Below are 144,179 nucleotides of genomic sequence, written 5' to 3'. Positions count from 1 at the left end.
ATGAGCTTCATGTGAGTAGAAATACTTGTACAGAACTTAAGAATTTAAGGATTCCTGGCCAGCTGGCTAAGGGAGAGTGCGAGAGTCAATGGGGTGTGGCCAGGGCTGTGGCTGTCCATGCTGCCCACCTGCTGCCTTCTGTGATCTCCTGCCCTACCCCTCTGGTGGAGCAGAGCTCACACCACCAGGGCAATGCTTGGGACATCAAAAGCATGTGGGATGGATGTTCATGGCTATCTGGGTCTCCTCTCTGGTTGTAAAGGACATACTTTGTGTTTGTATATCTGACCATGCAGGGTGTTTGCCACACCACTGAGTTACATGGCAGTAGAGTGACATATATGGGACAACAGAGAATCCATCCAGGCTTCCCATGCAAAGAGCTGATCTCAACAGCCTGTTGTCACTTAGGAGCAGGATTTCACCTGTAGATCTGTCTGGTGTTCCCATGTGCCTACTGTTTGTCCCCAAGGTGCAGCTCCTTCTGGAAAGGAGCTTTGCAGATGTACAGACCCCTTAAATCTGCTCTTCCTACCTGGGTGAGTAGCAGCTTTGGCCATTGATACTTGAAGATACAGCTGAAGAAATATTCGGCAGTATTTCTGGATAACACCTTCAGCATGTCTTATGGTACTGGATGTTCCCACAGTCTCCAGTTCTTGGAGCTACAGGAGAATGTACAAATATCCATTTCCTTGCAGAGGTTCAGGTTACACAAGCTCTTGGGTTTGTAAGCTGTCTGAGAGGTCAAATCCAGTCAAATGCTTGTGTGGCTTATCTTGTATTAAATATTGCAGTAGTCATCTTATCTATCTGAGAAAGGTGAAAGGTTCAGTGACCCCAAGACTTGAATCTATGGTGCCAGGGAGTCAGGGAATTTTTCAAACTTGCTGTATTATGCTTATCCTCTTACAGTCTGACTTTTTTTTAAAGGTGGTGTTACAGACAGCAATACAGTTAAAAAGGTGCAGTTAAAAAATCCTCAACAATCTGTGATTGCATTCATTTGTAAGCCTTGCTTATGCTCTGATCCTACAAAGCACTGGTAGCACCTCAGGTAAAAGGGATTTTAACTTCTTTGGGCTTCAGTGGGAATTCTTGTACTGTATGCTCAGAAATTGGAAGAGAGAGATCTTGAACAGAGTTCAGAAATGTCTTTGGAGCTCATTCATGACAACACTCACAACCTTATCCACAAGATCATTATTTTTAAGGGCTTCTACAGCTCTCAGCTCCCATAGCTGTGGTAACATGAGAATATTTGCTATCATTATACAGATAAACAAATGTCTAATCTTTGTGGCTGCAAAAAATGTAAAAACATTGAATCCATTTATCTCAACACCAGCACACCAGACAGATGACTGAAATATCACAGAGTTCTGAAGTACAGTAATTCTTAAAACAAGCTCATGGTATTTTTTTATGTGTTTGGAGTTATCAGTCCTGGCATTTCCAGGCTTATTTCCTGCTACCCCATTGTGTTTCTTATTTTAAGTGCTGAACAACAAAATTCTTACATCTCTTTGCACATGGGAGCAAGCTAATCCTCTAAAAAATTCTGAGACCAGGATTGCTTGTGTTGGTTTTTAGTGGGTGGCTTGATGGGCCATTACTGGCCCTCCTAAAGATTATTCTAATGCTGAAAGGGCTTTCATTGACTGAAGAAACCCTGCTATGTGCTACAATATTTTGATGTTTTCTCTATGTCTTCTGATACATTCAAAGTAATTTCACAAGTTGTTCCCACAAACAGTGGGATCAGCTTAAGATAAGAAGCAGCACCTTCCCTGTGAGCCCTGAGCTACTGTCTCATCCAGGCTCTTAATATGCTTAAATGAGGAGCAGTATTTTTGTCCAAAGCTCTTGGCTGTTCTTTCTGGACACAAGCACTCTAATTCCTTAAAACTTTTCAGTGCAGCTCTTCTAAATAACACTGATAGGCACAGAAACCCTGCTTTTCTGTTTGCCTGCCTGGAGTGTGTAATCTCCTATCTGAAGTATGTAATTTATTATCAATATCTGAAGTGGTTTCCTACAGCTTCCCCCATATATTAATAGCTGTAGCTTTTATTTTCTCAAGAAAGATCTCCTGGGCCCTTCTTGTGGTATAAGCATTGCTGCTAACCGGGTAGCTGGCTGGAAAGGATGATAGTGTCCCCTGCTATTATAAATCTAGTGAGCTCACCTTTAAATGTGTCTCTATTCTCCCCTTTGGGCATTGTTCCAGTCACTTTTTGGCCTTTTTATTTTAGGGAAAAATCCTGTCCATATGGTCAAAGGAGGAAGTATACTTGCCCTCAGATTCACTTAATGTGTGCTTGTTCTGTATATTTTGGAACTGGACTGCCATTGTGCAGGAGAGGAAAAAATAGCCATCTTCAATGAAAATCTAAATTAGTAGCCTGCATGCATCAAACAAGAATAAAAGCCCATGCTGGAGGATACAGTAGATCTAAATATGCATGCCCTGATTCACGTAGACGGCCAAACTCTTTCAAACAGAAACATGGTTTGACCTATGAAGTAATTAATGCCATGATTATGGGGAGGGAAGACACCACAGTTCAGGCTGCAGCCCGGCTGCTTTCCATTAATAGAAAGCTCTATTATTCCCTCCCCCCACACATGTACTTATCTCAGTTTTAAAAATTCTGTTGGCTGCAAAATTCCTGTCTGTGCTGAAGGCATAGCAGAATGTTTCGGCAAAGTTTAAAAAAAGTTGGTGTTTGAGTTTCCCAGTTTATCTGATTGTCATTTTGTTCCTCTATTATCTGAAAAGAGTAGCTCACTTCTTTTTCAGTCTTGCCATCTAAATCCCTTCTACCAGATTTTTGAGGAAGACTAATTGGCTTAATTTAAACATATTTCTTTGTTTTATTCTATGTCATTCTGAGACCAGTCTCCCACGCACCAATATCAATGGGGGTTTTCCTGCTGCATTAAGCAGAAAGAGGAATACCAGCTGAAATCTAGAAAGACCATGAAAGGAGGGTTTTTTTCACACAACTTGTAATTAATTGTGGCACTCATTGCTACAGGATTTTAGGAATCTCACTTTTTTGTATATATTGAAAATGTAATCAGACAACTTAATGAGAGTCAAACCTATCAGGGACTTTCAAATATGCAGATAGTAACTCTTAAAAAATACTTAAAAAACTATCCCTAAATCTTAGATCACTAGAAACTTTGGGACTGTACTGAGGATGTGTCACTGCATGTTTGCCACTTCTTATTCACTTCCTTAGGCATTTGCTGTTGGCTTCTGCTGGAGGAATGGTTCCTGATGGCCTGGATCTTTGATTTGATCACTCTGGTCTGCCTGAGGTATGTGAAAAAAAAATTGACTTTGACTCAAAGGCTATATTCTATGATCACTTTTGATAATTATAAGCACAAGGAACATGGTCATGTTTTCAAATTCTGGGGTAAATTATATGGACACTTAGAATGTGATCTGAGACTTCTACATTATTTGAGGGAACACTTTGTCAGAATAAGAGCCTGAAGTGCCAGGAGCAGAGAAGAAGGTTGGTTAGGCCAACAACCTGCACGGAAGCTCATTTGTAAATGGTCCCTCTCTCTCCACTTAGGACAGCTATAAAATCAAGCTAATAATGTTTATACTTAGTTTTGGAAGGAGCTTTGAGAGCTAGAAATAAATGCTTACTCTGCAAATGCAAAGATTTATTTTTTTACATGGAGTGATTGCAACTGAGTAAAAATGGGAAGAGGATCAAAAACATTTGGAAGACTCAAGATCACAAATGACTGTCAGTGGCACTAATTTTCCTAATGTTTTAGGTGCTTTTGTATGTCCTCTAGGGAGGCTAAGATGCATCCAAGAAAAAGCTCTGGCATTATGTGCCCTAACTTTTTGACGCCTGGCGCCTGACATGCAGTTCCAAACCTTACGTTAGACACAGCATTTCTGGCTGTGTGAATACTGAACACATTTTGCCAACAGGAGAGCAATGGAGTTGCCTCAGAACACTGAGCTTGAAGGCAAGAACCCTTTGCTAGGTGGAAATTAATTTTTCAGAGGAGCAAAGACCTTGCTGTTAGGCAGATTTTGCTGGCGTTTAAAAATACATCTCATTGTAGGCAGCCACTTCTTCATTTTGGGGAGATTTATCCCCAAAACCTCAGATATAAAAGAGTTGAGATCTTTGCAAAACCTCATTTTATAATAAACCCTGTGTAATAAATACTGACTCTAGCCTTAAATTAAAATGAAATTACTTATTGCTAGATATGACTGTTCCCCTTGAAGAGGTCCAGTGCATAAGCTGGGCATCTTCAAGGCCTGTTAGGACAAAGATGGATGAGGAGAAGGCTGGCTGTGAGCCAGCAAAGCTGACCACAGCAAGGGAGAAGTGTGAGGATTAAACCTGGGCCAGCCCCTGCTGCCCTGACTCCAGGCTGTTCCGTGGAAAGATGTTTAAGGACAGGGTGAGGATTTTGCAGAGGCTGAGACACTGAAACTCAGCAGCCTGGGACCACCCCTATGGCAGCATCTGGGAGCCAGCAAGCTCATCTAGACACAAAATCAATCTTTAGTTAAAATCCGTGATCTTTCCGCAGCTTTTTAAGGCCAATACAGTAAGAGGGTCCAAGAACTGGCTCTGAGGGGGCAGTTCTTTAATACAGAGGTCCAGTTAAAGTACCCTGGAAGCCTGGCACTGCCTCATGGAATGGTTAATCCATCTTCCCTCTCTGCCTCTGCTGTTCCTGCACATTTGAACTGTCATATCCTTTCTCCATTATGTAATAGCCTAGAGGTCACACATGTTCCTCTGCTTTGAATAATACATCTCTATGAAGCCTCAGTATCTCTGTTTGAAAATTTATTTCTTTCATTTTAATATTTTATCAATTTTGTCCTAAATGGATGACCTTAACTGGTTGCAGTTCATTTCATTTCTTCTCTGCTTAAATATTTTAAAGGTTCCAAAGTACAAACATCATTCATGCGGTGTGTAACAAAAATGCTCAGCTTGAGCTTTGGATTATTTAATTGTAATTGTCAAGCTATTATTAAAATTGATTTTTTTTTTCTTCTTTTCAATTTCTTCCCCCCTCTCCTTCTCCCATTTCTAATGTCGTTTGTCACATCCTTTATGTTGGTATTTAACTATAGTTCAGTGCTTATAGAAGAGCTATGCAATGCATTAGGACCATTATTTGTGGACAACAGACAGGCAAGAGTCAAAATCACCCTGCAATGGGGACAGGCACTGTATTCAGAAAATATCTCAGTAGCATAATGGATCCAGTACCAGATACAGTATTTGGTGTTAGGTACAAGTTCAGCTTTTTGTCCTATGTTTGAAGAAAAAAGTACCAGAGTTACAATTTACAAGCTGGCCATCTTAATGCTGCAACCAATCTCGATTTCATTAAGCTGGAAAGATGTTTTATTTGAATGGTATATCATCACAATACACACAAATGCACCAGGAAATAAAAGAAGTTAACAAATACCTGGCAGTCCTAGCTCTGAAATGAGTTGTGCTGTTAGAGAGATGTCATTTTGGGCACATAAGGTTCTTTGTAGGAGTAGCAGCCCTAGCCTTTCTCAAACCTTTTTAGGTAATTAAATTCAATCTTCATAAATTTCAGTTTTGCTTGGCTTCCTGTCCTGAGCAGGTTGATGTCACTACAGGCAGCTTCACACTGACAGTTGCTGAGTGCCTGGTCTCACTGACCCTTCTGATGTGTAAAATGTTTTGGGTTATTTAGATGTGAAAGGCTGTAAAAGCTAGTAAGTACAAATTGATTTAATGATTGTTATTCTGCACTTACACTATGAGAAAGCAAAACTAAGATATCTGCACTTCACACTGTGGCATTTTGATTAAAAATAGGAATAACAACACTGAAGGAATCTGACTCATGTCCTTGAATGGTTTCAAAATAACTGTAGCTGTTCTGAGTTTCCAAAATATAAAAATCAGTATACAATCATTTTTTTATATTTAAGGCATTTGATTATGTGGGACAGGTCTATATTTATGCTGAGTATTACCTTTCTCATTTTCTTCTCTCTTGCTTTTGTTCAGTACTAGTCTTGCCCAGCTGTAGCTGTTGGTAAGATGTGGATTTATGTTTCATTTCTGACATCTCTGTGTCATATTACAGTGACATCACCTGTCTGCTGGTTTGGCTATGCAGTACTTCACGAGGAAGACACATTAAATCTTTTACCTTCCCACTAAGTCCCTAACTGCCCCATTGGGGACAGTAGGAAAGAACTGGCACCACCTCTCTGGCACTGGCTGTAGGGTTTTGGTGTACCTGGAGTCGTGTCACCGCAGCAGATCCCATGCAGGTCACTGAAAGCAGGAGGCTCTGTGCCTCCCTGTGAGCAAATGGGGACATCTTGTTTCCAAGTGTCATTCCTGGGCTGTGCACAGAGGTGGAAACAAGTGGAAACGAGTGAATGTATGTAGAGGGAGAGAACATAAGTAAATAAAAGTAGTATAGAATGTAATCTTACCCCCTAAAGAGTTGCAGCTGCGCCAATTGCTAGAGATTAGGAGCTGGCCTGATCTTAACAGGCTGCAGCTGTAGCCAACAAGAACAGTGTTATAAAAGAGTGGATTGGTTGTCAGTTGGTGATTGTGAGGATAAGGAAGAGTCAGTGCCTAGAGGGGCTGTCTACAAGAAACATCAAGGAGGTACAAAACTCCTGTAATATGGAACCCTTGCAATATAATGACAACAAATGTATAAGCAGGTTGCCTCTTGTTTTTTCTGGGATGGAGATCTGGATCCTTGGGCATAAGCCAAAAAGTCCTGTGAGGTGTTTCTGTGGTAATCCTGTTTTCCTCCAAACAATAGAGTAGATGTGCTATAACCAGAGCAAATGCTTCGAATAGTTCTTTAAAGAACGCTTGAAACATTTCTTGCATATTTTTTCTGCCCTTACAAATAGCTCACCTGGTTTCTGAGGAAGCTCCTGAAGGTAACCAGCATTGCTTCTCTAACTACAGGAGTTTCCAAGTTCAGGTGGTGGGGCAGGTGAAGTTATCTTGCCTCAGCAGGGAGTGTGTTAGTATAATCCTTCAGAAAGTTTTTGCAAACACATCCTCCTCATCCCTAATTATATAATTTAAAAGTATAAGCACTGAAAATCCTTCTAAATACATATTTAAATCCTGAAGGATCTCCTTAGAGTGGAGTATTACATGAGACAGAGAGCTTAGCAATGAGTTATACTAAGACCTGATACATTACAACAATTATGGACACGTTCCCTTTATTAACTCAATATCAGTAATTGTGCTGTGAGCAGTGCACCTCATACTTAAATTTAAGCAGCTTTAATGTACTTGTAAACTGTATTTCTGTATAAGTCAGACAAAACATGAGGGAAAGGAAGAATGAGGTGTACAAGGAGAAGACCAGGAACTGAGGCACAGAGACAAAAGACACAGAGACAGTTCAGTCTCACTTCAGTATCTGCTGTTCAGTAGTAGCCAGGCACAGATTCCCAAAATACTGTAAGGAAACCGTGGCATGTCTCCAGAAGCAGATTTCCCTGGGAAACCTGTCACTGGCCAAAGTGAGCACACACTGCTGCTCCTTACCTCAACAGGGTAAACATCCTCATGAATAGCAGTATTTTTCTGTGACTACAGCTGCTCTTTTAACTCTCTGCATAAAGAGCTGCATTTGGGGAGCTAAAGGTTATGAATTCAAACCCCAGTTTGCACTCCCAGATGCGTGTGTACATTTGGAACAATGCTGGCTGTGTGGATGTGTACAGCCACGGATCATTGCAGCAGCACAAGTCAATTAGCCTTGCTGACACTCCAGTGTCCTGTGAAATCATTTTGTGGGTACTTCAGGGGATGTTGTCAAAAGGATGGTGCTGAGAGCTACAGGACACAAGGGGCAAGGCCAGCAGAATAACCACCTTTGGCACAGGTATCCAAACTCCTCTCTGTTTACAGACACCTGGACCTTTCTGCATTTCCTGGGTCTCTCTTGGGAAATACAAAGGATCACAATTAACCTTTCCTTATTACCAAGCACAGGAAGCAATAGGGGAGCCCCTCAAGTGACACATCTCGTTTGAGCATTCCACTGGTGTCTGCAGTCATGGACGTGTTGTGGAGAGCTGAGCCTGATAATTACAATGTATTTACAGGCCTCATTTTTATTTTAAAGGCAATAATACACAGTAGTCTTCATTTGACCTGCAATATAGGAGTCAGGCTGGAATGAGATCAATCTCCAGTCATTCTTCAGTACTTCCATTTCTCTGGAGGCTACTCTGTGAAATAACAAAAGATGGCAAGTGGTGACTTTATATTAGCAACTAAACATTTTGGGGGTTTTGGTTTTGTTTGATTTTTTTATTATTATTTTTTTTCTTTTACATTTTTCTATTTTCATCACCCTAAGAATTAAAGAGACCTCCTGTCTGGTTTTTAGGGGTTTTTTTGGGTTTTTTTGGTTTTTTTTTTTTTGGTTTTTTTTTTTTGTTTTTTTTGTTTTTTGGGGTTTTTTGTTTGGTTTTATTTGGGGCTGTTGTTTTGGTTTGTTTGTTTTTCTTTTCCTTGCCCATTTTGGAAGAGAAAAGGTGTACATGATGAACACCTTTTATTTTCTTTTTAATATGGTTTGAAATTCTTTAAAAATAACAGGTTATTAATGTCTGGCTTTAAAAATTGTGATTTTAATTTCTCTCTAATGAAAGTATGAGAGTTTTTTTAACCTCATGGTTCTGTGGTTTGCTTCATTTTTTACCTTCTTCTCCCCAGAAAGTAGTATAAGTATAAAATGTTTGGAACTGTAGAAGGAAGTTTTCATTTTATAGAAAATTTAAGGGAAGTAATTGTGATTTTTCTTCCTCTGCATACATTGTAATTTCCTTTCCTTCTCAATGTCTTTCACTGAGGACTCAATCTATGACATTGCACTTTGTTAGGAGCTGAAATTAATGTAGAAATTAAGTGTTAGACATGTGGGAGACCTAATGGGAGACAACAACAGCTGAAAGTAAAATTAGAAGAAAATAAAATCCTTGATGGAGAGAGCTAAAGATATAATAATTTTGTTACTATTACACACATCTTGGAAAACATTGAGAAAAAAATATACAATAGAATAAAATTAAATGAAAATAAACACTAAACCATACCACATTCCAACCATGAATTGAAAACAAGACATTGTCCTTAAAAACTTAATATTGTACAAGTTTTGATAATAAATTATATGCAGAGAAAACCAAGGTAATTTTTTTTCTATTTGACAGTCCCATGCAAACCTCATTTGCAAGGATGTGCTCAGTTGTGGGGCCCAGATTTGAAAATTACCCCAGTATGTTGGGAAGAGTTCAGTTGACAGCAACAAAAATTCCAAAAAGTTGAAAAATGGGGCCTTTGAAGAGAGACTGAGAAATTTTGTCATGGTTCAGCTAGAAAAGGCAAAGCTGAAATGACGTATGGTGATTTTAAAAATAACTCAAAAGTATGTTGTAAAGAAAAGAGGGCTCAGACTGGTCAATGAAAAAGAAAAGGACAGTCCAAGCTGTAGCCTGAAATGTAGCTGGCTCCATCTGAGGGTTGGGCCAGGGAAAACCAAGTGGAATGCTGGATGCTGGGGTGAGAGTTTCAGGTGGCAAACAGTCACCTTCTGTCTTTTCAACTCCAGCAAGGAGGGCACCAGGAGTTCAGCCTGGGGGCAGGAGGAGAACAGCACTCCTGCCATGGAGTTTTTGTGCTGGTACCCCAAAGCTGTCCCTAGCCAGCAAAATCTAATTCCCTTGTGTTCCTTCTTATAAATCCATGGGAGGGCAAGGCAGTTTTCAGCGGGTACAGCTTGACTCTGGCCCCACTTTATTTCTGTAGGAGGGGTTGTCAGGGACTGCAGAAATGACTGTCCTTGTATGGTTGAGCTGAGATTTGGAATGTCTCTAGGAAGAATTTAGACATAATGAAATCAACTGTGTTCCTTGCAGAAGAATGAAAGCAACCTACCAGGAATCCTGAGTCTCAGTATTGATTCTGTTCTTATACTTGCAGTGCTTTGAAGCTGCTATGGTCTGTTGGTTCATTAAGTTACATTTACAAGTTCTCCCTAAACACTGGCTTTTACATAGTCTGAATTTTACCACTCTTTTAGTGCATATTGATATGTTCTGTCCTCTGTGCAAACCACAGTCAAAGAAATCCCTTTTCTGCAATGGCTAATGAGGTACCAGCATGGTAAAACAAACAGAAGAGGAATTACACAGTGTCAGGAAGCTCAACCAAAGAAATGTCACCTTCAGAGAAGCAGCAATGAGAAATGACCTTTCACTTTATTACAGTGTGCCAAATTTGGTTGGGTTTAGACAAGAACCTACAATTACTGAATATTTAAAAGTGCACATTCTTTCTCACAGGGAAGTCAAATAGAATTGGGGGGACTTATGTCACAGAAGTACCTATGATGAAAGATGGGTTTGACACACTGACAAGTACCATGACTGAGATTACTGTTGAATTATGCAATTAGGCTTTATTAACTATACATATTATTAAGGACATTTCATAACAGAGGAAAGGATGTCAGGTCCTGGTGATTGTACTGACCTCTTATGCCACTGGGAAAGATGCAGAAAGGCTTTCAAAAGAGCACTATAGTCCCTATTTAATCTTTAAATAAGAAAGAAAGGTCAGGAGCCATTGCTGTTACTTTATTTCTCTCAAGTCTTCACCAAGGAGACATCCCATTTTAATGTGCATGGCCTTAGATTTATATATATTAGTAAAATATGCATCACTGAAACATTACATACTTTTGAATGCCCTGAATTTATAGCAGAACTTACAAAGTCTAGTATGTGCATGTGTATGAATCCTCAAAATTATGTAACTAACCTCTGAAGGTTTCTCACTTTAATTCATTTCTGACACAAAATAAAAAGAAAAAAGAAAGCCCTCCAATAGATTACCTAACATCTCTGTAAAAAATGTCATATCCACACAGATATTCACTTGCCATGCCAAAAAAAGAGAAAAAAATAGTGGCAATTTATGTTCATCATGTAGTTTAATTTTAAAATTATATTAATAATTAAAGATAAGTAAATGAAGGTGACAACCAACTCAAGATAGGTAGGGAAAAAAGCCCCAAACAAAATTGCGAGCACCAGTGTAATTACAGGGACTTCTTGAAGTCCATTGGTTATGCTCCTATGAATTAGGAAGCCTAATTGTTCCTTGAATTTTGAATTGCCTTCCGAATTGGGAATGAGACTTCCAGAGCAGGTGCAGCCCATTTCTTCCAATGGCAGATGCCCAACAAGAGCAGTTCCTCCCCAGCTGCCTGGCCTGGCTCCTTTCAGTGGGTACAGCAGGACAATCTCCCATCTCCTCCACACAGAGCTGTATGGACAGCATGTTCCATCAGGGAGTGGAGTGCAGCCTTCAGGACTGGGATGTGCCAGTGTCAGTGCTGCAGCACACCCTTACCCTCAGTCCTTGGAGAATGTCTGCCTGATGATAATCTTCCATTATGTGATTGTTGAATTTTGCAGTGGCATGCAGCAGTTTGTCTTCTGGGCCTCCTTTCAGAGTCTGCCCCTGTGACTTCACTCATGTTTCAAAATAGGCACATTTCTCCCAATCCATTCCCCATTTTTCTTGGGATGCAGTTTTTGCTCTGTGTTTTGACTAGATTGATTTCTCTCCTCTGCTGCATGGATGCCTACAAGTCACTGATTCATCCAGGACCATTTTTCACTCCTGGTGTCCAGCAAGCTGAAAGTGACCATTATAAAGAAAGTCTTCTTGAGCTGCCAGAGGTGTTGGGGCTGTCCTGTGGTCATGTACTCCACAGTATGAGCTGTCCAGTCCTAGGTTAGAATTTTCTTAGGTTTTAGGTGTTTCAGTTCTTACAGCTCTCCCTTGAAAATAATGGAAAACAAGAAATCTCAAAGAAACCTAAAAGCTGTTAAAAGTTGTTTTAGAAGCATAGGTAAAAATTGTGCCACAGTTCAAAGAGAAAACTGTGCAGTCCAAAAATCTCCTTCATGACTGAATGTGAAATCCATCAGAATCCATGCAATCCATCAGAAAAAAAAAAAAGAAAGCTTTTAAGAAATGGAAAAAGCTTTTAAGAAATGGAAATATGGAAATTTTGCTCAAATGAGAGCAAGAAAACCCATAAAAATGGCAGGCCAATTTCAAATGAGAAATTAAGAAAGCTAAAAAGAATGTGAAAAGAGCCTTGCAAAGAATGCTGTAGCTGAGAGTAGAGAAATTTGTAAATATACCAGAAGCAGGAAGCCAGATGAGGATTAGTGGAACTACACTATGGCCAAGGTGTAGAAAGGGCTGCAGTAGATGAAGAAACTTCAGTGGGAACCCTGTCAGTTGTTTTTTACAGCAGAAACTGTCTCATTCCCAATTCTGATGCAAACTGTGCAGCAGGCAAGTCAGGAAAATAGATCAATTTGAAGTAAATCCATGGGATGTGTTTATCCAAATAAACAAGTCAGAGAATAAACAAGTCAGAGGTCAGTAAGTCATCATGATGAGACAACATCCACTCAGCAGTCCTGGAGGAACTCAGAGATGAAATTGCAGAACTCCTGGCCATGATGTGGAACACAAGAATAAACAGCCATTGTATTGGAGGGTGGGTGCACAGCCATCTGCAAAATTGCCAACTTCCATCCACCAAAAGCCTCTGGATGGATCCCAAGAGCTACAGACAGGTCAACCTTAGCCTCATTCCAAGCATAATGGTGAAATACCATCTCTAGTAGTAGTAATAATAGCGATAATAAATAAGATCAGTGAACATGTAGATAAATTGGACTTGTTGAGAAGGGATTAGGTTGGCATCTGTAAGAGGAAATACAGCGTCACTAAGCTGAAGTTCTTTGATGGTGACAAAGTAAGAATATAGACAGAGAGGAATGATTGGAAAAACTTTATTTGGGTTTTCAAAATGCCTTTGCCAAGGTAGAGTAGAGTAGAGTAGAGTAGAGTAGAGTAGAGTAGAGTAGAATAGAAGGGAATGGAATGGAATGGAATGGAATGGAATGGAATGGAATAGAATAGAATAGAATAGAATAGAATAGAATAGAATAGAATAGAATAGAATAGAATAGAATAGAATAGAATAGAATAGAATAGAATAGAATAGAATACTTACATCATCTAAGTCCTGCTGTGTAAGGTTATTCCAGAGAGTAAAGTTAGACTTGAAGAAAAGTCCTTGTATGGACTGAAAACTGGGCAAAGGTAAGAGTAGGGATTAATGGATGTTTTTCCGAATGGGAAATGATTGGCAGTAAGATCCCCCAGTAATTGGTCCTCGGATTAATTTCATTCAGTATTTAATCAAAGAGTTAGAGAAGAGAATGAACAGTGGAATTTTTGGGTTTGAAGGCAATATTAATGGATTTTGCATCACCAGCTTTAGTGTAGATAAGCGTGAGTTTATGAAAAATAATCTAATCACTACCTACATGATGTAGAACTCAGAGCAGAGGAGCTGAACTCTTGAATTCAGGAAGAGATCTTGGAGAGATTGCTCTCTGTTCTCTGAAATTACGAGCCCATGGCAGCAAGAAAACCTCAAAACCCCAACCCAAACAAAAAACAAACACAAGGAAAGTATTGAGCACAAATGAGAGGTGACATTCTGTCACCATACAAAGCTGTGGTGCACCCTCTACTCAGTGCTGTCTGTTCTGTTTTCCACCTCCCAAGAAGGAGGCAGTAAAAGCAAAGGAGATACAGAGAAAGCCAGTCAAAAAGCTTGTGAGGATGTAGCAGCAGCCTTGTGAGGAGGGAAAAAATCTGATATTCTTCATTTTGGGGAGAAGGATGAGGGGAAATCTGATAAAGGTTTACAAAATCACAGATGTGATGGATTAGCTGGATTTTCCTAGCATCAGAATGCTCCGAAAGGAATTAGACAACTTCATGGATGTGCATGAAGGGATGCTGGCATGATTATGCAGGAATACAACCTCTAAAACCTCTACAGCAACAGTGGATGCTGGAGCAGTAGAAGAGGAATACATTGCCAATTGTTGCCAAAGTCACACGTCCTCCTGAAACAACTTTTCTTTTTGTTATTATCCCTCTGGCTTCTCTATGATGGGCCAGGCATTGGCCACCACCACCTCCATCCCACCCACCCTGACTTCCCAGGGAGGAAGGTCCAAGTTCAAAAAGAAAAGAGGAAAATCCCTACTGTTTGAGGTGCAATAACAGCTCCAAGTGTGATATCTTAAATAAAGGGGGAAGGGTTATGAGGGTCAGAATATAAATAATATATAGATAGAGAAATGGAGGGAAACACAGGGAAAAAAAAAGCACCCAGGTGTACCTATTACTCCCTATGGACCTCCAGGGATGGAAAAATGAAAAGAGTTACCAGAACACCCCCTCCTCCCCATTTTTCCCCTGCTGTTAGAGACAAAATACCAGACTGACTGGATCCATTGGTCTTACCCCAGAGAATGTTTCTTATGTTTGAATGGTCTTTTATTGGAGGCAGTCTTGGCCATCCTGGAATTCAAGGAAAGAATTGTGACAGGTTGTACAGAGACTTACTGCATAATTTGTTTCTCTGTTTAAGAAAAAAATTAAAGTATGGTCTCAGTTACCAACTGAAATAGAAAACTATAGGGTATTGGATAGAAAGCAAGTAGGACACAGAAGAAACTGCTAAGGGAGATATTTAGGATGGATATAAGATGTAAAACTGTATCTCACATAAATCAGTGGGTTTTAATCCTTTTTGATTTCCAGTGTAGGTGTGTGGCAAATTTAACCTACTTAGAATAAATTTACTTCTTTGAATTTCCCTTTGCATTCCCCTTAATTCTCTCTGAGTTTTGCAGGCTACAGGTTGATAACTATTATAGAAAATACACCATTTTGGAAATGAACTATTTCTAGATGACTTCTGCAAAGTGAGAGCACATCTGCATGGGCACTCACCAGATTATAACACCAATGGTCACCCTGTAGGAACATTTCTTTTGTAGAGCTGAGTAGTTGTGCAATGCATAGCTGACTTTGGGGCTTAGGATTTTTGGCAGATGCTCATCTGTTTAGAAAAGCAATGAGAAGGCTCCAAACCTTACATATCATCACATATCATCTCCCCCCATGGTGCATCTGTTCAACTCAGACTTGCAAGGCACTGGGTTTCATAATTTGTGAAAGTGGGTGACAAACCCAAACAAAAAATATGAAATAATGACTCCATCTATTTTCCTGTGTGTGATACCATTCAAATTGTGAAACTGATCTTCAGCTACAATAAATCAATTCAAGTCCTCTAGGACAATTTCATTTACAGTGAGTGAGAATTTGGTGCTGTACTTTTTATGTGAGAAAAAAATGCACTTGAAAAAAAGAAATTAAAGGAAAAAACAATCCTGTATCTTTTGCTATTCAACAATTATGCAAATATGTTTTAATAGAATAATAGAAGACTGCTGGAGAGCATTTGGTAAAAAGAGGAATTAGATAATAATTGGACTGTAAAACTAAATTATATAAAGACATGCCACACATTAATTATTTTACATCACCCACTTTCCCCAGACTGGAGCACATAGGTCTGACTGTGAAGGTACTAACAGAGTCCCAACAGTCCTATTAAGAGACAAAGAAAGAGAGATCTGGTTAGGCTGTTTTTTCATGTTAATACCACTGTCTTAAGGCTTTATAATTTTGAAAATAAAACCCTCTAAGTGAAACAACACCACGCTGCTAGAATAAAGATTTCCAAAGCTTCACAATCCTGATTCCCATCTGCTTCATCCCCTCTGTGGTTGTTTTGGCCCGCAAAACTTTATTATATTAATCTGGTAGATTGTTAATCCCTTCTTTGTATAAATATTAGTTGATGATGAGAGAAGATGGTAAAAGGGGGTCCAGGGCGCCTATTTGTTTCTATTATAGATTGGAAAGTGTGTGTGTGCCTGTAACTTTTGAATACTGAAATGGACATTGTAAACTGGGGGGGGAGAAGAATTCTACCCTGTTTTCTTCTGTCCTTGCCACTCCAATTCTTCTCTGAGCTCTTCAGTTTACTTTCTTTCCATGGCTTTTATTTTTATTCTCTGTTCTTATTCTTCTCTCCATATTTCTTTCTACATAGCCTTTCTGCTCTTACCACTTAATACTGCAGTTGTTCAGAGTTATTTTGAAACTTGACAATATACTCAGTCTTACATCTCAGTTTCATTTAGAGCCTGAGTGTGATCACCACTGAACCTGAACACTCCCTTACCCTACAAAGACTGAGGAATACAGTCCTACTCTCATGACCAAAGGTATTGTAATATGGACCTTTGTGTTTAAGCATTTATTTTAATTTTTTTTTCATATGAATTCATCATTTGAATTGTAGTTTGTGTGAGAAATTTTATGGGCTGAAAATGGATAGAGCACAAAGGATGACTGCTTTTAGAGGACTGATTGTTGACAGCCCTCACCTCTGTTTCATGCATCAGCACACACCTTTTGTAATTAAATAGATGAGATTCCTTTGAAGCATATCCCTGAACTGGTAAGTGAGATAACCTGGTACTTCTAGAATCCAGAGAGGTGGGAAGGCTTGAGGCAGGCTGATACACAGAGGCTGGGACAGAGCTGGCCAGTCTATGCCTCAGGCTGCATGTGGCTCTCTAAGTATTTAAATACAAGCCCTGTGCTGGCTGGCAGGGGGGCTGGGGATAATCCCTGCCTCCAGAAGCAGTGACTCAGCAAGAGCTTCCAAGGCCAATTTTAGGGATTTCCTTGGCCTCTGCCTGTTTACCTAGCAGAGCCCCATTCCTCAGGCAAAATCTGCAAGGCCAGTTCATCACCAGCTGTCCTGGACCATTCCCACATCCTCATTGCTGCAGAACAGGATCGGTGTCTTGAGGCTTTTAACACAGGGAGGATTCTGATGAGGTGTTTGGAGAGCTGAGGAAATCAGACATTATGGGAAAAGACTGTGAAATAGTCTGATAGGTTATGTTTTTAAATTACATCTTTTCCTCATCCACAGTAAATTTTTTCTAAGCCATATGATCCTCAAATTACCAATACAAATGGGAATACAATTAATAGCAGTGCCATATCTTTATAGGGAGCATCACACTTTTTGTGCCAGGAAGGCATGCCTTTTATTCTATTAAACTGAGCAAAAGTCTTCTCCTCGGCCTCATCTCCTCTGCATGGTGCCATCCTTTCAGGAATACATCATCATCAGAGTGCTTTGTCCCAGTGATGTATTACACTAATACATCTGTTGCTTTAATGATATATTAGTGTAATACCTTATCAGAGTGATGCATACCAATGATCTATTGCTCAAAAGGTGGTGCCATTCAGGAATGAAAGAATTCATGGACACAGTCAGTGTAATTATACAGATAAAGCTGACATGGATTACACTGGAAGCTGCTTCCATGGAACCAAGAGCACCAGTGCTATGCCAGCCTGTTTGGTGCCATTTCCTAGTGCCATTGCACTGGATTTGTAATGCTGAGGTTGTTACATCTCTTTTAAACCTTTTAAACATACTAAGAGCAACTACCATTAACCTTGGGTCACAGTGAAGCAGAATGTATCCAGTTACATTATTTTTACTGTATGGTAGTACAGTACTTACTTACCCGTAACCACATGAAACCAAGTAACATTAACCTCCAAATAGCCTGAAGAACACACCATATCTCATTATAATAATCTGGGCTTCATCCTTTGCCTGACTTTAATTATTGTCCATTCTCAAACATTTTCGATTACATGACAGTTGAACTATTTCAGCCTGCCATTAACTGTAGGCCTCTTTAATCTCAACCTTCATTTTCTTTACCATTTCATTTATTTTCATTACTTCAGTCACTGGAAAACAGGTGAAGTCAGACTCAATTACATTGTTTTATGTAGTATCTTAATTAAACATTTCAAAGCATCATCCAGAGATTGTGGCAAAAAAACCCCAACAAGTTCTATTTTCTATTTTTTAAACATTTACTGTAAAGAAGAGGAGAAAACCGTGAGCCAATAATATAAAAAACCCTCACAACTCAGATCTTTTTTGCCTCTGCCTTAACTCACTCACTAATTGGGTCCAAGCTTCCTCACTAATTGGGTTTCCAAAGAGAAAGACAATCAGAACCACATTTTGCTTGTGGTAATTTAACTGAGGTATAAAGTATTGATTAGCTTATTTACATTTCCTCTAAATGTGCTTTACACCAAGGTGTGAAGAATGTTGAAGAGGAGAAAGTAAAGGTTCCAACTTGTTTCAGTTATAAGACCAGGGAAAGGTGTGTAGGTAACTTGAGAATTTTTTGCCAAATAGTCCAGCACAAAACAATCAGTAACACAAATGAGGGAGAAAAGGACAGTCAAAGTATTTACAGAATGTAAATACTGGGATTTTTCTTTCCTCCTCACTTTTTCTTCTGTTATCTTCAGTTTCACTTCTAGTGACAAGAATCATTTTAATTTGCAGGGAGGCTTGCTAAAGCAACTTTCAGGAGTGTATTTAATCCTGAATTCACAGGAGCTGTAATGGGGATGCAGGGGGATGGATGCAGGACATCCTTCCTGTTCCATTCCTAATCCTCCAAGGTCACTCAGCTGACGTGTGACCTTGCAGTTCAGAAACTGCTGACCCAGATCTTTCTCCTGCCCCATGGGAGGATGATGCAATCTAGGAGCTGATGGGTGGGGCTGTGCTACCTGATGTCTGTCAGAGGTGGAGGCAGCCTGCTGGGATGGCAGTGCGGGAAGTATGGCTGCAGTGAAGAGAAGTTCCTTCAACAGGAATCTGTGATAGATTTATCCGATCAGAAAACCTGCAAGTTGCCCACTTGTGTCTTGGCAGGGTGGAGAGGGAAAGGCGTCCTCTTTATCTGGCCTGAGAAACCATAAACCCCAGTAGGACTGACCCCCAGGGCCAGGCTATTCAATATTTTACCTGAAAGTATAATTGCTCAAGTCACTGTAGGAGGATATCTGAAAACTTCCCTGCACTACTCAGAGGAAAATAGTTGCTTCAATGAGTCTTTAGTAGGATTTATCAAAAAAATGTCTATTTTACAAATGAAAATTTGTAGTTCCTGCAGTGCTGGATCGTGGTGGGCCTAAGTGTGCTTTTTGTGGCAGTCTGATCTGTGACAAAAGCCTTCCAGAGGGTGATTAGCAAACACAGTAGCAGCTAATTCTGATAAACTGCGGGTGAGCAAATCGACCTTTGTGTAACTTGCCTTGTGTGCTGAGCATTGGAAGGGGCAGGTTTGGGATGGAGAGAGAGAGACTTAGCAGGTGGGCTTCTGACACTGTTGCTCTGCCCCTGTACATCCTAAACGAGCTTCTGTGATACCATACACATTAACAGCTCGTGGCAGGTCATATTTTCAGGGTCAAAACAGTCAGTAAGGTAGGGGGTGTGTGAGTCTTTTCTTAAGAGATGGGCATCTGTATGGAGAAAGAGAATAGAGTGAAATGCTTAACAGCGTACAACAGCCTGGGGACTGCAGGCAAAGTGTGTGGTCTCAGCCAGCATGGCCCTAATGGCCATTCAGTCATAGGCAGCCCTTGTTTTCTGCTTTGGAGGAGCAGTTTGGAGGGTCCTTTGGAACCTATCTGAATGGTGGCTCCAAGTTTTTGTTTTCCTGAGTTAATTTTAGCAGCATCTGTTTTCCAGTTTCGATCAATGTGTGTTACACAAATGCTTTTGCTAGTGTGGTGCAGAAAAGGAGGAATGATGGACAAGGTGGGTGGCAATTGCTTAGATTTTCTCTCTCTGTACTGCCACTGAATGTCAAACCACACCATGTTACTGGGCTGTGTCAGATTACGTGTGGACACAGCATTCCTGTTAGTTAATACCATCCATTTTAGCCAAATGACATTCCTTTTAGTTTAATAAATAATAATTGATTTTTAAAAGCTGGACTTTGCCCTTAAACTAGGTTTAGGAACCTACAAAATTGTTGTTTTGAGCTGAATCAGTCTTTCAGTTCCCTCTGCAGTCCACAGAGACAGCAAGGCTTCCCCAGAGAAATTCATCCTAACTTCCACAGGATGGGGAACAATTGCTTAACTCTCTTTTTTGACAGCAGGTAACCTAGAAATCTAGGTTAAATTACATGACTCTCTCTCTCTCTATTTTACTGGAGATTAGCAGAATTTGCATTTGTTGTCTATGGCTTAAAACTCCCCAAGCTTGGTACCTTCCACCAATTTCAAAGAGTTTTGGAACAAAACCTGACACTGCTGCATGTCTGAAACTCTGTCACCAGCAAAGTGGCCCAATTAAGTGGAATTGGTTTGGGAGGGGAGAATTGTGAAGTGGCACTCAAGCTCTGGCAGGTTACCTGTGTTTCTCTGGCACAGTCCCCACCAGAAGCTCAGTGTATCACCCTAAGTTTTATGTTCTTAAAGCAGGAAAAAACCCCAACCTTAAAACAACAAGATTTCAAATCTGAAGTGGAAAGTGGTAATGCAGAATGTGAAATCAAGTGAGCAGGAGGAAAAGGGTGGTGCCAGGGCATCAGAAATGGGCCAGCAGCCATTTCATCTGGATCAGGAGCAACTCAGTTTGCCTGGCAGTGTCTTGACACCTGGACTGCAAAACACAGTGGCTAAGGTGAAGGTATATGATTAATTCTGCTGACTCTGTTATGGGAAAATTGATTTCTGGCAAAGGGGAGGAAAGAGCAGTTGGGGGCATTAAAGTGGCTCAAACCTTGGAACAATTTTTATGCTTTTATACATGAGAGCTGGAATCATCAGCCTCTATGAGCAAGACCCTAACTATGAGCAGATCAGTGAGAATTTTGTTATTGATTGAATTGGGACCAGGATTTCACTAACTCATGGCTAATTGGTAATCACAGTAAGTAATTACTAATTACGGCAAACGTGCAACAGTTGTGCTGCTGCCTGGAGCTGAACTGTTTACTTCAGGGTTGGGGGTTTTTAGTGTTTCAGCATGGGAAGTAGGGCTCATAAATCCCTGTGTTACTCACAAAAAGTAGGATTTGGCTGGTGAAAATGGATTCATGGAAGGACCATTCAAGTCAATGAAAGGTGAGGTCTTTCCTCTTCAGGCTCTCAGACACTGCTTGCTGACCTAAGTGTACTATATAAAATATTTGTAGGTGTGTACTCAGTATGGCAGAAAAAGCTGATTAAAAAAAGAACATGTAGTAAAAAAAGGATTTTTCTGGAAAATGCTGGCATCATGTCAGTGGTAAATACAAGCATTCTGATCTCATTTTGATGTGATAGCCACTTCTGTTTATAGATACTTCTTGAGGAGATTCAGTGTTTCAGAATAGATCTCTTCTGTCTCCAGTCTAGCTGATTTTTAGAGAGCTGTGATAGTGAAAGAGGTATGAACCTAGAAAACAGGCTGACAGAACTGGTGACTTTATAGGACTGTTGAAAAGAAACTCAAATTTTAAATTTATGCCTATTAAGAAGTCTGAGAAAAAGCTGGTTTTCATTTGAAAAAAAAAATCTGTAGAACAGAAAGGTACTTGGTAGGATTTCAACATCAGGGTTTGATCCTCTGTTTTTCCCAGCACCCAGTACTGAAGGGGGACTGGGAGAGGGAGGAATAAAAAAATAAAACCAGTTGGGGTGTTCCACCAAAGGGAGGTAAAAACAATACTTTGATCAGCTGCACCTGTAGTTCTGGAAATCAGCAGCCTGGCTGCCACCTGAGTCTGTGTTGGAATGAATCCTGGCTTCCCTCAGAAGGAAACTCTTATGCATGGTGAGGCAGAGAGTTTGGTGACCAGGAGAACTTCCCTGAATGTGGATGCAGACAAAAACAGACTGCCAGGAAGGTGGCTGAAGGCTAACAGCAAAATTTTATTATTTTAGCTCCTTGACGCTTGTCCTATACCTTTACAGTCTGTTTCCATCAAAGACCCAGGAAGGGTTATTTCTATTTCTCTTCTACAAAAATAGAATGGGCTGTTGAGTGTGGTGATGAGGAAGATGCCTCAAGCTTCTGCTTACCTAAACTGTGTTCAGGGGTTAGTGTTCAACAGGACTTTAAAAAAAAAAAAAGGAAAAAAAAAAAAAAAGCCAAACCTACCCAGCCTAAACCTTACCTACATCTATGACTGCAATTAAGGGTAAAAAGCCTCAGCTGCAGTTTAGCTCTGGAAGCACTTGCACTTAACTTACATTGTTAAAAGTTCTCTGAATTCCACCTGTGACTGAACCACATAGCACACAGTTTGACCAGTGAATGTTGCTGCTCCTTTCTTCCAGATCAAAGGAGCAGAGGAGAAGGGAAGAAGCTAAAAGAGAGGTTGATGACACACAGAACTTCACACTGCAGACCACTGCTGAATGGTGAGCCCGAGGATACGGGTAAGCTAAGCCAAAATTCTTTCTTGAAGGAAAATGTGCAGGTATTGCCTGCTATTAGGCTATGTCAGAGGGGGAAACTTGTTGAGGAAAATGTATAAACAACTAGTAAAAGTAATATCCCTTTTCTGCTAGCCCTAGGCACCTTCTCAGTGAGTGGTTGGGTCACAGATCCACAGATATGGTTCTGAGGCACCTGCAATCATGAGCTATGTGGGGGCCTCAGTAGCCTAACACAATTCTGGATTCTGCCCTAAAGGTGAGACTACAAAAGGATCCATTTTTAAACCAATTTATTCTGTATTTGTGCCTTGTGTGATGCTTTCTGTCACATCCAAATGTGACTGCATCAGCAATGCCACTGCTATGACCAACTTAAAATCAAATTAAAAAGGAGAAAGTGCAGACCTGAGGTCAGTGGTAAAAGTACCAATTTTCTAGGTGCTCAGTATATGGCCATCAAAAACATAAGAGTGGTAGAACTAAAACAGGTGAGTAGTAACAATTGAAAACTCAGCTTCTAAATACAGAATGAATTGACAGAGTGACTCTTTTATTTCCAGTCTATGTTCTCCAATTCAGAACTTTGAAAACTCACTGGTTTAGGGTTGTACAGACTATCACAGGCTATTGAGTTACAGTGGCATAATGAGGTAGCTAACTGTGTGTTTTTCTCTTCTCGGGCACATTTGAAGTGACAGAAAAGTATTTTAGTCTAACACATTGTATTTGCCATTACAACAGTTGAAGAGGGTGTGCAAGAGCAGTTAGGGAAGCTCAGCCACAATAAAGCCACAATTGCATACCATGTGGGGTCATCTTTATCCTGATTTTTATGTCCAGCTCTTTCTCTGACACTGCTATGGAATGTGTGCATTTTTGCAGCAGTTGTTCTCTGTGCTTTCCTGGTGGGGAGGAACATTCACAAATACTTTGTGAAGAAGGCCTGGGATAGAAATTGCAGCATCAGAAAACTTGTTTTGGCAGTTTGAATGGTTAACAGCACCAGCATTTACACATTTGACTGGTTTGAGATTAATAGGTGAAATTCATAAGTCCTCCAGAGTCTCATTCACATCTTCTGCATTAATAGCAGGCAGTTCCACAACTAAAGTCGCAGGAAAATGGCCCAAGTGAAAGCCACTGCTCAAGTAGCAGATCTTGTGGGATATTGAACTGGGGAAGCTTCTGAAGTGGGGAGGTGTCAAGGGACAGACAGCAGCTTTGGCTCACCAATGATCTAGCAGAGAATGTGGAGAGACTTTAGAAGTGCAGGTGGATGTGCTGTTCCACTGTGCAATTTTCTTTAAAACATTGCTGTACACGTTGTAGTTTTAATTAAGCAAAAGGGAAAAGTTGGCTGCTGAACATAATATCTTTGGGCCAATGCTCAAGCACAAATTGAGCCATGCAAATACACATCCAACCAACTTGGTTAGTTCTGAACTGGCATTGATGAAATCTTCTGGCTTGTTGGTTTTTTGTATTTTCCCCCCCAACTCATTCTCTTGTTAGTTTACTCAAAAGCTGGCATTACTATGCGGTAATTGAAGGCCTGCCTGAAATTTTGCTTTAATCATCTAACTTTTAGTGATTTGGCATATTAAACTTTGAGGAACAGAAACAGTAGTGCCACAGACGGCTGTGCATGTTTCCAGGGGACTTGGCAGGTTTGGGGGCAGTTTTTTTATGGTACTTCTAAACACAAAGGAAACAAAGCATTTCCTTTGAGCTGAGCAAGGTTCCATCCAAAGCATGCTGAGAGCCATGGTGTGGCTCCATCCAAAGCATGCTAAGGGCCATGGTGTAGCTCCATCCAAAGCATGCTAAGGGCCATGGTGTAGCTCCATCCAAAGCATACTAGGAGCCACGGTGTGGCTCCATCCAAAGCAGGCTAGGAGCCATGGTGTGGCTCCATCCAAAGCATGCTTGAGAGTCACGGTGTGGCTCCATCCAAAGCGTGCTGAGAGCCACGGTGTGGCTCCATCCAAAGCGTGCTAGGAGCCACGGTGTGCTTCCATCCAAAGCATGCTGAGAGCCACGGTGTGGCTCCATCCAAAGCATGCTGAGAGCCACAGTGTGGCTCCACCCAAAGCGTGCTGAGAGCCACGGTGTGGCTCCATCCAAAGCAGGCTAGGAGCCACGGTGTGGCTCCATCCAAAGCATGCAAGGAGCCACGGTGTGGCTCCATCCAAAGCGTGCTAGGAGCCACGGTGTGGCTCCACCCAAAGCGTGCTGAGAGCCACGGTGTGGCTCCATCCAAAGCAGGCTAGGAGCCACGGTGTGGCTCCATCCAAAGCATGCTGAGAGCCGTGTAAGCCTGTAAGAATCGGCGATTAGGACAGAAGCAAGGCAGAGCAGGGCAAACATATCCTTAGAATTGCTGCATGATGTGTGTGGCAGCGAGGTGGTCTCGGCCCCTTCCTCCATCCCCTTCCCAATCCAGAGGGGGCCGGTGCCTGCCCAGGGCTGTTCGTAGGGCTGGGCCGGGGATGCGCTCCGGGAGCCGCTGGAGCGAGGGAGGGGCACCCGCCTGCTCTGCACGGCACAGACGGGAGCTCCTCCCAAACCTCGGGAAAAGGATCCGCAGAGCCGGGGGAGCGCCTTGGGAGAGCGGCACTGCTCTGGGTGCCCTGTCTCCTTCTGCTCAGGCTCATCACAGAGGTCTTAGCAGGCTGCCATGTCTTGGCCCGATGGAATGGCAAGCATGTCCTTGCTTAGGGAGATGCAAAAGTCTCTTAATTCGTGCAGGATTTTTTATCCCTGCACCCATAAATAAGTCACTTTTATCTTCAGTATTGTTAACCTTATCTCTAGGAAACAAGTACTGGCCTGTAGCCTAACCTTTCTGCCCTGGTGACTTTGCCATCCTCTGTGTATTGGCCCAGGCTTTTTGCCTCAGCAGACTTTCTCCTTTTTGGGAACAGGATTTTGGGTAGAGGTCCTGTCTTAAAGTGCTGGGGAGCAAGGCCTGAAAAGTTGCCTGACTTTGAGCTATGAGCCATGAAAGAAGTACCTTCCTTCCAAGTGCCTGCTGGCACTGGTGCCTCAGCCTGGAGTCTGAGCCGGTGCAGTCCCTTAATACAGAACTCTAAAGGCTCTAGAAGTTTCTTTAATATATTTTTTTCTTTCCTAATGCTATGGCATTTTCTTTCCTTTTGCTATGGCAAAATCATGTGTTAGTATTTTGTCTCTGAGAAGGCTTTACAGTAAAAATCCAAGGCTCAGTTGTACAGGGAGCAGTTACAAAGAATATGACACTAAGTAGTATGGGAAGCCTTGCTGGAGACAGTGTCACCGAGGTAATAAAGAGGCTTTAACAGGGCCTGGAGAGGAGCAATTTGCCAGAGAAGGTCAGTTTGGAAAGAACAGTCAACCTGTTTTGAAAGACACTGGTCAGAAAAATCTTCATACTGCAGGAAGTTGCTGAAGGCATGGCAATTTGAAGGTGGGAAAGATTTTGGTAAGGATGATTGAATTTTAGTAACAAGTTAAGCTAGAAGCTTTGAATTAGATAATATGGTCAATCAGGGGAAGAATATAAAGCTTAGATATTCAGGTAGGTTAGAAGAATATTCTTGGGTGGGATGAAAGGGATGGATGTACCTCAGTTGTAAAGATAAAACAGAAGAAACAGGGAGATATAAAGAACTGGATGAGGCAACAGTTCAGAGGTAACTTGGGGAAGAGAGAGGGACCCTAAACTTAAAATGTGTATAAATTAGATATTATCTCTCATTGCATGATGGTGTGACAATTTCAGCCAGCTAAAACATTTGAACTGTCAAGCTGGAAGTCTTCAGACTTTCCTTAAAACCTAAAATATCTTCATCTTTTTTAGCTTCATTTGGGTGGGGCTTGGGTGATGTTTTAGTTTTGTGGGGGGTTTTCTGTTTCCTATTTTGGAACCTGGAGTATCTAGCTCCCAGTAACTTGTTGGACTTAATTACTTTATGCTAACTCAGAGGCACTGAGTGCATACAAAGCAGGGCCTTTGGTAAAAGCCCATGTGTTGTGAAGGTCTCCAACAATGTCAGCAATGAAGAATGACAGTCTTCACATTTTTATACTCTCCAATGAAGAGTGTTATGAGTTCTCAATATTTTTAATAAGTTGGTGAAGTGCTATGGAAGAGAGAGAAGTAGGTGTGGTGTCAGACTTGACCCAGCTTCCTTGATTAGCATACCCAGCTGGACAGCAGAAGTAATTATGTCTGACATGGTATCACAGCTGTGGGGACTGGAGGCTGGTATGAATCATAGAAGCCTGACAAACCCTGAATAGGAGAGTTTCTCTACTCCACTGTGCAGACTTTTTCTTTTTTTTACACTAGAAGTCCAGAAAGATGTTCCACACTGTTTCTTCCTAATCTTGGCTCCATGGTGGTATCCTCTCCAATGCTGTTTTCTTTTGGAAAGCTGCTCTTGAGTTTCTTCTTGGCCCACTTCCCAATTGCTTTGCAACTCAGATGATTTTAAAGCCCCTGATTTTACTTTTTCCCTTATGTAAATGAAAGCACCACAGTTTATTCTTTCTGAGTTGAAATTATACATCTCCTGTAGGGTTCACAAGGCAACCAAAATGTTTTGTTTCTGATTGACACTGTTCTTGGCACACTGGGGGAGAGGCCACCTAACTTAATGGTTATTGAGATCAAGAAGGCTTACTCATGTTCTTATAGCTGCCATTCAATATATTAGAATGAATAAAACCTCCAAACTTCAATAAAGATTTGCAAGAAAACACAACAATAACATCTTGAATCTTACACAAGTCTATGGCCTTGCTGGATAAAAGTCACCTTGATTTTTCCCTTTTATCCTCTGTTTGATGACCTTTGCAAGACTAAGTGGGAGACCCATGCCCTCACTGGCTAGGTACGGAATACTTCAGGCTCCAACCTGCTTCCAATGATTCTGGCTCATGCAAAATCCTCCATGTAGGAAATATGGAAAAAGTATTCCTCCCTTTAAGAACACTTTGTCTTCTTTCTTCCTCTCTTTCTTCTTTAATACAAAAAATGTGGAATTTTTTTCAGGAGGGGGACGTGTACAAAGAGAGAGACTAGAATGTATTTGAGTGAATCTGTGTATTCTTCCATTTTCAGACCCTCAATTCTTCATTCATACAGCTGCTTTTTGAGGAAGGAAGCACTCAAAGGGGCAACCCTCTGCCCCACAACTCCTTCAGTTGTTTGTTGCTGGAGTTGGGGGAAAAGAAGTGTGTGAGAGCGTGTTCCCTGGGACCGCGACTCCATCTGCAGGCAGGAGCACGCCACTCTCTACCCGGAGCCACCACGACCTCCGTGCAGCATCGAGCCCTTTAGGTCTTGGGTGACACGGCTGAAATCCCCCGGTGATTCTCAGTGCACAGCAGTGTCTCTGTCCTTCCCAAAACCTAAATGAGAACAAGAGTAATAGGAAGTCAAATTATATGAGTACCTCATGAATTTTACTTCTGTGACCTGGGCACCTTTAGTGCAAGCAGTCAAGGTATATGAGGAAATTTGTGTGCTTACTGGTGAAAGGAGAAAATAGCACTAAGGAGGTATGGCTGCAGGTTAGTGAGAAAACCAATTAAATCCTGTGGCCACAGCATCTACATGTCAGGTATGTGTTGATGATAATGGTTTGCTGGCAACAGCAGCCTTAAAATTCTTTATCTAGCTTTGTTGGTGAACTACCACAGGCAGGAGAGCATGTCCCCAGCTGAAAGGTGGAGGTAATGATGCTTTGCAAATGTCTAAGAAAAAAGGCAGCCAACTTCCAGTGCTTGCATTTTAGAGGGATTAAAAATACAGTCAGCCTTCTATCTGCTCTGCAGTTTCAAGTTCATTTAGTTTGTATAATCAGGATACTGAGGGAAGAAGAGTGAGGAAGTAAAACACCAACCATGAGTTTGGAATGATTAATTAATGTTTTCTATTAAGTAGCTCACAAAGCAGTAGCAATTCTAAGAATATGTATTTGGACATTAAAGAGTTCTGAATATCATAAGGGTATTTTTGGTGAAGAGTCCTAGCAGCTAATAAAGCCTGGTGGAATATTTGTGTTTGGTAAACTACTCCCATAAAACCAGACATGAATAGCATGTTTAGGAAACAGTCAATGCTTATATTACAACACTTTCACTTAGATTGGGAGTGTCCTTTTGAGATCATCAAGTCCAGCCTCAGTGCTCAAACAGGTAAGCTAAGTTGTTCAGGCAACCTCCCTGGTCAACCTGTGCCACTGTTTGACTCTTCTAATGGTAAAAAAAAAAATAAAAATTGTGTTCTTGTGTTCAGATGGTACACACTAGTATTGTGTTGTTTGGTTTGGTTTTGGGGTGTTGCTCTGGTTTTGGTTGGTCTTTCTCCATGTTGTGCCCCTTACCTTTTTTCCATCCATGGACACTGCTGAGAAGTGTCTGACTTCCTCAAGCTCCTTCCACCCATCAGGCATTTGTACAGATGGATGAGGTGCCTCTGAGGCTTCCCTTCTCCAGGCCAGACAGTGTCAGTTTTTCAGCCTCCCCTCATGCAGTATGTGCTCCAGTCCCTTAACCATCTTTGTGGCCTTGTACTGGACTCTCTCCAGTAAGTCCAGATCTTTCTTGTGCCAGGAAGCCCTGAATGAGATGCAGCATTCCAGAGGCAGCCTCACCAGCACTCAGTATAGATTCAGGATCACTTCCCTTCGCCTGCTGACAGCTGTCTTCCTCCTGGTGGCCTTCTTGGCTACAAGGGTGTATTTTTGGCTTGTGGTTGCCTTCTTGTTACCAGGATCCCAAGGTCCTTCTTGGAAAAGCTGCTTTCCAGCTGGTAGATGCCTAGGATGTGCTGGTGCCCAGGACTGTTCCTTGTTACTTTGCATTTCCCCTTTTGAACTTCAGGACATTTCTTTGCCCACTTCTGTTGAGGCAGTGCTTCTGAAAGGTGACACAACCATCTGGTTATCAGCCACTCATTCCAATTTTAAATCATTTGCAAACTTGTTGAGGATACAATCCTCAGCTTTTTTGGTACAGAAATGTATTACTCCAGGTAATTACTACTTCTCCTTTTTTCCTACTCATGAACTTTAGTGCTTCTCTATGGGGTTTTTCACTATTATTAGTCTATTTCTTTTGGACAAATAATTTGCATCTTACTGTAAACTAAAGACTTGAAAGAGGATGAGTGGCCTTAGACCTGCTGAAAAGTAGGGACTAGAAACAGTATTTCCATCAGTGATAGCAGGGGTTGAGGAAGCCAGTCTGTATTTCTAGTATCTCAAAAGACAAATAACCTTTTCCTGTGTGTTGTACAGACTGATGGGGAAGTGCCAGTGCAAGGAGAGATTTCCTCCAGGCTGCATGCCTTCGTGCTCAGCAGGCTGACTTGCAGCCCAAACCCTTCTGCCTGCTAGTAGGTGATGGCTGATCACTGAGAACATGAAGCATGGTGAAGCATAGCTGAATTCCCTGTGACTTCATCACACCAGGCAGAGGAACTCTGCTAGAAGCTTGATCTCTGCATGGTCCTTCCCTCCCTTATCCCAGTGGGTTTCTTTCCCTTGGGAACATAAAGTCTCAGCACTACTGTATTTTATTGTCTCCCAAGTGCCCTTCTATCTCACCCTTCTTTAGGTATTCCAAAGAGAGCATGGCTGGCATCAGTGCCACTGCCATGCCCCCTCTGTGCCTGCCTTCCTGCCCCTGTGTCAGAGGGAGATGGGAATGCACAGTCCTGGATGGCAGCTGAGCTCCTTGGGGCCTTGTCAGCTCTCATGGTCCAGCGCAGTCTCACCATTACTCTGGTGTTTTAACAATAGAAAACTAGCTAGTTAATTGAGAAACCAGAATTGATTTCCCTGAGGAATTTGCCACCTTGCTGGTGCAGCAGAGGCTCTGCCTTTCAACGTAAATGTAACAAGGTGTTTAAAAACTTGGACACACTTCCATTTAGCAAACAGCTGTGGCTTAAAGTGCTGCTGCCTTGCTACTTAACGAAGCTGCAAGACTTCTCACTGAAGCAGACAGGAGGATGAATGCATTCTGTTCAGCCAGTTTGGGGGGTGTTTTTTCCAGGAGGAGGTAATGCCTTAAACCATGCTAGTGTTTGCTAATAAGGCTGTGCCTAAATCTTCAGTTAACCAGTGACTAGCAAAATATTAAGCAGGAGCAAAATGAGAGAGGGAATTCTCTGGGTCTTACTCTGATTTACCTTAGACAATTCTTAGGATGGGGTAAAGTTATTGATTTCAATGCACTTAAATGTAGAATATAAAATTATGCTAAAAGATCAGGATTGCAGCAGATAATTATCTTTTTTTATTTCCACATTTGTAACTGCAGTAGCCCTGAGCTAAGTGTTCCAGTCCTCAGTTGACTAAACAAATTCTTTTCATCAGTTCAGAAATTGCTTAGTATTTCATGTTGTAAAATATTAATTTATTTTTTCTATATTTAATTTGTACTGGGTAAGAGGTTGCTCACTCAGACTTGGGGGAGAAATTCTGCTTTTCAAGTATCTGCAGGGCCAGGTGAGTGGTTGGTTGTTTTTTGTTTGGGGGTTTTTGTTTTTTGCAAAATAGGCTTACAGTAAAGGGATGTGAAGAGGTGATATACAATATATATAATTATATGTAATAGCATGACATTATACCTAAATTATGGAATTATAAAATTGAAAAGCCAACTGCAGTTATGGTAAAATAAGAATAATGAAACTCTTTGGTAATGCTTAAGGAGCATCCTACAGTATTTAAGTAGCAACAAAATTATGTGGACACTAATATGTGATCCTTCTTCAGACCCATCAACAATGTATTTCTGGCCTGTGAAATCTAGAATTTTATGTCAGCATGGGTTTAAAGCCATCAGCCTTATAGTGTTGATTTTTTTTTTTTAATTGAAATTAGAAGCTATATCATCTTTCCTAGGTAGTGTGCTATTCTAACAGCTGAAAACTATGAACACCATGGTTTTTCTGAAGAAGTATTAATGTGTTAAATTTGCAGCTCAACTAGAAGCATCTTGTGCTAAAGTTTGTTATAAAGTGATGATGGCTAGTTAGTTTGCCAGGATTCACACAAGATTCTGAGAAAGCTGGTTGTGTTTTAGCAAAGAGGCACAGGTCATATTGCACTCTTCCTCCTTGATGCCTCTCCATTTGGAGACTTTGAGACTAGTGGAATTCTCTAGTGGAATTCTTGGTCTTCAAGAACATTTGTGATTCAATATACCCTCTGCAAGAGTTCTTGCCTAGAAGTGGCTGTGGGCCTTTCATTTTAAGAAAGAAGAGGTTAAAAACTTTGTGGAAGGAGAATTTGGTAATTTTTTAAAAAGCTGAAGCCTGTGTGTCATTTAGGATCTGCTGGTTATGTGAGTGCATCTCCCACTTGGTAATTGTTTGTTATCTGTCCTAGGATGACACTCATCAGACAGCAATGGCTTCTGATCATTGCTCATTGGCCTTTGTGGGGTTGGTTGGTGGCCTTGCCAGTCACTAACTTGTCATTTTTAATTATTCTTACAAACCTGTTACTTAATGTTATTTATTTACAGAGCAATTGCAAGCATGGATGATGGTATCCATGAGCTGTTGTCCTATGGGCTTGTTCAGCCCTTTTGTTTGCCTTTCAAGTGCTTAAGAGCAAAGAGAAGTTTGTAATCAAATGGTGTTTGAAGGACTGATTTGTAGTTACTGCTGAGCAAGGAAATACTGGCATAAATTAAAGCCAGAGGAGTTTATGCTGTTAAGGGTAATGGCCAACACATGTGAGAGAGATGGTAATTTCAATTCAAACTAGTGGGCCTTGTTGTACATGTCGAAGATACAGAGGCTGTAGAAGGTATTTGCCTATGCTCAACAGAAAATTAATCCAAATATAGGAGTAACTTTAAAAAGAGCCTGAATAACTCTCCACTGCATGCTCAGGGACACACAGAACTGACCTGGCCTCCTTTTTGGTAGTTGATACTTAAAGCAGAGGGGCCCATAGTTTGGTTTGAGAGGGCCCAGAAACTGGTTAAAATGGTCTCATTTTTCCCCTCAGTGCACTTCTTTTAAAAAATCTGACCCTGGGAGCAGAATTCTTTAAAGTCACACAAAATAAAACAAGGATGCCTGCTAATTTTTAAGTTTCTGTTTAGCAATATTTTCAAGGATTTGGTACGTTGCATAAAGACAGTTTGGATGCTAGATATGCTGCAAAGGTTTTAGGAATGTTACATCATTTATTACTGTTTAAAACTTTATTTACTCAATTTATTTCATTTTTCTCATGTGTAAGTGAAGAAAATATTTACTTTGTTTGAAAGTGGTTTCTGGAGCTGAACTTAATTCATATGTGTAACTAGGTTTGGTGTTTGGAAGGTGCCATACAATCATTACTTATTAATAGCAGGACCTGCAGAAGCAATGCATTATTTATATTATGTTATCTGTGGAAGACTTGCAACTATTTTCTTGTGTTTGGACTAAAAATGTTCAGAAGTGTGGTCAGCTGACTTAATTTTTTCTTTTTGTGCTATACCACCAAACACATTATTGGGGATTATTTTTAAAAGGGCATTTTGCCCTCAGTCACCTTCCTTAAATCAATGTGTAAAATAGTGGGAAGTGATGTGCCTATGGTTCCAGTGGGAAGGCTGGATACTATCTGTTGACCAGGACAAGACCTGGAGTAATGCACTTAGCCAGGATATAGTTGAAAAACCAAGTTGTTCCCTGAGTGAGTATTTCCAGGTGTGGGGCTAGAAACTCTTCAAAGCTAGAGTAGATAAAGTTTCTCCCTGATAATTCATTCAAGCATTGGGATTTCTTCCACTGCAGAACACTCTTAGGGCTTGGCCCACTAAACTCCTAGGAAAACTGTTAGGATGTCTATGGAAGCCAAGGTCACCCTCAGAGAGATTTAATGCTGCTCTGCTGTGTGCCAGTCCCCATGGCCCCTTCAGAGAGTTCTGTTCCCGTGGTGCCTTTTTGCTGCAGCCACCTCAACTCCCCTAAAGGGGGTTTCAAATGATGGAGGGGAAAAAAACCCACACGGCACATTGTAAATTAATGCTGACAATGTCAACATTAATTTATGCCAGAAAGGCATGAGGAATAGAGGGTGGAAAGAGTGGTAGTGAAGAACACAGTATTTCCTGTATCCTGTTCTCCTGGAGCACCTGGGGAAGGGCTGCCACAGCTCTGGTGGATCACAGCAGCACAGAGGCAGCACTCTCTCCCTCTCTGAAATGGCCACTTTGTGGCCTCCTGCACCGACAGGATCGCTGCTCACAAAGCTGGCTTAGTTCAGCCAGTTGCCATTAGAATGTGTTGAAAAAATAAGTAAGGAGGTCTGGCATTGCAAGTCCTGCAGTGAAGAAAGTTCTGGTGCTAGTCCCAGGCATGTCAAAATTGAGGTTTGTGAGCAACAGCGAAAATGCCTCTGATATTTTTGGTTATCACTACTAACATGGTAGAAATCACCAAAACCAGTATAAACTGGAGAACTGAGGGAAAAGACAGGATCTAAATCTTCTGAGGGAATTCTGTCTCTGGTGGTCTTGGTCATGAGTAAGTGTAAGGCAGCTGTTTGGACTTATCCCTACCCCCAAAATCTCCAGTAATGACAGTTACACACTTTGGTTTTACTTCTGGATTAAAAATAAATTAATCTCTCCATGAAAATGAAGTATTTTAGCTGTGTTGTGAAAAGATAAATCACCTGAAGCCAGGAGGAATTTGTTTTGTTTCAGTAGATGTGTACCCTGTACATGTGGTTTTGAAATTCAGAATTGCACAGGCATGGTAGTGAACCTGAGATTGTCACATGTGTGATCTTTTAAATACTACTTAGATTTCTTTTTCTTTCTGAAAGGCTCAGTGTGGCTGTAAAATGAGTATAAGATTATGTGAAACCATTCTAAATTGAGGTGATTAAGAGTTCAAATTTACTGTTTAAAAATATTTAGGTTGTGGACTTGGTGTTTTGTGTTTTACTAGGCAGCTGTTTATTTTTAAGAAATTGAAGTTAGGATGAAAAATAGTATGATAAAATGATGAGTCAGGTTGTCAAAAGCCAAAAAATTCTAACAGGTATACATGCTAGAATAATGCGTATTTTTATTTTTGCAACATCTGACTCACAATCTTGATTATGTATTCTGCTAAGTTCAAAGTTTTCTTACACAAAGAGAGAGCTATATGAAACAACTATGCTTCAAATAATTTTACTTCAATTGTTGTAACAGGTTTTGGAGTTTAAATCATTAACAACCTCTGTGTGAACTTTTATCCAAATGACTGCAAGTCACAAAGAGAGCACTTCTCTTTCACGGAGTACCTTTTGTGCTTTAGTGAGACCCAATCCCTCTTCTATTTTTTTTTCTCCACCTTCATGTCTGTCTTTGAAGAAAGATGTGTGATTTGTGAAGTAATGAGAGTATGTATCAGTTAATGAAAGCTGCTATCCTGGCTTCATAATGCACACTGGAATTGCTTCAGGATCAAGCTTCATATACCTGCATTACAGCAAGAAAAAAAAAGTAAATTTCAGAAGTCCAGATTGCTGTGTGCACTGTAGATGTATCATGTAGCAGTCAAATCAACCATTAGGGGTGACCTAATCTTGATTTCCTCCCCCCTCCACACACACACACACACACACTCTCTCAAGGAGTTGTGATTTTCATGCTGCTTGTATTCTTTCCACTTCTTAAAACCTGCACTAGAAGTTGTCAGGATACCAACCTGCCCACCTTTCTTTCTGGCTTATTTTGGGTGCTTATTTTGGCCTGGAGGGAGTTGTGTATAATGCAGCCTCTCCCTCCCACACCGAAGTTCGGCTGCACAAACCCCTTCGGCCCCTGTGCTTTGTGAAGGGATAGCTGAGCCCATCCAAAAAATTCTATGGGGTTAGCTGTGCACCACCACGATTTTGCTTTCCTAACACAGGAAGACAAAACACCGTAATTAAAAAAAAAAAAAAAAGGTTGATGCTATTATTTTCCTTCTCACCACAAACGAGGGGATTACAGTGTGAATGGCCAAGACCCACAAATTCACACACACACCTTTTTTTTAATTTTAATTTTTTAATTTTTTTTTTTTTTTTTTAAAGAGCGGATTGGCAGCGGGTGCAGGACCGGGGCAGCGCATCCTCCGCCGCCGCGCAGCGCCGCGCCCGGAGCCCGCGGGGAGCGGAGCGGGGGCACCGTCCCCTGTGCTCCAGCGGGGCGCGCGTGTGTCTGTGCGTGTGTCCGTGCGTGTGCCCGCCCGCCGGGGCTGTGCGGGGGTGTGTGCGGTGTCCCTGCCCGCCCGCGGGCGCGCCGGGAGCGCCGCCGCCGCCGCTGCCCTTTGATCCCGGCGTTAGTGTTAGTTAGGGGCCGGCAGGAGCGCGGGGCGCAGCCCTCGGCACCGCCGCGCCAGCCCTCGCCCCGGCACGGCGCCCGGCGCCCGCCCGCCCGCCGGGAACACATCCCCGGCCGCTGAGGGATACTGCGACCGGGGACAAGCCAGGTGCACGACCGGGTTGCGGGGGGGTGGGGGGGTGGGGGGGAGAGGAAAAGAAAGAGAGAGGGGGAGACGGAGCCCTTCGCGGTGGCTCCGAGAAAACCGGCTTCAAGCCCCCTTTCCCCCGGCGAAGAGGGAAAACCCGCCCCGGTTAGCGGCTCCCCCGGGGGCCCCGGCTTTGTGCCTGTCCGTGCCCCCCCCTCCCGGTCTTATTTGATCTCCCGTTAAACCAAGGAGGAGAATGTGAAAAAAGGGGGAAAATGCCCAGGAGGAAGCAGGAGCAGCCCAAGCGCCTCTCTTCACGTAAGTGCCCCCTCTTTTTGCCATTTTCTCCTTCCTCCTCTCCCCGTCTCCTTCCCCTCTGCAGCCGCCTCCGTCGTTTCGTGCATTAGTTTAGGGTTACAGAGGTGAAACTGACAAAGACACAGCCTGGGTTATTCCTCTTTTAGGTCTGAGCTAAGGCAGCCATGTTGGTGATGAACAGCCTTGTGCCCTTTTAATTTTTCCTCTCTCTCCTTTCCCCCCTTCTTTCTTCGCGTCTCTCGCCCTTTCCTCCCTCTCCCTCCCCTCGCCCGTGATTGTGCATTTGTGCTGAGGGGGGGTGGAGGGGGGGGCGGTGTGGGTTTCTCTTTGGGGCCGGAGGGAGGGGGGTCTGTTTTATTGGGGTGGGGAGGGGGGCTAAGCACGGGAGGGGAGGGCGGCGAGAGGGGAAGCGGCTGCTGGCGTCTTGTGCGGAACCAGCCGAGAGGTCTGTCCCCGGCTAAAGGTTGCGGAGGGGCTGGGCGGCCCGGGAGCGGGGGGTAGGCGGGCAGCGGCAGCCGAGGGGGCCGGCGGGGCACCCCACACCGACCCCGGGGCCACCCCGGAGGGGGCCGCGGCCGCCGCCGGCGGCGTGGGAGGGGGCGGCGGGGAGGCAGACCGTGGCAGGCGAGGTCCCTGCAGAGCAGGGAGAGGAGGCGGCGGCGGGCTCCGGGCTCCTCCTGGCCGCAGTGAAATGAAGGGTCAGGCGAGCCAGGCGAGACTCAGGCTTCGGCGGCGCTGCCCCAGACGAGAGCAGCAGAGCACAGGGCTAAAGTGCATCCGATCCTCCGCCCGCGGGCACCCTCTGCGCTCGCACACACACACGCACACACGCATCCACACACACATCCCCTGACACGGCTCACCCTGCCCTGCTCCCGATCGCTCCCTCCCCCCTCCCTGCCTGTTTCTCCCCTCTTTGCAAAACAGTTAACTTTTCTCCCGCTCCCTCTCCCCCCCTCTCCTTGTATTCAGCGCTCGGCAGCTATTGAGAGGGAGGCGGAGAGGAGGGGAAGGGACCTAAAAATACTCTGCCCCTGCATGGCCCCAGGGCTGCTTTAAGGAGAGCGTGGGGTGGATGGAGGGGTCATTTGTCTGTCCCCGACACATCTGCTCGGAGCGTGCCTGCAGCTCCTCCGCGCCGAGCTCGGGGCAGGGCGAGAGCTGAGCCGCCGGTGCCGGAGCCGGGCTCGGTCACCGGGAGTTCACCGGGGCGGCTCCTGCCCCTGCCCGCGGGGCGCCGCTGCGGGCGGAGCGCGGCCCGGCCCCCGCTCCGCTCTGCGGGCACAGGGCTGGGGCAGCGCTCCCCGCGCCCTTCCCGCACCGGCATATGGGCCAGGATGGGAGATGGAGGCGCGGGGGGCGGCAGGCTGGGGGCGAGGGGGAAGCGCTCGCAGCCTCCCAAAGATTTGTCTCCCTTTTTCCCTTCCTGCCGCCTCGAGGCAAGGGCATGAGTTGTGGTGGGCTTTGCTTCGGGGGGGTTGATGTTTGAGGTTGGTTTTGGGGGTTTCCTCCCCCCTTCTCCCTTCCTCTTGCCGTTTGCCCCCGCACAGCCCTTTGGGGTCCGCTCGCCGGAGGAGCTGAGCAGCAGCCGCGGCTCCTCCCGCAGAGCGTGGCCGGGCTCGGCTCGGCTCGGCCGGGCTCGGCTCGTGGGGAGCGGCGGGAGAGCAGCGCCCGCCTCTGCAGCGGCCCGGCCCCGGCGCGGCGGGCGGGGGCAGGGGCCAAGCCCGGGCGCTCCGGGGCGTTCCGGGGGGCGGCCGCGGCGGGCCCGGCTCGGCAGGAGCCCCGCGGGGCTCCCGGGGCGGGCGGAGGCGGCGGGGCCGCGCCGGGCTGGCGGCTGACCTTGCCCTCGCCCCCGCCCCGGCGCTGCCCTCAGCCCGCCCCTGGGGCTGACATCAAACCTGGGCTCCATCTTAGCTCGGCCGGGCGCTGCCGAGCGCGGCGGCGGGGGCTCGGCTCGGCTCGGCTCGACTCCGCCGGGCCCGGCCCTGCGCTGCCCCCGCCTCCGGGTTGCGGCTGAGGCCGCCCGCGGCCCCGACCTCCTGACCGCCGCGCCGGGGGAAGTCACGGCTTTTTCTGGGCCGAGGAACAATTGCCTTCATTGTGCACATAGACTTCGGCGTGTGTTATTATTTTGATTTTTTTTTTAAATACTCGGCCTAATTTGTACTTCTTTCGGATTATTTTTGTAGTTCAGTTCATGGGAGGAGGGATTCTTTTTCCCTGGTGTGTGAAAGGCGCACCCACCTTCATCCCACACGAATGCTACCTTTCAGTGTATTTATTTATTTTAATTTCTTTTGCAACTAGATTGCCCTGGATCAAGAGCTATTATCTGACAATAGTAATAATACTTTGGTTAACTCAGAGTAATAGTGTTTTAGATCAGGAAAATACCTTGGAATTCAGTGTGCAGATGGTGTAAATAGTATTTGGTTTGGATGGGGTTTTTTGTTTTATTTTTTTGTTGTCTTTTGGGTTTTTTTTAAGCAACACGTTGCTTTAATGGGTACTCAATGTAAAATACGTTTTTATTCTCTAATTCTCGCTGGTTTCAGCAATACATTTGTTAGCGGGACAGAGGGTGTATTTCATGTTGAAGTATCAATGGTGGCAGAAGAATATAAAGTGCCCCATGCCATCCCAGAAGGAGCTGTCAGCCTCTGTGCTCAGCCTTGGCTCTGCCCCACTGCAGGCGCCGTGCTGTGGTTCACTCCCAAGTCATGTTACAGGTTGCTGCTGGGGCATGAACGCTCTCCAGGACACCTAAGTGATGTAGCATCTTACCAAACCTCCCTGGGATATTTCGGCTTCTGTTGCGATTGTTTGTGAATAAATAGTCGCATGTCGACACACAGAATGATTTGTGAATGTTACAGTGTAACTGAGCAAATGTAACTTAGCTTGGCAAGTCTTTGCTGGCTCTAGTGCAGCTTGGGTAGCAAGCCCTGTTCTCAGGATCTCTAGGCCTTCATTAATCCCTCATGCACTGTTACATACCCTGCAGAGCACCTGAGGATTGCTGTCACTGCTGGCTGGCACCCTGATTTTATACTTCTGCCCACTGACTCCACTGGACAGCCCTCACCTACATCTGCAGGTAGTTTCACTTGAGGAGACTGCCCTGCCAAAAAACATGTGATGGTGAAGAAGTGCTCTGTACAAGGCTTTGCTGGAGATGTACCAGGCTGCTGCAAGAGTTTAATTCAGTTCCAAGGGAGCTGCTAGATACTGACATCTCAGTGTTTGAGGGAAGAGAGGGGTTGATATTATTAGATACAATAATAATGTGTTTGGGTGGCATCTGCTTAAAATGGCAGAGTTAAGGTTGAGCTTTCAGTCACTGGAGTTGTTTGCAACATAATTTAGTTTGGAAGGGTCCTTTGGAGGTTGTCTGGCCTAGCCCCCTGCTCAAAGCAGGATGAACCTCAGGGTTCAGTCAGATGGATGGGCCCTGTGAGGCTCCAGCATTTACATGTACTGTAAAGTGGAGATTTTGTGTCCAAAGAAGTCAAGTTTGGGGAACTGTTTAGCCACAGATGCCAGCTGAATGTCTTCAATCACACTCTGTGAAACACAAAAGAAAGCGCATCCTTCTTAATTTAAGATACAAATGAATGAGGAAAGGATTTTAGGTGTTCCTTGACAGACAATGGCTCGTTCATACCCAAACAAAGTACTGCAGCTGTCTGGACTTGATTTACAATGGCAGAATTAAGTCTATAACTTGAATTTTTTGCCCAGTACATGTGTGTCTTATGATTACATTTGGATGTGGCTACCTTGGCAAGTCAATCCACTTCCACTGGAATGTTTTAAAGAATTTTGCTCATTTCTGTGTGTTTGTGCATTAGGAGTTTTTTTCCCTTTCAGCTACTTTAGCAGTTAGATATTTGTTTCTCACTTACTCAGCATAAGAATCTTTAAAAATATATATATATATAAACACACCCCTGTCTTTCTTCTCCTTGTTGCCTCGCTTCCCATTCTACCTCAGGCTGTTGTTTTCTTTACCAAGGATTCCTGAAAGTCTGCTACCTCTGAACTGCTCGTGTGACTCGGAAGAGCTCAGCCTGAAAAGTAAAAGTTTTGGGAAGTCTTCAGGCACTCGAGTAAATGTTTAAGATCCAGAGCACTATGTTGCCTTAAGTGCAGCAATCGATACTCCTTGGGGTTGGTTCTGTCTCGGAGGCTCGTCAGCAGTGCAATTTGCGAATGAATGCCACAATTCCATTTATTCAAAGCTTGCATTTATTACAGTCTCAGGCAGAATTAAATGCTACATTGAGAAGTTTGAACTGCTGCTAGTTTCTGAGGAATGTTTTCAGTGCAGGACAAACTGCAGTGGCAGTTTCTTCTGGAGTTGTTTTGTTAAAGGAGGAGATGCAGAATTGATACAGTATTAGTTTCCATATCAAAAGTTGGATATCTGACTATGAGCAGGTGTAATTCTTCTTCCTTTCATGGTCAGATACAGTGTTGGATGTTTCAGATACTGTGCTGAAGTGTTCAGCTGTTTCTATACAGTAAAAAACACTTGAACTCTGTGAAACTTTTTATTATATTGTGTCTTTATTGCTTGATTATATCATCACAGGAAAAAAGGTGCTGTCAAACAAGTAAATTAACAGTGATTTAGAGCTTCCTTCATTTTTTATTTCTGCATCTCACTTCATCTGATACTTTCTGATAGTAAGAGAGGATGCATTGGATGGGTTTTTCAAAAGACTTCCCAATGTCAGGAGTGCTTTTGCTGTTTTTTGGTATTTAAGAGTTGCCTCCAAGACAAAACACTTTTGCCAGGAGCAGCAATCCTTCTCTTTCAGATGAATTTTTTACTTTACTAGCACATATGGCATGTATAAGGGGAACCTTTTATTTATTCTTCTAACATGTTTTATTTATTCTTCTAACATGCTTACTATTTTTGACCTCTTACCACTGCAGGGATCTTGATATGGCATATAGTTCACAAGAGAATCCACATAGGGAAAATTATTATTCTTGATGAGGTTAATAATTTCAATGTTCTCATTATGGTTGTGCTGTAATGCACCTCTCAAATAAACATCAGCCTTTTGGTGGATTGAGTAACAACCCCATTACACCATCTGAAAACACTTCTCTCATTTTGTCCATCTTGTGCTAATGAAGTCTTCACAGATTTTTCAAAAATACCTTCTCCCTTTATGGGGACCCTTTCTGACATGTAAAGTCTGTCTCTTTAAATTTGTATGCTGATTTGTTTCTTACATGAACTAAGTCACTTTTACAAGATCATTCAGTGATAAATGTCTAAAGCAGATCAATGGTAGGCTATGTCTTAGTGTTGTCTGATGGTACAAAATATGGATAAATCACTCTGGGTATAGATTGGGCTACTAAAGAGTCAGTGTTGTGCTCATTAAGTTAATTAAGTCTTTAGGATCTTATGAGTGAGATTTTAGAGGGGGTAGGGGTGCCAAAGATTTAGAACAAAACCACAAACCTTAGAGTTGGCCAAACAGCAAACCAGCAGGGAGAGCAGTGGAATGGGAAACGTAAGAGCATGCAGACAGAACACATTTTTACTTTTAAAATGGATGAAGAATGAGTATGACTTAATCTTTCTAGCAGAGTGATTGTTGTCTTTCTCATATGTAAGAAGGCAGGAGTAGGAGGAATTAAGTTTAAAAAAAAAAAGAAGGAAGAAGAGGAGCCAGGAGGAGCTGGCTGTTCAAAGTGAAGTATTAGTAATTTCCTATAATTTAATCAGACCAGATCCCAGAGCAAGATAATGAGAGCATGACCTACAAAAGAGGACTTTTTGGAAGTTAAAAGGGTTTCTAACATGAAGCTTCACAAGGCATGTGATTTGTCATGAAACACTGTATAGAGGACTTTTTTTTTCCCTTTCACATTGCAAAGAAATCATAATATAGACAAGAGTTCAGATGGTTAAGGAGAGCTGATATGTCTTGTGTCCAGAATCCTTTTACTATTGCAGCTTTTCAAGCATGACTCTGGAGTTCTTTAAGAGTATATCTTCTAAATAACAATTTGGGGTTTTTTCCTAGATTTTTGTTGCCTGGTTTGCTATTCATGGTACATGATTTGTATCATTTGGGTTTACGCATACAAATCCCTCCAGGATGTTTGGAGGCTAAAGTACCATATGCCTTTCAAAAATAATAATAATATACAAAATACCTGGACTGCAAAGTACCCAGCAGTATGTAATAGAATCCAGTTTTCATGGGGATGGGGAGAGTTTTCTTCCTCTCTCTTTTTGCCCCCCAAAGTAAAACTTTTTTTTGTTCTACCTTAAATGTTTTCTCTGAACAATATGTGCGATGTATTGATATGGGCATGAAAAATAATAATTTATTTATTTTGGGGTAAAGGAAAAAAACCCCAAACATTCAAAAAGGTGGATGATACCCCTTTCTCCAGGGATTTTCCTTTTTAAATGTAGTTTAATGAAGAACCTCAGACCCATACTTCATTTGAAGGGGTACATGCTCTAGGGTACAGACAGCATCAATGCTGCACTTACAAACTGCATTGTGGCTACTGCAGTGAAGGATTCAGCAACTTGTACCCATAAGCTCACTTTAAAGCTTGTCTTTCAGGTTTTCTTTTTTTGCAGACTTAGTCACCTTTATGGTACTGTTATGCTCCCAAAGACAGTTTCTCTTTTCCTTGCTTGGTATCTTTCTTGGTCTAGACACCAAATATTTTGAATGTCCAGTTTGAATGTCCTGTCTAAACCTGACAGTTTAGGAGTTAGCTCTATTCCTTGAAATTTCTTCTGCCTTTCAAGGGATTTCTTTGTTTGGGGCATAATTATACTGAGTATTGGAGTTCCAAGTTAAGCCTAACACTAAGATAAGGCTGTTCCATTTTGCAGGTTAAGAATTCACACAGAGTCTGAGTTAGGGTAGTTTGGAACAACACAAAAGTCATGTTTGGGGTTTTCTTCTGAGAAACATTTAGTGAAGAGAGAAGAACTGGGCTGCATAAACAGTCCTTTTTCCTCATTCTTTTCAGTATTTAGACAACAGGATTGGGAGCAGAGGGGAAAGAGTGACTAGTGCTGATAGCACAGCAGACCAGGAGAGGGAAGGTTGCATGTGAGACTGATGATTTAGTTGCTTAGAATTTGTTTAGAATAAATCCCATTAAAAATTAAAGGGTTACCAAGTGGTAGCAGTCTTTTAATGAGTGGTATAATCAGCAGTTTCAGCAAATGAAATTAGGTTCCAAACATCTGCAGGTTTTTTCTTTTATTTGGGGTGCTCTCACTAGGGTAGAAATAACATTTTTGAAGAAATTCAAAGCTGAGCTAGTGTCCTTATCTCTTTGAATTCTGCATGGCCCTACTCTAAGAGCTCCCTTCCTCAAGAAGGAGGTTTGTAGCTCTGCTGGCCCTCATCTGGGGTTTGCAGCTTGGATGTGGTTTTCCTCTGTTGCAGGGCTTTCTATGCAGGTGCAAATAATTCTTTCCTGCATGGTCTTGAGTTTTATCTGAAAGTTTCTGAAAGGGAAAAAAAATTTGGCACAAACTTGCTTTAAAGTTACAACTTCTCATTTTAGGCATGTCTTGAATCTTGGCGCTTGTTACATTGTGTATCAGGGCAAGTAACTTTTAGAAAAATGCATTAAAAGAGCTGCTGGTTTTACTAAGTGTGTTTTTAGCTTAATGAAATATCCCCATGTGTGACTTTAATGAACACAAATTCTTTGCAAGCTTCTAGACTTCACTTTGATTTGTGTAGTAGGACAAATAATTACTCATCTCAAAAATTAAAATACGAACAGATCTTCCTCAACTAGATGATCATTATCTGGAGTGCAATGTAAGGAACAGAGAGGGTGGCAGACAAGTGCATTTAGACAGCAGCTGGTGGTGTAGCTGTGCTTGTGTGCTTTCTTGAAGCACAGCCAGAGTCTCTCCCTTTATAAACCTCTGTGCCAAATCTAGACCTGGCAACTAATGACTGAGGACCCATTTCTTTATGTGTTTGGAGCAGAACTTCCTCCTACCTACCTCTCTGTTTCTGACACTTTGAGCTGATGAGGAGCCCTTCTCAGGCACCAGAGTAAGCATAACAGCCTAGAGCTGCTCCAATTTCTGCTGCCCCCAGGCTCTCACCCTGCTCCTCATTCTGGAAAGGAAAGGCTGACATAATCCTTTTGTCAATTCTGCATTGCCAAAGGGAGTTCTTTGCACAGTGAATAACTCTGAAGGGAGCTCTTCTGCCCACCTTGAGGTACTTGAACATTGCCCATAAGACCTAAATATGCTTCATCATAATTGTTTATATTGTCTTCCTGCACAGTGCTGTGCCACACTGAGATAACAAAGCAAGCTCTAAATAAGCTGCCTTGTGTACAGGAGGCTGTTATCACAACAGTGTGCCCAGGTTAATTCGGCTCTACTACTTGTGGGTATATTCCAGTTGGCTCAGATATCACCACATAGCACTGTTATTTTGTATGGACACACACTCAAAAGAATCAAAGTTGCTGTCTTTGAAGGCTTTTAGTGGCCTTCATAAAAGTTCTTGGTAAAGCCCACAGAGTTCTCAGCCAAGAAATGCACTTTGGAAAAGTAAAATCAAGTTCCACTACCACTGTCACACCTGTTTGTTTGTTCAGCAGAAAAAGCTGGGAATGGAATAGTCATGAACATGAAACTTCCTCTTCACTTCTACTATTCCCCTTTATGGAAATTTTAGGTGGATTTTACACAGAATGTCAAAACACGTCGCTGTCGTTTCTGCTGTGCCTGTGCCCTAAGTAGCCATAGCAGTAGTTTCTTGTCCTTGGAATTTGGCACAGAATCCTAACTTTCTTTAAAATAAGATAAGGTTTGAGGAATGTCCACTTCTAATTGAGTGCTTGCACATTGGTTATGTGACCTCTGAGTTAAGGCTGAAAGCTGAGGTGTAGTGCATAAAACCATGTGTCTGGGAGTGGGCAGTGCCTGTTCCATGTGGTCTGCTGCTGCTGTGTGCTCTCCTACCACTATGAGTAGCTTCCTAATCCTCTCCTATTTGGCTTTGCTTGTTAACCCCAAGCAATCCTGCCAGGGACAGAGAAAGCAGCTGTCTTTGGTAGCAAACACAGCACAACAAAACAAACACTTCTTGAAACTTCTCTTAGGTACCTTACCATAATGTCATCCTTGTGGGAGGAATTAGAAACTCAGGAATATAATTTGCCATGTTTTAATCTGACTTTGGGAGAGAGGAAAAGATGAAATTATAGGCAACTGTATTCCTGTGATAAGCACAGGAGGGAATAATTTCTGTATCTGAAATCTAAACTTTTTGTTTCTGAACCAGTTGGAAGGTTAATGAGTACAAAACACCTTGGGTGAGCAATGGGGCAGAGTAAAATGGTAAATGAGGAGCCCATTATTTACCAGAAATCGAGCAGGAGAAGTTGCTTATAGCAAAAATAAACAGAAACTAGTTAAAACAAAAAGGGATTTTTGTTAAAGCAGGTGCTGTGATTGTTGTCACCTGCTGTGGTTGAATATTGCCATCCACACAGTTTGTGAGCTCCTCCCTTTGCTTTGTGACCCCTTGATAGGGGTTGTGAGCACAGTAGGGATAATTACAGGCACTGTAGCACCTTGATCTGAGGCTCCCCATGCTCTGCTTATTGCCACCTGCATATTAAGATGACAGGGATTTCTAGTTGGCTTTGTTGTTTCTTTTACTTTGTTGATCCCTGGAACATCTTTAATAAATGTGTTCTAAAGCAACAATTTCATGTATTTTAAAAGTCCTTTTCCAAGAGTCAATGTTTTGAGTGCTTAATGTGGCTTTTTCTCTTTCTGCATGTTAGTAAAAGGGAAAGAAAGTTCCCAGTGTTTGTTGTTGCTACCTTTCTGACTTCCATAAATAGAATAATTTAAGATGACTTCAGTGATTTCCCTTAACATTATTTTTTAAATTGTACTAAATGTCTATTATCAGGAATGGTCCATCTTTGCAGCCTTCTTCTGATCTCCCTTGTAGTGCTAGGGTGATGCAAATGCTATGGAAGTTGCATTGGTCCCCCAGATGGGGATTCTCATTGCATGGGGATGTTTCTAGGAGAGGAATAATCCTATTATTTCATACATCTTCATATCACTGCAGCTTGGAATAGGCTGTGCATCAGAGATGGGAAGGGTTAGAGATGAAACCACAGCTGGGATGCATTCTGATCTACTTACTGCTTGTTAAGAGCCATTTCCAGCTGCTGCTGCTAAGCTGATCTCCAGGCTGAGGCTGGGTTAGAAACCACAAGGGACAATCTGAGCTCCTGCTGTGCTCCTCCTTTGCCACATACCCAGGTATGTCACAGGAGAGATCCTAGCCCTGCCTGGAAATCAGGCAGGAGTGTTGGCATTATTGAATATGTGGTGGTAACTGTTCTTCTGAATTTAGTGGAATGAGCTGCTTTTGCCAGGATGCCACAGGGATTGCTGGGAAATTGAGATGTCTTATTCATGCTCAGAGAAGGAAATTATGAGCTAGCCAAAGAAGTCAAATAGACATAGTCAGGATGTACAACAGCACATCATCTTATCACGATAGGCAAACACAACCAGTTCTTTGACAGTTTTTCAAACTCCAGTATGTCCTTTCTGTGAAGAGCAGCCAGCCAGACACTTGCAGCAATAGAGAGACAGATAAAGAGAGTGTGTTCTTCTGCCTTCCCCAGACAGAAGGGTTAACCTGGGTTAACCTTGTGCCTGGGAGATTAAAACCACCCTTCACAAGCACAATTTTTTTCTCTTGCTATTTTTCTGGTGCTGTGAGCTGTAACTGTGTTCCTTAAACAGCTTTGGGTCCAGGAGTTCTAGATTGCAATGACAGAGCTGTTGGGGTATGTGATCATTGTGGGGATGTTTGGAGGCTCAGCAGGACAGTATATAGACATCAGATCTCTCTTTTTGAGTGCTTGTTTGGTTAGTTGGTTTGTTTTTTTTTTAACTTGTGGCTCAACAGGAAGTTTTCTTTAGAGAATCTTCACACCTATGGGCAGAGCTTCACACATGGCTTTTTTCAGCTTTAATCCTTGTATAGCAATAGTGCACTGATGAGATCTATCTATCTTCTTTTTCTCTTTCTTCAAAAACACTTGTGGTGTAATCACTGTTTTTATTGCTGATAATTCTTCTCTTTTTCACCCTTTGCCAGTCAGTATTTATGATAAGCTTTCTATGCCATCTGAAGAAGATTGGTCAGGAAAAGGTAGGAAAGTAGAGGAAGAAATAGCCATTTTTCATTTTGGCAATAGCAGTACTTTATCAGTGTCACACCCTGAGTGCTATTGGTGGTTTCAGAAGTTAATAGAAAGAGAAGTTATTTGGAACTGGTTCAAGAGAAGATGCAACATGCCTTTAAGCATTGGAGAGAAGTAAAGGTTGCCATTTGTATCATCCCTGACATTTTTGGCCTGCCTTAGGAAACTAGAGACTGTAGTTGTGGAGAAGGCAGATCAGAAGTACCATGTTCTTCTGTAGGGCTTCTGATTGCTCTTTCAGACAAATGTCTCCTGAATTTCTATTTTCTATGATAGCTGTAAGACTTCAGAAAGTGCTCTCAAAGATTACCTTGTGCATGAGAGACCAGGAAATTCTGTTTCCTCCACCTTTGTTGTTTGTGTACAGTGCATAGGAGTACAAGCCAGGGAGTTAACCTGCTAACCTGCTGTCCTAGGCACATCTGACCAAACAAAAAATTAATTTCAGCCTAAATGACAGCCTGTTTTCTAGTTAGGTCCTGTAGGAAAGATACACTTAGTAGTTTCTTGGGTAAGCTGAGCTAGGCCATTGAGGTTCTGCATCTGTAGAGTAGTTGTCACTCAGAGGAGCAGAGGTCAGTGGGGAAAAAGGTGGAAAACATGCTTCTTTAAATGACTAGATGTGTTCTGGGTGCTGCTGTGTGTTTTGCAGCTCTGCTGAAAACTTCTAACAGAGCTTTCCTAAAGTGTCAGAGCTGTGCTAGGCTTACATCAGTCTGTCCCTGTACAAACCCTGGTCACAGTTTGTCACCTCTCAATTTCCAAACTTGACTGTGCCTCTAAAGAGATACAGGAAACCAGTTATATTGCACAGTCCATTGTGTTTAATAACTTCTGTGTGTAGAGGAAGAAGGATGATACTTATAATCATTCTTTTGGTTTCAGCATCTGTGCATTAGCTATTTTCTGTTCTCCTGTTCTAGGAATCTCTTGCTATTGCCAGTGAGAGAGGAGGTATGGAAAGGGAAATTTTACCTGAGAACCTGTGCATCTACCTTGCCATAAGTTTAACATTCCATTTTTAGCCCAAATTAGCTCACTGGCAAGGACCATGGCCTGTAGATTTTCAACACTCTTCTGCCACCTGGGAGAATTTGACTGTTCTTGAGATTCCCACCAGGGGCACTGAAGCAGCTCTGCCTTGAAGAGGAAATCAATAATTGCAGTGTTTCAGTAGTGTTTGTTTGTCTTCACCTTCCTCTGCACGTTCAAGATTTCTCCCTATTTTATAGACATGAGGGGCGTGCATGGCCTGGGGAGGAAGGTGATTTAGATCTTATAGGAGGAGATGAGGGATTGGGAACCTCCTGGCCTGTGTTTGTGCTCAGCCAGGCAAGGAGTGGTGATGGAGAAACAGCAGCTGCTCTGTGATGTTCAGGTGGGTTGAGGCAGCTCTGAGGGTCCTACACAGAGCCAGAGTTAATGTGGAACCAGCAGCCTCAAATAATGACAGCAAGGCAGCTTCATTTTCTGGAGCTATCGCTTTGGTATTTAGAAACCTTTTTTAAGCAAGCCTGTTGTAATCTTGTTTATAGTAATTAAGGGTTTGCTAGTAATTTAAATAGTTGGTTTTGGCAATGTGTGGGTCATCTTCTTATAGGTATTCCTAATGTCAGGTTGAAAACATTTACACAGGAATAAAAGCCAAGGAAGCAGGTAATTGACTGATTTATCAACCTTAGCAGACAATTTTTTCTGATACATGGTGATGGCTATGGTAAATTTACTCTGGATTGCTTAAGGGCACGATCCTATATGGTGTGTACAACACACGAGGGCAACTCCTTGGAATGAATGGGTGAAGGAGCAGGTAATCAGCCAGCCTGGTTTTGGTGCCTCAATTAGCCTTTTGGTCAATGGCTTGTCTCCTAGGAAAGTTGGGAATTGCTATGCACAGGTCAGAACATAGGTGATTTACAGGGGGTTTTTTGTGTAGATTTTAGATCAATTTTAGTCTTTCAGGTAACTTGACAACTTTTTTAAACTTATGGCCATTCCCAGGCCATGATGCCAAGTTGCAGCTGTGATCAGGGAATTATTTATTTTCATTGCAAATTGTCTGTATGCAACAGTGATATGTTTGAACACTTTTTTGACTTCTTTTGCCAGCTGCATTGATGCTTGCAACTTCTCCTCTGCTTCCTTTCCACCTGTAAGGGTGACAAAAATCATGTTGCTGTGGTGACCCTGTCAGTTTTAGATGACAGGCACACTAAAATGGGTCACAGCTATTGATGGTTAATCAGCAGTGCAATAATCTGTAGCACAAATGCATCACTTTGTTCTTGGCTGCTGTAAATTGCAAGGAACATTTGAGAATTCCCGTGCCTCCTCTTTTTACTGTTGGGGTTGTGAGTGCTGAAGTTTGCAGTGCATTTCAGGCAATGAAGATGCATTTTGTCACAGTAAAGGGTTGAGACAGCTGTCACTGCACCCAGGTCTGGGAGGTGGCAGGTCAGGGGCAGGCCTTAATGAAGATGAATTGTTGGCTGATGAGTAAGAGCACTCAGTAAGAGCAGGCAGTTTACAGATGTAGCTCAAGAGCAGAGAACACAGGTATGCAAAATATAGCAGACCACCAATTTTATTTGTTACCCGGTTAAATGAAGATTAGAAAGCAAAGTTTTCCTGTGTTTTTTGGGGGAGTTTGGTTTTGTTTTGGTTTTTGGCACCTAAAGGATACAAAATGTGACCTAAGAAACTGTAGAATTCATAATTACTTCAGTTTGGTATGGAGGCTCCTGTGACCCAGGACTGAACTACCAGAAAGCACGTAGCCATTTGGAAATGAGTAACTGAGCCTTTGCTTTGCAGCTAGACTATGTTTAAGATAAGGTAGTTTTGTGTTTCTGCTTAGAATTTCCTAATAGAGACACCAGTTCTGTGTTTCACAAGCAACTTCTTAAAGAAGGTTTCATTAATGACCTGCCAAAGGATATAAAATCTTATTCATGGAGTTAGATGCTATTGAAGAATGGCTTAAAAATATTATGGATTACTATACTTAATATTTGACATTCATGTGATTCTCTCACAATAATTTGACCCAGAGTGGAAACTAGAATTCCTCCTTTAGGGACTTTTCTGGTTGTAGCCAGCTTTTGCAAATTGTTTGCTAGAATTGTTTGAGGTTTCATTTTCATAGAAGGCCCATGTTATGAAATTCTGGAATATTTCCCCTCCTTTGTGAGGTAGGCTGACATGACAGGTCTTGTCTCTGTATGCTAAAGATAAGAGAAGTCTTGAGAATAATCTTTAGCTCTTCTTATTTTGGAGGTGCCAGCATCCCTATTACCATATGGTAGTTGATATTTTCTCACTGCAGCAGCCTATTGAGTTAGACATCTTTCTAGAGCAAAACAAATGAGCAATCAAAGTAATTTTGGCAAACTAGAAACAATTTTAAGGAGTTTTAAAGCTTCTTTATAACTAACAAAAGGTAGAATTTTTAATTGCTGTGCTGAACTTTATGTGTAGGTGGCAAGTGTTCACTGATGTCAAGGATACACTGCATTCCAGGTGCAGGAATCTCTCTGGATAGACTTGCACATGAACCATTTGAACCACCACAGATTGTTAATACTGCTTCCCATTTCCAGCAGGGCTGTGGGAATAACTGTGGAACTCCTGTTCATATAGTTTTTCCTCTACTTTATAATAATCTATCAGAGTAAAAAACTGATATCATAGCTGGTTTTAAAAGACATGGGGAAGCCTGAAATTCCTGATGAGGAACTTCAATCTGGCTCAGAAGTTGCTGGCTAAAAATTGTTTGGTTTTATAGGAAATGGTTTATCATCTTCTCTGTTTACATCAGGAAGAAGAGGTGTGTTCCTTTGATATGTTAATGTACCAACTCCAGGTTTTAGGCTGGCCATATTCCTGTAGTGTCTAAGCCAGTCTGATCAGAATCTTGTGCTCTATGAAATGTGTGCCCAGCCTCAACTACAGGTTATTATAGGATGCTTGTAAGGGCCTGTGGAAGAAACTTTCAGTAAGTCTGGCTGTGGTATTTTGCTCAGCCTCCATAAAACTGTTGCAAGCACATTGGTAACATAAAATAGGCTTTGCAAGGAACATGATTTTCTATTGTTTTACTGACACTTCATGTGTTTTATGAACCTGTCTTGGGGCTACTAGGCAGCCTTTGCAACATAAGCTGACCTGAGAAATATTTGTTTCTTCTGAAAACCTCCATCATAAAAATCAACTGTCTTTATATTCCTTCTCTCCAGTTATTCTGTGTGTTGATCACAGAACCACAGAATGGGTCAGGTTGGAGGGCACCACAGTGGATCATCTGTTCCAACCTCCCTGCTGAAGCAGGGTCATCCCAGAGCACATGGCATTGGATTGTGTTGAGATGGTTCTTGAATATCTCCAGCAGGAGAGACTCCGCAGCCTCTCTGGGCAATCTGTTCCTCTGTGTGGTCACTGCACAGTAGAGAAATTCTTCCTCATATTCAGGTGGAACTTCCTGGGCATCAGTTTCTGCTGTTGCCTCTTGTCCTATTGCCCAGCCTCACTGAGCAGAGCCTGGTCCATCCTCTTGGCTCCCCCTCCTTTGGATACTTTTATACACTGATGGTCCCTTCTCAGTTGTCTCTACTCAAGGCTGAATGGGCCCAAGTTTCTAAGCCAGTTCCTGTAAGAAGGATGCTCCAGTCCCTTAAATGTCTTTGTAGCTGAGCCAGAGCCCCACATCTCTCTTGTGCTGAGGAGCCCAGAACTGGACACAGCCTTCCAGATTTGCCTCACTAGGACTGAGCAGAGAAATCAAGATCACTCCCCTGGTGATCAAGTTGGGCCAAGTCAGCTGATGGCAGCTTTTTCTGCAGGCTGTTCTTTAGTGGCACACCTCTTGAGAGATGATCTTCAAAAACATTCCCCTCTTCTAGGGCTGTGTGTATTTTGTTCTGTTTCACATGCACACCTAAAGTTCTTCAGTTCACTGGGCCTGAAATACTGGCAAAATCCAGCTAGAATCAACTAATTCTAAATTATAGTAAGCGAATATCATGCATCTATACCTGTATATGCATTATTATACATGTGTACTATTTATATGTAACGTTATTATTGATTACTTTATAAGACATACTGCTCTGCCCTCCTACTTTCATGGTTGCTGATTACTGTGCCTGACTGTTAAGATATTATTTCTGGGTCTTTAGAACTCCTCTCCTCTCAGAAAGATGCTGCCTACCAGTTTTAGAGAAGAGGGTTTTTTAATTAGGATCGGAGTCTATGGGGGCCAAGCCAGCTACAGATGTCCCAGATTAGGCTTCTGGAGAAGGCTACATGATACTGACTGCTGTGGCCATCCTGACTGCACAGGCCAGCTCTTCCCTGAGAGGTGTGGTGTGTTGTGGAGGTTTGGGATGGGACAGAGAATCCTCAGGTGGTTTTTCACCTACAGGTCATGATGTACTTTGTACCCCACAAGACTAGAGGAGATAGGTGTCTCAGATTGTTGATTCTGCCTGTTTTCTCATTCCTGTCCCCTTTGCATCAATTTTTTTTGTTGATTTCTTGACAGAATGAGTGGTTTTCTGCCAAATTGGTGAGTTGAAATTGGCTCATGAAGCAGTCAAAGAACAGAGCAAGTCTAAGGGAGGGCACAGGATCACCACTTCTGTTGGCCTTGAGCTTTTATCACCTCACTGCACTGTAAGGTGATGCCTGTTTCTTTGTGGCTTTAAATATCTGTATCCCAGTGGAAGTGACCCTCCTCACACACTAATCCCACAGCTACTCACTGTAACCTCCTGCCTAGAACAGGAGAATAGCTAATCTTTCTTGGAGGCAAGAGGTCAAACATCCATCATTCTAGGAGTTCTCTTTTGAACTTGCTTTTGGAGGAGATCAGACTTGTCTTTGTAAGGTCCTGTCTTGTGGTCTGTCAGCCATCCCATAGAACCTTCCACAAGTAGTGACAGCTCTTCTCAGGAGAAGATCCATGTGTTTCTGTCCCTTTCCATGGATGCTAGCTAGTAAAAGATGGATCTTATTGGCAGTTGGTGAAACACACTTGGCACAGTTATTCTGGGGCTTGTGGCTGAAAATAGAAGGCTGCTGCCTCTGTTTACCATCTACCACAATTTCTCTCTCCTCTGAGGGACGGGAAATAAAGGCAGTTTTATGTTGTCTATGACAAGTTTTTTCAGTAATTTGTCCTGATTCCCTTTTTCCTTGGGAGAGTCCATCACACCTGGATTCTGCCTTTGAGAGGAAACTGAGATATTGTACATGTATTTTGGTAATCTATGTCTGTCTAGCAGTTTGCAAACTTGAATGTGCCCAATATTACAATATTTGGACACATTCAGATGTTTGTGTGTGTAGGCAAAGCATCTTGAAGAGTTCTAGTTACTGCAAAATAAATAACATTCTCTAATATTTTTTGGCTCTGAGTCCTTTTTTCAGAAAAGCAGTACTAGAGAAATTGTTAGGTGAATAATCTGGAGTTTCATTGTGTGTTGATTTTTTCAAAGTCACTTTAAGTTAGGGATAAAAGTAGGGAATGTATGCCCTGTCTTTAAAAGCTGTGCCTTCCTTTTCCCCTTTCCTCCTTCCCTCCAGTTAGGAAAATCATTATCTTGGAAGATGTGGAGATGAAATAGAGAGTCCTACCTAGGGCTTCTTTCCCTGTCTAATTGTGTGAGTATTTTCACATAACCTAAACACAGGGGAGAAGGACAGAACAGAAGAGCTGTGGCTTTTTGGCAGATCCTTCTTGCAGCTGTGCTGCTCTCTTTAGGTCAGCCTGCAGTAGAGAAATTTGGTTCAAGCACCGGCAACACTACTAAACCATTTTGTGAGGAGGTCAAGAGTTGAATAATCATCCTGTTGATAAGGAGAGAGCCAGAAATTCCATTCAAAGAGGATGGTGGCTTCCTGTGCTGCTTACCTATTATAGGTCACAGAAATCATGAAGGGAAAATGGGGGACCAAGGCAACTCCAGCACATGACTATTGATGCAACTGTGACTTTTAAGTCTTATTTGCTGCTGTAGATATATTAAAAGGAGTTAAGGCAGGCTTTTGTGGTTTTATTAAAATCATTATTTTCTAGCAGGCATCCCTATAGGAAAATCAACATAGCTGCTGCTCTGGACATACAACTTCATCAGATGTGGCTGTACATGCTTTTTAGAGGTAGAAACTGTGAGGTGTGCCCCACTTCTCGGAGGTAGTTTTACAGCACACACATCTGCATGGTTTGGTGAGTGTGGGAACCCCTAAAAGTTATTCAGCCCAAAGATATTACATTCACCCTTTTAAAAAAAATTTAATTTGAAATGCTTCAAAATCAGCCTGAATGCCAAAAGGGTATTTTGTAGGCAGGCAGCTAGACTGAGCAATTTATGTAGGATACCACAGAATAGACTTTCCAGATATGACTGTATGACTGTCATTTTTAGGTCTGTGCCTTGTGATTTCTATAGTACCTGACGGTGAAATAAGCAAGGGCTTATGTGAAGCTGGCACTCAGAGAAAATGTGAATTAGAAAGTGATGTGATATTAGCAAGTGGTCTCTTGCAATTATTCTTTCTCCTTGCTAAAGTGATGCGCCTACACAGTTTACCTAGTTCACCTAAAGGTATCCATTGTATTTGGTCTTTAGCTCCTTCAATCTTTCCTCCTCCATATTATCTGTCTGCAAAGGTAAGATGGGGACAAGGAGAGCCTGTACTCATCTTGAATTAACAGCCACCATGTGATGGGCAAACATGTCTTGTTTGAATACGATGGTGATGACAAGTCATGATGGAACCTGGGTTACAGCAGGAAAGGGTATCCTGAACTGGACTGCCTGGACAGCAAATTCTGCCCTGTGATCTGATTCCCTAGTCCTCATTTAAGGGTTCTAAGAAACCAATCAGGAAGGACTAGAACAAAAGAACCCACCCTGGACGCTGGGTATGAGCATTCCAGTTCACTGCCTTGTCCATGACTGGTTAAATCCTTACAGTTATCCTTGCCTTCTCAGTTGTCAGCTGTTTCTTCTCTTCACTCATTCCACTTTTCTTGCTGTCACTGGTAAAAGTCACCCAAGGCTAAATCCTAGCTTGCTCAGGTATTGTCTCTGCCTTATTTTTGATGCATCTGCCTATTTACTTGGCCTTAAACTGATTGCTCAACCGAGCCAGTCAGTGTTACCGCGGCACTCCTCTTGGATGGCTTCCTGCTTCATTTAAGTTTAATGTGTTCTTTTAAATTCTTTAGGTATCTTTGCAGAGCTCCTCAGTTCCCTGGTGTAAAGCTATCACTTAATCCCAGCTCTTTCAGTAGGCCTAGGTACAGGGTTCAGTGTAAAATTATCTAAAGGATGGTTTATGGTAGGTGCTAGAGATGGAATGATAGACTTGTTGGGGCAGCAAATTAGGAAGATGATCTGGGTGTCAAATGGACAACAAATGTAATTGTAACTTTATTAGATTGATGCAAACTTGAATGATCATATCTGAAATCCTTATGCAAATCAAGGTAATTGATATCAAGATAATAAAGATGAGTTTTATATCTCTCCTATATCTTTAAATCTTCCCAGTTTTTCCTTGAAATGTAAGAGCTGAAAAAAGGGCAATTTTGATTAATTTATCTCATGAGCAATTTTCCTGTATGCATTTATTTGAAATTATTTTACTTCCACCTACTTTTGCATTTGCTTTAATTTTCATTCTGTAATCCCATCATTACAATTTCTATATGTTTCCTATCACTGCACCATATGGATTTCTATATTGAAGTTCTGTAATTTACTCATTTCAGTGAATGATTAAAGTAGAATTTTGTCCTGCTTAGCATGAAAAATCATTCTCTGGGGTGGGTTCCTTAGCTGTAGCCTCTTCTCAGATAATTTCTAGTGTTTCAAATGGTGTTCTTCCCATCAAGTTTTCGCTGCCCATGTCTGTTGCTCAGTAACACAGCTTTGAGACTCTTCCCTTTCCTGGAGATCCAACTCACTACATTGATATTTCTCCCCTCCAAGTCCTACAAAGCAAAGCTATGGATCATCTCACACTTGCCACTTTCTGGAATGGCATGTGTACATTGCAGTGGGTACAGTTAAAGTTTCCAGCATTTGAGCTGAGTGACTCAGCGTATAAATCAACAAACATGTTTGTCTTTTTCAGTTTTCAGATATAAGTGGTTTGAGCAAGTTAATATTTACATTTCTATTGGTACCAGGGTCAGATTCTAATCAGCACTCTAAATAAAAGGGCAGATGGTCACAAAGTGAAATAACACACTTTGGGATCAATAAGATTTGTCTGTCAAACTGATCTCTTGAAGAGGAAAATGAACTTCTCTGTATTTGAAAGCAAGAGATGAGTTGGCGAGCGAGGGAAACTGGCACTTCTTCAAACAGTGCTTTCTGCACACATTTGTGGCTTTGCCAGAGATGGATACATGGGCTACAGCAGTGGCAGCAGTCACCCAGCAGTACTTTGGTGCCTTTTGTCATTGCTGACAAGAGTGGAAAATATTTTTTTGAGGCTCCTGGGTGGTGTGCAATGTGATAGTCCTGAAACATGCAGGCTGTCTGTAATTCCCAACTGGCCTCTGCCAGTGGCAAAGGGTTTGGGAAGCAGTTTCAGAATTGCTCTGGAAATCAGGAAGAAGCAGTAATGACAGGTCTTGACTCTTGAATCATGATGAGAACAGCTCCATAACTGTGTTGTGAGAGAAAGGAAAAACATGTCATGCAGATTTCTGCCACAGATGTGAAATACAGCTGAAATTTCTTGACAGACATGTGGAGGTTGGGTCCTGCTTCAGACAAACCTGATCTGGGTGACCCATGAACCCCTTGGGTTCTGAGGAAAGCTTTTATATAATTTGAAATCATAAAGAAGTCGTTGGGTTGATTTCTCCTGGAGTGCTCAAGCTTGTTCAAACTCACAGGCTCACAAGTTAATGTGAATTAAAATTCTGCCCTGAAGGCCTTGAAAGGCAACTTTGCTTAGCAATGAAATTGCCAGGCTTCACTGTTCTGCTCCTAAACCAATTCACTGGTGTTTAAAAGGAGGCTTGACTGAGCTCATGATAAGACACTGATGCTGGCTTTTTCAGCATTAACCTTACAGCCCTCAAATACAGTGGGCTTGATGCTGCAGCAACTGGGAATTACTGAGAAGAGGAAAATTAGAACAGTGTCAGCAGTTAGAGGTCTGATTTCTGGCTACAGAAAGAAACTGCATTGGTGGAAAAAAAAGTATCCTGCTGGCTTTTGGGATAGTGAGACTGGAGGGAAAATTTGCCCTTTTATTATAGAAACTGCATGGAGCTTTGAGAGGCCTTGAGTGGTCACAGGTAGATTAGCAACAGGAGAGGGAGCTCTCAGTGTGTTACCTAAAAAGGAGGGAAATCCTGAGCTTGGGAGCAAGCCTTTAAATGAAGAATGCTGCTCTCCTGCTGCTCCCTGTCAATAACATGGTGGTGGCTGCCCTTTTGTGCAGGCAAGACCAATGGGGAATGTGCATGTCTGGAAAAAGAAAGAAGTTGAGGTACACAGTAAGGAACAGAGAAGTTTGGGGGGTTAGTAAGCTTTAGATTTCCCTAAAAGAAAAGTCCACTTCTTCTAAGATCCATTTACACCTAAATATGCCTCAGACTGTAATGTTTGAGTGGCTTTCTGGGTGAAGGGAAATGCAGTTCTCCCTGTGAATGGATGGGAAGTACAGAGCCAGAGAGAGTGGGGTTTGCAGGGGTGACAGAGATTGTTTCACCAGACAGATGAGTGTAGGGAGCAGGCTACCTCTGGCTGCAGAGCAGCGTAGTGGGGTGAGCTCCAGGCTGTGTCCCAGAGGATGTGCCCTGCATTTGGTGTGTGAGTTCAGACAAAGTGCCAGTAAGATGCTTTTTTGGCTTCCAAACTTGTTTGCATCTGCGATGAGTGAATGGATCTCTCATGTGAGTGCACCCAGCTGTACAGACATGCTCAAGTTACTTTTTTAATGTTCATGGGGTGAAGAGGGAATACGTTCAGTTCTCCTTTAACCTACATAAGTGCTGGTTCAGCTGATTAGCATCTCTCTCCTTTATTTGAATGTGCATGGTACTTGGCCTTTATGCACATGTTATTGCTGAGCCTGTGTTGTTAACTTTGTCAATACCAAAATAATTCTAGCTAAGAGCTTGGATATTTGTTTGGCTTTTGCTTGTTTTGAAAAGGGAATATGCTAACCCTCTTCTGCTTGAATTACAAACCTAAGGTAACTGAGTTTATTGCCAATTTCTAAAATATTGGTGACTTTTTTCCACAGGGTTTTGAATAAAAGAAACTTTTTGTGAGAGACTGTGCCTCATATTCTATATAACATAAAAAACTCTGAAGACTTTGTATCTCTATACTCATGATACATTTGTCTGAGATTTTCATCCTTAAATTCTTTGGATCAAAGCAATAATAGAAATCTAAGTTTTATTCATTAACTTCTCTCCAAGTTTTGTAATTTGCTGGAATTAAATTGGGAATCTGGGAATAATACATGATCATAGACACAATGCACATCATGCAGGCTTATTTCCAGAATGTCAGTAGAGGGTTATATTAAATACTTTTGTCTTGTTGTAGTGTGATTACAAAGATGCTTGTGTAGCTTGGGACATTGTGTCTAAAAGCAAGAAATGTGAGATGTATCTGGCAAGAGAAGATAATATGAATTTAATTCTAGCATTGCTGTTGTTCTTTACTGTGTTCTGATTGGGCAGGAAGGTCTGCCAAAAAAAAAAGTCTTGGTCACATCTGTATGACTTCGAATACCTGTCAGGAAGAGGAGCAATCCAGGGTCACAGTACTTTAAACACTGCCAGTTCTCAGGAGAGACTCAGGTGTTTTGCAGTTACCAGAAAGGAGAAAATGTAACTTAACTGCAGTGGAACCAAGACTTTTCCTTTTTTTTCTTTTCAGCTAAACTAATTTCAGTTTAGAATGATCTGTAAAACTTCATTAAACAGTGACAAATGAATAAGAGCAATTAGAGTCTGTATATGACAACACTGTGTGTATGATGCTCCTTTCCCAAGTAGTTGGAGAGATGAGAGCTTTAGTCTGCGTTCATGTATTAGTCATTGCAGCTATTCAGGAATGGATTGTGAATTATTAGTACAAATTTGTTTTATTTTATTTTAGATAGGGGTCACTGCAGGATTGGTCTGAGATTTGAAAAGCTGCACACCTAATCTGCCTTTGAAGGCACACCTGTGCTGGCTGTACAAATACAGAAGTATCTAGTAATTTCTGATCTGTTGAATCCCTGCCTTATACCAGAGAGTTCATAATATTTGGCAGGATGTACAGACTATGCCAATAAAGAATTGTTTGCAATATATGCATATATATTATGTTTATATGTATTGTTGCAGTTTTAGCCACTTTAGTTATGCAGACTGAAAGATGACAGGTTTGTCATCATTAAGTCTTCTAAGAAAGATTTGTTCATTTTGAAAAGGTCTTTTTTCTGGTCACTGAATCCAGGCTGATTCCAAGCCTGTGCATTTTAGGGGGGTGTGCTAGGGGACTGTTTAGGAGGGTCATGCAGAGGTCAGGCATGCTTCATGCTAAGAAGCTGCTTCACACAGATTTGGGAATAATGCTGTTGTTCATGGTCCCACACAGATGGTACCAGACAGGAAGAAGTGGAAGGTGAGCTCAGTGAGGAAGAGCGCTGGTTTGGGAATTCTTCAGAAACTCCTTCGGAAGCATCATATGGAGAAGTCCAGGAGAACTTTAAGTTGTCTCTTGAGGACAGGATCCAAGAGCAGTCCACCTCCCCCGACACCTCTTTGGGAAGTGCAACGCCGAGCAGCAACGCAGCAGAGCTGGGGTCCATTGAAAATGAGGCACTGAGAGACACACTGCAGAGCAAGGAGCACCTTTCTCCAGATGTGTCCTCTCTGGGTGAAGAGGAACCTCCTGGTCCAAACAAGCCACTGAGCAGTAACCTGCGGCGGCTCCTGGAGGCTGGCTCCCTCAAGCTGGATGCTGCTGTTACAGTCAATGGCAGAGTCGAGTCCCCCGCCAGTCTTGGCTCAAACATCTCCTTCTCTCCACCTGCTCACCATGCCCAGCAGCTAAGTGTGCTTGCCAGAAAGCTTGCTGAGAAACAGGAACAAAGTGACCAATACAATGCAGGCAGTCACTTTATATGGAATCAAGGTAAGTGGTTGCCAAACTCGAGCACCACCTGTGGTTTGTCCCCTGATTCAGCTATCCTGAAGCTGAAAGCTGCAGCCAATGCCGTTCTGCAGGACAAATCTTTTTCCAGGACTGAGGACACGATGCGATTCGAGTCCTTTTCCTCACCCTTTAGCTCTCAGTCAGCCAGCTCCACGTTAGCAGCTTTATCTAAGAAAGTGAGCGAGAGAAGCATGACTCCTGGGCAGGAGCACCCGCCTCCAGCCAGCTCTTTCCTTTCCCTGGCTTCCATGACCTCTTCAGCTGCCCTTCTCAAGGAGGTTGCTGCAAGGGCTGCAGGCACCCTCCTGGCTGAGAAGAAGAAATCACTGGTTCCTGAGGATCCTCTGCAACTTTCAGAGATGAAACAAGAGAAAGCAACTCCGCCGCAGTCTTTGGAATTACTGTTACTACCAGTCCCGAAGGGAAGAGCATCCAAACCCAGCAGTACAGGTATGGATACAATTTGAACCACTAAGTAGAATGTATTTGTTTTGCTATAGGCTTATATAACATCTCTTCAGTGGGTCTGGATTTGGTTTGATTCCATGTCTTATGAAAATAAGAAATAGATACTTTAGGTGAACAATAGAAAAGCTTTTTGAAGTACCACTTTGAGACCAAGCTGTCACAAATGTTTCCCTATTTTAAAGGTGTGAGTGTACAGTTAGGTACATTTTTTTTCCCCTTTTATTCCATACAATAGTATTTTGCTCTCTTACCAAGTTTAGAATGTGTCCACAAAAATATTTAATGGAGAAGATCAAAGAATCCCTGTGAGGGAGCTCACAGTATCAGCGAGCATGTACAAAACTAGTGCTTTTGAAATATTGGACAAGGGAGAATTCTCCCTCCTGCTGTCTTTGTCACAAATGGACTTTTGTGTAATCGCTTACTATTCTGCCCTAATTTACCAGAGTGTATTATTGTGTTGCCACTTTTCATTAAAATTTTTTTACAATCCTTTGTTGTTAACAAAAAAAAAAAATCCAACTAAACTGCATTTCTCTAATTTGCTCAACAAGAAGCATTTTACACATCTGACTTTCCTCCATCAGTTCCAGCTGTTGACAGTCAAGGAATCCAGGTTATAGGGAAGAAGAAACTGTCTGGGTAACAAAAGCTTTAAAGAGCTGGCAAGCCATGCAGGGGAATTTAAATGATCCATCTTCAAAATAAGGAAAAATAATTTCTTTCATCTCTTTCTATAAAAAGTTCACATCACAGATTCAAATTTCTGGTGGAACATATGGCTTCAGGTGTTGTCAGTGTTCTGCTGCAGGGGAAAAGGAAGCATGGCAGGTATCTTCATGAGATGCACAAAGGGTTTTAGCATATTCCAGCTTTATCAGGCGGAGTTTTATCAAGGGTACTAGCCTGGCTGCACAGGTGTAGCAAGCCAGTGTACAGACATGAAGCCTGGCATGCATGTTGTGTAATTTCCCTGCTGGTTTTCTGCCCTAACCTCTTTGCTTAGGGGTATCCTGAGGCCCAGTCTGTCCTGTGCAGCTCTTGGTCAACACTCTTAGCTTGGAAGCTATTGGATGGACAGCAGTGCTCATCCCTCCCTTGGAAGGGGGGAAGAGGGATGCAATGAGTAACAGCCAGTACCAGTTTTTGCTCTGTGTTATAGATGTGTTCTATAAATGCTTAAATGCTGTGTTTTGCCAAGGTAATTAAAGTGGCAAACTATTCTTGGCATGGGCCTGGCCTAAGGTTTTCATTAGTTTAGATTAAGCCTTCTTGGAGTAATATAAGCTAACAGCTGAATGTGTACATTTGCCATGAAAATAAATGTTACATATTCCTGATTCCTTTTGCTCAGAAAACCTTATGGCACTAAAATATTTTTTTTAAAAAAGGTATATAATTATATAATGCTTTATCTTGTCGTGTCTGTCTGGTTGTTCCTTGAGACTTTTTTTGTCTTGTTCCCAGACAGAAGTATCTTTTCCCAGCAGGTATAGCTTGAGAGGTCTTTTCCCCCACACTCACACATTGAACTTTTACACTGATGAGTTTGCTTTGCTGTTACAAATCTGATTCACTTCCCCACCAGCAACGTGTAGCTTTGGTTATGAGATCAATACTCAGTGAGATTAATTAGATGTAAGTAAGGAGCAGCAAGGATGGAGGCTATTTAAAGAGGAGTAAGTTAATAACAAGAGCATGCCTGCTGCTCTTTTGTCCACCACGTTGAGCTATTTGCTCAGAATTATTTCAGGCAAGAAGCTGGAGCCATGGCTTATCAGAGTGTGGTTGCCTCTGAAATGGCACGTCAGGTTTGGTCAACCTAATCATGACTTGCATGTTTATTACAGTAAATTGGTACAGAGGAGATGAACTTTTCTATCAATCTGTTACTATTGCCAGTTTTATAAACTGCTTACACATTTGGGATGAAGTTGAAAAGGAAGCCTAAAATATCTGTTAAGTTCTGATTGTTTTGAAAGAGTGTGGGTGACAGACCTTTCTTTTACTGACTGAATACTTATTTGGTGTAACTTAATGCCTGTGATGCTTGGAATTTGGTTCCCAAAACTTCTTTGGGAAGCACTGGCTGATTCTCTCCTCACTGGTGTACTATTGTGATATAAGATAGACATCAATATAAATGAAGGAAAGCTGAAACCCCTGATTTTCTTTTTAGTCTGAGCTTCATACAGTATGGGGCTAACATGGTTCAGCTCTGGAGCACACTGGCACAATTCCTGAGTAACACTAATTGTCTCTGTTATTGGTGAGGTCACATGCATTCATCCCACTTGTTTGCATATTTTTTAATGTGCTAGATTACCCTTGATTCATCTTAATTGCTGATTTATTTTTGAGGGAGTCAAAACCAGGTAATATCTTGTTACACTTTTCTCTTCTGGGGGGTAACCAGAGGCTGAAGAAAAGATGTGATAGAAGGAAAAGACATGATAGGTAAAAAAGCCACCCATGTATTTTTTTTTTCTGTGGTTTGTCTCTCTCCTGCCTGTTGTCAAGAAAAAAGTAAAATTATTTTAAAACAAACATAAGCAGTTATGACATTGGTTTTGGCCTACTCTTTAGAGAGGCAGAGAGGGGAACAATTTGATATTTTAAGTGTGATAGAATATTTTACAAGGAGAATTTCTGAACTTGCAGTAGTATATGCTTTGACATTGTGTCCCTTTCTGTACTTACATAATGACTGCCTAATCAGTTGAATTATAGTGAGTTGGTTTCCTACTTGATTGCAAGAATTGTACTTTGGGATGAGACAGATCTTTCTGGAAGTTTTTATCACTTAGTTCCTCATCAAGGGAATTTGATGTTTGCTAGATTCTTATCAGTGATAGTAATGAGATTAAATAGTCTGAGAGAATTTTTGAAGAGCAAGATGCACATTGCTGAGCTCTGGATATTTGAAAACAGTTTTGTCTTTTACAGTAAGGAAAAGGACATCCAGTTCCACTGTAATAGTAGGCCTTCCTTTATAATAATGAGAGGAAATTGTTGTGAGAGGATGGATGGATGGATGGATGGATGGATGGATGGATGGATGGATGGATGGATGGATGGATGGATGGATGGATGGATGGATTAGTTGTGCAAGGTCAGCAGCAAGAAATTTCTCTCTCCTTCAACCTTGTGATGGTTCTGCACTTGGAAGTCTAACCATATTTTCCTGATCAAAGCCATCAAATCCTTTTTTTTTAGGTGAATTGGGCAGTAAAGCAAAGTGCAGACATTTAGGAAGGCAGTAGATTTAAAGCCCTGGCAATTAGAGGAGCAGAAGGAAACCTATGACCTGAAGACCTTTGATGGCTGGTGCTGCAGCAGTATCTGCTTGAGCCATAACTAAACAATTTCAGCAGCAGGACTTCCAAAGTCTTTCAGTTCTGGTGTTAAATATATCAGCCATGCAATACCAGCATGCTTTTCAGTTAAATTGTGGGTTCTTCCATGCTTTATATCCTGCTTTCCTGCTGGCTAACCATCACATGTGGAAATGGATCATTTTTTTAACAGTTATGCATATTTCCCATACTCTGCTACAACCAGCCTTTGATAGGAAATGAAGCTGAAAAGTGATGATTATGAGAGGCATTCATCTTGGTGCAGTTCAATTATAAGGAACATTAGGACCCAGGTGAGAGAGAGGAGCATCCTCTACTGATTAGTGAAAGGAAGTTTGGAGCATTAACCTTTATAAATTATGGTGACCTTTCTCAGAGGGATAATAACTAGAACCAGGGGAAGAGGTATATGCAGGGGGAAATGGAAACTTCTGGTACCTGCTGTTGTTTAACCAATGTCTCTTTACAGATGAAACTTGAGAAATCATTGAGAAATGATATCTTGAGTATGTTTACAAGGGGAAAGTATTTGGCAAGTGGCTGTAAAGGATCCTCTCTTTTTCTTCCTGCTAAGCCTCAGAAGAAGAAGGAGGAAAACCTTTCCAGTGTCCCATCTGTGGTTTGGTTATCAAGAGGAAGAGTTACTGGAAACGGCACATGGTGATTCACACAGGTTTGAAGAGCCACCAGTGCCCTCTCTGTCCTTTCCGCTGTGCACGCAAGGACAATCTCAAATCACACATGAAGGTAAGGGAAACCTTTACTGACAATCAAAATACCCAAATCATCAGTCAAAAACTGAGAGTATAACAAAGCTGTTTCATTTGCATTTGCAAGAACAAAATTTCCCTTGTTGTGTTACAAATGATGCCTGTACTTAACTAAAGAGGCCATAAAAAGAAAGAAATAACTTTCATTCCATTGCTTGCCTTTCCATTTTATGCAATGTGGAAACTGCCTTGGGTTATGTCAGTTGGGTACAGCACAAGCTGTGTGTGGCTGATTCAGTTCCAGAGCTGGAAGCACCAGGAGCAGGGATGCTGGTTGGGATGTGACACCACACAATCCTATCAGTGCTACTCCCAGGATGCCAGTGCATGCTAATAGCCCTGCATGCCAGTGGCTCTCTCTAAGTGGGCAAACCAACTTGGCCAGCTCTAGCAGGGATCTCTCCATCACTTTCTACAGTCAGGCCTGCAGTTTTAACTTTTTTTCTTGCTGTAGCTTTTAATTGTGGGTATTTCAGAAGTGAATCATCCAAGCCAAAATGAATGACAGATCATACTGTAATATTTTGTTTTCAAGTTTAAAATGTGTTTTTAACTCAGCCTGAGTTTTGGGCTTAAGCTGAAAATGACCTTCTGAAGGAGGCAACATCTGTGTTGATACAGAAAAATATAAAAAAAAGAAGAAACTGATTGTCTGCTTAGCTGAAGTACTACATAGGTGCAACACAAAATGCTGAGTGTTGCAAGCTGTAGAATATTCTTGAGGAAGTTGAAATGGAACCTGTCCTCTTAGCCCTTTGGTTGATAAGCTGAAGTGAAAACATTTCCCTTGTTAATGCAGTTGAGTTTTATAATAATAGTGAAATGTTTTATTATAGTTACCATTTTGTCTGTTTTAGATGAATGTGTGTAACAGGGGATCAGACTGATGTGAGGGGGGACAGAAATGCCTGTTCAGGTTTCCTATGTGCTATTGCAGAATCTGAGCTTACTGGACAAGAGTATGGCCTTGCTTACACTCAAGAAGCTGTTCCCTTTTGTGTAAATTATTCTGATTCCTCTTGTCACAACATTAGATCTTACTATGGTTTAAGTTGTTGCTAGGTCTTAAATCATCCCCCTATAGTCTGAAGGCTCATTCCTTAGAACTTCTACTGTAGATCAGTGCACTATTCCCAGGCATCCTCAGTGTATCATGCTAAACTAATCCTTATCAAGTCAGCTCAGTGCTTATGGCTCTCTCTTTTAGGACTTGCTGTTCCATGTTGACTAGAGGGCACAGATGGCCAACCTAAGCAGAGGATGAATAGATAGGATGGGAACACAGCATGGAAAGAAAGTGTGGGGGTTTTTGTTTGTCTGTTGACAACCTGCACAGAAGTGTGCATCACCTAGAAGCTCACTACTCCCTGGCAAAGACCTGTTGTCTCCTGCTTTGTAAAGGACATCCCTATTGTTCCCTGCAGAAATAATTGTTCTCTACATTTTTCTGCCTTACTGGCAAAAAACATTGCTTGGAGGTTGAGGATCTATCCCTTCCTTTTTGGCATGGTGATTTCTGCAGGAGGTCACAGGTAGGATGTTGGACAAAATCAGGGACTTTTTCACTGTCTCTGTGTATGCTCAAAGTGATGCTTTCCTGAGGCCCTTGTGCCTGTTTCTGCTCCCCTCCCAGCATTAAGCTTTCATTGACTGAGACTGCATCTGCTTAAAACATATTTCCTTGTACAATCATGTAGCATGTAGTGTTAATTATTTGGTGATATTGTGACTATGACTGGGTAATGCTCAGTTAGAAACCCCTGAGGTCAGAGTCAGGCCTGTTTGACTCAATGTAAGATTACAACCACCTTCAGCCTCATTGTGGAGGCCTGATCTGAAGTCTCCTCCATCACTGCAGTCCACTCATAAATGCCATGATGGACTTGGGCATCTTGCTGGCAGAGCTGTCCTTATTTGAGGTGAAAGCAATTGTCTTACAAAACCAGGTGGTTTGCATTTGTTTTTTGGTCTTCAGAGAGATGCAAAGAATCACAACAATCTGAGAGATAATATTTTCCCGTAGTTTCAAACAGTTTCATACACTTTTCTTAACTGACTAAGCCATTAAAACTAATTCCTATCACATCAAAACTGAAGCAGGTGAATGAGGAGGGGGCATGTTAGTCTTGTGTCCGAAAGTGTCAGGCATAACTTATGTTCCTTTTGGTGGAAGTATAAATTGATAACAAGATTAAAAGTTTTAAAAAATGAGATTTCTTTTCTCATTATAAACAGTGCTGCCTTTAAATCTATATGTACATGATATTATAAAAACTGCAACATATAAAAGGCAACAGCATTCAAAATGGACTGGAGACACACCAGGAATGGTACAGTACAGCTGGGAGCTACTTAGGATCCAGTGTTCTGGTTATGCCAGCTGGATGTGTTGGTTTTCTCATTGCCTTAGTATCCTTTGGGAGCTACCTGGCATCATCTCCTTTCTGGCAGGCAGCCCATGAAGGTAGAGCTGCTTCTGCTTCTCCAGCCATTTCTCCCCATGTGTCAGCTGTGCCTACATGTGAAGGCAGATTTTTCAAAACCAAAAAGGCCACTCAGAGCTAAGGTACTGGGCTGGTATTTGTCATTCATTACAAGGCAACTTTTATTCCAGGATGCTGTAACAAACCAAGCTTTTTTCCAGGGGCAGGTACATCACCTTAAAATCTTTGTTTATGCTGTTCTTTGGTTTTCATGGTTTTTTCTCTATTGATAAGAGGCAAAATGTGTTTTGTTCAGCTGCAATCCTCAAAATCTGATTATTTTGCTTTTGTGTCCTCCTGAGCAGCATAGCCATGAGCTTGAACCACCTTTTTTTTTTTCCTAGGTTCTTGTAGGCATTCTCCACTGAAACTGCTTATTTGGAGATTTCATTTCCATGAGTGGTCTGTGTGTATCCATATGGGCCTTCCTCGCTGTGTCTTTAGGCTAATGACCCATAACTATAACTATATATATATATATATATATATATATATATATATAGTTACAGTTATATAGTTATATATATACACACTAATATATATATATATATATTACATATATATATATTTATATGTAATTTTATTATGATAATTGTAACATGTCTAAGTGACTGACCCAGAACTCAACATTGCCAACATTTTTGGTGTCCTGCCCCCTGCTATGGAGGAAATCTTAATAGGGAGCTGGAATGGTTGCAGCCCTGACCCATATTCAGATCTGCATGTGCTACCCACCACATGGATGAAGCTTTCTCCCACTAAGGGCACTTTGCCAGGGCCAGCTCACAACTGGAGGCGAGGAAGTGAAAGGAGCAGGAAGGGAAACAGAAGGAAAGTTTCCACACAGACACACAACAAACAAGGGAGGCTGAGTAGCCTGCTTTTTAAGGCACAGAGTGTTAACTATAATTGTTATATTGTGTTTAGACTCCACAGTGATAGACACCTTATAAAAATCCAAAAATAAATGCAGTGCAGAATTTTATTAGGTTTTTTTTGGAGGCAAATTGTAGTGCATGCATAACCACAAGTTTGGGCTCTTGTTCCCAGTAATCTGGGGGGAGCTGATTCTGGTGTCACAGCATGGTTTCCAGGGATGCTGAGAGCACTGAACTGAAGATTAAGCTGGACAAAATGAATGGGTAACTGAGAGAGGTGTCTTGTCCAAACAGGCAGCAAATATTATTCTTGAGTCCTTTTCTCTGTTTTTCAAAATATATGTTCAATTGGAATAGGTTTTCTTCTTGAGACAGTACCTTATGTACTTCTCCTGCAGAAAGCAATGGAAACTTGTGGTGCAATTCAGCAAGATGTAGTCAGGCTTTTCTGCTTTTCCTGGTGGGGATTACATTTTCCTCAGAGCAATACCACAAGCATCAGTCAGACTTTGGCCAATTGGTGCCTTTGGATCATGCACATATCTTCCTCAGCAATTGGTGGACAGATAGGCTGTGAGATCATGCAGATATGTTCCAAGAAAGCAACAGGATATTAGCTGAGCACTTGGAAGGGGAGTGAAGAAGAGGAGCATATGGCCAAAAACAATATCTATAAATGTTCCTTGTGCTGCTATATAGGCATAAGGCAGGAATGGGTGAGCTATCTGTCGTAGCAGTGGAAAAGAAGTTTGGCATTGTGAACATGTGGTGAAACATGAGGGTTTGATAGAAAATGAGGGAAGGGAAGGTGAGGCTTAGCAGGAAGGTTCAGTGCAGTGGTAGGCAGGTCATGTGATGCTCAACCACAGGATTTTCCTGCTTGTGAAGAGCAACCATCTCAGTGAGATCCAGATTGATGTTCTTGTCTGATACAAAGAGGGTTGTAGTCAGCCTTGCAGTTAGGGAGCCTATTAATGATATCCCAGCAGGAATCAGGAAAGGTCCTGAGGAATGGGACCAGGTGTTCAGTTCCCCTTGCTGATTTGCTTTTTCTTCTTTCTTCCTCAGCTAGTGTCAGATAACTGTATAAGCTTTCCTAATACATTTTGGTGAAGTATAGGACTGGTTCTTTTCAAAGCATCTTCACCTCTTGGGAGAGGGATGTTGAATGTGCCTTATGGGAGAGGGTTTTTTTATTTTTAACTTAAACTTGAAGAGCCATGGGAGGCACCTGTGATTCAGTGACCTCCCCAGCAGCTGAGGGGAGCTAATGCAAACTTGCACAGCTTTTCAACACACAAAATCTGTGCCCAGAGTCTCAGGCACCACAAATGACTTCAAGTATCTCCCTTTTAATCTCTCTTTTTGCATATGAGACAAGGATAAGACAGGACCTTAAATCTTTTCAAAAAATAATTTTTTTAAATACCTAATTCAGTCCAGCACTGCAGAGAGGCCTTTTCCCCCCTTGTTTTCAAGCAAAGCAAGGAAATACTTTAAAAAAGAAAATACTATATAAATAACATATGTCTTGAGGGGAAGGATCAGATCAAAACTAGCAACACAGCACTAAACTTTTGAAAATGCAATATTTTAAAAATGAGGGAATTGTTGGAAAAGAGCATGAAATGAAAATGCAGAGGGCACATGCTAGATGTTAAAATGGAAAGTGCACTCAATTTTAAAAATAATCCCACAAAAGAAACATGAATGCCTGTGTCTCATTACCAGAAAGTGGAGTCTGTGCAAAGCATTACCCAGCTTTAGGGAAGGGGAAGGGAAAAGATCAACCTCAGCAGTACCACAAAATTGCAGGATGTGCCTGTGTCACCCTTTTCCTCACCCCTACTCCTGTTTTACCCTGTTGGGTGGGATCAGATGTATTGGTAACTGTGGTACATCTCTATGGCTGGTAAATCAGCAGGGATATTGCTTGTAAGTATGAAAAGATGACTAAAGAAGTGGCTTATGATACCAGGAAAGTTACAATGTCCACAAAAAAAAACCAAAAAACCAAACCAAAACAAGAAAATTAACAGAAAAAGCAGCACATTGATACAAATGGTGTGATACGACGGGGACATGTGGTTTCTGTAAAAGAAAATAATGTGTTCCTCTACTAAGATGTTTTGAGCATGTCAGGAAAATCATGGACTTTAAAATCAGTTGAAATTTATTTGGTCTATAAAAAAAGCCTTTGGCAAAGCTTCTCACAGAGAAGCTGCCAAATAAATTAAGCAATGTGATGTACTATGGCAAATTAGAAATTCACCAAGAGACAGTAAAACAAAGGGTAGGAAGGAATTAGCAATTTTAAGCATGACAAAAGGCTAACAAAGGGGTGTTCCATTACTAAAAGTGAAATTGTGCATATTTTAGCAAATATGACCTACACAGAGTGATGACTGTCGGTAAGAGATTATAGATGGTACAATCTTATGTGCATGAATTGAGATTTAAAAAGGCAAAGCTTGAAAGGGAACAAAAGGAGGCTGGCTGCCTGATAAACAAGGGGGCAAATGAAGTTATTGTTGACAAATAGAAGGTACTGTACCTTGGAAACCAGAGTCTAATAATGCACCTGCCTGTTGGATATAATGAACTGTAACTGCTCAGGAAAAATATCTGGATATTGTTATAGACAGTTCAATGAAAATCTTTTCTTGGCATGTACAGCAGTGGTTAAAAAGCACATTAGATATTTGAGTGTCTGGAGAATAAAACAGAAATAACACTGAAAATGTAACAATGTTACTATTAGCATATGGTATGCTGCCACTTCTGGTCACTGCATTAGAAAAGACATGAGAAATAGAAGGGATTTTAAAAGCTGGTAGTGAAAATTATTAGTGGGATGGCAAGAAAGGACTGCCTTTGAAGAAAGGAGCTGAAAAGAATGGGACTGCCAGGAGGGTGAGAGAGGTGTGATCAGAACAATGCTTGATGGAGAAGATGAACTGAATGGCCTCTTTTTTTCTTTCTTGTAATCTGAGAATGAGGAGGCAGCAAAAGAAACTGAGAGAAACAAAAATTTAAAATTTTGACCAAGAGATAACTTGTGCCCAAGTCCTCAAACAAAGCCTAAAATTTGTAAGGACACTGTAATTCTGTTGAAAATTACTGTAAGTGTCATAGCAAGCACACACTGAACAAACTGCAGAACCACAAAATATCATTTGAGACTGGGCAGGCTGCAGGGTCAGAATCAAGAGGATACAAGTCCTTTGCCCAGTCAGGGAGAACATCCCTGGTTAAAAGAAATAAACTCTGAAGCCAGAAGCCCTTAAGTGGGTCTGGCATAAGTCAAACAGCAGTTTTATGGGATTTTGAAAGAAGCATTGTGTATGAGCAGGTTGTGCACTGTGGTTTGTTGCAGTGTAATTCAGAGAGATCCAAATCTGGCAGCAGCTGGGCTCAGGCTGGCACTTTGGGGAAAACCTGCCAGCTGCACTCTTGTCTCCTCCTGCCTGTGGTTCTTGCAGGGAGAGCCTGTTGGAGTCTAAAGAAGACATCTGATGGTTTGGGTAGCATTAGCACAGTGTAAGAGCCATTCTCTGCCTCATGGAGGGAGCAGGCAGCTTTTTGGACTGTAATATTGCATGGCCTGAATCTCCCCTGTGGCTTTCTGTGTAGCTCTACGGGGTTTCTTGTTTTTCTTACTGCAGCAAGTAGTTGCTGCCTTGACTCTTTCCCCCAAATGGCAAAGAATGGCAATTCTTGGCTCTTTTAGCTGCTGCTGAATGAGAAAATAAGGGATAGATTTTCCTTTAGAGGGATTTTAGCTTATCTTTAGTGTTCAAATTTTTATTTTTGAAAATAAAATAAAAGTTAAAATTTTCTGGTGGGAATGGACTCTGGATACTGGGGGGCTAAATCTTTGGCTTAATTTTTTTGTTTTTTTCTTGGTCTAAAATTTTTCCTTTCAATACTCAAAATACTTGGGTTTGAACTCTGTCATTCCTTGGCTGTGAGTTAGAAATGGTCTTTATTTTATGAGAAATCCATTGGTGATGAAGTCACTGTTTTCGGGCAGGAGAAAAAAAAATTCAAATGAATCAATGGCTCTTATTTTCATCCATTCTCAAAAGATATTGCAGAGGTGGCATGCCCTAGTCCTGGGGAGAGGAGGTGGGCTCCCACCCAGGCTCTGTCACCTGCCTGCTGCAGGGACAGCCTTCTGAAGGCATGGGGTCGATGCTTGTGATAAGGAACTCTGGAAGATGTGGTTAAACACATAGGCAGGGAAATGCTGATTGAAGGGGACCCTGGAGAGAAGTCCTGGCACACAGAATCTGTGGGTGTAAGAGATAAAGTTGCCATGGTGAGGGTGCTTGCTGCCCTGAGCACATGTCGGTGTTCTCTGTGGAGAGTGCTCACACACTGCTGTGCTCACAGACCATCCTGCTTCCACCAGTGTACACAGGCAATCTGGTTGGCATTTTCATTGTAACCTGCTAATATTTAGCATTTATTGTGCTGCTATTCTTCTGCAAGGTTGCTTTAAATATGTGTTAGGTTAGAACCAGCTTCTTTCTTTTTTCTTTTCTTTTTGTCTTTATCAGGTGCAATTATAGGATTGCAGAATTGCTTTGTCTGTAAATGTCATGCTTAGACAGTGCTGAGAATGTCATTCTGGCCAAGAGAAATTCTCTCTTGCTATCTGTCTAGCACCTCCAGAGCCACCAAAGAACCACTGAATGAAAAGTTACGCAGCACTGGTGAAATGTGTCTTCACTGAATGCAAAAAGTACTTGTTCTAAAAAAAAAAAAAGAGATACATTCCCCAGCTTCACATTTCAGCAGACCTGAGTTGAGGGCTTGTGTGGAACTGTAAATCCTGAATCTGAGCTTGTGACTGAATTCCTCTTACAATATTGGAAATTAATCAGGCCAAGTCTAGCACTATGTGAAGCTCCAGCCTCAATTCTGACAGAGCCTTGTTTGGGAAATGCTGCTGTTACCCTGGAGCACCAGGTGTCTGCACCAGGACCCTGAGGATCTGGATCTCAGCTCTGCAGGAGACTGGAAAGTGCTGAAAGCCTTAGCTAAAGCTAGGTTTTCCAAGCTCCCTTGTGTAGATCTGCAGCCCCCAGGGCTTTTGGACTCCCAGGCTGTAGCAGCAAACCTTAGATCCCTGGCACAGCTGGTTTCCTCTGAGCCAAGCCCAGGGAACAGGGAAAGGAAGAGTGCCTACTCAGTAGAAAGGGAATCACACCTTGTTTGCCAAGAGTTCATCAAACCTCTCCATGTTTCAGGTGAAATATTTTGCATTCAACAAATTGCCATTTTCCAACAAAAATCTGTCTCACTGAAATGTTTCCAACCAACTTGAGTCACAAGTGAAAGCGAATGTGTGGAGCTCAGCTGGTGCCAGTGTGTCCTGATCACATGTTCATCCATTAGTAAGGAACAAATATATGTATTTGCCAGCCTTTTTGCAGGGAGTAGCCTGCAGGAGTGCTGCTGCCAGGATTTAAAATTTATTTGTGAAGCCATAGCAAAAAGATTTTTCAACAGCCTTGCTGCTATTATGCTGGGCTCAGTTGCTCCTTCTGTTTAATGAGTACTGTATGAAGCAAGAAATTGTATAATTATATGTCTGTAGCTTATATAGTTTAATGAGTGTATCTGTTCCTATAATATGTGAGCCATTGTGCATGGATGGATGGAGTTCCCTCTAAAGGTAATCAGGATGGAGCCTGGGGATGGCAGGCATTGCACACACACTGGAGCATGCAGGCTCCATGACAAAGAGCCTGCAGTCCAAATATGAGGCCAGTAAGATTAACTGTGATCCTTAATTGACTGATAAACTTCAATAAATGGCAGACACCATCTCTCATGTTTCTATTGTATCATAAAAGAGCTGTTTATTTTCTGGTAGAATTAATTTGCAGCAAACTGTTTCAATAGCTCCTTGGTATTGCCAGGTGCTGTGTTTTTACTCTAATGGTACATAAATCAATGATGGACATTGCTGTGTTGGTTGGGGTTTTTTTAGCTGAGTTGTTCTGAACAATTTTTATTAGTTAGGTTGTACAGAGTGATGTTTGTTTTTTAATCAAGAAAGCTATTAGTTATAGCTTGGAAGTCTTTATGCACTGACAGGTCATCAGGATCTGATTGTAAGGACTGTTTGATCCAAAGCAGACATCATCATTTCCAAGCTGCAGAAACAGATGTTCCTGATTTTTTTTGTTGTTTTCACTTGAGTCCAATGCTTAAGTTCTTTGACTTGTGTGAAAGAATCCTACTGTTCTTGGGGTCTGACCACTTTCCCAGTGCTCAGAATGAAGAGTTCACTCATTAGTTAATATTTTCTTCTTCTTTTTGTTTTTTCAAACAGTGTGAGAAACAGAGTCGAGATTTCTGCAGTTCTATTAATCTGCCTGGCTTAATGGAAGCTGTTGTCTTTCCCCTCTTGACCCAGGTTCATCAGCACCAAGACAGGGGCGAGACCTTCCAATGCCAGCTGTGCCCTTTTACCTCCTCCCGCCACTTCAGCCTGAAGCTCCACATGCGCTGCCACCAGCATTTCCTCAGGACAGAGTCTAAAGTGAAGGAGGAAATGCCAGACACTGAGGTGAAGGGGTCCCCACAGCTGAACAGTGACTCCTGCCCGGCAGCACAGAGGGAAGGAGCGGGGCCTGAGCTCCCGGGATCAGCGTCTGTGTCCAAAAGCCCCGATGTGGCTGGGCAGCCTGCTGGGGACGTTCCACCTTTGCTGGTGAAAGAAGAGCCCAAGGACGACACTGGCGCCCCAGCTGCACCTTTTGCTCTTAGCACTGTTGACAGAGCCCCAAACAACACAAAGCTGAAAGACTCCTCTGACTTCGTGGCCAATACAGCATCAGCACTATTCAGCCAAGACATCTCTGTCAAGATGGCATCAGATTTTCTAATGAAGCTGTCAGGTAATTGAGCAGCAGCATTGGCTGCTCTTTCATGGGATAGGAGACACTTTGTCTTGGTTTTATTAAGTCAAGGAATTGCTAGGAGCAAAACATTGTAGCTTCTTGACTTAAAATTTCTTGTTTCTTTTGGTAGCAGAGGTGTATGGTGAAGGGCAGAGGGGAAACTGAGAAGAGATAGGAGTTTTGCTGTTTAATTGCTGGGATTAGGAGTGAGAACTGTTTAGCCAGGCTTTCATGTTCATTAGCATTTACCTTGGCAAATCTCTTGTGATGCATTTTCCAGGCATGCTGAAGTTCCAGTTTGAAATCACTGAGGGTCACCCAAGTGCCCAGCATGTTCCAAATTTCAGTTTTAAAGTTTTTTGCCTTTACCCTCCTGTTAAAAACGACCAGTAAGGTATTGGTCACCTTCCTTTCCAAGTTGTATTTGAGGCCTATGTAGTAAATATATGGGCAGTGTGAATGTTACTGCTTTTGTGTTTTGTTGCTAACACTTTTAAAAGAACAGTAGTCTTAGAGATTAATTTAAAAATTATTATTGTTGTTTTATACATGTGTTTCATGCTTTTTCACTGTCAGAATATTGCTCTAAGAATGATATTCATATGTTAGACTGAAGTGTAGGATGTGTTTAGGGTGGATCTGTTATATTTTATGTGCTCTTTTATTGATTTGACTGAATAATTCAGAACAGTTGATATGCTGGGGAGGTGTTCTAAGCCAAATGTTTTTGAAATTGGCCTTGAATTTTTTGAAGAGAAAGAAGTCAGGAAAAATGTCAGTCAAGGAACTTCTGTTTCACAAGGAGATCTTGGTCCCCGTGGGACATTTTAGACTTTGGAGAGAGAACTAAACCTTTACAACAGAAAATAATTAGTTAGCTTTCTCCTTCAAATGGAAAGTAAGTTGTATTTGAGCAAATTTTATTGTCAGATAAACTAGGGAATTAGTTCTGTCTCTGTTTCACCAGCCTTGGTGAAACTACGGCCATTTGTTAGGAAAATCTTTCTTTCCTCATCTTCCCAGATCTTTATACCTCTGGGATCACAGTTCTGTGAGAAATTGAGTAGAATGGGTTAATACAAAAAATCAAGACTGAGGCTTCATGGAGGCAGTCAGGAAAAGAGAAAACAGCTGAGGGCAAGCAGGAGGTGAATTGGGCTGGCACAAATGGCTTGCTGTGTTGGTTGGAAGAAGCCATGGGACCTCCCCCTGAAAAAAAAATGAAATAATCTGTTAATGTAAATGATTGTTCTGACTGACAAAGAGCGGGCAGGGTGAGTCTGTTTGGATTTTCTTGTACATTTCTTGAGTTGAGTTTCAGATTTGGGCTTGATATGCAATCCATCTGACGCTGTCCAACAGCTGTCCCACACATGTTGTTGTGCCGATGTGGATCCTGAATCCGGGTTGCTGTGCACGAAGAGGGTGATGTGAGGGGAGGGTGCTGCTCCTGATGGCTGCATGGAGCAGGAATGAGAGCAGAGTGCAGGAGAGGGGGGGAAAGCCTGAAAGCTGAGAGAACATGCAACAATTTAGTGTGTGGCTTTTCATGTAGCTGTTCACAGTTTGGCAGACGGTCATGTTTTCAGTGTCTGCTCTATTGGCATCAGAGAAAGGATACAAATGTACATTATTCATGCAAAAGGCCTATGCAGTTATTTTATGGTGACTTACTAAAGGTCTTGAAACCTGACTTGTATGCACTGTTACCTAGCAACATGTTATAAAGTCGCTGGGGGAGCAAGATGTATCTGTAATTTTGTATGTGTGCATATTTGAATTAAAATGTACTGCCAGTCTCCAAGTTTGCTATGCAGGAAGAGCAGTGTCAGAAGGAAGGGAATTTCTTTTCTTCTGAGATTTATGTTGTGTTACATACATTTGGTTCATGCTTTCCTCTATGCAGAGTACATAAATTTAGAGTAGAAGTAATTCTCTTTTAGCAAGTTGGCTGAGTATTAGTTGCAGGTCTGATGGTTCAGCTCTGCTGAATGAAGTTCCTTTGAGTGATTTCTTTATTACAACAGTCTTGTTAGGCCCATCAGAGCTTCAATTATTTGCCCTACCTTTCCAATGATCTAAATCTTTTGACATCTCAAATTGTATATGCCAATTTTAACAGCCAACACAGATTTTTCGAGACCAAATTATGTCAAAACAATCTAATTTTCTTCTCTGACAGGCCTTGTGGCTAGGAAAGAAGCAGTAGATAGATATATAGACTTTTAGAATTTGGCATTTATTCTTATTGAATATTGATCTTCTAAATGAACATTTATTTTTGCTTGCCAATGTTTATTGTTCCTCTTCTTGCTTGATGTCAATCTGTATACCTCCAGTTTCATGGGAAACCTGCTGAAGTCCATCCATCATATCCACATCCTTCCAGTTTAGGGACAAGGGTGTCGCATGTGACAGTGTCAAATGCTTGGCACAAGTCTGCTTGCCCCTGTCCACCAGTGCTTTAGTTCCACCATGAAAAGCCACCAAATTTGTCAGGCAAGACTTGCCCCTGGTGAAGCCACATTGGCTGTCACCAACCACTTCTTTGTTTCCCATGTGCCTTAGCACAGTTTCCTGGAGAATGGAGATTAGAGTAAATAATCATAAACTCATTGTCATTAGGACAAAAAGTAAAAAGATTGTAAGGCTTATCACTGTAAGGTTTAAGTTAGTTTTAGGAAAATCTTTCCCCAGCTGAGGTGTTTATACCTCTAGGATAGTTTGGCTGGAGAGATTGTGGCATCTCTGCCAGTGGGGAAATGTACAAACAGCTGCCTGTCAGATATGGCTGGTCACATATGAAGCAGTAAGATGGACTAAATCTGTGTATCTCTATCAGTGGACCATAGGATGTCATAAGCAGTGGCAAGAAATGTTATCTGAACAAAAACAAGCAGCAAGATGCAGAGATGCAAACTGGGGGCAAATTTACAGATGTTTGAAGTTTAGACCTGGTTTGGAGTGGGCCAGAGATGAATTATGGTGACACTGCCCAAAACAGCCATTCGGGTTTTTTTTTAGAAAGGCTCAGGGGAGCTTTAGATTTAAAGAGATTGAGAAATACTGGTGTGGGTGACCTTTTTAAGACCACTTCATGCCCAATTCTGTGCCGTTGCTTGCCAGAAAGATCTTTAGTTATGTATTTTATGAAATAAAGCATAACACAAATCTCCAAATGTAAATCTAAAACTTAGAACAAATCTTGATTTTTTTTTTCCTAGATTCAATTCTCTAAGTCCTAGTTTAAGGTGGGAGAGGACTTTAAATTGACAAGAAATTTAAAAGGGTTCTCTGAAACTTTAGTCAGAATTTTTTATAAAGATGATTAGCAGATACTCAACACATAAAAAGAAGAATATTTAAGCATGGGCATGTTTTAACCTTCAAATCTTGCCCCTCTGACTTCAGCAAGTCTCCTTGTACACTTTAAATTTTTTCAGTATTTTGCTGTAGCAGTGCTTTGTCAGAATGCTTTCCTCCCCCAGTCCATTAAATTCCATGTTGAAACTTTATAACAGCATTCATATCTTAATTTAAAGAGTATTTGATTTTCCTGTTTCAAAGGTTTCAGTGGCAGACATTATACAACACATCTCTTTAAATACTGGTGTCCTTCCACCCACTTTTCAGGCTTTAGCTTTTTTTTTTTGCCAATAAAAATTTCTTTCACAATGATCCAAACTACAATGGCCAGTGTACCCTAGTGATGTTATTACTGTGCCTACGTTATGTGCTGCGGTAACTTTTAACATTTGGAAATAAATGAATCCCAACAAAATGAATGGGATCCTTGCACTATTGCTCTCCATGGGGTTCTGTGTGGAAGCCGTAATTGGTACACATCCTTCATTGCTGGCCTCTCTCCCCACCTCCCTGGGTTTAAACAAGTGCACTGCTCCAGCAGCAGGTCTCTTCATCTTCTGGAGTGGTATCAAGTGTGCCCTGCCTCTGCTGTTCTTTTTATGTTCCCCAAGTTACTTGCATGGAAAACCTTAAAAGAAGACAGGAGGAAGGAGCTAAAATGCTGAGGGTTTGGCGCTGGCCATGTTAAACCAGTTAGAAACTGCTTTCTCTCAGTTTGTCATGTCTGCTGTCACTGTCATGCGAGGAGTCAAGTCTTTATTTTGGGAAATAAAGCCACCATGGGACTTTGGTGACTGTCCAAAATATTTGGGCTTTTCATTTGTGTTTTATTAGCTGATTCCATTAATGGCATAATGAGAGAGTAAATCATCAGACCGCTACATACAGCATATTAATAGAAAAGCTAACTAATCATTTGTTCTGTTTGGCTCTTGAAAATTACTGTGTTCCTTAAAGGTAATACAAGTAATTTGAAATGTTTTATCATTTGCCATTGACTGTGCTGAACTGGCTGGCTTGAACTCTTCAAACAGTTATTTTTAATAAAATAAAATCATATCAAATTTAATTGCCATAATTTATGTATTTGAGTAGCAAGTTCCAAAGAAAAGACCAGGCTGTCTATATTTGGGATTCATAGTTTATGTCAGAATGTAAAATTTAAATTAGAATATGTAAGCTCACAGGACTGGCAATTAGTGAGCCATGTCCTTAATTTAAAAATACTGTGAATTCCATAATGCTGCTGTCAGTGTAAATACCCCTGATGTCATCAAGTTCTCTCTTTGAAGTCTCTCCAGATTCACATTTTCCCAGTTTCCATACAGACCTTTAGTTTGAAGTAAAATTCTGATATGCAATAGCACATCTACTTAAAACTTGGGCAAATAAAATCTTGTTCTAATCTTTGCTACTGATATATCATCACCCTTATAATCTCTTTTCAGTAAGTTCTATTCTTGCATCCACAATTTCCCAACATCCTTAAAATCACAGCGTCGTGTTTTACATCTTGAAGGAACATGTAGAATTTAGCAAGTAAGGCAGTGTAGTCTCTGTTCTAATCCAGCAATTTAAAATGCAGAATAGCAAACACCTTTTCTTTGTGTGTACTCAGTCCAATGCAACTTAAAAGAAGCCAGCAATATAATTCTGGACCAGGTCTGTGCTTACAATTTCATTTTAATGTCTACACAAACTCTTACATTAGGAGTATAGGACTGGACTAGGCTAATGGCTCTTTTGTTTCCCTGAATACACCATTACTCTGGGCAGAAGTCCGAGCTCATGAGCCTTTCTCTCTCATCTGTCCAAAATGGGATTTGAAAACACTGTTAGTTCAATCATCTCTGATTGTTTGTTTTGTTTTTTGTTTTGTTAAACAAATATAAAGGCCAGTCTGGTGATATTTCTCTCCCCTGTTTTTGCTCCTTTGTAGAGAGAAGATGTTCCAATATTGCAAGTAATTCTTTCTTATCAGCAATAAATTCCTTCTTGCTCTTTTCACTGCTTGTTCTCTTTTCTCCAGTGTCCTCACAATCTTACCTGTTCTGCTGCTGTGTCGGTTTTCGCCTGGAAAGGAGGAAATGTTCTTAGCAGATGCTACAGCCTTGTTTACCCTGTGGGACTTTGGCTGAGCAGCAGACATCTTGGGGTGTCAGGAGGAATGTGTGGTTCTGCTCCTGCCTCAGCAATTTGCCTGATTCCTTCATTCCACTTGGACTAGAGCATGGGGAGATTTTTAGAGCACAGTAGCAGGACTGGTCATTCTCCTTTGCTATGTCTCGTTGTGCTTGACTCCAGCTTTGCAAACACAGAGCAGCTTTAAAGAAGATCAGTTTACTTAGCTGGCCTTTCTTAACCTAGGCTTGCAGTTTTTAATGTACTGAAGCAATATGGTTTGGAAGACCTCATATTTTAAGGGATCTCCATAAGCCCAGGGGTGCTAGGTTGTGGCATTATCATATTTGTGGTTGTCTATTCTGCCATTGCACTGTTTTGATAAAAAAAAATGTTGCCATGCTGAGCACCCTTGAGCCACAAGTAGCTTTTTCACTGGTAATGCCCATTCTGTCCCTTAAAGCCCTATGGGTTAGTTAGGGCAGAGTAGAGATCTTTAAAATTCGGGTGTAATTGACTGAGAATTCCTAGAAGGGTTAGGTAGCATGAAGTGCTCTGGGACATATTAATACTCCAGGGTAAGAGGCACTAAAGAAATGCTAGACCAGCTAGAATGTCCTGCCAGAAGAACACTATTTCTCCTTTTGGGCCACTTACTGTGTATGCAGCCTCTGTGTTTAATCAGATGAACATAATCTATCGGCCCAATTGGATTTTAGTCTCGAGGTTCTCCAACAGGTTCCAATACCATAGATTTTTCTTGCAAAGCAATTAGCTCACTGGGGGCTGCTTCTGCAGTGTTTGCGCCTCTTTCCCAGTTCTTGAATGTCATCAAATCTAAGCCATGGTCTCCATGCAGAATGCCAGTTCCTACCTGGACATTTCAACCGCTTGAGAATAAAATAGTGGATGACTCAAGTCACACCCTTTATTGACCACAGCTGCCTTCAGGGTGATGTGATGCCCACTGTCGTGGAACTGTGTCCTCCAAATACAGCAAAACTGATCTGTCACAGGCTCTTGGTTCATTTTAAACACCACAGCTCAGAGCTTACTGTCTGGGATGGAAGTTTCATCATAGTTCCTTTCAACCCAGACTCTATGGATGCTGTTTCTCGTGGCCTTTTTTGGTGGCAGAATTTTTGTTGTGGATTCTGCTTTTTTTTTCATGTTTTTCTCTGAGACAGATGGAGCAGTGACCAGCTTCTTGCTGATTGTGACTTGTAACATTGAGCTTGGCTTGGAAGTAATCAGCCCATTTTCCCTCTTTCAGTTATAAACATTTTGAGCATTTAGAAATCCTCTTAAGTGAACTGATGGAGTTAGCAGCTTCTACCAGAGTGTTTCAGATTAGTGGCAGATGCCCAAAGCTTTTCTTGTGGCATTTGGCAGTTTCAGGAAAGTGTTATAACTTTCATCATCTACTTTTGCCAAATGGCTCAAATGGTTCCAGTTGCCAGGAAGATAAAAATCAGCAGTCTGGAATATTCTTTGATCTGTGTTTTTTCTGGATATGGAATAGAACAAATGGAGCATTATCCACTGTGCTTGAGAGATTCCTGCCTGTTGGTTTCATTTGCTCTGTGGGTTTGTTTTGTTTCCTCGCTGTGTATTTCAAAATTAAATTGCTGGGGTTTTTTTATTCAGTGTGCAGACAACCCATCCTTCATTCTGCTCTTCAGAATGAATGTAAATTAAATACAAATTGAGATATGTGTGTGTATCTATTTTTGTATGTAGATAGAAGATACTCTTCCTTCTGGGGAGTAATAATTTTGTCATTCAAATATACTTTAATAACATTCAACTTATGCTTTGTCTAGTTCTAATTTTTTTAAGGATTCCTCAGTCATGGGATTTTTAAAAACTGGTCATAGTAAAATTTTATTTCCCTTACTTGCAATATTTTTTTTCTTATATCTGTTTATTGTTTTCTCTAAAATGACTGGTGGATGCATCACGCCTGCTATTCCCCATGTGTTAGCAATTTTGTCCAGGGTTGTGGATCCAAGATGGGACAGAGACAAGAGTGGTGGGGACTTTTGTTGTTTAGGGGGTCTTTTTTGTGTTGTGGGCTTTTTCCCCCCTCTAGCTTTTATGTATGGATCTGATAAATGAGACAACCTGCCCTTTTTTATGTCCTTTTGTGTTAGGCTTCATTTACTTTAGAATCTGCTTTAGTATATTTCAAGAAAGAGTAAAAACCCTATTAATTATAGCAAATGGCTTGAAACTGACCCAGTAGTTGTTGTCTGATTTTGTTTTTATTTTCTGGGGTGAGAAAAATGAGGCAAATAACTCTTTATTTTTGTGATTTATCTACAATTTAAATATTTGGTTTTTAGAAAACATCATCAGTTCAAGGAATATGCTGCCAGTTAATTAAAGAAATAAGACTCTCCTTCTTCCTAATTTATTAATTCCCTCTTCTGTCCAAAACAAAGCAGGTAGAATAGGCAGAATCAGTGACATGAGTAAGAACAACAGTCTGGGATTCTTTTCCTTCATGTAATACTGCCAAAGGCACACCTTCAGGGCTTCCTCTGGGTTGGGGCACCCTGACTATGTTTTATTTTTCTCATTGGTGAAGTACTGTAAACACACAGAGTCTTAATATCTCCTGAAGAGCTCATTTAGATTATGTCTGATGCTGTGCTGGTAGATTTGTTATCAATGTGGTTTTGTTTATCATTGTTACCCTGGATGAAGGCTCAGAAGTGTGAGGAGGCAGTGGCTCCTAGCAGCACAGGCTGACACTGCAGGAGGGATCACGTGTGGGGTAGGGACAGAAAGGGAAAGGTGGACAGGGGAAAGGAGGGAGACTTGATTCATTCTGGATCTGTCACTTCATGGGATCAGTCAGGTTGGCAAAGACCTCTGAGATCATTGAGTCCAATCCATGACCAAACACCCCCTTGTCAGCCAGGCCACAGCACTGAGTGCCATGTCCAGTCTTCCCTGAAACACCTCCAGGGGAGTGACTCCACCACCTCCCTGGGCAGCCCATTCCAATGTCTCATCAACCTTTCTGGAAGAAATTCTTCATGACATCCAACTTAAACTTCTCTTGGTGCAGCTTGGAGCTGTTTCCTCTTATCCTGTCTGTCTGGGACAAGAGTCTTACCTCCATATGGCTACAGCCTCCTTTCAGGGAATTGTGGAGTGATAGTGGCCCCTGAGCTTTCTTTCTCCAGGGTACACACCCCCAGTTTCCTCAGCCACTTCTCATAAAACTTGTGCTGCAGACCCTTCACCAGCTCTGTTGCCCTTTTCTAGACTCACTCCAACACCTCATTGTTCTTCCTGAACTGAAGGGCCAAGAACTGGACTATCACTAAACTCTTTAAACTCTGGCATGATCTATCTTGAAATTTTGGTCCTATGAGCTATTAGAACTTGTCTTCAGCTTAGTAGGGTTTGAGATACCCTGGGATGAAGAGCGCTGAGGAACCACCTTAGACTGGGTCACATTGGCTGCTGACTTTTGACTTGGTGATAAGAAGGTTTAAAAAAATGCTAATTTGTTCCAAAAGCATTCCTTTTGATCCTTTTTCTTGTGGTAAGGTAATGCAATAAGCATCTGCATCTGCATACTATAGCACTTAACTCTTGTAGTAAGTACCTTGGTAAAGTCTGTGATATTATCTGAATTCTGTTCCATTCTGTTTGTTTATAGATGTTTTTGCCATGGCATATGCTTGCAAACTTACACTGACCTATGCCAGTTTAATATCACCTCTATTTTAAGTGGTGGAAGAGTAGGCTCACCCAGCCTGTAGTGCTTGCTCTACCTGGCTCATTTTCTGCCCTGGTTCGTGGCAGAGACAAGGCTGGGTCCACAGGTTAATGGTTGTTCTCAGTGGGTCATCTTTACCTCTTCACTCAGTCTCATGCTTCCTTTATTTTCTGGGACAAATTTGAATTAGAACCCTTTTGAAATGAATAAATTCAAAAGACCTTTTCTTTCCCCAGTGTTCTCTGAAAGTTCAGGCAGACTGCTCTCTCTCAGTTGCACTCAGATCCTGGCGGAGGTATTTTTCATATCAGCATAGCAGCTGGACTGGCATGTTTTAAAAGCAAAGGACAGCAGAAGGTAATCCAGCAGAGAAGGTTTGGGTCTCTTTGTTTTTGTGACCATTCATCACCCCAAGTCAAACCCCAGAATAGACTGAAGCCAGGATAAAGAAGATAGATGGAATTTTTTTGTTAGTACCTTAGTAAAGTTAAGATGGGCTTGAGAGCTCTAACTTGTATTTTTGTGGTTTAAAGCATGTTTTAATGTTTCATATTTCTGCTTTCGCTCTTTATAAAATAAAAAATGCAGAAGCAATTCCTAATGCTGGTAAAAGCTCCTATAGGTTATATTAAAAATTCCAGATATAAGGTAATGTAATTCCTGAAGTGACTAGAACTAATGTGTATGAGCACATTGCTTATGTGTGCTCCAATTGCCTGAATCCTGTTCTTTGGTAATGGCTTGCCCAGCAACAAGGAGGAAAATCAAACAACTCTAAAATATAGATTGGGAAGATATGTTGTGTTACAGGGTAATGCAGAAGCTTTAAAAATCATTAGCACACCCCCAAAGACAAACATTAAATATTTGACCTGTGTGGAAATGAACAAAGGCTCAAAGTAGCAAATATGAGTCTCTAATCCTAATAACGATGGTAATTGTACCTCATATTTTAGAGTTCAGGTGTCTGGGAGATGGTGAGCACTTCATGGTAGGATGCAGGAATTTGGGTTCTCTAGGAGTTTTGGGGGAGTTGCTGAGAAGGAGAGTGTCTGAGGAAATACGCCAAAAAAGTGAGGAGACTGTGAGTAGGTAAGAAGCTGAAATGGAGGAGAAAGTAGACCGAGGGTTTAAGCAGGTAAATGTGGCCAGATTTTGTCTTTTGTGTTTGTGGAGACAGAAGTTTAGAGAGGTGGGAAAAATGTAAACTTGCTAAAGTTAAAGGCACTCAACAAGTCATCTGCTGTGTGTTACTGGGAATTTAAAGTGACATTTTGGCCAAGAAAAGGTCATGAAGAGACAGGGAAAGAAGTATCTCTTCATGGTTAAATAAAAAAAATTATTAGAAGATTTATTTGAAGAATAGTGCAACTTGTGCAGAGACTTGTCATGCCTCTGCCCATGAATTTATGTTGGCTGGGCTTGGAAGTATTGTTTAAGAGCTGTTCTGGTTTTATCCTTCTAATGCCGTGCAGAGGTTCTGCTGCTGTTGAGAGGTATCAGAAAGGCCCTCCCAGCATTGCTCAGTGTGCAGATCTTAAGGAGCTCCCCAAAGTCTCCTTGCCCTCCTCTGATGCTGTACAGCTGCTTAGGAGTAGTATTCAAAAGGAATATTTTAAATTTACTCTCTTTCTTTTCATGGATATAGAGCTTGGAACAGTGCAGAGCTCTCTTCTGAAAATCTCTTCGTTCTCTTCTTAATACAGCAACTTTTAGGACCTAAGAACTTGCTGTCTTTTCCCTTTTACTCCTCTCTTAGGTTTTCTGTCTTCCTACTCTTCATATCTTGCCTCTCTTCCAAGGCATTAAAACCTTAGTATATCATACCCATGGGCTTTGCCAAATTTGCCCTTAGGTGAAAAGTTTTAAACTTGCACCAAGACTGTAGAAAACCTACAAACCAATGACAAGGGAGGAGCTTTTAGGAGGAGCAGGGGGAAACAAGTGAGAGAATGTTCTTCTGAGCTTTGGTACATGCAGTTGTTGTGTTTCAAAACTGCCCCTTTGTAGAAAAGGTGCAGAAGTTTGTTTGTCCCTTGAAGCATCTTTGAGCACAGTTGGATGTGTCTGCTGCCTGTACCTGCTCTAGCATTTCTCAGGTTATGGTTTCTTCCTGTTACTACCTGTTCCAGGATTATGTATTACACTCGCTTCTTTCCTTCTCTTAACAGCTGCAAATCAAAAGGAGCCCTTGACTCCTAATTTTAAAGTGAAAGAGGAGCCTAAGGAGGAAGAAGCTGGAAGTTCAGCCGTGTCTCAGCCCAGCTATGTGTTCAGCCAAGAGTCTGAAGCCTCAGCTCCCAATGTCCCTGAAGAGAAACTCAAGCCACAAGAAGCACAGGCAAATGTGATCAGGCAGGACATGTCAGTCAAGGCAGCATCCGAGCTCCTCATGAAGCTCTCAGGTAGATATTTCATTTCATAATACTGAATTTTTAAATTTTTTTTCTTTTTTGTGTATGCTAGCAGGGTTACCTTGCAAGAAGGTAGGTTGAGCTTAATAGCAAGCCAAGGAACAATTGAAAAGGCCTGTCTACAAAGTGTCATATATGCGAAATATCTCAGTTTGGTCTGTAGCCACACTATCTAATTATCTCTGCTCTGATTTTCAAATTAATGACTATGGAATAAGTCATAAGAAATGATGCCTTAAAGCTTTTAAGTGCTATAATTTTTTAAATGTACCATGTAAATTTAACCATGTTAATACCAATTTATTCACAGGTGTCTCTTCATTAACATCTTAAGAACATTTCTGTACTTTACTGTACCTGACATGGCTTTATAGAATATGACTTTTAAAGCTTTTATTTTTTTCTGGCAATACATTATACTCAAAATTATAAGATACACTGTTGTTAAAATTGTGTAAACTGAGCCAGCTTTCTGCATTTAGCAAGACCACTTGAATTTGCTTACATTGCCTCAGTGATAGATTCTTCTGCCAGACAAGTAGGCAGTGTACACACATAGGCAGTGTTAATGCTGGAGGGAGTCAAATAAAATGCATGTTCTGCTAATTATGATTTGTCTACCTTTCAAAATCAAGATTGAGGAGAAAATAAAAGGGTTGAATTCTTCCCACTCCATCAGGTTAAGTGAAGGATGAAAAGGCTTTGAACTTCTAACAGACCAATTTCTAGGACCAAGACATGAAAGTCAGTCTGGCCGGCTGGGTTTTGTGCTTCTGCACCTGAACTGGATCTGATACATTTTAAGTCTTCTCCAAAACTGGAAAAGACTTATTTTTTTATTTGTGCCAAAGTCATGCAAAAGTGCTGGTGGGAATGCTTGCAAGTTTAGTAACTTCTGAGATCCCTGTCAAACCTACATGAAATGGGTTGTCTTGATTGGACACTGTCAGCTGTGAATTTGAGCTCAAACTTGAAAGACTTGAGCTGACTAGGATCTCCCCCATAAAACATGTAATTAATTCACTCCTGTTCATGCCTCCACATTTTAATTTGCAGAAGAATTTGAATCAAGCCTTCCATGTTAATGGTGCAAAAAGTGTTTCTCAAGTACAAAAGCTGACCAGAGCACCAGTTTCCAGATTTTTTTCCTCAGACTCCCAAATACAAACCACTTGGTTATTGGTGTAATTCACAGTTGCTGCTGATAACTGGTTTGAATGAGGTGTTTTGGTAACAAAATGTTGCAGCCTAATGAATGCTAAGCTGTGACTATTTTTCTCGGTGCATATAAATTCATGTAACTGTTTTTATAAAGAAAGAGCTCCGTAATTCAATGGTTTGTTAAGTACTTCAGAGACACAAGGGTTCTGGATTGTCAGTCTGGAGTTCAGCACTGGCAGGCTGTGTTTAAATAATTCTATTGCTGCTTGTTATGTTAGAATATTTGTGCCTTAAATACCTATTTATATGAGAGAAATCCAGCGTGTATTAAATCTTGGTCAAGTCTTCAGCTTGTGTTGGGATCTCCCAGGCTTTAAAGGGAGATCCCAACACAAGAAATAAGAAATACACCAGTGTAACATTTCTCTTACAAGCTCTTAGGGACTGAGCAGTTTGTGCTGACAGTGGTGTTTTTGGCTAATGCATAGATTAGGATGTGAAGAGTGACTGGGATTTATGGAGACGGTGTTACTGCTGTCGGTGTTCCCGCATCAGCCAGGGGGTGGTGGGGTTACACCCAGTTTGACACAGACAGTTTGCAACCTGCACTTCCCTCAATTACCATCTAAGGCAGAAACTGGAGAGGAAAACACTGAGATATAGTTTAATGTAGGACAACTACAAGAGGAAAATCTTAAGATGATTAGCCTCTTTAGTGGATTATTTTGAGTATTTTTGAATCTTTACCTTACCTGCCCGAATACTCCCATATCACTGTTGACTTCAGAGCCTACTGTTAGCAATTTGGTAGCCTGGTTTTGGTGACTTAGAACTTACTTAATTAAACCACTTCATAGAATCATAGAAGGTGATGCCTTAAGTTTTAGCTTTCATATTATCCAGATTCTGTACTGCATTAGTATCTAACGCTGAACTTCATATAAGGTGTTAGCAAGTTCTCCTCACAGTTTAGTTCAACTAAAGAATCCTTTCCCAGCCTGAGAACCAAAAGCACCAAGCTCCAGTGCAGCCAAAGTGCTGCTATCTTGCAGCCCAAAAAGTACAAACAACAGCAAATTGGAGAGCAGTCTGAGATGATGGGACTTCATAACCTGAAGCTGTATTTGAACAATTAACCCCAGTAAGTAAATGGACCAAAACTTATAAAAGCATGAAAAGTTGTGACCTGTTATCCATCTTGAGTAAAACCTCAGCCAGGCTCTTGTGCTGCCCAAGGTGTATCCTTTGAAGGCCTTTTCATAAATACTTACTTTATTCCTTTAACACTGTCTAGACTCTGCTCTCAAGGCATCAAGGGACCTTAAAGATGACAAAATCATTTAGGCTGGAAAAGACCACCCTGGTCATTCACTCCAACCACTGACTGATCACCACCTTGTCCTAGGCCACTACACTGAATGACACATCCAGTCATTTCTTGAACACCTCCAGGGATGGTGGCTTCACCATCTCCCTGGGCAGCTTGTTCCAATGCTTGGCAGCCCCTACTGTGAAACAATTATTCCTGATGTCCAGCCTGAACCTCCCCTGGTGCAGCTTGAGGCCATTTCCTCTTGTCCTGTTGCTGGTTGCCTGGGAGAAGAGAATTCCCCAGCTACAGCCTCCTTTCAGGGAGCTGTAGAGAACAATCATCTGGTTCCACCCCCCCTGCCATGGGCAGGAGCATCTTCCACTAGAAGGTATTGCTCAGAGCCTCATCCAATGTGGCCTTGAACACTTCTATGGATGAGAGATCCACATTTCTTCCTGAGCCACCTCTTGAGATTAAAAGGAAAGCAAGAACAAACTTCTTCCTTTTTCATGGTACTGGAGAGAAAAAAAAAAAAAAAAGGAACAAGTCTGTCTTGATGTTTTACTCTCTGTGGGAAATCCTCAGTCAAGTGCCCTTGTTAGATTTGATATATTTTATAATTGGGTTTAAGTCAAGTCCCTTCAGATTCTCTATATGCGTGGTAAGGACTGAATGGATTGTGTTCTTGCTTTGTTCTTTTCCCTTTCTTCTGTGTAATACTAATCACCAAAACCTCCATCACATACAAATTCAGGAAGGAATTTCCAACATAACAGCGTTGTGCTTCCTGCATTCCTGACATACATGCTGCTGTTATCCTCTGAGCAAGAGTACTGCTGATTGTTTCAGCCTCATGGGTGGGAGCCAACTGGGATTTGGGCATAGACCTTGCTATTTCCTTCCATGCAAGGGACAAACTGGTTTATATTTTTCACTGGGAAATCTCTTTTCCCAAACAGGGGTGTTGTGTTGCCAGCTCTTGGCTATACAGGGTAGTGGAAGGCCCTTCCATCTCTGGAGCCTGGTTTGGTCTGGTGCATACTGTAGGGTAGTTTTACTACAAATCATCAGCCCTTTGTCAGCCCCCATTTCTCAGCTACTCAGAAATTACTCCAGAGCTAGGAAAAGTTACAAGAATAAACATCTTTTCCTGTACTAGAACATTAACAGAGCATTTGTTAGCTGCCATTGTAGAAGCAGGTGGAAAGAAACAAGAGAAAATCACACACAGCTATTTCAGTTCTACAAGATAAGATTCTCTCTTTCAAGCTGAAGGCTCTTTGGACACTTGCTTCTAGCAACATGACCAGAGTTTGGGATCAAGCCCTTGTCCCACACATTACTGTGGTAGAGTTTGACCTTTTACACCAGTTCTTTCTCTCCCATGTTCCCCTGGGATTCAGGTCTCCTACCCACAGTTCACAGACTTGATTCCTACTCACACCTCTTCCAAAGGATTATCCAGGCTCAGGGGGCTCGTGTCTCTTGGGCATGTCTGGGCAGAACAGACTTCCACCCAAACAGCCAGGACAAAACTTCCTAACAACCAAGCTGCCATTTCAGAATAAATCAAACACCCATTTGAAAGAAATGGTGTTTGGAAGTTAGTGGGCAAAGTTTGAGCAGGTTTTCAACCTCCATTCTACAGAAGAAAATAAAATTACCACTGTGATATGTATGAGTGCACAAAAGTGAGCTGGGAACTCTGTCCATTGCTGATTCTTGACTGAGACTAGGTCCAGTGGTAAGCAAACAGATTTGAGGAGATAGTGGAGTGGGGCAAATTGCTCTCATCTCTGTTTGGAAAGGTGCCATCCCTGCAAGATTTTTAATTCCCATCAAATATTGTACAAAATCAGTTAGAAGAAATGGGAGTAACGTGTTTCAAATACACCCGGTTTTTACATTTTTACCAGTTCTCTTTAATGGAAAATCTAATTTAATTAAGTGGCACCCTCAATGATTCCTGGTCAGTTTTATACACTCAGTCTTGTAAATTGAAAAGTACATTTCAGAGGAGACTGAAATTAAAAATAAATATTTGCATTTACATGCCTTTGTTAGAGCTGAAAAACTCATTTTCTGCTGAAATAGTCATGCTGCTGATATGTTTGGAGCATGTATGAGCTTTTAGAAGCATACAATGTTTTGTCTTCTTGTCCAGAAATGAGTGTATAGGTGGAAGAGTATAAAATCTATCCCAGGTAGTAGCACTTTTTGAGTAATGTTTTGCCCAGGGACATTAGTATGTCCTTGTCTTTCCCAGAAATGTTGTCTGAATCACATTTACCTTTATTTCAGATGTATCCTACTTTTGAAATATGTTCATCTTGCATGTAACTCAGGTTGTTTTCCTCCTCTCTTTTTTCTGTGGGTCAGTTCCCCATGTATTGCATATCTCCTTGTTAGCCCAAGCAAGTGCATAACATTTGTACCCTTTGGTTCCTTTGGATTTTTTGTTCTTCAACCCTCAGGTCACACAGTGTTTTCTTGTAATACACCAGTACCAGCAAAGTGTCTTAATTTTGGGTTATCAGCACATGCAATTAGTGCAGACTTACTTCATGACCTCAGCACCCAAAGAGAGGTGCTGCCTACAACTGAGTCCAAAAGCATTCCTGATCAACTCCATTTATTACAGCTAATTATATGATACTTCCTATTTTGGAACAACTGGTTATTACAGGGGAGGGGTGTGATGAGGGTTTTTTGTTGGGTTTTTGTTTTTTTTTTTTTTGATTAAGCCTATATCCACTTTAAAATGTGTATGGTAATTTTGTATTTCATCCCTTGTCATTATTTTTTGACACTGTATCATACATTTAATTGAAATCACATATATTAGAGCAACTATTTGAAAAGAGTGGAACAAGGAGAGTAGAATGATAGTACAATTCTAGCATAAGGTGAAGGTCAGAATTAATCTTGCTGCATATTTCTTTTCCACAACATTGTGGGAAGTGCCTGTGTGGAGTTAGGCTGCTGTCTCTGGAGATCCCTGTTGCTGGTGCCTCGTGAGAGTCCCTGCTCCTGGATTGATTCAGGAGAGCTGTCAAGGATTTCATCCCTGCTTAGAAAGCCTCAATAACAGGCAGAGGAGGGAAAATACAGGGAAGTCTTTTGTTCCTTGGGGCTTCTGTAGGAGCCCAGAACGTAGGTGGGGAAGTGTATGGTCCAAAATAAGACTTTTTCTTTGTGGGAAGTAGAGAAGTGGCAAACCATGGCAAGTCACATTCCCAGATTAAAACCTGCTGCTAGCCAAGTGGGTTTTGTTGGGGCTTTTTTCTGGTTTTGTTTTTTTATTTTAACCAGGTTGTTCAAGTAGGGTCTTGCAGGTACCACCATCATCCTACCATTTAAATGGAAGGGGCAGCAGATGTCTGTCACAACTCTAATTAGTTTATGGCTTTAATTTGCTTCATTTTTTCTCCTTGGATCGCGTTTCTGTGAAGCAGCTTGTAGTTGCAAAATTCTGTAACATGGGAGTTCAGAGGTTCCACTTTAATAAATATGAGCCATTTCATGATTTTATTTTTTTTTTAAATGCAGGATCCTGTTACATTGATTCATTGACATTGTCTTATATAAAACAGCAGTTTGAAAAAAATACTAACAAAATAAAGCATCAAGCACAGCGCCCTAGGGAATGTCAGATGTTCCTTGTTGTGTCTCTGTAACAGAACCTTCAGGGCTTGCCAACTGTTCCCTACCTCTGAGGTTTTATTTAAGCTGTTTTAGGGCATGTTTATTTCTAGCAAATCAGAACAATTAGCATAACAAAACGCCTGATTCGCCCTGCTGAAAGCTTTTGAAGTTGGTACAAGTTGACCCACTATTTACCCCGTCTGCTTCATTGTGGAGACTGGTACATGAGTCCAATTCATGAGACATATGGGAAAGGCTTTCTTCTCAAAGTTGATTCATAAAGTTGATTTGTAAAGCTGATGGGCATTTCAGCAAATACAAACAACTTTGAATTTTAGTCACAGGGTGAAGTTTTAAGTAAAATGGTGGGAAGAAACACTAGTGATTTAACAAGTATTCATTTGATTTTGGCAATGCAAGGTTATTGGACAGCTGTTGTGTCAGCCAAAGCAATATTTACTGCATCACTCGTGTTCTTTATGAAATCTATCCCTTATTTTTGACTTCTGTCTCAAATAATGGGAAAAGCTGAGTGTGGTGCATTAGGAAGGGTCAGTGTCCCTTCCAGAGCATGCGAGTGCTGCATGGAATCACAGAATGGTCTTGGATGGAAGGGACCTTTAAAAGTCATCCAGTCCAACCCCTTAGCAATGAGGAGGGGCATCTTCATCAAGATCAGGTTGCTCAGAGCCCGTCCTATCTGACCTTGAACGTTTCCAGGAATGGGCCATTTGCCACCTCTCTGGGCAACCTGTTCCCATGTTTCAACACTCAGATTGTAAAAAGTTCTTCCCTTATATGTAGTCTGAATTTACCTTCTTTTGGGTTAAAACCACTGTCTCTTATGTCACAACAGGCTAAGCAGTCTGAACTCAGCTCTCTCACAAGCCTGCTTTAAGTACTGAAAGGCTGCTGTAAGGTCTCCCTGAAGCCTTTCCTTCTCCAGGCTGACCAAGCCCAGCTCTCTCAGCCTGTCTCCACGGGGAAAGTGTTCCAACCTTCTGATCAGGTCCATCAGGTCATGGCTTCCCTGCGCTGGGAGGCACTGGGGGAGCTGAGCCCGTTCAGTCTGGCACAGGGGAACTAAAGGCCAATCTCATTGCAGCCTGCACCTACTTGAAGGAAACTTGGAAAAGAGGTGGAATTAAACTTTTCTCCCTCCTGGCAGATGGTAAAAGAAGGGGTAACAGCTGCCAGCTGCAGTTTGGGAAGTTCAGAGTGGACATTAAGAAAAGTTTCTAGTGTGTGTTAGAACAAGTCTTATCTTCTTTTTGAAAGTTCTCCAGGATGAACCTGCAGCCAGCCCAGTGCTGAAGGCTCATTAAATAATTTTGTTTGGAGGGGACCTCCAGGGTCATCTGTTCCAGACCTCTGCTCAGAGCAGGTCAAGCCAGGCAGGCTGCTGAGGGTCTCACCAAGTTTAGGTTTGTTCAGGAATGGAGAACCCAACTTCTCTCAGCAATGTGTGTCAGCATTTCCCCATCCTGATGGGAATTCTTTTTCCTGTGTATATAAACAGAATTCCCCATGTTCTATCTTGTCTGTTGACTCATACGATCGCTGTGCATTTATGAGAGAAATCTGACTTGAGCTTCTCTGCACCTTCCCTTTATTCCTTAGAGAGCTGTTGACAGCAATAAAGTGTCCCCTTCGTGTTGTTTTCTTGAGGCTGAACAAACCCAGCTCTCACAGCTGATCTCCTTTTCTGTCTTGCAGCAGCCCTCTGACAACCTTGGTTGCCTTCTACTGGACATGCTCTGGGAATATCAGAGTCTGTCCTGTAATGGGGAGCCCCAGATGTGGCACAAAACCCTAAATGCAGTCTCTAAGTGCAGAACAGAGGGTAAGAATCCCCTCCCTCTGCCTGATGGCTGCAGATCTGATAATGGGGCCTGAAATAGGGCTGGCCTTGGGTGCCACAAGGGCACTTTGCTGACTTGTGTTCAGCTGGAGCTGGATTGTGATAGTCCCAACTTTCAGAAAGATTGAATAAAGTCTTTCTAGAACCTGTCAGCCTCTGTTCTAGGCTGTAGAGTGGTGTTGTCTGAGACTAAATTCTAGAAGTGTTCTTACTGCTGCACCTTATAGAAGTGACACTGTCAGGCTTTCAGGGGTAAATGTTATACCCTGAGCTTTTAGGGCCTTTAGGCCTTACTCAGCACAAGTGTTGTTCTACATTTCTGCTGTTCTAGGTTTGGAGGGGTTTTTTAGCAAGTATCACTACTTTGTGATTTCTTACATCTGTGGAACCTGAAAACTGTGGAAGCAATTGCTTCCTCCTGGAATAAGCCTGTCCAGTGCTCTATTTTTCATACCTGATGTGGAAACTTGTCTCGCTCAACAGGAAGAAGATGACATTCATTAAGGCTTTTGTAGATAAGATTATTAGAACTTACACAGCTCTGTAAAGAAACAGCATCTCTGTGGCTTGATAAAGTACATCCATGTATGAAATAGAGTCCTCTTATTTTGTTAAGGTGTTTCTGTATCACACACTTAATAGCAGAAAATGACATATTGGGTGATTTAGTTCATCTCTTGCCCTGTGAAGTGTCTCAGCACTGCTGTGCTGTTATTCTGAGCCTCACCCAGGTTAGTTTTGATTGAATAGCAGACTGTTTTGGAGATCATGGTCTGGATACTTCTGAGCTGTTTGAGTCTCTTTAGCCCACAGATTTTGCTGCACTATTATAGAAATCTGACCTGAAGAATAAAACCTGACTGTCATATACTAACTTCCTATTCTGATACATTGCAGATTATTTAACCAGCTCACCTACTAGGTCTCCTATAAAAGTCAAAGATAAAATGATTTTGTTATTTAAAGCAAGAGACCTTTTTGTGTGCCTGTACTTGACTTGAAAAACTTTAGCTGTGCTATAACCATGTGAGATACCTATGTAAAGAAATAAGGGCTATCACCTCACTCCACAATGAACAGCACAGAAGGGAAAATAATCCTCAAGAAGCTGGAGTTGGACTGCCTATATGGTGAGACAGGTATGGGCATAACCTTAATTGCAGTATTTTGCCAGCACAAGATCTAGCACAGCAGGGTTTTATGCCTATGATTGCTTCTTGTGGGACAGACTGACTGTGTTTCCCTTTCATTAGCTCTTGTAAAATTATCAGAAACTCTCCTTCAGTCTTCTCTTTGTGTGTTTGCTTTGGGGATTTAGAGTATGACAGAATTCACATTTGGCAGGAACATTCTGTCAGATCAAAAGGGTGCAGCTGGAAGGATAAAGGTCAAAGGAAATGATCAAATATGTAGATGTAGTTAAGGCAATTGCAGTGCTCACTGATGGTGAGGGAGAGAAGGTCACTGGTATTGCTTGACTCTTGCCTTAGTTGGGGTCCTGTCAGTTTGTCTGATACAAAAGCACTTGCAGGACAGGGAATTAAACTGTGTGGAACAGGAACAGAAATAGAAAGAATATTTTAAAAGCAGAGAGAGCAGCAAAGGTCAGCTTGACTCTGCACCTAAATTTGGCAGCTGGGTGCAGAGCTCAGTCTGTCAGACATCTGAAGAACTCATTTGTTTGTGGAGTTACCTGAGCTCTTGATTGACACTGTTACCTGATGCGTTCCTTTGCTGCTCTGTGCTCACTTTCAATGCACAGCATGCTATTTTTACACTTTTTAACACAGATGCAGGATTCTGTGGTTTTATAATAAGAGAGTAATAGAGGCTTTAAACAAATTTTTAAAAAGAGAAAAATCTTCTTAACAGGGCCAAAAAAAGGCATTATGATATTTCTAACTGGTCTTCAGCTGAGAATTCACTATAAAAATTTCTGAAGTCTGAGATGTATCTGTGGATAGTAGAGGGTAAAGATTTTTATCAATGTTTAGATGTGTCTTTTAAAGGTCAAGAAATGTCATAAGAAAAGATTGAAAGCACTTCATGTAAATTGTTCCTGGAACATATCCAAGTGGCGTTTATCTCCTGGCTTCAATTTTTTTTTTTTTTTTTAAGAGCTGTAGGAAGTAAAGCCACTTTTTCTCTACTTCATGAATGTGGAGAGAGGGAAAACGTAGGGTAGTGTAAAAGGACTTGGTGATACATGTTAGTTTAATTTTAGGTAGAATGCTGATGCATTCATGATAAAGGGATTCTGTCCATCTTTTGCTGGAGGTGACAACATGACACCAACAGCTGAGGAAGCTGAAAACATTTTTGAGGATAACCAAACCATGTTTTGGTGCCTCTGAAATCCACTGGAATATTGGGTAATTGAAAATGAAAGGCCTGAATCTTTCACACTTGGAATAAAATCTGTGAAGCTGACACACTCACATGTGAGTTAGAGAGGATAGGAAAACCAGAACAAACAAATTTTGTTGGAATGATTCCTTATCTGGATGTTCTTTCTGGTATTTAACTCTGTTCATGCATTTATTTATGTTTTTGGTTCTCCAGACATACTGCCTTTTTTATGCTGTCTCTGGAGTTTCTAGAAATTGGCTTCCAGACTATGGTTTTGTTTGCTAGCCCTGGGACACTGGAGAGGAAGGCAAAGAGGGGATGATATCGACTTAAGAAAACTGTTCATTAAGGTTAATGGACCTTGTAATGCATGAAGAAAAATCTGTCAGCCTTGAGAAAAGCATGAGCCCCAGAATATTCTTGTCGTGTAGAAGGCTCGTGCAGGTGTAATGAACAGGTTCTTCACATGGTTTTCTGGAATTTTCCATGAAAGAGAGAGGGGAAGATGAGGTTCCCTCCTCTGCCACTATCCGCATACTGGTACTTCTGACTGTAGGTGCTGGTACTTTTGCTGAAATAGAGTAATTTGGAGTTTGTAAGAGGCCTTTAGTGCCCACCTCAGGAGAGCTGGGGTGGAGCTGCAACTTGATTTAATAAAGAGAAACAAAGCTTCACTAACTAGTGTGTCATCACACATGCAGTATTCATAGAAAGTGATGTAACTCTCATATTTGCAAATATGCAACTGTTTTCTGCTTTCTAGTTTGAAAAATTATTTTCAAGAGCTTGCTTCTATTTATAACAGCCAGAAGAATACTGAGGCTGTCAGCTGCTTGCTTCCCTTCCCATTTGCAGGGATGCGGTGCACAAATTATAACTCGGTAATTGTGATTTCTGCTTGGAGCACTCTGAAAAATTACAGCCTAATTAAATAATTATGGCGGTTGCTTATTCTTTTTTCTTTCTTTTTTTTTCTTTTTTTTTTTTTTTTTTTGAATGCATATTTGCAGCTGAGAGTTTCAAGGAAGCCCAGATGGTGAAGATAAAGGAGGAACCGATGGAAGTTGACATCCAGGACTCGCAGGCTTCGGTGTCGCCCGGGCAGAGCGGTGGCTACAGCACTTTGCTGGGGCGCGACCAGAAGGCGCCCGAGGGCCGTGTGCTGCCAGACAGGAACCTCTTCAGCCAGGACATATCAGTGAAGATGGCATCTGAGCTGCTCTTCCAGCTATCAGGTAAACCCAGTGCAAACTGCTCTGTAGCTGAGTTAAAAGAGCAAAATCAGATTTTGTGTGACCTCAAAGTTCTATGAAACTGTGAGATCACCGGGGCTGAAAGCTAATAGGAACCTTCCAACCCTCACACTTGAAGCACAGAGGCCTTGCCAAATGTCCCCCATAGTCTGCATATGCTTTAAAGCACTGTGGCAGCCAGGTCAGGCTCACAGTATTTCAGCTGAGTTGGAAAAGGCAGAGTTCAGCTCCTGTATTTTTGAAAGCTAATTAAATAATTTGTGACGACTGCTTTGATCCCTGTAGAGGGGAATCTGCAGATGGCAGTTCTGGCCTAAGTGGCCATGGCTGCAGGATTCAGCACTCCTGGGGCTGCACTGCCCACTTCCCTTGGCAAAGAGGGTGAAGCTTATCTGTCACACAAAGGCAGTGGGACCAATGAACATTTGCATTGCACTCTCTGCATGGAGCTCTAACACTGACATGGGGAGCTGAAAAAACTCATTGGGTGTTAATTTAAGTAAAGTCATGCCCATTGTCTAATAATGCTGGAACCATTTACCCTAAATTACCCTGGGTTATGCTGTTACCTGAAAGCATTAAAATAGTTCTGCTGAATAAAATTTGATAGAGAACATATGGCATATGCTAATCACAAAACTCATGTGTGTTCCTCTGCAGAAAAGGTGAGCAAAGAGCACAACCACAATAAAGATAACACCATCAGAACTGCAGCCAGGTAAGTACAGCCCATGGTTACAGCTGCACTGTAAATAGCATTGCCTCCTTTTGCCTTGTGAACTCAAACCTGTCTCCTGCAAACACAACCTCATAGTACAAATGTAAGATATTTCCATGAGTAATGGAGCCCATATCTGAAAAGCTACAACTATAGATCTGATTGTTTAGGGTTTATATGTCAAAAAGCCCAGAGGCTTTTGTCTGTTCTCCTCTGATCAACACATCATTTTAAGAATTATTTATTCTATTTTTTTCAACAAAAACTGAAGCTTACAAGAAACTGCATGGTATATGCAGTGCTTGGAGGGAAGACCAGGCTGGCAACTGGATTTTAAGACATGGACCAATGTAAGAAGAGGTGATTTTGATTGTTTTATGTCTAGCTAGATTTCTTTAGAAAAATTTCAATTTATTATTTCTGTATTCTCAACACATTCTAGAGATGAATTTTTTAAAGTTAGACTGTAAGACAGTGCTAACAAGATGTGTTAAATATTGCAGTTACAGTAATACAATAAATTAAGCAGGAGTTAAATACATGATCCTATTGTGGCCTGTGCTGTTAAAGAAATGTGCATTTTACAGCACTGTGGCTGGGAACAAGCCCACAAGATGTTTATGTGTCCATGAGCAGCAAGGTGAAGTGTCCCTGTGGGAAGATTTAAAGCTCTTGTGCAGTAAGTGGTATCTGCAATTGGTAAAGACTTAGGAGCCCTTGGTAGGATAGGAGGAGTAGGCAGGAATTGACAAGGATATATTTCCTACCTGAAAGTTCCCTAATTGTTGTGAATGAGTTGGAGACTGAGCACACTGAAGTGACGAAGAGTTCATTCAAAGATGGAGTAAGAACTTCTTGCCTCTGCAGCCCCTTTACAGAACTTCTCAGTGGTAACTTATAACAACTTTGCCCAGACAGAATGGAAAAGCATTTCAGTTGCAAAGAAAAGGTCTCTGAAATACATTGTACTTAAATTTCTAGGTCTATCCAATTCATTCATGGTAGCTGCAATAAATAAGTTGTTTTTAATAAACTGACTAGCTCAGTAAATGTACATTAGGGACTTTTTGATGCTACAAGTTGAAAGATAATTCAATTGAGCTTTTGGCTTCTGGTTACAGTGAATGGTTCCCATATTTGCTAGTGTGGGAATTTGTCAGATATGCAGCCTGCTCAGCCTTTCTGTGCTGCTTGAAAAGCAGAAGCCTGAGACACCAACAGAGAGAAATGCACATATTGTCCAACTACTCATTAACCATCCAGGGTGCGCTGCAGGGACGGGCTGACAAATAGTTGAAAATAGAGTTCAGTGTCTCATGATGTTACCAGCAGGACTGGTGTGAGAATCCAGAGCTACTTTTGGATCTATCAAAGATAATCCCAATTGGAAAGGTTGAGGACAGTTCAAAGATAACTTGCCCTTCTTTTGGCTGCCAACTTTTAAGAGGATAGCACAGTTGGCTGTTGTCAAACTTGTATTGAGCTTTACTGAGACGTCCTTACAGTGGCTGCTACCCATCAGGGCATGAAATGCTGAGTGCCTGGTTCAGTTTCTCTGGGTGCTTTTCTTATCTTGCCTATTTATCAGCAGAAGAAGACATGAATGAGGAGATCTTCTTAAAGAGGGGAAGTGAGTCAGTCTACTAAATCCTGTGAGTTCAAACAGATTGACTTGAAAGACCTTGCCAAAAAAAACCAAACCAACCCACCCCAAACCAAATAAACAGCTGCAAGTCTTTACTGGTGAGGGTATGACGCCTTCTCAAAAATAGAATGTGATGGAGCAGCCAGTGGAGGATAGAGGCACTTGGACTGCATTAAGAAAACATGTGGCGTTGCAGTTTGGCTCACCAACCCACATCTGGAGTAACGACAGAAAGGCATTTGGATCACAATTGCTGTGTGAAATGTGCTGACAGCTGCAGAGAGCCAAGGTGAGGTCAGTGTTGTCCACCTGTGAGTAGCTGGGAAGCACAAAGATTTAGCTGTGTCACTGCTGAGGCTTAAATCAGCAAACCCCAGCAAGATGGGTACACAAGCACTTCTTGCTGCCTTATTGCTTATTAGCATTTCTAACTGTCCCCTGTCTGTTGCTGTTCCTCCTATGAGTATTCCTGGACTTTGCCAGCTTATACTTCCATATGACTTTGCTTAAGCAGCTGGAACTGGCAAGGATTCCTCACAGTTCAGTGGCTGAGTGAGATGGTAGAGCCTGCCATCTGTGATGAGAAGACAGACAGTGGAGAAGCAAGTGATCTGGAAGTGAGTACGCCAGCATAAGATGCCAAGATAAGTTTCTTTCATCTAGAGAACTGTGTAACCATGAAACTGGAAAAGTGCAGCCAGAGGAAAAATAAAAAATATCCTAAAGTTTAACCTTCATCAGAAAGGACTTTGCCCAGTGATTGAGGACAATGTATAATTTCTTGCTAAGAAGCAGGAGCTCCTCCCTCCACACTTTGCACTGGGAATTGGAGGACAGATCTGCTGGAATGGAAGTAACAATAGGGCCTCCTCTGAAGAGACTGCTGCCATTCTAGAGGAAGGCAGAAAAGAGGTATCTAAGAATGGTTCTGTAATTCACCAGAGGCCAGTGAAGGAGAGGGAAATCCTTGGGATATGACATGATGTGGCCTTCAACAGCACCTGCTCATGATCTATGGCCTAACCTGAAATAGATAAACCCTGCACCATCCGTTTTGCTTGGAACCAGCAGTGAGCAGTGTCCCAGTGACTGAATGTAGGACACAAGCAGGAAGGCCAACATGGAAACCCAAGTGGATTACAAGATTTTGAAGAGTTACAATAGTAATAAAACATTTTTTTATTGCTGTTTTTCTTTCAGATCATTATTAAACCAGTGAGAGGAATGTTGTAATAAATCATGGTGTATTTTTATACAATGTCAGTCTGTTTTGTATTATGTCACTCCTGAGTGGGAGTGTGAGTCTTGGAAGAAGTTAAGTTTTGCACATGTGTGTTGGAGCTGTTTTGGTTTATCCTGGTCACTTGTTTTCTGGAGTATCCTGTGTTGTTCAGATACTGGCATTCACAAAACTCTTTAGGTTTGGGGCAACTTCACTCCTTCCCCTTCAGCACAGCCTAATGCTGACTGCTTATGGATGTGTTCAGACTTTTGTAGAAATACCAAAATAGCCCATTAACTGTCAAATATGGAACAGCACAAAATGAATAGTGTCCAAAAAACTTAATAGGAAAGTAAAACAACGTGGTTGCCAACAGTGTTTCACAATCAAGTCAACTAATTACCAACAAGTTTCCCTGAGGCAGAAGAGATCTGTCTAAGAATACAAGTGACTTGGTGGAGACACCTTGTTCATTCTCTGCAGAAAAACTGCATGAGGGAAAGCACAGGCAGGTGATGCCTTTTGGATGGAAAACTTTGGATACCTGGACTGGTGAGGTCAGCTTGGTGCTACCTGCTGTGCAGCACCTTGTAAGGCCTCATAGTAGGTCCTTTATCCTGAATTCTTGGATTTTATTCCTGAGTAAGAAAAGGTTGCAGAAATGATCTGGCCTCCTGTTCTGCACCTTTAAAACACCCACTGTACTCCAGCCTGTTAAGGATTCTCAGTCTGGGAGAGATCAGATTTAAAGTGATTCTCTCTTTGCTTGGAAGAAATTGATAGTTTGCATGCAGGTGGAATACACTCCCTTGGAAAGCATTTTTCCAAGAAAGACTGCAGTTTTCAATTTTGAATGTTTTTATGTACCTCTTGCTGATGTCTATCTGTACTGCAGACAAGGAATTCTTATTTCTGTTATGACCTTTAATTGAGCAGAAATCAAATACTTTGACAGAGATACCATTTCACTGTTGAAATTAACTTTTTAACTTTGCCTGTTAATTAAAACTAAAGCAAAATATTCTTTTTGGAATCATGTAGCTGGTAATTTTTGTGCTTTGTGCTCTTTGGGATACACCTGTTCAATTTATGAATTGTTTCCTGCTTTAAAAATCAAGTTCATGGAGGCAGTTTGATTCATGGAAGGCCATGTCAGAATAGAACTATTCAGCATCTTAACCTAATATTTGAAAAATTTTGTTTTAAAGATGACTACTTTATGCTTCAGATTATTAAATAATAATATTTTTTACCTTTTCTGATTGCCTTCTCCGGATATGACAATGGAATGCAAATTTTTGAATTGTTAATTTTAATGATCTATGTTGTATTGTGCTATAGCAAATGTGAGATGTTGAAATGTAGCTAAAAGCCTTTTGTGAGGTCTTCACTTTTCACTCTGAAATGCAATTTTACCAAAGCATGTTGCCTCATAGGTCTGCCTATTTTTCAGTGTGAATTCTGTAAGTAAAACTGTTTCTTTAACAAGATGGTATTTCTTAAAATATTAAGATGTTGAGGTTAAAATTCATATTTACTTCTTCCTCTGTTAACTGCTGTTTTCTTTTTAAAAAGGCATCTTGTTTTTTCCTATAGCCCTTTCTTTTCTGAAGACGCATTTAGACAATCACCATTCACTTCCAACTCAAAAGATCTCCTGCCCAACGAGACTGCTCTTCATGGAAGGACATCTGCACCAGGTCAGATGACCTTTTTCTTTCATTGCTTCCAGTTAACAGATATTTTTTACATTTTCTTACTGTAAACTCCACCACCTGACCAATGCTCTTAAAATATGGTTTGCTTTGTCAAAAGGTAGCTATTTCTCCATTATAATAAGTGCTGATTATTTAGAAGAAAAAGAGAAAAGTTAAATATTGCTGGAGCATTTGTGTTAATAGTCTTTAGGCTGCTGTTTCTATGAATCGTGCAATAGTCTATAGCAGATTAAATTTGGCAATATCAAGAGAGTTGAGGGTTTTTTGTGTGTGTCAGCTGCTGTACTGATGCTGAATTACTGTGTGCTATTCTCCTGTTCCTGGCCATTTCCATCTCCATCTCTGGAGTACAGATGAAACATTTGCAGGACATGTACTGGGGTGGCTGAGCTTGGCAATACAATTTTCCTGCCTTTAGCAATAATTTAGAACCTTTCTGGAAGGATGTGGAGTTCTTCAAATGTACTGAAAGGCCACAGTGTCTGTGGGTGCCTTCCCACTGATTTTCTGAACTGGTTGACAGGCATTTTATGTCCAGATACAGCTTGGGTTATATTCTGCATTAAAATGGAAAATACAGGCATGTAATAATACTATTCAAGGTCGCACTGAACACATGCAAAAACTTGATATGTGCCTTCACTATCCTGCTGCAAAATAACTCGTTTGCTAGTTCACTGCTATCTGTTCTTAAATTAATAGCTCTGGGGTTCTAAAGGTCAGTAATTACACAGTCAGCTGTAGGGGGGGTTATTCACCTTTTCTTAGCAATCAATAAACTTTTGGGCACGTTACTGCTAATTTTCAGCTATAGACTGTCATTTAATTTACAACTTAACAGACCCTTCATTTTTTTTAATGCTTGAATAGTCATTTGACAGCTTGCAAAGTGGCAGATGAGGGTAAGAGCTAGATGCAGTCTAAGGGTAAATATGCATAGCAAGAAGAAAAAAAATTGTAGGATAAGGACAAGGGTCTCCAGGCTGTGCACAGACACGCTTCTGCAAGGAAGCAGTGGATTCTATACCTCCAGATGAGGAGAACCAGATCAGGTGTGGTGCTTTTAAGTATTAAAATGTAAACCAGGTTAGCACTTTCAATCCTGGCTTTTGACCTTGGCATAACATGGAATATTCATATGCCCAGATGAAAGATGAGAATTCACAGACTCCTTAGGCAGGGCTCAATACCTCAGAGGACACAGCCTCTAGCAGCAAGAGTCTGACATCATACCCAGATAAATGCAGAAGAATTTCAATTCTCTTTAAGACTTCACTTTCAGTGAGGCCACAGAAGTATGAGTGGGTTTTGGTGACATGTTTGATCTTCTGCTTAAATGATGTAAAGTATCTTGTTGGTTAGATCATCCTGGAGTGTTAGAAAGGCTTCTGAGGAACTGGGTTTTCATATGTTTGTGCTGCTCCATAATCTGTTTTGTGGAACCTTGATAGGTCTGTGCATTATAATACATTTTGCTCTGTGGTTATAAGAGTGATGTATAATAGTAGCAAGTATACTGAAAATTTTTAGATGCCAGTTTCTGCTACGTTTTTTTTTTTAACAACTCTTATAATTCCAATTATGTTTTTTTTCCTCAGCTTCACAACAAATTCTTGGGCCTGAAATGCAACTTCACAGTAGCACCAGGAATGTGATTTAAATTTGTGATCAATTACAAATATTATATTCATGTAATACAGCAGCAGAATACCCACAGGTGAATTTCCTATCTAGTTTCAGCCTTGCAAGAAGAAATAGCCTATGTAGTGCTATGGATAGCTCTGAAAACATTTTAGCCCTTCAAAGAGCAGCATTAGGGAACAGAAACAAACCATTGTGCAAGGCCTACAGAAAGCGTTACAGAAAATGCTGTGGAAGTGTGTATGTGGTCTCCCACATAAAAATGCTTTTGCTTGAGATTTGCTTTGTGTTACTCCATCCCTGAAACAGGACAGTAAGAAGTAGAAAAGAGCAGCACAAGAAAGTGATAGGAAATTCCCAGTCCAGTGGGACCCCACGTGCGCGGTTGCTGCTGCTCAAGTGAGCACCAAAATGTGTCCCCAGACTCCTGCCAACTTTCTGTCTGCAGAGTTTTTGGCACCCTAGCTGCAGAGGAATAGGGAAAAGTGACAGGAACATAGGACAGTAAGATATTTCATGTGTCAAATTCAATTCTTTTCTGTACTAGGTAACATTATGCAGTCTTATTCATTACCAAGCTCCATCTTAAACCCCATCATCCTTATTATTTTTATGAGGATGCTGTTTCAGAAGCTCACCCCTTTGAAGAACTGGGACCACTCTCTTTCCAGCCTGAATTTATTCACAGCAAGTGCTACCTTTGTTATCTCACCAGTGCTATCCTTCAGCTTTGGTAATTCTTCTTCCTTGAGATGTTCACCATCTGATGTGCCATTCCTTACATTCCTCTATTCCTGCCTTCATTTTGGGAAAGTGAGCCAGCCAGTCTTTTGGGTTTTAGAAACGACAGGGTTTCCATTTCCTAGCCTTTTTCTGCCTCTGTTTAGGGGCATTAATTTCTGCAAATATGAGTAGTCAGAGCTATATGTGCTCTTTCATAGGAGGTTTTATCCCTGACTTTTTCAGCAGCCTGCAATCTTCTGAGTGCATATTGGAAATGCCTCTCCTGATTAATCACAGCTTTGTAACTAGAACATGCTGGTGTCTCTCTTGCTGGTCAAATAGTAACATGTTTTTCTTTTCCTTTATAATTTCAGCTGATGATTTCAGCATGCAACAGAAATTCTTGTTCCTACACTCTTAGGCATATGACCTTGTAATTTGAATTGTTTCACTTGTTATTCTAGCTCTCAAGATGATTTCTTTAGTACTCTGAAATTTCTGCATATTGATATTGCTTCCATTAATGCAGTTCTGGTTTGTTTGGGGGTTTTGTGTAAGTGTGTGTGTTGAAGCTATTAAAGAGGATTTTTAAGTACAATGGGTCCAAAGTTCAGTCCTTGAGACTTAAGCTTAGTGGCCCCCTCAGCACAAACCACTTCACTTTATTGCCAGTTTATAAGAAAATTGCAAATTCGGGTCTTTAAGTGGCAGAGCACTTTTTGTAGGGCATTGAGTAGCTAAGATCCCCCAAGGAGTAGGAAATAATTAGGAAAGAATATTAAAAGATGTGTGAATGCAATGCACTGATCAGGGCATTTAGTGGAGGGGGGAAAATCCTAAATAAATAATGATATCGTGATGGATTTGGCCTGAAAAGGGGTGGAGGATTCCTAGTCAGCAGCAGTATCACAGGCAGGAGAGTTGATTTTAATTCAGATATCCAAGGAACCAACAATGAAATCTCCACCAGCTGTCAGAAGGGGACTCATCAGACCCACAGAAGTCATGGTATCTCCCTGATAATCTGTGGTGAATTCCTAATACTCTGAGAAGGGAAGACAGAGTTTTCTAGGGTATATAGTTCAAATTTACTGGTTAGATTTGGGGAATTGATTCTCTCACTTTTTAAGGTATTTTCTATGTTAATAACCATATTATTACATTGCACTTTTCTGTACTAGTTTTACTGTCCAAATAACTTCATTGTTACTCAAAAATGGAAATAAAATAGTTTTGATATCTACATCAACCAAACACACTTTGCTCAAAAGTTACCATATATCAAAGTAATATCTATTACAAAGTCATATCCAAACCAGTTCAATAATTTCAGCTGCTCCCTAGAAGAATGTGACCTCTTTTAATCTAGCAAAAGGTAGGGATGAGAAATTAAAATTTTTATGTCAAACAGTCACTTTAAAAAAGGACATTTTCATCTTCTGTTTTATAAGATTCTTCTTTTGACAGAATAGCTTTATGTCAGACTATAGAGTTCAGTTCAGATCACTGGATAAATTAAAAACTTGATCTTATGCTGCTTTTCCTGACCCTTAGTCAGTCTTTAATGTACTTTAATAGTTTTCCACCATCTCATTGACTCATTCTGTAAATCAAACCTGCCTTCATGGAAGCCAGATGAGTGATATTCATTATTCCTTTTCTGGATGGTTCATTAATATTGGTGAAAACCTCAACCATGGCTTTTTGGGATTTTTTTTTCCATGTATATATATATATATCTGTGTGTAGTATAATAATATTTCATTATTTTCTCTCCTGTTTATCAAGGACCTAGTATTCTCCTTCATTTCCATTAACAGTGCCAAATATTGAAATAATCCCATCTGTAGTGGATTAATTTTTTTTAAATCCATTTTTTTGTGAGAATTTAGTACCACTTGCAACATTGGAATTTCGATGGTGGTAAATTAATTTCACATGGCTAAAATAAACTTTTGGAACTGGAGGATGTAGGTCTTAGCGAGTTGTAGACCAGGAATAGTTCTCTCTTTTTAAATTTTGCCACAGCTTAATTTACTGGGTGTTGGTTTGTTTCAGTGAGATAAAGCCAGTAAAGCTCCAGTCCCCTTTTGAAATGCATCAGAGCCTCCTCTGCCATGTGTGTCCACACTCTGCACTGACCTGTAGGATGACAGACAGGATGTGCTTCCTCTTCAGGATTGTCCAGAATCAGTAGCATGGTGCTTAGTTCAGTGGAAATTTGGAATCATAGTGCAAAAATTTTGCAATCTGGCAGTGTCAGTTTTTCTTTTATTGGTAATGTAATTAGTGGGATCAGCCCATTTTTATGTTTATGGATGTAAGGAAGTATGTGGAACAAAGACTCCAGTACGTTTGGAACTGCAGGGCTATTCTGCAAATGTGCAGGTTTCTCCTGTTCCTACTCACTCTGGCCTGTTCTCTAGAGCAGTAATTCCACTGTAACTTCAGCAACACTGCAAGGTGAAAACCTGCCTGCTCCCACACCTGAGTGTGCCTCACCTCTGCACACTCTGCTCGCAGCAGCACTAACCAACCCCTGTGTGGCCACAGCAGCGCAAGTAGTGAGCTAATCTCCTTTTCTCACTGGTAGTTTGTGGGAATGGTGGGATGTGAGCAGGGTGAAGGGAACTGTATCCTTCAACCATGTGAAATTTCAGCTTTTGAGTGAGACTGGCACGCCCGTGAGCACACTTCCTCTTGTTTATTTTCTTCTGTTACTGTAGCTGGAAAATACCTCCTGAGGGTTTAGAATTTTAGCTTGAATATGAGAAATAATCATGGTGGTGGTGTTGTGCAGATAGCACATTCTTTAGTATGAGTTTGCATGCATCTTCCTGCCTAATTCCTTTTTAAAGATGCTTTAAGGCCAATATAGCTCTTGATGTTGTAATTTTCTGACTCCGAGCATCTAGAAAGTAGACAGCAAGAGCTCTTTTGGTTCAACCAGCAGAGGTGCTCATATCCACTATTTTCTGGCAGTATTTGTGCTCTGCAGGAAACGAAACTTGTGCAACTTTCTACAGCAACCAGCTCTGAATTTTGGGTCATCACCATGAGACCATTGTAAGCACACTGAGAAATGAAGGGACACTTTGAGGCTTTGATTTCTGTGTGCGGGATCACTGCTGCTTCTGTCACCCTGGAAAATGGCCTTAGGGGACTGTGAAACACACACAAACCCTGTGAATTTCCACTGAAGTGACCAGCAGTGAAATGTTGGCATTTAAATTGCCCCTATGTAGCTTCCCTGCTATGTACCCATGGAGTTAATTAGAATGATTCACACCTTCTTACTGTTGTTTGCTTACATCTGCCAAAAAGCTTCTAACTCCACTTTGTGGGTAATCCTATTTACTGAAGGAAGGCTTTCTCGAAATGTTCAAATGTTAGAATTTGTAAATGAAAGCCAGGGTTTAAGAGCATGATTACAAGCAATTGATTTGAATTTATTCAGGACAGCAGAACCCACGGATTATTATTTTTGAGAGAATCACAGAATGACTGATGTATGAAGTCTAGTTGCAGTCCCTTTCTCAGAGCAGAGTCATCTTGCTCTCAAGGCTATGTCCAATCAGGTTCTGAATATCTCCAGGAATGGAGACTCGGGACAATCTCTGAGAAACAATAAGAAAAACTGTTTTCTTATTTTTAAATGAATTTTCCTGTGTTTCAATTTGTGCCTTTGCCTCCTCTCCACTGGCATCACTAAGAAGAGCCTGACTTCATCTTATTTCACCCCATCAGGTATTTATCCAGGTTGGAAAGATCCTACCAAGTCACCTTTTTTCCACACTGAGCAGTCCTGGTTGTCTCAGGCTCTCCTTTTATGACAGCTGCCCCATTCCCTTAATCATGTTTGCTGGACTCCAGACTCTTTTGAAAGCCTAAAGGAATATTTCAAGCCTCTGGCAGCTGTGTCTGTCCCCGTGACGGAACAGCAATTTTTATGGCCAGTGTAATTGCAGGGGGGGAGTGCACGTGCATGTGAATTAACTTCCACAGTGCCTTTTCCCCACCTTGCTTTATCCCATTATCAGTGCTTATCATCATTTTATCTGCTTTCCGTTTTGGTCTGAGTTATGAGCTCTGCCCATCCAAGACATTGGATACCTCCTTCAGTTTCCTGATGATGGGAGTCCCTGACCCCTGTTGGCTTCCTGTCAGGGTAGAAAAGTGAGAGTGGCACTTAATTCACTACCAAGGCATGTTCCATCAGGCACTTGGTCCTGCTGTTCATTTCTGTCTTAGAATTTCTGTGGAATGTGCTTGGGGAAAGTGGTGCTGGAAGCAGATGCCACACAGTCATTGCTGCCTGCAGGGCACAATTGTAGGTACTCCCTAAGCTGTGCAAAGTCTGCCTCTCTCAGTCCTCAAAAGCACCCTTTTAATTTTATTTTTCTTCTGGTACTTGTCTGGGAGTAAGATTCAACCAAATACTCTTCTTTGTGTGTGTGTGTGTGTGTGTGTGTGTGTGTGTGTGTACACATGGCTGTGCATGTGTATGGCTGTGTAAAAATCCATGCAAGTGCATGAAAAAAGATCCAGGAGAAATGTCCCTCTGACAAATCCAACCTGTGTGACAGCTTCATAGATGGTAGGAAAGTTTTTTTTAGGGACAGAGTGACAGATTGATTTTGGTAACTGATTTGTGTTCCTTTTCACCAACATCCTAATTCTTCCCACAAAAAGAGTGTCTTGTGGGTATAATGCCTGGTGTGAGCTCTCTGGAAGGCCAGGGACTGTCAGCCACTGGGGTGGCTCCCTGCACTCTGATAGCAGGAGACAGATAGCTGGCAACTTGTGGAAGTCATTCTAGGAAGGTGAGGTAGCTGGACTGCTATAGCAGTGGGCTGTACTTGGCATAGTTCTCCAAAGCAAAACAGATTTTGCAGAATTTGTTCTCCATCATTCAGTGCTAAAGTGCCTGATAGCGGCTCTGGCACGTTTTCCATCCATCACATCCTGCCTTAGATCCCCCTGCCTGCCTGCAGCCTTCTCTCTGTGCTCTCAGCTGCCTTGACAACCACTTTGCACCCAGCCATTGAGCAGAGCCTTCCACATTTCTGGTTCCTTCCATGGGATTGTAGCCAGGGTGGCTTCAACTGATTGCAGTTTTCTGGATCTGCTCCCAGGCAGGTTTGCATCTCCTGCACGTGTGGTGCAGATCTGTGGTGCAGCAGTAGAAGCTGTCTCCAGAGCAGCCACATGGTTTTCATTAGTAGCAGAGTCCCTTTCAGAGCTGAAAATATCATTTATTATGCAGAACAAACAAGTTCAAATCAGCAAATTTGAAAAAAAAACATGCTCAAGCATGTGTATGGTGTGTTTTCTTGCTAAAGCAGGACAAGTGAAATGTGCAGCACATGCATTGTTGTACATGTCTTAGTTTTCCTTAACCACCAGTTTTCACTGGGCAGGGAATGTGATCATATCCTTCTGAGCATCCCATGAAACTCCTGGTGGATTGGCCAGCCTCTCAGGCTAAACAGCAGGGCTTTGCACAAATTGATGTGGCCACATAGATTCCACTTCTTTTCACTGTGAAGTCACTGCGCTGATTATTTTGCCAGTTGTTTACAGGACCTTCAAGATGAAAGGTGTAAATTAAAACAAGCAGAAGAGTTCATGTCTAATGGCTGTCTTGAAAGGCACTTGACATCTATCTGAAAACTTGTGTTTCTTGTTTCACTCTGGGCTGCCTTTATACAGGGTACATGTTATTTTCCAACACCTTGCAGTGTTCTCATACAGGCAAAAATACTCATTGACATCTCTTATTATTTTGGCAACTCCTGTTATTTAACTTACCACAATAAGTTTGCTGAGTAATAGTTATTCAATAGCAAGTGATTTTTGAAAAAGTAAAACCATTGTTGCCATAAATATTCTTAACCAGGTAACGCAAGTGGAGAAACACAAATCTGAGAAGAGTTTTTTAAGCAGCTACAATCATTGGAAGTATTTAGTGAAAAATGTGGGACTTTGTCTACTATGTATTATTCTGGGAAGTGAATTTGGGACAGCACAGGGCTGCCCAGCAAGTTCTTGGGAGCTTTCTGATGCAGGTGATAGAAGACAGCCTGGGAGAGAATGACACAAAGTTGTAGAATTGGTTTTGGGAAAGGAAGAAGGGAAAACAGCACAATTAAGCCTGTTGGCTTCAGGAAGGGCAACTGGAACCAACTTGGAGATGCATATGGAAAAAACCTAACAATAGTTAACGACCTCTGGGCCTGAGTGAAGCTTCTGCTGTGCCCTCCCACAACATGCCCATGGTGAGCAGGGAAACCAGGGTAGGTGCAGCTCTGATTAAGGCTGAGGTGTGGCTGTCACAGCCCAGGGAGCACATGGGGTCTGCAGGAGGCTCTGCTTGCTCTGGCATTCATTCATTTCATTAATGCTGTGGATGATGGAGGAGAAAGGATGTTTATTGAATGTCTGCTGCACACCTTGCAAGGAGATGTTATAGGCACTTCAGAGGACAGATCTAGAGTTCAGACTTACCTTGAGGAACTGAAGAAACCATGGAAAATAGCAGGCAGTGCAGTGAGATCAGAGTTCTGTGCCTGGGGCAATGGTGAGTGCCATGAAAGAAGGGGTGGATGAATGCCGGGCAGTGCAGCTCAAGGCAGGGATGAGTGTTGGTCAGACACTGTGTTTAGAGGTGGCATTGCAGAAAGGACAAACATCTGGCTGAGATGTTGGGAATGTTGTCTGTAAGGCACATGTGGTAATTCTGGATTGCAGCTGGAGCCCGGAGTTCAATTTTGGGCTCTAATCCAAGAACAATGTGGAGGAGACAGCAGTGGTCAGAGGTTTAGAACACATGAGCTGCGCATGAAGGTTGAAGAATTTTACCAATTTATTTAGTCTGGAGAAGAAAGAGGGGAGATATGATAATGGCATTCAGATATGTAAAATGACAGCTTTGAGAGGAAAATAATAAACCTTGCCTGTATTCATGTGAGGAAAATAAGGAATAACCAGCTTAAATGACAGCAGAGGAGATTGCAACTAAACACCAAGTGAAACTTTCTAGCAGCAGGGTGTTTTTGCACTGGCACAACTGTCAGAGGAGCCTCTGGAGCCCCTGTCACAGGAGGGTTTTTTTAAAAATTAGTAAGAAAAGCATCTGTTGGGACTGATGGGTAAGTTTGGTGAGTGACTGATGTGCCTCTGGGTGTGGGAGAGACAAGCTGGCCTCTGGGAGTCCCTTCCTGCTCTAATTCTGGGATATAAATTCAGTAACAAAACTGCAGTGGTGATTGAACAACAGCCTGAAAAAGATTTGATAGATGAGGCATTTGCCTTACTGATACTCAGCATGCTGTGGTTTAGAATTTGCATCTCATTCAAACCTATCTCTGGTTTCATATCCTCTTTTGTCTTTCCTAATATCAGAATCTTTTGTAAATGTGAGCATCAGCACTGAGTCAAATTGTTTCCCAAAGATGAAACTTTTCCAAATACGAGCTCAACTTGAAATAGAAAGACAGATTTTAAAATTACTTTTTAGCTCTGCAAAAGAAATTGGAACACATCATTCCTGACATTTCTTTTTAGAGTTACCTTGAGACTCTTCAGTCCTCACCTATCTTACCTTGTACAAGTTTGTCTTCTACAACATTTGTCTGCTAAGTGTAAATTAAATGCAAAATTCATCAGCTGTTTGGACAGATGGGTAGATAGACATTAAGAGTATTGTTTAAAAGTAATCTAAGCAAAGCTGATGACAGGTTTGGAGTTTTTTTCTTCTACAACATGATTTCCATCTGAGTACAAATTTACTCTAATTTTTTACTGTGTGTTTAATTGAGTTTGGGGCTGTTGTGGTGTTCATTGGTGCCCTGCAAAAGCAGAGGGCAGATGGGAGAATTATGCAGAAGGAGGAGATGGTTTACAGGTATGAGCTGGTGATAGGAGAGAGAGCAAGGAGAGATGTTAGTATCTTAAAAAGAGTGACTTAAAGGCCTCAAGGAAATGGCAGTGTGATGGCAAAATGATTCAGTGTTTATCACTTGGGAAATCTGCAATAAAAGCAGCAGAAACGTTTTCTTTCACAGCAGCAATCACAAGCACCTTGGGAAAGGTGGCTCTGGCCAAATGTTTGTAGTTACTTGTTCATCCAGTGTTGATTATTTTGGGTTAATTCACTCAGCTCAGGAACTCAACCTGCATTTGGCACTTTATTTTATTTTTATCCCCCACTGACGTTTCTGCTTATCAGCTCCTTCCAAGTACAGAATATTTTGCTTCACCCCAAAAGAGGCAGAAAGCTGAAAAGAAAAATACAATCTAAAGACCAATTTGTCTTTATTTGTATCTGAATGCTGGATGGGGAACTACTAGTGTTAGGCTCTGCAAAGTGCCCTAGGTGTGTCCATTATCTTCTCTATAGAAAAGAAACACCCATATTTCCTGTGGGCTTGCAAGCAGAAATTGTCACATTGACAAAAACAAAAGCAAAAAAAGAAAATTTGTATGCCCCTAAATGGTCCTAATGTGCACAAATGTTTGAGTGAATTTTAAAAGTGCTTCTTGGAAGTGTGTCTTAAGCAGAATTGCAAGGAAAAAATTAAAAAGGTAGAAACCTGTTGGCATTATGGAAATGAATTAATTTTGATTTAAAAATAGCAATAGGAGCAAATTATTCTTTCATAAGTCCATAGGAACTCAGTGTTGGAGCATCCAAAAGAAGTGTTGCAAGCAGTGTAAATGCTTGAGATGGATGTGAGGGCCACCTGCTTGGGAGTGAGTTAGAGGAATGTAAGTTTATTATGTACATCTAACTGTTGTCATGAATATATTTTTGGGAGGATATGAAATTAAATGTATTATGCAAAGATAAGAGAGCACACTACCACATTTTCTCTGACAATAGATGCAGCATTTAACTTCAGCTGTTATTTCTAAACAAGAAAAAAAGAATAGTAATGGTGATAGAGCCTTTTGCTACTTGAAGACTCAGTTGTTCTTGGCCAACAATGATCAAGTAAAGCTTTGAAAAAGTAAAGATCAGGTAAAACTTTTTGGGGAGCAGATTTGTTGGTGCTTCCTTTGCCTTTCTTGGAATGTCTCAGCACCCTCAGCGAAAAAAAATGCCATTTTTCATTTTTCCTCTGGGCCATATTGCATTCCTTCATCTGCAGCCACAAAACCCAGCTGATGTTCCCTGTGATAGAACGATGGAGGAGCCCTTGGAGCCATGCAGTGAGATAAAGGGATTCTCCCAGGACTGCTCCTTCTCACCAGCAAATTCACAGCTTGGGCAGGGCCTGACTTTGCACCTGTTGTGAATTTTGCATTGTTCTGTTCTTTCTTGTTGTGTGAGGGATGCAGTCACCACAAGCCAGTCCTGTTTGTGCTTCATGCTACAGCAAGGCAGTGGTGATACAAGCTGGGGGAAACAGAGGTTGTTGCCCAGCATTATCCTCAAATTGATGCCATGATGTGCATGTTGTAAAAGTAGTTTTCAAGTAATGACTGCAACATTATTTTAGCTTTAAAGTTCCTTAAAAATCTGCAACTTCAGCCACCTTGCACAGAATTTACAGGATTTTTTTCTCTCTTCTTGGTTGTTAAATTTTGAGTTTAATGCAGAGAATAAAAGCAAGTCCCAGAGCTTTGTAATGCAGATGAATGTTATCACAAGGTATCTCATGGTTTGCTCAGAAGTAAAAGAGAAGTGAAAATAGGTGTGAGATTTGATGCAAAGGTGGAATGTGGGAGTGGCTTTGTGTTTTAAAGTCAGATGTTGTCATCCCAATCTTTTCTTTGCTATGACTTTCTCCTCTGCTTCTGATTGTCCATGTTTGAGCAATGGGCTCAGTCTTAGCAGTGAGGGGGGCTTCACTTTTTTTTCCATGTTTCTCTATGGAGTCAACTTTAAAGTTCATCTTTTACCTGTTTTTATTCTTTTCCCAAACCATGGCATTTTTATTGTTTCTCAGCAGCCTTTTCAAGTGCTGCTGTCTGTTGTGCACTTGGACTACTTCTGTGCACAATATTAATGTTTCTTTTGGTGGGCTGTGCAAGCACTTCACTGAAGTATTTCCAACTTTGATGGTTGCTGTTTTCAGAAAGAGCAGCTTAAGCATTGTGCTACTGATAGATAAAATCACTTGGGTTCTACTTTCTTCTATAGCAAGGATTTTAAATTATCATAACATTCCTGCTTTTTATCAAGCTCCATAGTAACATTATACATTTGCAAAGCTTTTGAGGGGAAAATAATAAGAGCATTAATTGGTAAAGTTTTTGTATTAGGAAGTAGACTTTTTCTGCTTCTTCTGTGCATTTGTTCTGTCACTCAGATTGATTATGTGCAGATTTTTGGGACTTATGAAAGAAAAAGGACATGACTCCCTCACCTGTAGAACTAGAGTTTTCTGTCTTCTTTGTATTTTTGTGGGGAATATAGGAAAATGTTATGCCTAGAAAGCAGCTGCTTATCTCAGGTAATAGTGGATGAGTCTGCTCACAGTAAAAGATAACCCTGAGCCAAGAGCAGACAGGATGCAATGATGCAGGGGAGGACAAATTAAGACTGCAGGGCCAATCAGGATCTCTGATACCTTAGATAAATTGAGAGATATCTTACTCAGGAGCTACAGTACCTGGAAGGATTCCACTGTTTATTTTAACTGACTTACTAGAAATAAGGATTCTGGCCCTACAAATAAAACCTTTGTGGAAGCAAGTTGGAAAGGGAGTAAGATATATAATATTTGGAGCACTGCAATTCTGGATAGTCAATATATTTTTGAGCTTGGGAACCTTTCACAGGCTTTTGGCAAACAAGCTTGCAACAGAGCCATAATTACATATTTCATAAAAGGAGTTCTCAATTTTTAAATACAGTGTGCTTGCCAGAGGTGATGGATGAACATGTAAGGGGAAGACTCCAAAGCAATAAAATGCATCTTTGATGATGGGAACACTGCAGAAATAGGAAGACTCTATAATAAGATAGATAAATGCAGACAGAAGAAGGAAAGAAAATTTCTTTGAGCAAATAAATGTTTTTAAAGCAATGTTTGCACGATTATCTGACCTTAATACCTTGTTTCTGAATAAATAATTTCTTGAAGTTTGTGTCTTTTAGACATAACCAAACAGACGTAACCTTACTAATGGAGCAAGTTTGTCTGACATTCCTGTAGAGCTGCATGCAGTGGATTTACCTCTTGGGTAAATGTGGGATACTTGACAGATCCCAAAGGAAAAAGCAGCAATTCACCTCAGGCTGGGAGCAGCCAAAAGTCACCAGATGATTGTTTAGTGTCCCAAACCCTTCTGAGCAAAGTGAGATGCCTTGCTGTTGGACATTGCACAGGAGTGTTCATCCTCTTGCCATGAGCTCACAGATCCCTGGTTACCTTGTCCACTGTTTCTTAGTCAGTTTATTAATTTTGGTTTGGTGGCCTGCAAACAGCATTTATTGAAAACATTCTAACCACTCTATTTTCACAGGATTTCTGCTCATTTAATTTTCAGAATTACTGGCCTGGTTTCTCCTTGACCATTTGTGTGGTGTCGAACTGTCTGAATAACCCAAAATATAACCCTGACATACACTTCCAGAAGAATGGACAGAAAAGGAATTTTGACCTTCCATGTTAAGGTTTATCAGCACCTCTCAATCCCATCTCTACATGGAATACTTACTGCAGAGAACAGTCTATTTCATTTGTATCCATGGGATTCCATCTGACCATAAGGATCTACCCTTGTGGATTTGGTTGCTTCCAAGGTCTGTGGAGGTGTGAGGTTAAAACAGAGAAGCGGCTGTTCTAAGTGAGTTACAGGATGTGAGAGCAGACAGTAACCAGCAAATGTTATAAACATGAATTTATCTTTGAATGATAGCTCACCACACTTTTTGTTTGTCTTCTTAGGCTTGTCTTTCTCTCCCAAATAGTGGTTTCATTCTTTCCGTTGTTTGTATAAAGAGATGAAGTTGGGCAGGGCATTGGGCAGCATATTAAAACATAATGTAGCATAAAACACTGTGAAGAAGTAATTGACAAGTACACCAAAGTAAAAGAAAATAAATAATCAAAACATGAGAGTCCAAAGGCAGTCCCTGGCGAGTTCTTGAGCCTCGTAGCCACCAGCAGTCACAAGGCTGATTGGGTGACTCCAGACAGTCACTTTTGTATTCAGGTCATGCCTTGTCCTCTTCTTCAGTTACAGCTTCCACCAGCTATGGTGTCCTCTCTCCAAGCATATCCTGACAGAAAGCAGGATAAAGACTTCTCAGCAGGGGTGGTTAACACACCCTCTGTATTGATATCACCAGTTGGAGAGGAAGAGGAAAAGGTTACTTAGTAAATGTGAGAACTGAAAATACACATGTGTTCAGAAGTATGCCCAACACCTCAGGAAAGGGGAAAATGGTGACTCTTAAGCTGCAGTGCTTTGTTTGCCAGAAATTAAATCTGTTTGGAAGGGGAAGAGGAGGCACAGCACAATGTTTCTGCAGTTGATGTCCTCATCTCAGAGCAAATACAAGTGGTGGCAGTTCCTAACCTCCTTAGATGATCAGCTCTACACAGCTACTCATCATGAAGCTGACTTGTGGCTAGAAGGGGAGTGATACCAGGTCATGCAGGGGGGCAGGAAAGGTGTCCATAAAGATGTATTTCACTATATTTATTAAGTCTTACCTTTACATAAGATTCTTAGCTCTTAAGTGTTCTATGCAAAGTTATTTCAAAATAATTTTATCACTAGCTTTGTAATATCCTGAGCTTTAATCCTTCTGTTTCTTTTTAATGTTGTACTGGAGAAGTTGGAGGCCTTTCATTTTACTGAGCATATTCTGTTTTAAACTCCAAAACTCACGCAGAAATGCAATCTATTGCTTAATAATTTCAATATAACTTTGTCTTGTATGACTTTCTAACATAGGAGTTTTGGAATTTGCTGTGGATATTTAAAGCAGAAATCTTGTATCAAGTCCTTTTTTTTTTTCCTCTCTCCTTTTGTTTTCCTTTTCATTTTAGTATAGGGGATGTCATGGTGAACAATGGATTTCTGTGAGACATCTTTCACAACAGTGATTTATTATTTATAGTCCATCTCAGTCCATCTTCTTCCTGGCCCCTGTGTAAGGTGTTCTTTAGGGCTGACAATAGTGACTGTCTGGGAGCAGGGCTTGGGCATGCACAGAGAGCACTGCACAGCCCAGTGTTGTGGTCCTGGAGTCACTGGGCCCGTACTCACTCCCCAGAAAACACCATTCCCTGGCATTAATTAATTAATTAATTAAAACCAGAGCCCAAGGAATGAATGTAGAAGTTGGTTCACCTGACCTCCCTGGTGAGGTCAGGTGCCAGGCATGTTCTGGGAAGATTTCTGGACCAGTGCATGGACACAGAGCTGCTGTTTCCAGCATGCTTTTTCCCCAAAGCTTGCCCAGAGGGTAGGATGGGTGGAAATAGGTGGTTTTCCTTGGAGCTGGGATATCTTTCACAAAGTGCTGAGGCTCCTGTTGCAAGAGACCAGCTCTGGTTTGCCATGAACAAACTAAGAAGCTGCTGAATAGAAAAAGCACTTTGCTGCAGAGAGAAGATTCAGTCAGAAGGAGGAAGCACTGTAGTTATGACTCCACAGATGCATCTTTAAGTAAACAGAAGGACTTTCAAATCACCTCAGTGTCCTCTTTTGCATCAATGAAAAATATGCAGCTGCTTTGCAAGGGACTGGCTGTCACCAGTTTGACATAATCAGAAAGCTGCTATTTTCCCAGCTTCCCATGAACGTCCCAGGACAATCCCTCATAGGGAAGAAGATATATTTCTTTTTTTTAAGAGATAAAAGAGGGCTGATGACTAATACTGAAATGAATTTTTAAGAGACTTATTTACTTAATTGAGCCTGCATGTTTGGTACATGTCCCAATTAATTCATTTTTTGTTGTGACCATATTGAAGCAACCTAAACCCTTGTGACCTTCTCTTATAATTATTACTATTTTCCTCATTTGAAGCCCTGTTTTGATTATGTACTCCAAAAGCTCTGCTGAAACATCTGTAGCGCTACCACAGAGTCAGATTTTTCCATTGTTTGGAACTCAAGGGTAGCAAGAAAAAAGAATCCTTCTTTATTGAAGTTCTTAGAGGTTATGGGTCACTTACAGCCCTTAGGGGAGGGGGGATGTCTTCCTTTTTAATTTCACAAAATGGGTATTTTGAATAGGCAGAACTTGTTTCCTAACTAGAAATGTTTTTAAGAAAAATGTTTTGTTGGATGGCAGCACTCAGAGGTGGCTCAGAATTCCTCTGCTGTGAATATTGTACATATTACAGGGTCACATGAGAATGAAACAGCAGTGGAGAAGGGGCTGGCAAGTATGGCCAGCCCTAAATTTGCTGAGATTGCTGTGTGGACTCTCTGCCCCAAATGAGGCATTGTTTTTATTATTGCTTAAATTAAATACAGTATTTGACAGCTCTTTGCCTAAACCACAGTGGAGCTGTGTGAAAATCTCTCTCTGAAGGAGAGACTCTCTCAGCCATGGTAGTCACATCTGCATGGTAGCTAACTGTCAGGGAGGGGCTGCCAGTGCAGGGGGATGTTTATTCCTCAGTGTTTCATGGGATGAAGATTTTGCTGTTTGTACCAAACTCCACCACGTTCACTTATGCTCACCATAATGTTTTTGAACCCTGTCCCCAGCTCCTCTCCCCCCATTTAGCTGGAAATGCCAGCCCAAGTGGTTTTCCTCCATCAGGGCATGTTCATGCTCACACGTGTTGGTGGAGTTTGTCCTGGGCAGTGATCCCAGAGGTGGTGCTGGTTTGGGGAAAGGTGCTCTGCCAGTGCCATCCTTCCTTCCAGTGGAACTAGAACAATTACACCAAGCTCCTCACTACTGGTTGCTGCGTTTAAAAAGTGCCCTTGTATGTCTGTGCACCTCTTACTGACTCCCTTCTCCTCAGGGAACAGGACCCTTGCACAGGATATTTTTTCACTCAAGACTTGCTGATGCTCTTTCTCTTATTGTTTTAGGTAGTACACTGCTTTCTCCAGCCTCTACCTGCTTTTTGCTCCATTCTGTCCACAAAACTGGCCATGCTTTCAACTTCTTGAAGCATTGTTTAACCTTTTTCCCCTCTTCTTCATTCTCAGTCCCTTTCTCTCGACTTCCTTACAAAGTGCTTTCATATTTGTGCTCTATGCTCTGTGGGGTTTCTTTTTTTTCTGTATTGCAGACTCTGTCTGTTCCTGAAACAATTAAAACCACTTATTAAAAGATAATAGCTCACTCTAGGTCACAGTTTTTCAGTGGCCCTCTAAGCTGCTGGGGATTTTGGTGCCAGAGGACAGCGGTGCTGGGTAGAGTCTACCTTGGATGTCAGCCATATACTGGGGTGCTGTGTCCTTTTGTTTTAATGTTTGTCTGGGCAATCCTCTGCTCTTCAGAGTCACACTGCTCATGTGTGTGTGTGATGTGGCACTTTAGAACATGGCTTTAGTGATGAACCTGGCAATGCTAGGTTAATGGGTGGACTTGATCTTAGAGGTCTTTTCCTACCTAAATGATTCTGTCATTCTGTGTAGCAAGAATTCCTGCCTCAGGAGAAGAGAAATTATCTAAAAATCTTTATTCAGCTTTGAATAATAATCCAGTGTTAGATAGACCATCTCAGACCAGGCTTCTTCATACACCAGGCAAAGGTGGGTGACTGAAAAAGCCAAAGGAGTGGCTGTTCCACAAAATCATAATTAGAGGTTAATGCTTGGCCTGCTCACTCTTGACTTTCTCTCTGTACATAACCTGGTTCAACTCCTTGCTTGTGCCTATGTCCAGAACACTTTGGCTCAGCATTCTGCTTTGGAGTGTGCATGAAAGATGCTGTCTGAAAGATTCATTTCCTTTCCAGCAATGGGAGTTTCCTTTCTAAATGAACTCATGTGCCAGATCACACAGCACGCCGCCAAAGGGCTGTGTTTTATATGACGCCTGCAGGGCTCTACTGAATGAAATCTGCAAGTCTTCAGAGTTCTGAAGATGCCTTTGTGTTTTTTGGCACAGAAACAGAAAAGCTGGGGCTGGAGGTGGGAAATGGATTGCCATCTTGGAAATTTAACGACCAGCTGTTTCCCTGTGACGTGTGTGGAAAAGTGTTTGGGCGCCAGCAGACTCTGTCCCGGCACCTCTCGCTGCACACAGGTAAGGCAGGGCTTGCCTGTGCTGGTCACAGCACTTGGGAATTCCCTGGGGTTTGTTTTAGGGAGGAGAAAGATGGTAAGGAGAGGAGTGTGTGAGCTATCCTCGGCTCACCTGGGGCAGAGCCAAGCACAGGAGCAGGACACAATGTCAGAGTGGGCTGAGGGAGTGAACATTTGATTTCTTTGCAGCCTACATGAAATTTCTCCTGTTGATTCAAGTTTGTCCAGGTTCCAGCAGATCAGACTCTAGACACCAAGCTTGGTAGTGGAGTTCTGAAGAGAAGGCACAGCCTTTATTTTTTTTGATGGATTTGCAGGTTTTTTGGACAGAAATATCATTCACCTGATGAACTTTTCAAGTGTCACTGAACAACAAAAAATTTGGCTTTGCTGTTTTAGATCTGTGAAACTGAAAGAATTGAATAACTCATTCATCTTTGCTGTCATCATACAGTTCTGAGAGGAACAGGGGCTGTTCTACCCCAAATCAACTTTCTTGAAGTGAATCTGCTTCAAATCAGCTGAGACAAACAGAGTTTTTATAAGGAAGATGCACTTGCCAGCTGCTGAGGTGCACTGCATAAAATGACACTTGGAAGCAAGAATTTCCCATGTAGTGCTGAGAAATCCTGTTGGTGTAATGCCAGTGTATGTTGAGCCATCCAGCAGATCCATCCTGAAAAGGCTCAGATGCTCCATGGTCTAGTGGGGTTTCCTTAGTCCTAAGGTGCTTTATAGAATGCCTTTCCCCTCACACTTCTAGCATTATATTTCAGTTTTAGAGGAGCAAACCCTCAAAGGAAAAGGTTGTAAAAGCAGACATAATCATAATGTTTGGTAATTTTAATCAACCCTTCACACAGTGCAGCCTGGCGCATGCATGAAACCTGTGCTGCCAGGATCTAGAAATTATTAATTTAAAATAAAAACCAGGAATATTTAAAATTGTGAAGCATCAGAAACTCATGATGAATTATTTTTTCCACTGTTCTTTGAGTGAGCTTTTTCATTAGCTCATTTTTAGAGCTGGACTGATGATATACAGTGTTCCCCTTCCTCCTACCATCAGATTTTAATAAAAAATCATCAACTATCAGCTTTCTGCAAGCGATTGCATGGGCAACCTCCACAATAAGTCCAAAAATCGAATAAAAGATGCTGGGTAAAGGAAGTGGTTGTAGACTATTGACCTGTTTCTCCACTGGCTTTGCTGCAGCTCCCAGAACAGCAGTTGCCCCAGTTTTCCAGTTTATAAAGTTTTATATTATCCGACTACAAATGGTAGAGCAAATTAAAAAAGCTTGCCCTAAACTACTTTCAAATTAGTTGATGTTTTTTTCTGAGTAATTGCTGTGGACTCCTATAAACTTGTAAAATGTTGAGCTTCCAAAATGCCTCATCCTGAAAGCCGCTTGGAGAAACCCAAAGGAATGCACGCTTGGTTACTGGCAGCTTTCAAAGCAGCTGCCTTCAGGCTGAGGTAGACACTCACATCTCTCTGCTCCTTTTTTCAGAGGAGAGAAAATACAAATGCCACTTGTGCCCCTATGCTGCAAAGTGCCGTGCTAACCTGAACCAGCACCTGACGGTGCACTCGGTGAAGCTGGTGAGCACCGACACCGAGGACATCGTCAGCGCCGTCACAGCCGAGGGCAGCGATGGAAAGAAGCACCCCTACTACTACAGGTGAGCCCCAGCCAGGGGCTGGGCACCAGGCACTGCCCTGTGTGCCTGCTGAGGGTGTGGGACAGGGCCACCCTTCTGGGGCTGCGGGCTTGGAGCCGTGGCTGCAGCGTTTGTCCTGCCCAGATCTGGCTTAGGATGAGCAGGGAACCCCGGCTGGCTGCTTCGTGCTGTTTGACTTGGCTGGCTGTTGGGAAGGACTCGGGGGTTTGCTGTGGAGTTGGGTGTTTTAAGTCGCTTTGTGAGGCAGCTGGGCTCTTAGAAGCCCCTCTAACTTTTTAAGCAGTGTTCCTTTAAGTTTTGTGTTTGGAAACACCCCATCAGGTACACGGATTCACAGCGAATCTAAAGCCCAGTGCTTCCAGTCACCTCTGATTGCTCCCATGTCTTCAGCCAAATCCATGAAATCAAATAGCTTTAAAGTGTTATCAAGAATTGTTTATCAATCTACACATTTCCTCTGTTTGCTAGAGGGATATACATTCTGTGACCAACATGGTGAAAGAAAGAAAACCTTTAGGAGAATTTGCCTGAAAAATTGAAAGGAATTGCCCAGATAAAATGGATATTTAGACATTCTTCTTATTATATGCACTGTTGTGCACTCTGCAAACTGTGATGGGCACTCTAGTGGCCAAGCAGATTACCAAATCACTCTTACTTTTAGTCAAAGTGCCAAGAGCAGATTTAATTACAAAATCATAGAAGTAAGAAATAAATGAGACCTGCTGGATTAGATTATCTAGTGCTTCCCCTTGGGAAAACAAAATAGTGCCCTGGAGTATATGCCTTTTCCAATCTTTCTGGCTTGTTTTAAATGTTAATGGCCTAATCAAAGCAAGAGGAGGACTCTGCAAAGAAAGTTAAATTAAAGGGTCCTTTCCACATCCTCTCAGTATCACCCTGTTTATGTGCTGGCTGCAAAATCTGTATCCCTGCTAATTATTTGCATAGCTGAAGACTGCTGTTTTCCAGTCAAGCATAAGAAATGTTTGAGCCCATTTTTACTTGCTTACACTGAAACCGCCAGGCAGTTTTGCACAAGATCCCAGTTTGGCATGGGAACCATTCCAGGGCTTGAAAATCACTCCTGGAGTGTGCAGCAAGCTCTCTGTTTGTCAGTGTATCAGCTGTACTAAACATCTTGGCAAAGCTGCAGTGCCTCTTATTGCCCAAAGGAATCAGTTAGGTGATGCACAGCATCTGGAATCTGTAGTTTTTAATTAACTTTATGATTATTTAGCATCATTATAGCATGTACAGGATTGTTGCATTGTGCCTGCCCTTAATCACATTGGCATGGCCATCAGTTCAAAGGCAGTTCAGCAGACAAAAGAGTTTTGCAGTGAACACTGAGCAGTGAGGAAGAGCAGAAAACTGTGGTGTGAGTTTCCTCTTACAAATTTGGGGAAAGGCAATAGGCTTCTGTTTGTGATTTGGTTTTTAACGTTTCTTTTACTCTTGAACTCTCTTCTGCCTGCAGCTGCCATGTGTGTGGGTTTGAGACAGAGATGAATGTCCAGTTTGTCAGTCATATGTCCCTCCACGTGGACAAGGAGCAGTGGATGTTCTCCATTTGCTGCACGGCGTGCGATTTTGTCACTATGGAAGAGGCAGATATGAAGGCTCATGTCAACAGCAAGCACACAGGTGATGATCCCTCTCTCCCAGCTGCAGTGATCTCTCTCTTCCTTGCTTTTTAGGTGCAACCTTCACACTTCCCATTAGCACTCTGCTTTCACTGAAATGCTTGCTAATTAAGGCCTGATCTCTCAAAGTTGAAGTGAATTGGACTTCAGCCAGGCAAATAATCTGGTAGTGCAGATCAATTTTCAAGCTTAGTGAAATAAATGAAGGACTACTTAGCCCTTCTTCTTCCTATTCCCCTTATCCCCCAAATCCCCTCTCCTGCTGGAGTCAGTCAAATATTTCATTTGTTTTTCTGGTTTACTATTTCATCAAAATCCTGCTTTGACTTGAGCGATGATAAGGTGACTTTGAGGGCTAATTGTGCATACCTGGCTCTAAGTCTGAAATAAACATTTTGTTGAGCTTTGCTCCTCTCTCTGTTTGCCCCCCTAGTCCATCAGTTTGGAATTTGATGCTGATGTTTAGTTGACACTGTGATTCAGCAATACCATAAATGTACTTTATATTAAATAGTCGTGGTCGCTCCCTGGTCCTGCTCACTTAATAGCCAAGGATAAGAGCAATAGCAGTTTTCAAACAAGCTCCATATGCTTAGTCCAGCTAATGAAGTCTGGCATAATTTAAGGAGAAGAAAATTGGAATCTTCTTAATTAATTTCTTTTATAAGACCAGGCAGAAGCATTTTTGCTGCCACGAACTACTCACAGTTGTATTTACAATACAGAACCTGATTGCATCCAGCACAACTTTTCCATCACTAAATTGCTTTTCTTGTCCTACCAGGAATAAAATTGGGAAAACAGGAGGGATGAAGAAGAGGGGAGAGAGGAATACAATTGGTTGTGTTCACAGATACATAAGTTAAATGGAACCACAGAAATATGAACTACTGGAAAGCTCTCAAGGGATTTTGTGCCAGCATAGCTCTCAGCACTACTTCACTTCATAAAGAGGAGTTCAAGGCAAATGAGAACCACCACCCACAGCTATGTGAAAAGCCTCAGAGCTCAAAAGTGAGCTGTGCTCTGCTGTATTTTCCTGTTGTGGCTAAAAGATTGAAACTGCCACTTGTCTTTTGATGATAGGCAAAACCCCCTTGTTCTTCCTTCACCCTGCCCAAGTGAGCCCCTCAGCTGGTGATTCAGCCAAATGTTCACACATATGGCAAATACAGAGTTAAAAATAGAATGGATTTTCTGGGTCACTTGACTCCAGTTCCTTATCCTGTGATGTTGCCAGGTCATAAAGGGGCTGTTTGTGAGGATATGGCATATGCCTTCAAAGAAGGAGCATTGTTTTAAATGAACTATTTTGAGAGACAGGCAGCTTCTTGCATTAAAGATTAGGGACCTTTTCAAAATTTCCAATGTGTGTCATAGTGATAATCAGAGTACAGATACATTGTTCTTGTCCAGAACTGCCCTCAATCTGAAACAGGAGTCCTCCTTTTCCTCCCTCCACCTCCACCTTTCATCCCTCCTTCCACAGTATTTATTCCCTTAGTACATTTCTGGAGAACAACACTGTGCCCTCTAAATGTACACTGAGCCTTTTCCTATATGGAACACAGTTTTCCTGCTGTACCAATCCCTCACTGCACGTGTTCTTGTTGGAACCCCTGTTCTGGACATATGCAATCACAGCTGTACATGCTGAAATGAAATAAGCAGTGGTGGCAGTACAAACCAGCAGCAGCTACTGGGAATAGGTGACACAATATCATTCTGTGATCATATTTACCTTCCTTGAAGGCTCCCCAACACTGATTGCTCATATTCATCCCTTGTTCTGCTCCAATTCTGCTTTTGTTTTCCTTGACTGTTTCCAACCTAAGCACTTCTCATTTGTAGCAAAAATTCTTGTTACTGGCCCTTCAGGTCATAACCTTGTTCTCTGTGCTATTAAATTTCATTCCATTTGTATTACTCTTGTCCCCAAGGTCAGTGAATCTTTCTGTATGATATCCAGTCATCCTCCCTTTTGGCAGCTCAGGTCATCAGATTTCATTAGTGCATTCCTATGTTTTTATCTTAAAGGTGCCACTCAGTTTAAAGTTAAGTACACAGGTGCTGCTGTTTGCAGAGGCCTTGATCAGGGGATTGTATCACATGGAGAATTTGAAGTTTTAGTGAAGTCTCCTCTTAACACAGCTCTCATGGATGGGCAAATAATTCCCTCCCACCAGGACATGGGTGGGAGGGAATAATTTGCCCATCCTTGCCTCATTGGCTCATGGCAGTTGTCATATGGGAACTCTCTCTCTTGTTCAGTTCTAGTGTGTGATAGGACTTGGGATTTGGACTTCATACATTTATTGCACACATAAGGAAGTTCTGATGCTTTCTTTCTTTCTTCCATAAAGAAGCTCTATCTCTAGGTCCAGTTAAATAACATGCTTTCCAATTAGCTTTGAAGGAGATTCTAATAAAAACATGTAAATCTTGAGACCACACTGTTACCTCTGCAATGATTACTGACAGTGCTCTTCAGTACAGTGAGGGAGATTATTCTTGTGTGCCCTTCATCCCAGATTTACTCACTGGACCCACATAAATGGAAAGGTGGGAGAAGTTTAGCTTGGACCAGTAAGTACTTTTGGTTTCTGCCTCTCAAACCCACAGAAATCCTGTTCCCTTTCTGAGTGATAAGCTTTTGAACTCGGAGTAATCAAAGTGTTTTCCTGGGATTCTTTTCAGTCCAGTAATGAGGTAGAATTGTATGATCCCTTCCCTCTACCATCACAGAAGCACTCAGTTGCAGGATAAACTGAGAGATGTACTGTGGTTAAACACTAATAAAAAGGAAACAGGCCCAAAAATGGGGGTTTTTTAATCAGCTCAATTAATTTCAGACTTGTTTTGAATTAACTCTGAATATAAGTACTTCCTGAAGTTTAAAACAGAATCATGGAGACTCCATCTAATCTGCTGAACTAGTTATTGTTTTTTGTTTTTCAGCTGAAGAGAGGAAGACACCCAGTGAGTCTAACAGTCCATCTTCATCTTCGCTGTCAGCGCTGAGTGACTCTGCCAACAGCAAAGAAGATGCAGATATAGCCCCAAAATCCAAGGGGTCAAACAACCTACTGGTCATTTCTGTAGTGCCTGGTAGTCAGACCTCAGTGAACACTGAAGAGAAGTCAGAGAAAGGTAAAAAATTTGTTTAACAAATACAAACTCCCACTCTCCATGCAGTCAATCTGGCCACAGGGTAAGGACTAAGTTCTGCTGTTCTATTTTTCAGGCTTTGAATGTGTTTTCTGTAACTTTGTCTGCAAAACAAAAAACATGTTTGAGCGTCACCTGCAAATCCACCTGATCACACGGATGTTCGAGTGTGACGTGTGCCACAAGTTCATGAAGACACCTGAGCAATTACTGGAGCACAAGAAATGCCACACTGTCCCCACCGGTGGGCTCAAGTAAGGAAAGCAAGTACACAAACTTTTACTGTGTTAAGCACCTTAATACTGTGGGGATAGGACAAAAGAAGTCAGTCAGAAAGGGGTTGGTTAACTAATAATCCAGATTTGGGGCTTTCTTGTGTTTAGATGACCCAAGGCCTGTCCTTCAGGCTTGCATCATTACAGCAGATTGGTAACCTAGCAGCAGAGGAGCTCTAACAAACTGTGCTCCTTTCCCCATTCAAGTCAAAGAGGTGACATTATGTGATGGGTCCTGCAGAGAATGAAGCAGTACTGCAAAGAGCTTTTGGCAAAATAAGGGTTTTTTCCAAGGCATCAGAGCAAAAAGAAGCTCCCAGCACAGGCTCTATTCTGCACCTGGCTCAAAGAAACTAAATCCTGTACAGCCTCTAGGTATGAAGTTACAACCTTAAAGGTTATAGCCTTTGTATACTCAAATCCAAATTCATTTCTCTGCAAGAATGAATAACTTGGATGCTTCCTGCTTTGTTTGCATGCCCCACAACAATCACTATTGTATAAATTAACATGTAACAAGTAATAGAGTCTTTTGAGAGAAAAGCCCTTTGGTTTTGGCTGTGGTGGTATCTTTAGGGTCTTTTGGTGCAGAGCAGTGTTTCTAGAGAATGAGTGTGCCCTTATGTCAAAGTCTGAGCCCTGAGGGAAGGAGGGGCTGCTGGGGCCAAACGCTTGTCTCTGGGCAGGCAGTGTGATGTTGTGGAAGAGGCACATCCCTGGCCTCTGTCTGGTCCAGCTGCTGCAGGAATAAAGGCTGGAAGCACTGGGAGCCCAGCTGGGGTTCAGCACAGGGCTCCCAGCTCCTGCTGCTCAGGCTGGTGTCCGTGTGCTGTGGCTGGGACACGAGGAGCGCACCGTGTCCAACGTTACCGCGTGCAGCTTTGGAAAACTGGTCCTGTTTGCCAGGCAGCCTCTGGTCTGCAGCTCAGTAGTTCCACAGACTGGGATCTGTGGTCACTTGAGATGAGATGACTGAATGTGGAAAGAAGACCAGATTGAGAAACAAGCGCTGTGTCAGAATGATGGGATGTCTGCCTTGGAATACAGACCAGTTGTCTAATGCACATTTGGTTTAAGCTGTGTAAAATCTGTTCTTTTTACCAAGGAAAAACCATGACCATGATATGACTCAAGTCTTCCCAACAGAATGGGTTTCTCAGTCTATATTCCTGCCCAGTTCGAGTAATAATTAGGTACCTTGAAAGCTGCATCTAAGAAAAAGCTCTGATTTATTTTTTTTTAAGGCATCCAGAAGAGCCTGAAGAGATCTAAGTAAATTGTATTTTTCTGTCTCCTGTTTGCTGTGGGGGAAGAGAAAAAAAACATGATTCTTCCAGCTCCAGGTCAAAATCTGAGATTCTGATCCAGAGAGCACCCAGCCCAGGAGAGGTATGTGTGCATTGACAGCCAAGTCCTCTGGTGAAAGAGATAATCACATTAGAAGCCTCAGTGACAGGTCCCTCTCTGGATCAGAGTACTTGATGTGCATCAGGAAATGTGTCCAGGTGTTTTTGTATCTCTTTGTCCTCCTGTTATTACTCACCTTCCTCAAAAATCTCTTGATTAACTTGTAGATCATTATTATACCTGTATGTGCAACCGGATGTAGCAAGGAAAACACACATAGGGACAGAGAGAATATCAGCTTAGAAATTACCCAAAATGCCAGAACACAATTAGCAGACCTGCTAGACAGTGAATGCAGATGTGTGGCAGCTAGGGATGCTGGAAGACAGCAGCCAGTTGCCTTAGCTGTAAGTTTTTACCCAGCCTGGCTCTCTGAGCTCACCAGCTCCATGTGGAAGGTGCGTGCTTGGTTCACTACAGCAGAGACCCCTGGCAGGGAACTGTCCCCACCAACTTCCTCTCAGCTGCTCCAAGCAACTGTTTTGGGTTTGTTTGGGGTTTGGTGGGTGGCCAGGCTTGTTCAGCATGCAGCTCAGGCTTCTTTCCAAACTTCCATGATTCCCTCCTCTACCCTTCTTGGCCTCTCCTGGCTCAGGAACTGGGGTGAGGCCCTTTGCCATGTCCACCCCAGGCCGGACGCTTGCTGCTGTGAGTAAGAAGCCACATCCTGTTCCCACACAGGAGCAATTTCCACCATGGCAGAGGTGGCTGTAGGCACACACTGCCAAGCACACACCCCTTTCAGCATGGCTAGCTCATCTCCCAGAAATGGGAGTCCCTACAAATCATTCCAACAGCCTGGCTTTCAGCTGCTCCTAGCAGGATACCCAGCAAGCTTATTGTTCATGGTCACATAAAAGGGAATTCCTAAGCTTTTGCTGTACGTGTGGTATTACAAGTTTATTCCATCTTTACTTAAACAGCTGTTTTCATACTCATCTGTAAACACTCACTTTAAACCACTTCTTAATGGAAAAAAATGGCCCAAGTGACTTCGTGCAAACACTAGGAATGGTTACACAAAGTACCTGTGCATCAGTCACCCACCCTGCACTCCCCGGCCTGCTTTGGGGGAAGACCCCATCAAGGTAAGCCAGAAGGTTAAAGGGATGCTCCTTCAGAGTGAATCAATGCTTTCCTAGGAATGCCATTAAATGGGCAAACCTCCTTTAAGTAGAGACGTGTCAAGGTGAACCAGATATCGGAAAGAGGCTTCACAGGGAGAACTGAGTGCCTTTTTCTCCTCCTTAGTAGGTCAGAAAGGGGCTGAGTGCCAGGGCTGAAGCAGGAAGGAAGGCAGGTCTGCCAGCTGAGTGACTCCTCTTTTCTCTGTCCCCGCCCTTCCTTGCTGTGTTGCCAGGTGCCCGTTCTGCATCTACTCCACGAACCGCCCCGCAGCCATGGAGTGCCACCTGAAGACTCACTACAAGATGGAGTACAAGTGCCGGATCTGCCAGACAGTGAAAGCCAACCAGCTGGAGCTGGAGATGCACATCCGAGAGCACCGCCTTGGCAACCATTACAAGTGTGACCAGTGTGGCTACCTGTCCAAGACGGCCAACAAGCTGATCGAGCACGTGCGTGTCCACACCGGCGAGCGCCCTTTTCACTGTGACCAGTGCAGCTACAGCTGCAAACGCAAAGACAATCTCAACTTGCACAAGAAACTGAAGCACGCTCCACGCCAGACCTTCAGCTGTGACGAGTGCCTGTTCAAGACTACCCACCCTTTTGTCTTCAGCCGCCACGTGAAGAAGCACCAGAACGGGGACTGCTCTGAAGAGGAGAAGAAGGGCCAGTATTCAACCTCCAAGGAATCCAGTCCACTCCTACCAGCGATCAGCCCCAGGAACCTTCTGTCACCCCTCTCAGTCATGTCTGCCTCCCAGGCTCTGCAAACCGTAGCTATGTCGGCTGCACACGGCAGCGGGGCAGAGCCAAACCTGGCAGTGAAAGCCTTGGCCATCAACGGCACTTCCCTGTGCTTCGATAAATACTGGAACTCAGAGTTTGCCCACCTTATCCCTTTAACAATGTTTTTCCCCAAAAACCACTACGATCTCACATTCCATCCACCCAGACCTCAGACTGCGCCGGGAGGTGCCTCTTCACCTAAACACTCCTTCCTTGCCTACCTTGGACTAACAGAAAGGGCAGAAACTGTCTGAGGGCAGTTGCATTCTGTACCAAAAATCCCCCGAGGAACCCAGCAGGTTATACATTGCTGCAAAGGTAACGAACACTTGTACTATATCATTAGTAAGGTTTAGCAAATGGCTCTGTGTGTATACTTATTGCATTGACATGAAAGCTGCTTTATTAAATCTCCAAGAGGTGACCTACTGCATACTTCTACCTTCAGAGGCATGTTCCCAGTACTCTTTATCTAAGAAACTATTTTGTCTTGTTAAGCTGAAAAAAAAAAGAGTGTCCTTATTGGCAATCAGCACTTGTAAGATGACATATTGATGCATTTTAGTTTTGGGCTTTGTGTGCGTGCGGGTGCGAGGAAGAGAGGCTGCCTGTAGTGTGCTATGACATTGCTTTTGCACATCCCTTGGATTGGCTTCTTTAATCATCCTTCTTTTCCCCTTTCCACACTCGCTCCCTGCCTCCCCCTGAACCGTGGAGCTGCTCAGGAGCGATGTTTGGGGCGGGGCAGGGGAGAACTGGTGTATTATTTCTGTGCTGTTTGCAGCTTCCTTCAGTTGTTTGATGCCTTGTATTCAGTCGTCAAAGTTTGAGGATTTGGGGTAGAACTGGTGTGGAAAAAAGTTGCTTTCAGCACTGCAGGATGAGAGCATGACAATGAAAAGAGTGAGTATGTCCACACACATGCAGTGTGTGCAGCCTACACACCCACACAGCAGGCCCAACTCTCAGCTCTTACACAGGTGTGTCAAACACCTGCCTCTGGGCCACAGCATACATCTTTTGTTTTAAAAGGGCATATAAATATTATATATATACTGTATTATGCAGTGGTTACCTTTTACTTTGCAGGAACAACTTGTATAACTAGAATTCTATGGTGGAAAAAAAATCCAACAAGGGGATTTAAAAAAGGGTATGGATAAATTCTGGGTATAAATACTCAGACTAAAAAAAAAAAGGCAGTTTTGCACAGTGCTTTAGTCTTGCACTAGTTTGTTTCTCACTTGCAAAAAAAAAAAAAAAGAAAAAAAAACAAATTGTGGGCTGAAGTTAATAAGACTGTTTATTTGAAAAGGTACCAGTAACTTCTTTGAAATATAAAGCTATAAAAAGATGCTTTTGGAACCATAAAGTTCTCTTTTATACCCTCAGTATTTCAATTGTACTTGCAAATTTGACAGTCCTCTCGCTCCCCTCCATGTCATCAGTAATACTTTATTCCTTTCTGTTGATGGCAGATAGAGTGTGTCCTGCTAGGAAGCTAACTTTGTACTTATTTAATGCTCCTACTTGTGGTCATTAAAATGACATGTTATATGTAGCACTTTATTGCAGGAAGAAGCAAATGCAGATTGGTTGTATAACCTTTGTTAATCTCAAAATGCCAAGAGCGATCTTAATGCAAGAGAAGCTAACTGATTGTTAATTGATTTCTGTTCCTTAGACAACTTAATATGTGGGAAGAAAGACTGGGATTAAAAGCACTCTGTTTTACAATTGGAAGTATAAAATGTGAAGCCTTTCAAAATGATCATGTGATGTACAGGAATGCCTTCATACTGAATTACTGTTTTCCGTGGTGTCTCTTGGATTTGGATCTGGCTGTCTTTTACAGCTATTAGAAGTGTCTGACCTAGCTTTTGCCACAGTCCCCTCCCTGTCCCTTGGCCAAGCCACTGTAGGAGGTGCCCTGAGTCACATCTTTCATGCTATCTGCCCACCCTCGTGCTGTCCTGAAGGAACTTCCTCTACAGGTTGTTGTGGGATGGGGGGAATCCAACCACCCCAGCAGGAAAGCAACGACCCGGTGCAGGAAGGCATTTCTTGTCCACAAGGGCTCTTGGCCATATGGACAAGTAGAAATGTAACTCAGTCTTCATTAGTTCTTAAATGAAGCTTGTGTAGAAAGACTTTCTGGATGCAAAACTTGCATCACTTTAACCTATTTGCAAGATTCCTACATTTGTTTTGTACTGAGATGGCCAAACATTCTCCACTGTCATGACCAAATTCTTCCTGTATATGGAGGACATCCCATCCTAATCTGCGCACTCGTGTTACCATACTGGAAGCTAGTTACAAGGGGGAAATATCCAAAACCATAGCAGGTTATCCTTTGGCATTATTAATTACAGGACAGAGAAGTCTCACCATTTGTTTGCATTCCAGCAGACAGTTCTGGTTCTGATGAGCACTTGGCAGGTCTGTCTATGCAGTGCAGAGAACCCAGCTGCTCCAAACTGCGAGTAAACCTCTGTAAACAACTTACCAAACTCAGGGCCCTGCTCACCATGCTTTACTCCGTCAGACCTCCTGCCACACCTCCCTGGGAGCACAGACTAAATAGAAAATACTGTGTTGGGAAGTACTCAGAGCATAAAATAGTTGCTATCTTGACAGCATGAAATCTGCAATCTGTATCCAGCAGCTCTACCAGTTCTGTAAAACACGCTCCACACGCGCATCTCTGACCACACCACAGAAAACCAAACACTCCCAAATCAAAAAGCTTGTTTCTCACACCAACTCCAGGTAAGGTACAGCTGTCCAGGAAGGAGAAGAAAGAGGAATTTTATAATTGTAGACCACTGTACCTAATCCAAAGGGCAGTTTAAATGGGGCTGGAGCTTCCAAGAACGAGCTGCCCGCATGTGACCGCCACGTGTTTTGACCATGTTCCACTGCACCAGTATCTGATCTGGCAATGTTTAGTGTACCTGGGAAATTTGTTTAGCACTTTGGAAAGGATAAATTCATTCTTTCTGGCAAGTTATAGAAGTTTTCTCTGTAAGGAAAAGTGTGTTAGGAGGTTTTTATTTTTTTAAGAAAAAAAAAATACCCTATTTATCAGAGCTCTTGCATATTAAAATAATTTGTTTGCAGTTCAAGACTAAAGACAGGAATGTTCTCCAGAGGTCCCCCCTACTGATTAATGACCAACAGTTCTGGTAAATTCCCCCCACCATAAAGGTAATTTCATACTGGTTTTCACTATGCATTCTTTAATGAAAACTGGCGTGTTTTTCCATTCAGTAATTCAGTTAAAGTTCTCAGCACTTTTTTCTTTCTTCTTTTTTTTTTTTTTTTTTTATTGTTGTATTATGTTCAAATATCATTCTGTCAAGGTTTGTGTACATTAATAAAAATTTGTATTGTATAAAGCTTTTTGCATTATAAGGCTGTACAGGGTCATTTTGACAGTAACTGGTATATTTCTTTGCATCTTATGTTGCATTGCCAATTTCTAGTGTATCCAGTTTGGAAGTACAATATACTCTAATTAAAAAGGTTGGCTATATTCTGGTTTCTTTTGGTTTTCCTTTCTCTCTTTTTTTTCACCTTAAATATATTTAGAGGGAGGGGTAAAGGATTCTCCTACAAGACAAGAAGATAATGTCTTCACTTTTTTTCTTCTTATCAATGATATTAATCTTCAGTTTTGAAATTGAAAAGGAAAGCTCTGTCTCTCACTCCTGATGAGAAAATACAGCAAATAATCTGAGGACAGCTCCAGGACTCCTTCACTCTGTGGGCTCTGTGCTTGTGGCAGCCTTCCAGGTCAGTTCTGCAAGGGGGATAATTCCTCTTCTGCACACTCTGCTCAGTCAAGCATTTCAAACAAATCAGATCCTTAAGCAGTAGTTTGGTGCACTTGCTCTTGCTTGGAAGTAAACCAAATTAAGTCAAGGAAATTTCCTTGAAGATGAACTAAGCAGTGAATGAAAGAACACAGTGCACTAAAACATTGTCACGAAAATAATTTCTTTTTCATTATAAAAATATTGTGTACTCATTTCATCAGCATTTTAGAAAAAACTGGGTTTTTTTAGCAGAGATTATTGGAACAATTAAAATGCACAGAGCACACTAAAGAAGGAAACCCTAAGAGCAGACAGATTTCCAAGAAACAAAGGTACAATTGACTCCACTGAACAAGAAAAGATACCCAACATTCTAAAAGGAAGTTAGACTGCTTAAACACTAACCAAGGAAAGACAATTATCTGGGTGTTCATTAGATAAGAATCACCCTCAGATATATTAACGTTGACATTAAATATATCTGGACTGCCTTTTTCCTGCAGTTAGGGCAGTGTTAATGTCTACTCAACTGAAAAAACTCCTTTCAGTTATTTCTACTCTCCTGAGGTGTGAATACTGATTTTCAGGGCCTTTATCAGTACCTTGTACATATTGCTGGATGTTGGAATTCACTGCTCCTCTTCTGCTTGCTGACTCCTTAGCTGAAAGAAAAGCTTTGACACAAAGTTGGTAAGTCATAGTGTCCCTCAAGAAGATGTGGTGTCTCCCTCTCTTCCTGCCCACACTGTAATAGAAAATATACAGTGGGACTCTCTGTGGAGTTTTTTGCACTAGACATAAATAGTTATCCTAGCAACTCAAAGGCAATCATGCAAATCATGCCCAGAGCAGCTGTGGGTGCCCCATCCCTGTAAATGTTCCAGGCCAGCCTGGAGGGGACTCTGAGCAATCTGGTCCAGCAGAAGGTGTCCCTGTCCATGGCAGGAGGTTTGGGACCGGGTGGCTTTAAGGTCCCTTCCAGTGCAAACCATTCTGTGGTTCTATGAAGAAGTGGCTTAATTGTTTAAATAAGTTCTAAACCACTAAAACCAGACTGAAGAATTCCTTAAAATAAGCTGGGAGGGGCCTGAATTATCTCACTGAATTATCCTGGCTGCCAGTCTCAACCAAAACAAGCTGCCTGCAATCAGCCCCTGTAGCTTGAGTCTGCCAGGAAACCCCTGTGTTCACCCAAACAGGGGTGTCAGTGTGACATGCTGGGATGGGATAAGGAGCCCCTGCCCTCTGCAGCAGGGGGCTAGAACAGCCTTGTAGGCCTGCATGATTTTTATCAATGAGCTCAGATTCCCCTAGTCTGTATTTTCTGATAATATTCCAATATCCATGTGTGATTACAGAAAACAGCTCCAGTTGTGTACTGACTCTTTCAGGAAAAGAAGAAGTGCCTTGTTTTCATTCTGAATCTATGTACATTTTTAATCTATGTTTTTAAAAAATGGCTTAAAATTGTCATCTTTTCATAGTTATTTCTTACAATCCTACACATGCCATAGTCATCATGAGCTTAGCAGAACAAGGTTTTAAGAGAGAATTTGTGGGAAGGGAAAAAAAGCCAAACCAAACTAAAACAACAAACCTACAATTTTCTGTAACTCTCCACTGTCGAGAGGGCTTCTCTACAGTGGAGGGGATGGCATCATTTATGCAGAGCCACGTTTTAAGATCCTTGTTGTGTTAAAAATACATCAGTTATGCTCCTACTAGACAGACATCTGCATTATATCATCCACCATCTTATCTGCTGCTAATTGGCCTCCTTGTTGACAAGTCTTAGCAGCAAGGTTAAGTGCTGGCTGTAAAAGCAATGTAGCCTCTTGCCCGAGGGGTCAGAGCTCAGGCAGACTGTGCTGGAGCCTGCATGGCCTCTTTCCCTGCTATATATTTTCTGGGAGCTAATAAAACACCAGGGCAATCACTCCTGCCTGGAGTCTGCCAGCCACCACGGGCTCTGTGGAGCTGCAGCAAATGGAACCTCATCTCCCCAGTGCAGAGCACTCCAGCAGTCTGCAAAGGGACAAGGCATCTTCTCCTACACCCAACTTTGAAAAACTCCCTGGGATGCAATTAAAAAATCCCTGAACTAACAGCTAACCTTGAACATGGGGCGGCCAATGCCTCAGTGCCCAGCACAGCCCTTGGAAAAGGGATGGGGGCACACCTTGACTGAATTCACAGGTTCCATTTGACCAAATACTGGGATTTGACTTGGCTGCTGGGCTCCTTGCAGAGCTCTTGGGAACATATCCCAGAAAGCCATCCAGGTGGATGCCAGGCAATGCATCAGGAATGCAGCTGTTGGGCTTCCACAACACCGGCCTTTGACCAACCTGGCTTGATTTACATATATGACAGGGAAAGGGAAAGGGAAAGGGAAAGGGAAAGGGAAAGGGAAAGGGAAAGGGAAAGGGAAAGGGAAAGGGAAAGGAAGGAAATTTAGGGCTGGAACTGAGCAGTAGCAGGGATAGGGAAACACACTGACTGGAAATGTTTCATTAAATCAAAAAAAGAAAAGAAAAACTAAAAGAAAAAGAAAGAAAGCATCACCCCACAAAATCCCAACAACTGTGCAGGAGAAGAGCAGAGCATCAAGTGATAGCATGGCACTATTTTTGCAGCCTGTGGCAGCCAATTTCCCTATTTAAAATCGAAAAGGGCTTTCCCTGCTTGGTTTTGCTTTGTTTTGGTTTTCTTTGTAATTGTTTCATTTCCTGCCACCTTAATCATGATTAAAATCAACATATGGCACAACTCTAAAAACAGCTAAACCCACCCCATTTTTTTCCAGTTTAGGCTATAGTTAATTTTAAAAAAACTTCAAGTTTCTGTAGTAGAAGTTCCTCTTCTGTTTGCATTTAGCTCTGCTCTACTTTACTTTTCAGACCTCTACTTTCTATCACATACCTTTCTTTTTCCAGCACTTCTCAGACAGCATTTCACTGGAAGTGAAAACTTTGGATTGTTACTCTTCTGGGAATGTGCCTGTTTAAATAAAGAAAAGAAAAAAAATGTTCTCTCCCTGAGCCCCTAGACCTTCATGCCAATGCTTGCAGCACAGCCTAAAGTGACCAAACCCAAAAATAGGCCTTGCTTCCTGGCTGGTCAACAAAGCATCAAATACTTTCTTGATCCTTCCCCTGCTATTTAAGCCTGGAATGTTCATCCACACACCAGGCTGAAGAATTTGCTTTTTAAGAGATTTACCAGGAAGCCAGGTGGGAGGGTCAAAGCCCTACCTAAGGTGCTCACACATGGGTGAGCAGGACTTTGGAGCCACGGGTGCTGGACTGCATCCATGAACAGGAGCAGGTTTCTCCCAGTTTGCTCTCACTGCCTCAAGTTGCCACAAATTAGCACATGAGCCTGGTCTAGGCCCCGCCTGGGGCAAGGACCAGCAAAACAAATGAAGACAAACTAAAGTATCCATGTCTGGTATTCCTCGACTGCAGGGATTAACACTTCCCTGGCATCCAGGCTTCCAGTACACAGTGTGCAGCTGCATTCCAGCAGAGTTAGAAGCAGTGCTTGTTTTAACAATAAAAAAATCACTGGAGCTTTCTTTCCTGAACAGAGAAAAACATTTAAAATGGGACGGGAATGTAAGTGAAGATAAATGGCTGCAGGAAAGCTCCTTCCATCAGCAGGGTTCTGAGGTACTATGAATACATTGGTGCTGTCACTCATGGCAGTGACACTTTTTAAATCTACCAGAATAGCTCTATTCACAGGTGTTACCAGAGCAATGCCCACTTGCACTTGAATATTTAGTAAGCAAGCATTAAGACTTCATGTTTTTATACTTAGCTCCCTATTTTTAATGGGACTGCATACCCAGAACTTAATGAAAATATCTAAATATAATGTCAGTGTGATTTAAAAATATGCACTGCATCTTTTAAGTTGACATTTCAATTAAAAATAAATAAGATCCATTTATATGGTGATACTGTGATAAGATTGCATCAGTCAAGTTTCATTCCTACTCAAAGTGACAGATTTCTCAAAGTCAGAGCCAGGAAATTCAGTCTCCAGCAACTCCAACCAGGAAAATATAACTGAGGGTGAATTTCAGTACTTCACAACAAGTAGGGTATCATCTTTCAAGGATAAATGCATTTCACAGAGTCCTATAATCATTAAGGTGGGAAAAGACCTCCAAGAGCCTCCTTTTGTTATTAATGAATTTATTAAGACACTTCTTTATTAGTGTTCACAGGGAAGGCCAGATTGAGTTGCAGCTGAGCTTTCACCTTTCTAATTTTCTCTCTACATGACCTAATGACATCCTTGTACTTTTCCTGAGTTGTCTGCCTCTTCTTCTAAAGGTCAGAAATTATTTTCCTTCCCTGAGTTCACCAAAAGATCCCTATTCAGCCAGGCCAGTCTTCTTCCTCATCTTCACACTGTTACTCTCCTCTGGCTAGTCTATTAAAACTAATAACTGCACTCAACTTTTGTATTTGCCATTCAGCCCAAGTCGCATCAGTGTTGTCATTAGTTGTTCCTGTCACCTAATCAATAGTTTGTCAAGATCCAGGCTCTTATTTGGTGGTAGAGACTTCTAGAATCCTCCACATTTAGAGAGCCAAAAGAAAACGCATGGGGTATGGTTTTGCACTGTTCAGAAATACTGCTTCCCATTTAACTTTTTCGGTTTCTTGGGCTAGTCTAAGAGAAGAACTGAGACAACTCAATAGTAGCAACCATTTATAAATAAAAAGATCACCCAAAACTCTCACTGGCAGCCAGGAGGCCAGGACTCTGAAATGTCTAGTGGGAATGCCTCCTAACCCGCCAGAAGCTTGCATGGTTCAAAGCTTGCTCTTGGCACTGCCAAATGACCAGGGACTTCCTCCTCCCATGTCATCTGCCAGTTCATGACAGGCCAAAAACTCAGAAGAAATCCCTTTGCTCTGCAGCTTTTTCTAGAAAGCTCAAAAAGCCAGGCTATTTACCTCTGACTCCTCTGAGATCTGCTGTCTGTGTGTATGTTGACACTGAATTCACTGTGCAAACACTGAAAGCCAGAGAACTTCACCCCAGCAGAAGTGCTCAGACCTGCTCTCCTCTTGCTCTGCTCTTGCAGAGGGCAGGCTGCTTGTTGTAGCCAGCTGCAGTGGCAGAACAAACTCAAATCAATTATCTTGCTTCCAATGTAAGACTGCCACATCCCTCACATCATCTCATCACAAGCTTTCTGAAAGGGACTTTCTGAAGACTCTTTTCCTGTAAGCAAACAAGGAAAAAGCACTTAATAAGAACACAACTAATATTGGTCAGTCAAGCCAAGGGAAATCTGACATCTTACACCATCCCAAGGATGTACTCAGCTTGAATTCTCATGTATCCTTGTTTACCCTTTCCCTCCTGGCTATAAAGAGGACAGCCAGCAAAGAAAGCCACCCTCAAGGAAAGATACCCTCCACCTCTTCCAAAGATCTTTGGGAGGTCTCCCAGCAAGGTGAGAGAGCACAGGGAACCTCCCAGGCACAGACAGACTGCTGCTGAGGACAGGGAAAGGTCTCACCCTCTTTGAGCCCAGCAGGCAATCTGGGAGCCTGGGCAGAGGCAAGAGGAGACAGCAGCCTGTCCCACACCATCCATCTGCCCAGCCCTGTGGATCTTGGGGGGTTCTTGGCAATTAGCACAGGTTCTCTTGCTAATGGACAATCAAGCATGTGCCAAAGCCCATCCAATTTCAGCTCATTACAGGGAGGATCTGACACAGGCAATTAAACTCTCCAGGAATGGAGAGGCAGGAATTGCAGCCTCTAATTAAAGACCTGTTGGAGGGGCCTGAAACCAACCCTTTCTCACCAGCCACCTCACTATGGCTGTGCCCTGACAGGGCCTGCAGCTTGTTTTGGGTGTGAGAGGAGTCAGAAAACAGATTAATGCAGCTTAACTAGGAAATGGGTAATGCATCCTCCATGTCTCATAGGCTGGCCATGAAGACAAGCGATTGTTTTTTTCCTTAATTTATAAGGCATGAGAGTTAACCTTGAGGTACTTCAGTTCAAAATGTGGCTCTTTTTTCCTGATAATGATGAAGCAGAACACTGTAATTCAAACCCACATCCCAAAAAGGTGAACAGCAGCAGCCAGCCATACCAAGTGCTCAGGGCACCTGCTGCCAATGATCTGCCCTCTCCCTCGAACAAATAATGTCAGAAGATGAACACCTTCTTTAAGTAATCCCCCTTCCTCACCCCCTGCCTGCACATCTTGGTTTGTCTGTGCTCATATCACCACACACATCTTCAACTATTCAGGATCTCTTTAATTCATAACATGAATTAACATAATTACACTAAATACCATCGTGCAGTAACTTTTTTAACACATCAAAAATAATATTCTCATTTTTTGCAGGAAAAAACTGTAGACAACTCATACCAGCAGCCAGATTAAAACAAACCAGTCTTTCTGAACAGAAGGTGCTCTTTCTAGAGAGTTGGGGTCATTCATTATCTCCAGATTTAATGAACTGCAGATTCCTCAGCTTTTGGGCAATACAATTTGACAGTTTGTAGAGGAAGATTGATTTTATTTATACACATCTATAAATAAAGGCTCCATACTGTGGCAGCAGCCAGTCAGATGCATGATATAACTTCAGCATCTCTTGAAGAGAAACAGCCTGGGTTTTGAGCAGGGGACTATAGTGTCATTTTGTAACTCCAGATGAAAAATGCATTTTCCCTTATCTAACAGTGGTGAAGAGGGCTGCACCTGTGAGGTACCCTGCCAGCACTGCCCTGTCAGGCTAGAAATGCCAAACAACTCACAAGACAGAGATGCAAAGATACAGATTGGAAAGAAATGAAAGAGAAGTGCTTTGCAAAAGTGGGACTTTGCCCTTAGTAATTAAAGGTAGCATGGATTTCACCCCAGCTCTAGCAGCTTTCCATCTACAGGGAGAAACAAGGGAAAGGAGAACAATACATAATACAATGTATTGTGTGAATTAGACAATACACCTTCATAAGAATCTAAAAGTAGGAGCAGAAGGATGCTTTGAGATATGGATAGTTTTAGCAAGGCCATACCACATAAACAAAGATATCCAGAAAAAAAAAAAAGGTGTTTGTGAGATGATCCAAGCAGATTTTATTCTGTTTGGGCTACAGAAAACAGGTTTCCTGACTAAGAGAATGCCTTGAACTACTTAACCACAAACAGGCCTCTTCAAAGAAGTTATGCCCTTAAAGCTATTTACACAACAGTTGTGACTCCTAACTTCCCCAGGCCTGCTTCTGCTCCAGCAACAAAACATTTTGTATCCTCAGTAGCTCCAGCCCATTGCAAAGCAGTGAAAAAACCCTTGCCAAAAAGAGTCAGAACCCCGAAGGAAATGAGACCTGAGACAACTGATTTAGGACTCTGCTCACCATTTTTTTCCCCTGGTTCTGGGTAGCCCAATAGGCTTCCAAAGGACCATGGAGCAGTTTGACACATTAAGGAGGGGGAAAAGAAAAGATGGCAACAAGTGGTTGTTCTTTTTACCTCAGCTGTAAATCTGTGCACAACACCCAGGGCACAGCATCAATTCCAAACAAGTGCAGGCAGATATACAACGTGCTGCTTGCCCTGATCACGCCACACAGCAGCACAAAAAAATTAAGGCTCTCTAGCAAGACATAAAAATACTCAAATCCATTGTAAGCTGGAGTTCAGTTTTAAGGAGGTCT

General features: G+C 41.8%; 1 protein-coding gene across 3 annotated transcripts; it reads left to right on the top strand.

Annotated features, from left to right (window-relative positions):
- The first annotated feature begins 35,919 nt into the window (after positions 1-35,919).
- ZNF827 (zinc finger protein 827) lies at positions 35,920-136,176 on the top strand. Of its 3 annotated transcripts, XR_009114492.1 has the most exons (15): positions 35,920-36,141; positions 60,054-61,064; positions 65,013-65,185; positions 75,000-75,483; positions 86,881-87,114; positions 98,462-98,686; positions 99,365-99,422; positions 103,886-103,989; positions 122,417-122,554; positions 124,068-124,239; positions 125,720-125,886; positions 128,844-129,035; positions 129,130-129,307; positions 130,573-130,717; positions 131,659-132,186. XR_009114492.1 is itself a non-coding variant. In XM_058024904.1 (14 exons), the coding sequence occupies exons 1-14, from the start codon at positions 36,099-36,101 to the stop codon at positions 132,901-132,903; spliced, it is 3,987 nt and encodes a 1,328-aa protein (XP_057880887.1). In that variant the 5' UTR covers positions 35,920-36,098; the 3' UTR covers positions 132,904-136,176. The 3 variants fall into 3 exon arrangements, 2 of the variants coding, with proteins under 2 accessions (XP_057880887.1, XP_057880888.1); XM_058024904.1 differs by lacking the exon at positions 130,573-130,717 and having other exon boundaries at positions 132,096-136,176; XM_058024905.1 differs by lacking the exons at positions 86,881-87,114; positions 130,573-130,717 and having other exon boundaries at positions 132,096-136,176.
- Positions 136,177-144,179: the final 8,003 nt, after the last annotated feature.

The sequence above is a fragment of the Melospiza georgiana genome, chromosome 5 (genome assembly GCF_028018845.1).
Source record: "Melospiza georgiana isolate bMelGeo1 chromosome 5, bMelGeo1.pri, whole genome shotgun sequence".
Classification (NCBI taxonomy): Eukaryota; Metazoa; Chordata; class Aves; order Passeriformes; family Passerellidae; genus Melospiza; species Melospiza georgiana.
The sequence above is the reverse complement of the archived record's forward strand: the minus strand, read 5'-3'. Positions and strand labels throughout refer to the sequence as shown.

Coding starts and splice junctions, on each gene's coding strand:
- ZNF827 (XM_058024904.1), top strand. CDS start 36,099: ATGCCCAGGAGGAAGCAGGAGCAGCCCAAGCGCCTCTCTTCAC. Junction 61,065..65,012: donor ATCCAAACCCAGCAGTACAG/GTATGGATACAA, acceptor CTTCCTGCTAAG/CCTCAGAAGAAGAAGGAGGA. Junction 87,115..98,461: donor GCTCCTCATGAAGCTCTCAG/GTAGATATTTCA, acceptor GCATATTTGCAG/CTGAGAGTTTCAAGGAAGCC.